Source organism: Hydra vulgaris, chromosome 02 (assembly GCF_038396675.1).
Source record: "Hydra vulgaris chromosome 02, alternate assembly HydraT2T_AEP".
NCBI lineage: Eukaryota > Metazoa > Cnidaria > Hydrozoa > Anthoathecata > Hydridae > Hydra > Hydra vulgaris.
The window spans coordinates 3866154-4010332 of record NC_088921.1 but is presented as its reverse complement, the minus strand read 5'-3'; the positions used below and the strand labels follow the sequence as shown (position 1 = coordinate 4010332).

The window sequence follows — 144179 nt, the reverse complement described above, 5'->3', positions numbered from 1 at the left end:
CTTCTATCATTCGATGAAGATAAAACATAATATTTTCTTTCAACTTATTCGGTTGTACGTATTTCATGTCTACAAATTGGAGAAGGTGGTTCTGGTTGTTTCAAAAGTGGGTGTAAACAAATTTAGTAAAACAAATGCACGGATTCAATTTAATAACAGTCTTCTATTCATAGTGTATTGACAAATAACACAACGATCTTTCAATTCTATTACTTTATTACTGTGTTGCTGGTGCTTACAAATGCTAAATTTGATATTATGAACTTATTAAAATGCATGTCCAAGAAGATCTTTTATAATGACCTTTAAGCTTACATTGAATTCGCAATTACAAATAATGTATTCTCATGTACATATTACGATTTCTTAATTACAACCTTTGTTTTTCAAATTACATATTGCGATTTCTTATTTACAAGTTGGGTTTCTCGATTACATTTTAAAATTTTTTAATTAGATGTTGCGTTTCTTAATTACATATTGCGACTTCTAAAGTATATGTTATATTTCTCAACTACATCTTAATTTTCTTAATTACAACTTTTAAGTTTTCAATTACATCTTGAGAAGGTGTAGTTTTGAAAAACTTAAAAAATATTACGAATTTTATTCTAACGACGCATTTAATAGACGTCAATTGCTACACTTGTAAAATGGTACTTCCTAACTGTGTTTAAAAAAACTTACTAACTAGAAACTGGTACTTGTTTTTACAGAGTTAGATGATCGTGCACATTTAGGGCTAAGAAAAAATTATGAACACTGTTCATGATACAGAAGTACCAAAAACATTTCCTCTAAGTCATGATAAAATACCTTTTTTAGTAATGTAGTAGGATACATGCTAAAACGTTATAATATCATTGATAAAGCAGGAGGCTAAACAACGTTTTTTTTCTTTATTACAATCTTACTTACATAATATCATTAAATAAGCGCGAGAAAAATACTATTTTTTTAATGGCATCAACGCAGGTTTGAATGCATAACTCGGCATCTAGCTATCAGTGTGCACCAAAGGTTTTGTACACCACATATGTTTTGATTCGCCTTTTATATTCTTTAAAAGCAATTTATGCTATAAACGATATGTGCCGTAAACACGATGCAGATTTTTAAATAATATATATGCCGGAAGAATTGCGATACGTAACGTAATTCAATGCGGTCGTGCTTTTGGCTATTGGCAATAATAATAAATTAATAATCTTATAGAAGTAATTAAGGGCTCGTTTGGCAACGTTTATTTTTTGATTTTACATGCTGAAGTAAAATTTAAAAAACATCCGGAGTGCCGGAGTGCCAACAGTTTTTACGAAGGGTGAACCTCCGGACGCCGGGTAAAAACAGAGACTCCTGGGCTCCGGACTACCGACTCTGTCTTCACATCACTGTTCACATAACACCTATAAAAAGGTTTTTTTGGTATACGTTATTTTGTTGCTTTTGAGGTATCTAAAAATTTAATTTATGCAAGACGGTTGAAATTTGGAATATTTATTTATGAATGTCTATTCTATCATATTATTAAGTTACTCGGGGTTTATTTTTTTATAAATATATAATTTTATAGCATTTATATATTAAATTTTGTTATTTATAAATATAGAACCTAACTTTTTTGATCAGTAACTTAACAAGTTCGCTGTCGAGCTATTTTAAATTATGCTTAGTTTCTTTGCCGAGCCATAATGTCTGCAATGATTAATATTTGCCGAGGCGTTTTTTTGCGGTTTCATTCTCATTGATATCAACATTTCAATAAATAAAATATTTTTAATCTAAAATAATTCTATAGTATTTTTTATTCTGAATATAACTGACAAAAAATAAGCATTATGAGTATACTCGTACTTTGGCAATAGAGAAGAAATTTTTTCTGCAGTGCCAAAGTACAAGTTTACTCGTAACACCGTAATAAGTATAACTTTTTGCGGTGACTACACCTTATCAAGATGTAATTGAGAACTTGAAAGTTGTAATTGAGAAACGTAAGATATAATATAGAACATGGAAGATGTAATTAAAAAACGTTAGATGTAATTTAGAAGATGAAAATTGTAATTGAGAAACGTTAGATGTAATTTAGAACATGAAAGTTGTAAATAAGAAATCGTAAGATGTAATTGAGATGATAAAAGTTGTAATTGAGAAATGTTTATAATATAGATTATCAGAAAAATGTTATTTTTGATATATAATATAGATTATTTTGATATAATATAGATTATCAGAATGAAGTTATTTTTGTTTTTAATTTTGTTGCTTTAGTTTACCTTGTAATATTAGGTTTGATCCTAATTTGGCCGAGTTATTATGTTTTGAAAATCAACCAAATGGGTTGGTATTCAATAAATAATAATATATTATCAATAAAATAAAAAAGTGATGAAAAAAGTGATGAAAAAATTTGTGGTTGGCGGTAACTCCATATGTTCCAAGGAAATTTAAATTTCCGCTAAGGACCCAATTGTATACTGTCTTATATCTGACACCTAAAGTTTTGCGCCAGAGTTGCAAACTTTAGGTTGCGATTGGGTCGTCATTTCGCTCAGCGCATTCAATAACTCATTCGATGAAGATAAAACATAATGTTTTCTTTCAACTTATTCGGTTGTATGCATTTCATGTCTACAAATTGGATAAGGTGGTTCTGGTTTTTTCAAAAGTGGATGTAAACAAATTTAGTGAAATAAATGCACGGATTCAATTTAATAACAGACTTTCTATTTATAGTGTATTGACAAATAAAACAATGACCTTTTAATTCCATTACTGTATTGCTGTATTGCTGGTGCATACAAGTGCTAAATTTGATATTATTAACTTATTAAAATGCATGTACAAGAAGATTTTTTATAATGACCTTTAAGCTTACATTGTGAGTTTGCAATTACAAATAATGTATTCTCATTTCCATATTACGATTTCTTAATCAGAATCTTTGTTTTTCCAATTACATATTGCGACTTCTTATTTCTCATTACATTTTAAAATTTCTTAATTACTTTTTGTGTTTCTTAATTACATATTGTGACTTCTAAATTACATGTTGTATTTCTCAATTGCATCTTACTTTCCTTAATTGCAACTTTCAAGTTCTCAATTACATCTTGAAAAGGTAGCTTATTTAATGCAGTATTATTATAAATAATGTTTCAATTTTTTTGCACATGCACATGCACATTGGAGGCTATCATGAGTAAAAAAGGTAATTTATATTGTTTTCTTAATTCTAAATTGTTGTGTTTTTTAGACTAGAAGCTAAAATATATTTGATAACTACATTATACTGCATGTTTTTAAAAATGTGAAAAAAATTTGATTTACACAACGTTTACAAAATGTTTTTTAATATATTAAAAAACATTTTAGTGTGAACACAGATATTCCACAATTGGATCAGCACATATGATTATGGAAGATTGTGAGGATAGTGAAGATGATAATATTGAAGATTCGGATTCATTTTTCGCTTATACTACTACGTCTTCGAGCTTGACTGTATCAGAACCAGGTTCTGAAGATAATAACACTGAAGAAAGTGAAGCAATCAGTTTACAGACGTTCATCTAAGAGCCAATGCAGAAGATTTTTTAATGCCGCCGAAAAGAGCATGGGTAGTCATTTTTTAATGCCCCCGAAAAGAGCATTTTAATGCCGCCGAAAAGAACAATGGGTGGTCTTGCTTATAGACAAAATCAAAGCAAAGCTCAACAGGTAGATCTTATAAGTAATATTTTGTCTGACAAAACATCTTCTGAAACAAATCCATCTAGAAATTCAAATCAATGGAAAGGTGAACCCCTCAGAAGAAGCTCGCGTTTTAAAGATTGGAAATCAATAAATTTAGTAGATATGCGGCAGTTTCTTGGAGTTCTTCTTCATGTGGGGTGAGTCAATACTATGGTAGTTAAAAATGCCTTTTTTATAAAAAAATAAAATAAAAAAAATTTTAGATATCTTTACCTCTTGTTACGCAATATATTTTCAAACTAAGCATGTTTTGCAATAAGTGTGTTTATTTTTTGTCAAATTATTATAAAGTGATGACGTAATCTTAAATCTGTTTACGTCCCCGGCAATTATCTAATGAATTTTAATTAGAGGAACAACTGTTTCGGCGAGACAAATTCTGAAGTAGGGTGATTCGGGGCAGAATGAGACAACGGGAACATAAGGCAAATTTCTTTATTCTTCTCTGGAGACAAAGAGGATTAAAGAAATTTGGTTATAATCATTATCCTAAATTATTATAAAGGATTTAATTTATGTTTTTACTTGCAATGCTAAACAAACCTTTTTTTGGAATATTTAGTTTATTTAATAAAAAATAGCTAGTTTTATTGTGACGTAGTAAAACCGTAGTATTTTTTAATTCGCTTCTTAGCGAAATCATAATAAATGCAAATCTTAATCTTAATTAATACTTACAAATACCAGATTTGTGCTGATTATTTTAGAAAAATAATTTCTTTATTATTCATTACCCAAAAAGAAAAGTTAACTTATTTGATTTGTAATGTAAGAACTTTAGGTTTTTAACACGCAGTCTTTGTTGGAAAGATGAGGCAATCCATTATTCAGTTTTCTTTAAAGTTTATAGACCAGCATAAATATTTTCCTTACTTTTTGTAACTCACTAAAAACATCAAAAAACTATTTGTAAACATTTTATGGTTATTTATGACGATTAGAAGTTAAAAATGAATAAAAAATCGGTTCTAAAAGATTCGCTGAACATGTGGCCGTGGCGCAGTGGTTAGAATGCTTGCTTTATAAGCAAGAGATCTAGGTTCAAAACGAGCCTTGGACATATTTTCGTGTCACGGTAAGGAAGGAGGCGTTAACTTCCTGGTTAAATGCACTTCCGCGGTGCTCTGTGACAAGACCGTTAGGTCTTCTTGAGGCACCTAAATAACAGTATAAAAAACATAAAAGTAATTTAAATGAGGCATTGGTTTTTTAAGCTAAAATTTTTTTTTTTTTTTTTTTTTTTTAAACATCTTCGCTTCCAACAAGGCTGCAAGCAGCCACTAATTAAAGTTGGAAGTTACTGTAAGAGAAAAGATGAAGATTTTAGAGCAAGACAACGATTGACTGACGACTTAAAAGATTGCAAATTATAAGAATCAGGAAAGCAAGATGAAGGAAGCGAATTCCAAAGAGCTGATGTTCGAGGAAAAAAACTAGACGAATAAGCGTTTTTGGAGCACTTAGGAACAGTCACAGAAAAAGGATGACACTTAATTGAATGACGAGTAACACGAGAATGAATTTTAGTAGATGGCACAAGAGACGCTAGCTCTTTAGAGCAGTGCCCATTATAGTATTTGTAGAAAAGAGAAAGAGAAGCAACATTACGGCGATGTGATAATGGTTGGAGGTTGGCTGCTAGAGCAGGTCCAACTATGTTTACAATGCGTTTTTGCACCTTGTCTAAAAGAGAAAGGGCATCATTAGAAGATCCACCCCAGATATGGCAACAGTATTCCATACAAGGCCGGATTTGAAATTTATAGAGATAGAGAATAGAATCCAGAGTAAGAAAGTGGCGAGCTCGATAAAGAGATGCAACCTTAGCAGATGCTAATTTTGCAACTGATTTGATATATGGTTTCCAAGAAAGATTGGAAGTAAGAGTTAATCCTAGAAGATGAAGAGTAGGTGACTCATCGAGTACATCACCGTTCATAAATATAGGAAGATCTAAATTATTGCGATAACGATTGGCTGAAAAAAATTGAGTTTTATCTGAATTAAAGTTCACCAGCCACTGTGAGCCCCATGCTGAAGCAGAAGTGAGATCCTTTTCAAGCTCAAATGCCCCCTCCAAGCAATCAGAGGGTGATGGTTTCTTATCACGACAAGAATAAATGGTAGTATCATCAGCAAACAATGCCACCTTAGATGTGAGCATATCTGGAAGATCATTAATGTAAATTAAAAAGAGTATAGGGCCAAGGATAGAACCTTGAGGAACCCCTGAAGTTACAGAATAAGAAGAAGAGTGTTGTCCATCGAGGACAACTTTTATGCTACGATTGGAAAGAAAGGATTCAATGATCTTAAAGATGTTGCCGGATACACCATAAGAAGAAAGCTTATGGAGAAGACCAGCATGCCAAACTTTATCGAAAGCTTTTGAAATGTCAAGAGCGATGGCCTTAACCTCTCCACCTTTATCTAATGCACGATAAAACCTGTCAGTTATTACTGTTAGCAAATCAGCTGTAGAACGAGAAGATCGAAATCCATATTGATGGTCAGAAAGTAAGTTATTAGATTCAAGATGAGAAATTAAGTGTTTGTTAATTAAAGATTCAAAAACCTTGCTTATGATAGGAAGAAGACTTATGGGACGGTAGTTAGACGAATCAGATCGCTCTCCAGAATTTTTGAAGATAGGGATAACAGATGCCGCTTTCCAGCAGGCTGGAAAGCAAGACTCTGATAAGCACTTGTTGAATAGTTTTGAGAGTATAGACGACAGCTCCGGAGAACACTTCTGCAAGACAATAACAGGTATGTTGTCTGGGCCACAAGCTGTAGAAGAGTCTAGGAAGGAAATCACTTTAGATACAGATGCTGGAGTGATATAAATGTCAAGCAATGGATCAACCTGTTTGTTGGCAATATCAGGTAGAACGGATCTAGTGGAATCAAGAGATGATATTGATGAAAAGTTTTTAGCAAACAATTCGGCTTTGTCTTTAGGTGAGGTGACAAAGTCTGAACCATACAAGAGAGGTGGAATTATGGATTTGCCCTTATTATTGATATTATTAAAGATTCTCCAGAAGTCACGGGAGCCTAATTTTTGAGATGAGATACGAGATTTCATGACCTGAGAATAGCGGGTTTTGGCGTTAGACAAAACCTTTTTACAATTGTTTCTAGCAGTAATAAACAGACGTCTGTTTTCTGGAGAACTGTTTTGCTGATAAATATGGAAGTAATGGTTTCGATTGGCAATCGCAGCAGCACAGTGTGAAGAAAACCATGGAGGAGAGTGAGGCTTGACCTGGAATCGTCGAGAGGGAATAAAACATTCCATGCCAGCCTGAATCCACGAAGTTATGTAAGAAGCACATTTGTCGACAGGAAGACGAAAGATTTCTACCCAAGGGCCATCACGTAGAAAATCACGGAAAGAATCCCAGTCAGCTTTACTGAAGTTGTAAGAGGTGCGATAATAGGGGGATTCAGGTGATGAAGAAGAATGAGATATAAGTTTTAGAGAGATCAAACTGTTATCAGAAGTACCTAAGGGTGAATGTGGAGAAACTGAGCACTGACTAGGATCAGAAACAAGACATAAGTCGAGTAGAGAAGGTAAATGATTAGGGTTGTCAGGAAAGCGAGTTGGAAAGTTGACTATTTGAGTTAGGGATTGAGAAAGGCAAAAGTTGTGGGCTTTAATGCCTGCAGAGTCACTGACACTAGAGCCAAGCCATTCAGAGTAGTGAGCATTAAAGTCACCGACAACAACTATATTAGCTAATGGATAAAGAGAAAGGGCTTGGTCAATATGATCAGAAATAACGTCAAAAAGTGTGCAGTCTTGAGATGAAGGAGAGCGATATAGAACAAAGAGAAAGGTAATAGAGTGAAGTGGTGCTAAACGAAAGCACATAAAAGAATAGTCTGTGGATTCAAACCTAGTTTCACGACAAATGGGTGAATTCTTACGAATGTAAATGCCTAGGCCAAGCATGTGAGTATTGGAGTCTTTACGAATTAGAGGAAGATAACCATCAACACTAAGATCACAAGATGAGACAGCCGAACTCAAATTAGTCTCACAAAGAGCAAGTAGGTCTGGTGAACTTTTCAAGAGATAAGACTCAACAGAAGAAAAGTTACTTCGAAGGCCACGAATATTAGTGAATGATAGGTTTAAAGAACTTGGTGATGATGATGGTTTTTTGTGTTTTATAGTTTTTGGTACTTTATTCATTTTTAAATTAGATTGAAGAACTTGACTCAAAGCATAGATAGTACTCAGAACACCGTTTAAATCCGTCAGGGTTAGGGTTAGGGTTTATTATTAGCTTAAATATAGTAAAATATATAGTAGCTTTAAAGCTACCATACTTTTTATGAGTTATATTTATTATCTTTTGATAATAATAAGTTATATTTATTATCACAAAAAATAATTAATTTAAGTCTCAATACTGCCCCGTATTACCCTATGAAACAAACAAAGTTTGCCATTTTTATATATATTATAAAACACGGAACTTGTAAATATTTGTACGGCTAAATAAGTGAAATAAAAAAAAAAGTTTCGCGGATTTTTAAGTTATTTTTGTAATGGATTTTGAATTTTGCGAAAATGTTGTTTTGCTTTACTGACTTAAGTAATGGCTGTTTCAGTTAACGTTTGGTTTAAGTGAAAAAAAAAAATTATTTTCATATTGATCTTAAAATGTGTACATTTGATAATAAATATCTGAAATATATATTTTTTTAGATTTTTTTTAGATAAAAAGTATAAACAAATTACTAAAATTTAGCCAGGTTCATCATTTGCCACGTTTATTATAAAATTGAGGAAAGTTTTTATTAATTTGTTCAGTGTTATAAAATAAAACATTTTAAATTCTTTTTACAGAACAAAATTATCTCTAAAGTTATAAAAGTTTAAGTAGCACATTATAGAAATGATTTTTAAAAATAACAATAAGCTGTAAAGCTCGCTTGAAACAGCCGCGTAAAAATATAAAACTAATGTGAAAAAGTTTTAATAAAATTAAAACTATAAATAACTATTAAAAAAAAATTAACAAAAAGTTTCTTAACGCAGAATACTTTTCTCATTTTAACTAAAGTTTAAACAGGGTTGTGGAGTCGGAGTCGCAGAGTCGGAGTAGCGACGCTTTTAGCGAAGTTAGAGTCGCTAAACAAAATCGCGACTCCGACTCCAATAGTAAAATTTCTCGGTATTGCACGTGCATGTACAAAATGTTCTTCTAAAAAAAATATGTTTAAATACTTTGTAGTTATATAAAGTATTCTAAGTTATAGAATAACTGAAAAAACCTCCGTCTATATAGTTTAAACTAACAATAAACATATTTAAATAAACACTAAATTTAGACAGATGTAGAAGGTGCCTACGGCCCCTATAGACAAGACGCCTTTGACATTTTTTTATTACGTCTCAAGTGATTTTATATTTTATAGAGCTGTTGAAATCAAGTCCGTTCACCTACGTAGATAAAATAAAAGAGCTTTTAATGGGTTTCAGTAATGAAAGCTTAATTTCAGTTGATTTCTGTTTAATATAAATTGGGAGAGTTGAGATAAGTCGGGATGGCTTAGTTGAACAATTCCTTGCAATTATTCAATACTAACAAAAACGCCTATAGCAGGTTTATAGGTTTGAATTCCAGCTCTGCCAACTCAGTGTGAGTAGATCTTCGGTGCAAATGAACTCGCCTTGATCAACTCTGCTATCGTGATGCTTCCTCTACAATTTATAAAATAAATAAAATATAGTTCAGAGAAAAAAAAATTACCACTTATCACTAATACTGTCTCAAAGCATAGATTGGTAAACTAATAATAAGTCGAGAAGCGACTGAACCTAAATAATTTACTAAATAAAGACAGAAACATTTTTCAAAACTTATGTAGAACCTGTAATATAAATGACCTAAGACTATTTGATAAAATATTGTTAACATAAAGTCACAATAGTTTTAATAAGTCAACTTTTTCTGATAACAACTCTAAAATACAACAAACAATACTTTAAAAACGTAAAATAATAGTAAAAATTTTTACTATTATTTTGCGTTTTTAAAATATTGTTTGTTATATTTCAAAATTGAGCACAATTAATTGTGCTAAAAATGTTGCTTTCTGATATTAATCTAATATACGGATTCGATATCAAATGTTTTAGTTGTTAGACGCAGACTGTTGTAACTGTAAAGTAGTGAAATATTAACAAAGAGAATAATATCAACCGCATTTATTTTGCGAATCATTTAGATACCGCAGAGAAGTGTGAGGGCATACTGCGACAGCGACAGATCCAGGATTTTTTGGTAATTGAGATAGCTAACTTCAAGACATGGAGCAAACTGCAAACATTTGTATGTTTATGCTTATGTCAAAGAATGAGGCTGTGCAAAAAATTGCTATGGTTGGAGGCTGGGAATGAAAAAGCCCTTTGATTTCATTTCTTCCCCCCACCCCCTCCACCAATACGAGGGGCAACAAATTGATAAAAAAAATTTTGTGTACTATTCTCAATTAGACATATATTCATCGATAAAATTCAAGTTTCATAGTATTATCTCTCAGCGTTTTATAATTATGACCATATAAAACTGTATATAAAATTATATTGTTTAAACCCCCTCGAATTGAGGGAGTTTAAACTTTATAATTTTCGAACGCTGAGAGGATACTATGAAACTTAAAATTTATCAATGAATATAAGTCTATTTGAGAAGAGTCCGATGACGGTCTGAGCTTATTATACTGAAATATTAGTTGATTAAATTTAAAATTACCTAGGACGGTGATTATTTTTAATTAGTTAGTAGCTGTGTTTTATTTTATTAAATATCAAACTGTTATTAAACAAATGTTATTAAATATCAAAAATAAAAGATAATCTGTTTTAAATGGCTTTCGTAAATAGAATATTTTTAAAATATAGAAATAAAACCTTTTTAATTATTAGAATTTATATAATAGTTACAAAACTTAAAAAAAAATTCTTGCACAAAAAGTTAAGGAAAAATTAGTGACTTATTTTTTAACTGTTTATTTATATGTAGCAATAAAACCTCGTGATATGATTGATCAATTTTACAATGGCATTAAGATCACAAGCGAGATACCCTTAATGAGATCAAAAATATAATAAAACTATAATAATATATAATAATATATAATACACAAAAATATAATACACTGAATGAAAGCATAGTCTATAGAAATATACCCTTTAGTCTTTAGAAATATACCCTTAGTCTATATATATATATATATATATATATATATATATATATATATATATATATATATATATATATATATATATATATATATATATATATATATATACCTTAGTGTTTTTTTTTTTTTGTTTATATATATACACAAAAAATAAAAACACTAAGATACATATATTATACATTATATATATATATATATATATATATATATATATATATATATATATATATATATATATATATATATATATATATATATATATATATATATATATATATATATATATATATGTATGTATATATATATGTATATATATATATATATATATATATATATATATATATATATATATATATATATATATATATATATATATATATATATATATATATATATATATATATATATAATTTAAAACTAAAATAGTTGTTTTACTTAAAGCTCAGCTTCTCCATTTTACTTTGGTTCTCTGAATCTTTATAATATATGCCACAATCTACAGAATTACTAAAGTAAAATGAAGAAGTTAGGCTACGACTAAAACGACAGCTTTAGTTTTTGCTGATATACATTTAATATTTTTAATTAAAAAAGTTTAGCCCAAAGTTTTTTTTATGAAAAATTTATTTTATATGAACACAACTAGTCAAGGCAGTGTGGGATCCCTTTAAACATTTATTATTTTTTTTTAAATTAACATTTATCATAAAAAAGATACGTAATTATAAAAATAAATATATAAATATGTGTAACATTCATTATTACTTTATATAAAAAATCATTAGCAGTAATTTTAAAAATGTTTTGATAGTATTAAAACATTAGTAAGGATAAAGGTTTTTTATTTGTAACGGTTTTTAAAAACATTTGTCATTTTTTTCAACAAAATTTTTTTTATTTTTTCAAGTATATTAACTCTAATGATTCTTATATAAAGTTTATTAAAAACTTTTGTCTAAAAAAGTCATTTATAAAATCGAAATAAATTTTTTTTTTTTTGAAATAATATTTAGTATAAAAAATGAATAGTTTATATAACTATTCATTTTTAATTTATAAGTTATAATTTATAATTATAATTTTTAATTTATAATTTATGGTTGAGAGACTAAAACATCCCTCAAGAGGAGGTCACTCCGCAAAGTCCGTCAAAATTACCGTAAATTTTTTATTCGCATGTTATATTTCTTTTAAAAAATTAGTTACGCACAAAATTGCTAATTAAAAATTTAAAAAATGATGGAATTGGATAATGGTATCTTAGAAAATGTATTTAGAGATGATGACATCCAGAAATGTACTGATGAAGATGATAGTGATGATACTAGTGAGGATGAATTCAAAGGTTATTAAACTTTTTCTTCTCGTATTGTGCTATTTGTAATAATAAAATAATGCAAAATAGTAATAATAATAATAATAATGTAAAACAACTTAAAATATGTTCACTCTAAACAACTTCCTGAAAATTCAAATTATAGCTGTTGGAGTTAACATCCAGTATCTAATGTCTGTTATTTTCACCAGCAATAAGAAAAAAAATTGTCCAAATTTTTCAATTAATATCATAAGGCTGTTATGAAATACTTTAACCCAAGTTTATATATATATATATATATATATATATATATATATATATATATATATATATATATATATATATATATCTGTAATAATTAGTATTTCATGGTTGATGTATTATATGTATGTTATTTAGATGCAATTAACATAGTATTTTGTTGCAGATGTTTGCTGTAAGCCATGAAACTTTAAGTACCATTCATGGTTTCTTTGTTATATATATATATATATATATATATATATATATATATATATATATATATATATATATATATATATATATATATATATATATAAATTACTGGATACAGCATAGGCATGCCTGACCATATAATTTTGAAAAATATTTCGAAGCCAAGTTATCGTTGAAAATGTGATTTAAAGTGAGGAAACAGTTTGTAAATAGTTGTTTAATAAAAGTAATATGTAATATAATATATATATTGTAAAGCATATTACTATTACAAAGGCTTATTAAAAGTAATATATATTAATAAGTTTCAAGAGAATTTGTTTAATGAGCTTGTATAATTTTAATCATTAGGCTCATGACTTGAGGCTATTAACAATTTATCAGCAACACCTGAGTCAAGATACCTGAGGATTTGATTATAAACAGCTATTTAAAGTGAAGTTGTACTAGCAATTTTGCTATTGAATATTAATTTGGTTTCCGAAAAATGGTGCTTTCTGAAGACTAACTAATCATTTACATCTATATCTATGTATCATATACATCTATATCTATGTATATTATATTTATTATAATATATACCTATATTTATGTATAAAATACATGTTTGGAATATCGTGCATTGACAAAGTACTTATTTTGTTGGATCAAGGTATTTTTTTTTAAGTGTTTTTCTTAAAAATGTTATATGTTATAAAAAAATATGTTATAAAAAAATATTACATGTTATTTTATTATATATATATATATATATATATATATATATATATATATATATATATATATATATATATATATATATATATATATATATATATATATATGTATATATACATGTATATATATATATATATATGTATATATATATATATATATATATATATATATATATATATATATATATATATATATATATAATGTGTATATTAATTTCTTTCACTGATTTTTGAACAACACAAGTTTAGTTAGTTAGTTTCGAACTTGAGTTCATTGTATATAACTTGTTGCACAGGATGAGACATAGTATAAACATACATCTAAATAGGCTTCTATAATCAAATTGATAATTTTAATCAAATGTTTATCTTCCACTGGAAGTTCCTGAATGTGATTTGTAAGTCCTTTCAAAATTGCTTTAGAAAATAAATGACGGCTAGTCAATTTTAAAGATGGAATCGATTCCATAAAAAGTTGTAGTTCTTTGATTTTTGATTTGTCTGGAAAACTGTGTCTTATAAACTTTTCAATAAAAGAACAAATTACAATAACATCTTTTGATGGATGAAGAAGACCACCTCTGCTTTTTTGATCAACAAGTAAACTTTGTGAATTATCATCCGTTAGAGATGCAGTAGAGGCTTTACATTTAATAGATCTTTTTAGATTTCTACTAACAAATCCACCTATATACTTCACTACTTCAGAATATTCAGACAATTGCGATGGTTCCATAATACTTACTGGTGTTATATCCTCATTAGCTATAAACACAGTTGAATCATTATCATTTAATTTACATTCTTGATGATTCACAATTCCTTTTGTAACAGAAAGTATTTCTGTAGCATCCTGAGCTAAACAATTACCAGTTTTTATGTTTTGTAATGAGTGATGTATTAACAAACGCCGATACCTTGTCATAATCTGTTTTGCTGATGGATTGTTATTAAAACCGCCTTGACTTCTAACAGCACTAAAGAACATTTCAATATGATCTTGACTCAGTTTGCCCGGCTTCAATTATTTCTGCCAATGCCATATCCAGTTATTTATATATCTATGTGTATGTGTATATATATATATATATATATATATATATATATATATATATATATATATATATATATATATATATATATATAGATATATATATATATATATATATATATATATATATATCACCAATGTGTTAATTTGGTGATACCGTAATAATTGTTTTATATTCCAAACTCTAGGACACAATGGCCAGAAGCACCTAAAAATTGGGTCCCTGACAGGTGAATACGTTAATGTAGGTAAGTTATTTTTGCTTTTGTCCCTTTTTTGTTTGCCAATTAAGAAAGATAAATTTTACTATATGTGCATTATATACCACCATTATTACAATGTATTGATAAAATTCTTGTTTATTTTTTTTATTGTAGGGAATATTATAAAAATTGTATTTGTATGTGATTCACCTGATGAAGCTGCATTTTGCTTAAAACAGTATGAACTGCAAACAACTACACGATATGCAGTTTTCAAAGTTGGAAAAAATTTTGGAAAGATAGGTTTTAACTTTATAATTGTTTTTCTGTTATTTAGATGTAATTAAAAAGTAATTATGCTGTTATCAATCTTTTTTAGTAGGTTTTTATTCTTACAAATTAATAAAAAGTACATTGAAATTTATTTTAATCTATCTGTTAGTTTGTATTTTTCATACAAAAACTAGCAGAAAATTTCCAATCTTATCAAACAGAACTATTTGATTTAGTATTCCCTCCAATCCTTTACATCACTGTTGTGTCTGTGTGACAATACTGTTGTGTTGTCAATGAGCACGACTTATTAGTCTTAACTTTCCTGTTTCTTTTAGAGGCTTTTTTCTTATGTGGAGAACTAATTCCTAAAGGCTTTCCATACTAACATCATTTCTAAGAGCACAGGCTTCCATGTACCTACTTTACCTGGGACTTTTAAGTTGTTTATGTGCTTATGTCATTACATATATCACATTAAACCTGTATTCTTTTATTTGGGCGTATATTATAAACTCTAAGTTTTAAATTATGATGGCTTTTTTTTTAAATTCAGTAGCTTGGCTAATGGCTGAGTTTTATTTTTGTAGATAATGTGTTTGCAAGTCGAAAAGTGTTATGGGAAGATGATGTTGTTCCATTCTCTGGAATACCTTACATGATTTCAACATCTAAGGTGTTGGACTGCCATCATGGATTTGATAGAAATTTAGCAGCCAAAAAGAAATGCAGAGAAGAAAATAAAAAAAAAGTAAATTGCTATTTTATATTTCAAATTTTTAAAATTAAGTTATACAGTAAAGTTCCCAATTTAGGCACATTACAATAATTTTTTCAATAGCAAACTCAAACTTGCATTTTGTATGCATATAATGGTCTCTACATTTTTGCAAAAGATTTTTGCAAAGGAACTTAATTTTAACACAAAATGTTGCGATATCAAAGTAATTTTTTATCTCTTACAATGAAACGATCCTCTCTTCTTTTAAACTTTCATCTTTATATATATCTCTTGGTCTCTAGCTAAAACATTATTTACATATAACACGACAAATATACCAATATAAATAATACAACAGTGTAATGTTGTAAATAATTAGTGTAATAGCACCAAATACGTCCAAGTGACAAATGTCATTAACTGATATTTAATATTAACACGTAATAGTATTATTAATAATTCATCAATAATAACAGCACACAAAATGAATGCAATAGTCAAAAAAGATATGATGATGATGTCCAATCAATATTCTTAATATGACTTGTCTGCATTTTAATAGATATATGGTATTATCAAACTAGGGCATTGCTAATCATCATTACCACAAAAAAAATGTAGTTCTTCAGGACAGCAAGAAGTTTATGTGCCCAGCCCAAGTTGTTATGAGAGAAATTATACTCTTCCCAGAATTTAAGGTCATTATTATTTTAAATTTGTTTCTATGTATGTATATATATATATATATATATATATATATATATATATATATATATATATATATATATATATATATATATATTAATTTGTTTCTGCGTATATTTTTTGTTTTATTTTAAGATTTTCACATTTAATTCAGTAGTCAGTTTGTATTTATAGATTTTAGAATCAACTGAATCGCGAAGAAAAAATGCATCAAAATTACTCAGAAATAGTATCAAGAATGGGTCATTTGAGAAAGATAGTGTCATTAGAAAGATAGTGCTGGTAATAGATGATTTGTCTTGTCATGAAAATCATCCAGTTGGGAATAAGGTATAATAAAATATTTTCCATCTCCAACTTATAAAAATATATCATATTATTCTGTATTGTTTTAATTTTATTTTTTTGATAAATTGTTTAAACGATTTTTAGATTGAACTAATTTCCCAAATGATAGATCCTCAACTTTCAATGCAGATTGAACAATATGTGAAAGAAGGAATTTTAAATCTCAGAAAAATGAAAAGGTTGCTTAGGATTAAAGTAAAAGAAATGTTTGAAAATCAAAATCCCCCGTTCAATAACAGAAGATTTTTTCCTAGAAATAAAACTATAAGATCACATATTGTAAAAGCACAACGCAAACTCAGGTATATTTTAATCTATTTAATATATATTTTTTAACCTTATAGAATAGGTTGATAGGAGAGTTACTAAGCTGGTAGTTTTTATCTATCATTTAATAACTATACATAATTAAATAAGATTTTATATACAAATGTTAAATCTTATTTAATTACTCGTGCTTAGGTATTCAATGATAGATCAAGAATGTCTTTTAAAGAAGATTGACGCTTTGAAAGAAACTGATCCAACAGTTAATATATTTTTTCGACCAAAATATGAGCAAAATGTTGAGGTTAGTGATGCTGGAACATTCCTTTTTGTTTATCAAACTTGTTGGCAAAAAAAACTAATGAAGCGTTATAGAGAAGAAATTCTTCTACTTGATGCCACATATCGTACTACAAGGTATTTGCTGCCATTGTTCTTTGTGACAGTGAAAACAAATATAGATTATCAAATTATAGCTACATTTGTAACTGAAAACGAGACAAAAGTTTCAATATTGGAGGCGTTAAATGTTTTAAAGTCATGGAACCAATCTTTCCATCCGTCATTTTGCATGACAGACTACTGTAATGAGGAGATAGATGCACTTGAGGCAGTTTTTGCAGGTATATTAAAAATATTAGTTGATATTGTTTTAATTATGTGAATCCTAAATCAACCTAAAATTTCTCCGTGATGGTGTTATATATTTCTCCACTGAAATGTCAAATCATCAAATTTTTTCCAATTTTTAACCCATGTTTTCAGATAAAGTTAATTTTTTTTACCACTAGTTAAATTTCATGTTCCATGAACACTCTTAAAATATGAAGCATCAATTTAAGTGGTTCAAAAGTTTTGAATTTTGCAGTAATTAATCATTTTTAGTGACTTTGCTTGGCATGGTTTGCATATGGTGATAACTTTTAAAAAATCTTTACCATTATGTTTAGGTACACATGTTCTGATTTGTGATTTTCACAGAGAGCAGGCATGGGAACGTTGGATAAACAAAAAAAGCAATGGCTGTTCAAATCATAAAGTGGAAATACTTGCAATTTTAAGACGCATTGCCAGAGCATGGAATGAAAAGGAAATGGATTTGGCAATAACCTGTCTTGTTTCTTCTGATTATTGGGGTGCTAATTTCATTAAATTCAAAGGGTATATCTCAAGATACTGGCTAAACGTTAAAGAGGTAACATTTAGAAGGTGAACATCTGATAATTAATTAATCAGGTGTTTAACTATCATTATCTATATGATACTATAAGTATGGTACAGAGAAATGTAAAAGTTTTAGATTTATCAATTATGTTTATAGAGATGGGTTTGGGCATATCGAAGTGATAGATTTTTAGTGAATTGCAATACAAATAATGGTGTAGAACGACAAAACCAATCGTTTAAATATTCATACCTTCAACGATATAAAAACTCCTCAATTACTAGCATGCTCACAATCCTAATTGAAGAATTCTTTCCTGATAAACTAGAGAAGTTATTTACTTTTTTTTTAGTTTATTTATATTTTACATTTATATTTTATAGGTTTACAGTAGTAATTTCATTATGTTTAAATATAAATTTTTCTGGAATTCTATAATTTAGTTAAAAAGTTATAATTATACACATATACATATACTTTTATACTTTTATACACACGAGCATTCATATTTGCAATAGTAATGCGTGTATATATAATAGTACATAATTAAACTAAATAAAATGTAAAGAATTGCAAATGTATTGCAAAAGTGTCGTAGTTTTATGAAATTCAGCTTTTTAATTAATTTATTTAGCTATAAAGAAGCGAACCTTAAAATGCACTCCAGCTATAAACTCTATAATACAACTGTTCCTGAATATCTAATCAACAGACCACATGATTTTATCAAAAACTGTTTAGAGAAGATTGCGCTTGCTAATGACTCTAAGATGACTGGAGCTTGGCTACAACGTCACGGAGTATTTACGGTAAACAGTTTCTCAGGTAATCATAAAAGTTATACTGTAGATTTTGGAAGTGACAAATTGATGCCGAAATGTTCTTGCAAAAGTTGGCGTGAATCTGCATATTTATGCAAGCATTTTTTCCTGGTATTTAAAAGATTTCCTGAAACATGGTCATGGAATTCTTTGTCATCATTATATAGAAATTCTCCTTTCCTGACTCAAGATAATGATGATGAGAATACTGTATACATTCCAATCAACTCACCAAGTCCATGTAAAATCGCCGATGAACCAATGTCATACGGAGAGTGTTTGTCTCCCGAACTTGATGACTCGATGAAAAAAACCCTTATAACAACTTCAACTTTTTCACATTTTCGCGATATGTTAAATCAGATAAAAAACTTAACATATGATGTCGATGAATCAACTATTGATACCAGTGAAGTTTGCGAAGATTTGGCAAAGGTCTTAAAGAAATTTTCAAATGCCATTAAAAAGGAAAACGGAATTCCAGTTAGAAAAGAACTGGGGGAACCCAAATAAATTAAAATATATAAATAAAATATATAATAAATAAAAGTCTCCAACATACGGTAAGTATTTTACATATTGTTTTACATGGCATTTTTTATATGGTATTATTTTATATTTATATTTTTACAAAATGACATTTAAAAGATCTATATTTTTCTTATCAATCTTTTTCTTTCGTTGATCGATATTCCCAATTTTCTGAGTCCTCTGCTACTACTACCCCTGATTTTTTTTTGAAATGTTAAAATTTAAACCATCAAAAAGATTACAATCTTTGTATTCGTAGCGTTAGAAAAGCGCTCAACAACATTACAAGATTTTAAAAGTTGAGTTCTCCGTGAAATGGGAGCAGCAGTTTTGGTTTTTACTAACCCGCGAAAAGTATGTTTAAGAAATGAATTATTTGATTTAACTCTCACAAATCAGATATTTTACCTTAATACTTACTGTTTTACGGGGATGGATGCGGTAACGGAGAAAGAAGACAGTACTGGGTAATTTTCAACAGTGGAATGAAGATGACAACAAAATTGGAGTGTGGAAATACCAAACGAGTCTAGTGATCATAGTCGATTCCCTGGCTACAGGACATGATTATTACTTAAAAATGTAGACACATTCTAGTATTTGTATTTAAGATTTGACATTAGAAACAATCTGCTAAATATTAATACCAGAAGGAACATCTCAATAGTTATTAACATTCAATTGTTATTAACTTTATTTTTTAAAAATTGTCTGCGTAGTATTACAAAAAACTATTTCTGGCAGAAACCTTTTAGTCTAATTATCGGTTTCGCCAAAACAACTGGATCATACTAGTACTAGAATTCAAACTTGGAAAATTCATTTCCATTACAACCCACTGACGTAGAAATATCAAGCGCAAAAATTCTTGGCCGTGTTTTGATCAAATTTACGGTAATTTTTACGGACTTTGCGGAGTGACCTCCTTTTGAGGGATGTTTTAGTCTCTCAACCTTTAAAAATACCGTTCATGGGCGTATTTCACAAGCGCGGCGCGATCACGCCTGTTTCATCACAAGCCCTGCAATATATAATTATATAATTTTAAGTTGTACTATATATAATGTAATATATAAATTATATAATTTTAATTTATACTATATATAATGTAATATATAAATTATATAATTTTAAGCTATACTATATATAATGCAATATATAATTATACAACTTTAAGTTATACTATATATCATGAAATATATAATTATATAATTTTAAGTTATACTATATATAATGCAATATATAATCTTAGGTAACCAGATGGTAATTGAAACAGTGTTGACAATTTTACATATAAATGAAATTAAAAATTGTAATTTGGAATCATGTAAACATAAAAAATTGTATAAAAAAACTTTTTATATATTTTCTAAATTGTTGATTTTAATTCAGACACTTTTTTTCAAAGAAGACAAAGAAAAAGTTTTTTCATTATTCTTTAAGTGAACAAAAAATAAGGATAGTGCAAACCTAAGTCAGAAGTTGATATATATTTTAAAAGCATTCGATATATATTAATTATATATGGGCAATTCCACGCAAGTGACTGTCGTAACATTTGACGCTTTCTTAGCCATTAAAAATTAACCAAAAATGGTATTTACATAAAAATTTCCAGAAATGTTAAATACTGTTATACAATTTAGTATGCAAAAGTTAAATCATTCAAGTGTTCAACTTAAATTAAAAATCCACTCAACGTAGCGTGACCGTTGTAACGCTTACTTTATGACAAATCTAAACAAATAAACTTTGTTAATCTTTACGCAGCCATCTACACAGTAAAAAAAAAAAAAATCCTTTGCTTTGTTCTTCAACTACATATTGAACTTACTATATGGTGAGTTTCATAGTTTTTGATTGAAGTTTTCCTAGAATTTTATTAAGTTTTATGTCGTGACGGTCGTAACTGTGACGGTCGTAACAAAAAAGCCAAAAAGGAAAAACAACAAATAACGCAATGAATGACATAAAAAACGATGAATGGTTATAAAGCCTATTAAATTGTGTTAAAAAATTTAAATTTTATAACATTATCAAGGTTATCCATGATGGCTCTTTTGTTGCAAACCTTCGCTTGATTTTTTTGTTTGCTTTCTTTTCTTGGTGTCAATAACTGCCGCCATAGATAATTTTTCTATCTTTCTTTGTTTCTTGCTCTATAAGCTTTCGATCTTTCAGCATCTGATTTTGGCATTTTAAATATGTTATTAAATATAACGGCCGCTGTTTGTGATATATGCTCTGTTATTTATTTGAAAAAACCCGCAAAATGTTGTAAATAAAAAAAGCAACCGCGAAATCGATTGAACAAAAACGTTGCAGGACAAATTATAAACAACGTTTAATCTAAAAAAAGTTTGCCTTTTTGTTAAAAGTTTTTATTTCCAAAAAAAAAATTCTTTACATCATTTTTTTGAAATTAGTTACTCATAGTTTCAAAAAAAGCTTTAACAAGTTTAGTAATAAAATGAATAAACAAACTGCAAATTAAACAATAAACAAAATTGATTTATATTATAACTTGGTTTAAATGATGTAAATCGTTTGAAATGAATAGACATTTCTCTAATTCGATTGCGCAACTGATTTCTCAGCTTCAAAAAGAGGCCAATAAGGACAAAATTGTAAACAAACTATATTCGTACTAAATAAAAATGTCATATTTTAACTCTAGCATTATGAGACTAATATTGAAAAAAAGTGGAAGAGGGAAGTATTACTTTATATCATTGTATAGAAATTCATTTTATAATAGCAATATAAAAAAAACTAATATCGGTCTGTTTTCTTTCCGAACCAAGAGAAAAAACTCGATGTTCACAAAGCTTGGTGTAACAAAATATGTTAATATAGACGTAAAGAAGGTGCTGATAATTTTGAAATAATGAAACACACTAAACTGCGGGAGTTTCACTTTAGGCCTTAAGAGATAAAAATTAACTGTAGTAAAAAATCTTAAAAAAAAGAACTGAAGTTTAAAGCTCGTGTTCATTTAAGACACCACAAGAAAAATTACCTTGAAAATCTCCATGTAAAAAGTCAAAATATTCAGAGTTCACGACTAAGTTAAGCGATAAAAAAAAACTTTATACATTAATGGATTTCACAAATAGTCAAAATTGTGAAAACTGTAAGCTGTTGCCATCCGAAAAAAACAATCGTTTAAAAAAGATTAGTAGTAGTTTATGAAAACTAATAGAGCTTGCCTGAAGAATATAAAAGTTTAAAAATAATCAACGACCAATTAAAAAATAACATTTTTAGTTAAAAAAAAAAGATAATAAATTTTTTAACTCGTTGACTGGCATGAGAAAAGAAATTTTTGGCATTTTATTTAAATATTTAAATCCTTGAAATGAACGTGAAAGTATGAAGTATTATCACCCTGAACATCGTTCTGAAGAAAAGTTACCCAAAGCATTGTTTACATATCCTTCATATTTTACATATCTGGTTATAGGTGAATCATGATTGACCAACTATCGATTGACCAACTATTCTTGTTATTAACATGGCTTAGATTTTCTTTATTTAAATTTAACTTCCTGGTTTAAGACACCAAAATCTATTGTGTCAAGATCTTATTATATGGTTAAATTTGATATACCTTAAACTTGGTGCAATACTATTTTGGTCTAATTTATTTTACCAAAAACTTAACATGTCGTAATGTTTCAAATAGAGTTATCCTAAAACAAAAGTTATTATTGACTGTTTTGAATTGGTTTGTCAAAGAAATTCAAGCCTTACAGTTCAAAGTAGTTTGTTTTCCCACTATAAGCACCATTTTATTTTTAAAGGATTAGTTGGAATTGCTTTTTTTGGTAAAATAACATTTTGTTAGTGAACTACTTGTTGGTTCTATTTCTGATATTGAAATAGTTAACCATTAAGGACTTTTGAAAAGTGAGCTATAGAAGAGTAGATATTATGTAATGGCTGATAAAGATTTTTTTAATATGATTTAATGATTTTCTTAAGCCTTTTGGTATAACACGTAATGGAAGAAATCAACTATTACACAAAGAAGTTATAGAAAGTCAAACAATAGCAGCTTTACAAATTCATTTAGAATATGCCCTTTTTACTTTATAGATCCTTTTATAAAACTGTAAAAATACATGAAATGTACTATTTATTATTGAGATAAAATACATTTTTTATAAAAATACTCCAACTTATCTATAACATTTAAAAAATCACATTTATCAAAGTTAATGTTTACAAAAATTCCACTATAATTCATTTCATAAACAAACATATCTATAAACAAACATTGATTCAGTCCAAATAAACTCATTGCTTTTTGGACTTGTGCATAATAGCCAAATGAGTGATTCTTCTTAAGAAATAGTTTCCTGGCAAATTATATATATATATATATATATATATATATATATATATATATATATATATATATATATATATATTCCTAGAATTGATTTACAAGTCCATCTGGACTTGCACCAAAACAAGGAATGCATAGTTAATTTTATAATCCAGTTTCCACAATTTTATTATGATTTAACATGTCTTTGACATTTGTGAACTTTTTATTGTCTTCTATAAATTGTTTTACCAAAAATTCAAAGTTTTTTTTTTTTTAATAGATAAGCAAATAAATTAGTGAACTAAGAAGGATTATTTAAGCGATTTGTCGCTATTTGTTTACATTTTTGTCCTTACTGGCCTCGTTTTAATGTTAAAAAAATAGTTGCGCAATCGAATTAGAGAAATGTCTATTAAATCGTTCGCGCTTTAACAATTTTTTTTTTTAAGCCTAGAAGCCGTGATGAAAAAATCTTGATGGTCGTAACGTACTTTGTAGCATGTTGAAATGGTGATCTAAAGCACTTTAATATTTTTTTTTAAACAATGATAAAATACGTATGAGTATCTTTATTTTAAACATGGTTGTAGTTTTAAAAAGTTTCATAAGAAGCATAAAAAAAGCTTTTCAACTTATTTGTTACGTCTTGTTTTCATTAATATGCTCTTCTTATAGACCTAATTAGAGTTTTTTGTAAAAAATATTATGCGTAATGTTTAATTTTGCCTTTTAGTCAAAATTAGAAGTAATAGTTATTTAAAAAAACAGCACTGAAACTTTTTTCAACACTTCACAACATGACTATATATAAACGTCAAAAAATGCTCATTTTACCCTTACAACTTTAAAAGTATGTTATAAAATAATTTTTTTAATAAAATTTTTTCTTAAAAGTTTTCTTAAATATATATATATATATTTTTTCTAAATAAAAAAATTGACTGTTGGTGGAGGGTATTTGTACTAAACCAGGTCAGAGAATAATATCTCTGGTGAACATCAACTGATAATTAGGCAAATGGATGACTTTTGGATGAGTTTTTCTTAAAAAGAGTCTTGATACATTACAAGATTAATGCTATTTCATTTGTTAAAATGCTGTTTTCTTTGAACTAAACAATTAAATATTAAATGGTATAAAAGTTCAATACATTTATAATCCACGTGAATTTAATTATTTAATTGTAATTTTATTTTGTTTGCTTTCAAAAAAGGAATTAAAAACAGTTAGTAAGTTTCTAAAATTACAAAAATCTTGAACCCAGGGCCTCCAAAAATGTACTGGATGCAGGCCCGGTTTTAAGCGTAGGCGACGTCGGCGACAGCCGACGGCGGCACTTTTCTAGAGCGCCATTTTCTTAATTTATTTTGTGTTTTCCCAAAAAAAAAAATTTTAGTTGAACTAGAAATTTTTGAAGGATTTGATGTGGATGATCCCGTACGCGTACGCAGAAAGAGTAGACAATTCCTATACGAAGGTCGTGATGAACCGATAGTATCACCAGAACAAAACTTCAGAGTATCTTTTTTCAATCGAATATTGGACATCGCAATTCAAGCAATAAATGAAAAATTTACGCAATTATCGGAATATAACGAGTTATTTGGGTTTCTTTACAATATCGGCAGCAAACACTTTACGGATGATGAGTTATTGAAACACTGTAAGGACTTGCAGTTAGCGCTTATGTCTGATGGCCAATCTGATATCAACGGGGTCGAACTTTGGTATGAAATTAAAGCTATTGGGAGACGACTTGATACTTCCAATAGCGATCCAAAAAGTGTATTAAAATGTATTTACACATCTAATGTTGTCGAAGTATTCCCAAACCTTTCGATAGCTCTTCGCATACTACTAACGTTACCAGTCACAGTTGCTAGTGCTGAAAGAAGCTTTTCAAAGCTGAAAATAATAAAATCCTATTTCAGATCACAAATGTGTCAAGATCTTTTAGTTGGTCTAGCTACGATTTCCATCGAGAAAGAAATTGCTGATCATTTGGACATAGAAGATTTGGTTAAAGATTTCGCAGAATTAAAAGCTAGGATAATTCACTTTTAATTACGATTTGTTTTTTTTTTTCATGAATGGAATTTGTTTTGTTTTTAATTTTTGTATAAATTCAGTTTTTTTATTTACTTTGTTTTTGTGTAACTTTTCGTAATAAAATAAAAATATATTAAAGTTTGATTTTCAGTGTTTATCTATTTTCCTTCAAATTGGAAATTATTGCATTTTTAATTTTTGCGGCGGCAAATTTGCATCTCGCCTACACATAGAAAACTGTTAGAACCGGGCCTGACTGGATGCAACGAATACCAACATCAATGAAACAGGACAGGCGCTTTGACATTTTTTTTTTCTATAACAATTAGTAATTGTAACTACTTTTATAATATTACTAATAATTTTTAAAAATCCTTTTTAATCTTACTATTATGCATAACAGCTAAATCACAAATATTTATTAACTTTGAAACATGTTATAAGTTATATATATAGTTATAATATATAATTATAATTGCAATATAGTATGTAGTTACAATTAATTTTTATGCATCCTATGTAAGCTTAAGTAAACTTAGATAGTTATTAGGTACCCTTTTGATCTCAAACTAAATCTTACAGTTGATGTTTAATGATTTTTGATAAAAGTTAGATTAATTAAAAAAGTTCTTCATATCAGTTTCAAACTCTATATTAAAATGATGATGGTGTTAATCTACAAATATTTTTTTTTTAACTTTTGAAAAAATTTTAGACCGACATGCTCCCTACAAAATCTAACTAACAAATTAAAATCAAATCTAAAACTTGTATTACAAATGACATTTAAATCTTTTTCTATTAAAAACAAACTTTATTAAAAAATTTACAAAAACAAACAAGTTACTCTAAAAACGTCAATTTTATAATATCAAAAATAGTGGTTAAAACTAGCAAATTATCAAAATAATTTAAAAACTTCATGACTTGTTTTAATAGCAACTTTAATAAAATGTTTGAAATTTTTTTTGAAAAGAAATAATTAAAATAATTAACATTAGACCCTTGCCACACAGTTAATTGATGTACATTAAACATATCTAAATAAAAGTATTATCATTACCAAATATTATCGAATTTTTTATACCATACAAAATAAACAAGTAGCAAAGCCTTTAAAATGCATTTTGACTTGTTTAACATAATGAACCACATAAGTTTTAAATTAAGTGAGCATTTTCAATATTATTGTTGTTATTATTATCACTATTATTTATTATTAATGTTATTATTATTGCTATGTTTATTTACAATTGTTATTATTATTATTATTATTATTATTATTATTATTATTATTATTATTATTTGTTCAAATAGGTTAATTTTAGATTAATATAAGTACTATATTTAAATATCTGCAAATTGTAACTACTATTTCATTGATTAATTTTCAATTATTTTTTAAACGATTTTTAAAGATTTTATTTTTAGTTATACTTTTATTATATTACATTGATTATTTCTACATAAGACATTATGAGTACTAGCAGAAAGCAACCCATAATACGGGTAATGGTCGATCTGTTACATTATTAATTTATAGTGGCTGTTTTCCACAATTTAAAGTTGCAAAACCTTAACCAATACCCTTTTAGAAAATTGCCTTCAAATTGAAAAAATTAATCCATCTGTAAAATTAACATAAAAAGTATGAGGAGGTAAATTAACTTACCAATTACTATTTAACATTACTTGAGTAATTTACAACTGACATGGGTCATATCAATGTAAGGCAGAACCATTTTCCTCAACATTGCTAAGTTCAACACAATACGTTTTTAGTTACTGAAACAAACTAATAACACTTCACCATGCTTTAAATTGAGGAAAATATCATCTAAACTCTTGTAATATTTTTTATAACATGAACTTTAATTAATTATTAAGATTAAAATGAAGTTAACTTATATTATACAGGAGTTTTTAATATTTTTGGTATCCTCTTGATTTTTCTTTAAGAAAGAAAATTCTTAAAAATGTTAAATGCACACAACTAAGTAAATTTATTGAAAATAACCAAGTTTATTATAAATAACTAAGCAATTGAGTGCAAATACGTTTCAAACAAAATAAATTAATTTACAATCAAACATGTGTATAATAAATTTAAAAAAATATGTAAACTTTGATCTTTTAGGGTAAAGGAAGGTATGTTCGTGATAAATTAACTAGATGTGTAATTACAAAGTCAATTTCAGTAATTTTACTTAATTACTTTAATTGTTTGATGTACATAGAGTAAAGTTACTAGAATCTATGCAGTTTTGGGATTTTAAGTCCTTTGATAAGTTTTTATAAAAGCTCAAAAGTCATTGAGAAAAGTTAGGTAATTTTGTGATATGATATTTAATTTCGTGATAGTGGTTAGGTAATTTCGTGAATACACAATAATATTTAAATTTTTCTTTATTAATTAAGTATAACATCTGGTATAATATAACAAAAAATATCAACACTTGTTTTGAATTCATAACTATTCAATCAGACTTTAAGTTCATAAAATATAAATATAGTCAGGCTTATAAGTTAACAAAATTATAATAATACTTTCATTACTTTATATTTATATATAAAAAAATATACTTTTAACATAGGTAGCTTAGAAAATAAAATAACAGACCTACAAAAAACTCTTAATATAATAACTATAATATTAACCATACTTATATCTGATTAACTTATTTTTCTAAATCACATTCTTGTTGACAACATGTATCACACATAAATACTTCACCAATGTCCTCATATGTTTGACAACTCTCATGATAAGGTACTAAACAATAGGAACACTGCACCCATTTTTTTCCATTTTTTTTTTTTACATCACTGTTGTAACTTTTTTTACAAACACCGCACTCCCAATCATCATCTTTTGAAGCATTTTTATTTTTTTTACTTTTTTTAGAACATACAGGAATAGAATCCTTTGAAGTTAATGGAATAGGTTGATCAGGAGGAGTCAGACACTTTGCACTTGAATCCCTTTTTGGCCTATTAGGGTTAGGTGTGGTTGGCTCTACAGATGGAATAGTTAACAATGTTTGTATAGCAGTATTACTGTGTGGTTGAATTTCTGTACTTTGAATCTCTCTGTTTGTCAATTGAGATGGAGCTATTGCTTCTGGAGGAATGGCATTTTTATTTAAAGGGCAAATGCCACTTTTTTTAAATGCATTTTCTATATTTTTTTTAGAAAAGCTTTTAATAAATGCTGGATTCAATATTGTATGAAAAGTTGTCCGATTTGGTTTTTCTCCAGGATTTTCCCTCATAAAGTCATTTAAGCTAGTGGCCCAGTTTGACTTAAGTGGCTTGTATATTCCTACATCTAGTGGTTGTAATAAATGACTAGTATGAGCTGGAAATGTAAATAAATATATTTCATTTTCTTTTGCAAGTAATATAACATCCATGTTAATGTGTGATGCATGTGAATCCATGAATAATATCACAGGTCGTTCACTTGGAATAGAATCAATAAAAAATTTAAACCATTCCAAAAATAAGTCACTATTAATCCATCCTTTTGGAGATAATTTTACCATACAGTTTGGTAAACAATCAGCTTTAAGATTATCGTTCCATCTAACGCCTTTGAATATAATTAAAGGTGGAATCCATGATCCATTGGCACATACACATCCTAAAAGTGTATGCGTTTCTCCACGATCAGCATAAGTTCTTTTATAAACATAATTTCGTGATAGTAGGTAATTTCGTGATAGGCTTTACTGCAAAAATATTTGCAGATTCGTATAGAGAAAGATATTATTATCATTTAACTATATAGTTATATCGTGCTTAAAACAATTTTTAATGTCATTATATTTAATAAAAGAAACATGATTAAAAATGTAAATTCATTTGAGGTGAAAACGTTAAGAAAATGTGTAACTGCGATAAGGAACCATAAGTTATAGGAAGTTAATAAAAAAACAAAAGTTTTACCATTAAATCAAGCATCTTTTCTAGTTTAATATTTAATAAAAATAATTTACTTACCTTAAAACACAAGTCTGGAAATAAAAATGTTGGACAAGTACTCCAAACAAATGTGCTGAACGCACGTTAAATAATGCTAAAGAATGTACAAACTGATAGTAAACAATTGACGTATCACACGCACCCAACGACTATTTGTGAATCGACAGTAGTACCCCGGGGTACCATTTGACGCAATTTCGATGTTTTTGACTAATAGGTATGTTCGCTACAAATGCCGAGCGAAATATCACGAAATTACATATATCACGAACATACCTTCCTTTACCCTATATTGCATTAATGCATGACACATTAATGCAATATAAAATGACAAACCTAAAATAAAAATTGTAACAGATAAGTAGACATAAAAGAAAATAAACAAAAAACTGGAAAACAATTTACCTGCTTTTCAGTAACCTGTTGTCATCCTTCAGTTGCTATCATGATGCAGCTTGTTGGTGTTGTTTAATTGATGAAAAAACAATTAAAATTTTAATTAAAAAAGACTAAATCAAATATACAACATAATATATTACTATAAAAAAAATTACAAATTAAAAAAAATAGAAATAAAAAAAATCACTGAAGAAAAAGCAGCAACAAAAAAGTTATAAATATCTTTACAGATAGAAGACATTTACAACCTTCTGGTTGCTGTTTTTTTTTTCGGTGTCTCCCAACACTCTGGTATGGATGAGCCCTCCATTTGAAGGAGGGCTCATCCATACCACCATTACTACATAACTTATTGAAAAACCTCTCCAAGAGAGGCCCTGAGTGGTGGGAGCGATAATTTCTTTAGTGCTCAAATGTTAATGAATCTAAAATTACAAAAGCTCTCAAATGTTAACGACTCTAAAATTATAAATAGAAGAATATAATAAAAATTATAAATATTTGGAATTTTATTTAATCAAAATATAAAACATAACCTCACTATTTTCACAGGTAACAGAAGACGATGCTGAAAATAATGATAATATAAAAATAAGAGTAAATTAAACAAAAAGGTTAAACTTAACGGTTAATAAAAATGAGTAAAACACGAACAGTTAAAAAATGTCACATTTATTAAATAATTCCTCCACCTATTGAACATATTTCTTCATACAAAATATATAAAATATAAAACACAACCCTACCAGTAACGCTTCTACCAGACACTAAAGACAAAAAAATATACCTCAGAATATTGTATAAAATAATATTTACACATAAACAAATATATAATTATAATTTTTTTACCTATTCCCCTCATTTCTCCCAAAAAGTTGTCTAAAGTAAGAAAAAGATAACTGAAGCTAAAACTAACTAAAAATAAACTAAAAATGACTATAAACTAAACCAAAACTATAAACTAAAATAAACTTTAAATTTTAATTTCTGTACCTCAAAAGACAAAGGTCGGTTTTCCAGTTTTGTGAAAATGAGTTATGTATGACACCTTTTTAGTTTTTTCAGTATCTACACAAAGGTATAAAGACTGTTGTCCTACAACAATGTAAAACAAAGTTAGGTCAATATAAAAGGTCTGGTGTCTCCACAATGTTCAAAGGAAAAACGTCTGTTGTCCAGAAACGACTTTTTACTTTATTTATTTAACTTTTTTTGGCAAAATTATATTTCATGTGCCTTAAGACAAATTAAATAAAACACCAAAAAAATTACAAAAATTTAGGACTTCCTGCTTAAGTTGATGGCAAAACTACAACACACCCTGGTCTAACATGATCATTTTCAAGGTTGTTTACGTGTTCATGTCAGGCATCATTCTGCTCGCTTCTCAGTTTGTTTTGATTATTTTTGATGAAAGCAAGGCGCTGGCATTCAATTTTAACATACCCATCAATAGCATATTGCTGAAACAGTATTTTGCCATAAAAGCGTGAAGAAAGAAGTTGTCTAACCGAAAGTTTGTAAATGTAATACTGAGATAATGTAACATGATTTCTAACCAATCTAGCACATTCAGCGTTGTGAACCAATTGATTATGCCAACCAGCATCACCCCTCAGAAAAAATAGAGGATAAACCATAGGATCTAAGTTGGCAGACATACTTGATATAGTAAGAGATGACCTTACTGGGTAAGTAACAACTTCCCTGGAAGCAGGTGGTGCACCATCTTCACCAACAAATACAACTGCAACTTCATTATGTGAAGGGAGTTTATAGCGATGTCTATCTTGCCCTTCAAGTAAAGACATTTTCACAACTGACACTGAGCGACCTTCTATAGTTGCTCAATGAATTTCTTCATCTTCCACTTCAGCCATGTTTTTAAATGCAAGAGCAAATGGGTTCTCTTCACTAATAATAGTTTGCAATCGAAACATTAAATCATTTAAGCAAAGATCATTACCATGTTGTTGCATTCTAAAATTTACTGCTGCAAGTGGATCACAGATGTATAGTTGACAATATATCTTCAGAACATCTTGATTTGGCCTAAGATTCCTGTATGATGAAAAACTTGACCACATATTCTAAAATATGGCGGCCCATGATTCATGGGTTGAACTGCATCAGCTTTAAATGAAGTAAAAAAAGACAGGCATTATAATTTCTAATATAGTTTAAAAAGTTCAGATAGCATTTCCATCTGCATAATTTTCTTTAAATAAATCTTGTAAATCTTGTGGAAATGGTTGCAACAAAACTACCTTTCCATTATGGCCACATAAAAAATGTGTTTCATCAGGAAATTTCTTAGCATCACAATGCTGACAAATATATTTCATTTCACCTAAATAATTATAATCTGGAATAGTGTTACCTCTTGATATACAATGCATGCTTTTGTGTCTAGGAGTATTTCTAGCATTTTGTTGATTATTAATTACATCTCGCCTAAGCCTATCTCTTTCATTTCTGCGACGATTAACTTGCCTATTAACATTTCCATTTTCTAAACTAATATCTGCTTCTAGCCTAATATCATCAATTTAAACTTCGTTTTTTATTGAAAGTAGTAACAAAAAATCTTAAAAGAATCTTGTGATCTTTTCTATATAATTTTCTCTCTACTCTAAATAGCACACACAAATAATTTTTATATATAACAAACTGTCATTTATAACATAAATTATACAATAATCTTACGATTTAAAAAATATATATATATCAGCAAGGTGATGTTTAAAAAAAAATTAACTTCTAAATTTTTTTATTTAAAAAAATTAATCTAAATAAATAAATTAGCAATAATAAGAAGAAAAATTATTAAAAATCTGCAGTTCTAATAATAAACATACCGCTAAACACAGAAAAAGTAAAAAAAAAATGTTGTAAACTTTTTACGCAAACTTCAATATTATTTCTTTAAAAAATTATTAGTAAGCATTTTTAAAAAATTCACAAAACTTTACAATATTTTGTTCTTCTATACCACATAAATACATCATCTGATGAATCTAAAATAAAAAATGCAACAAATAAGTAAATAAATATAAAAAACATTATATAAAAAATATGAAAATCAATGTAATAGAGAAAAGCTTTTGCGATTTTCTAGAGTAGTAGTTGTTAAATATTATTATTTCATGTTAACTTTTAGAAAATAATTTATGCTGGTACATCATAATTCCAAAATATTCATAGTAAAATCAATTAATGAACAAAGCTAAAGACAAAAAATCAAATTGAGATAAAACACATTGTATATATGACAAAACAATTTGTCTTGGCTTTTTGTTAATAAAATAATTAATAACAAAATATTTTGTATTGGCATTGAGTTTTTAGTTTTATAATACAAATTGTATATATTGCAAAATAATTTGTCTTGGCTTTTAGTGAATGATTAAAAGCAATGAATGATTAAAAGCAATGAGATAGTAATGAAATTACCTATTTATCATTTTAAATAAGACACCAGTGTGAAGGTAAGTTGAATGTCTATCAACTCAAAAGATTACAAAAAAACAACATCACAACAACAACACACAGCAGTAGCACACATTATAAGTTAATATAATATACATATAACATAACTTTTATATAATTACTCATAACAGATGAATTTTTGTACAAGCAGAATCTAACATCTAACTTTAACATTTTTGAAACTTAAGTATATTTTTCTACTGTATTTAAAATTGATAAAAAATTTTATTTAAATAAAAAATATAAATATTTTGTATCTTGAAAATATGATAAATTAAAACCATTACAAAAGAACAACATAAAACTAGATGTAAAACTTTATAAAGACAAAAATATTACATAAAAACAATATAAAACTACATGTAACACATGTAGTTTTATGTTTTTTTTTTTTTTATAATTCACCTCCCCAAGGCCGAGAAGGCCACTACAGATGAAGAGGCTACTTGTGGTTATAACCCTCTCTCAACTCTTTAACTCCGAAACACGAACCTTGACGAACAAGGCCGCTGCGTGGAGAAACGGGTTGAGCGCGGTACTACCAGGGACGTGGCAGGAATCGAACTCGGAACCTCTCGCTCATGAAGCGAGCGCTCTACCACTACACAACTACCGCATAAAAACTTAAAAGTTAAAAACTATAATTTGAAATAAAGTTAAAAACTATAATTTGAAATATAAATTTTAAAGAACTCTTTTTTTACCTGTTGTCATTTTGAGGCATCACCTTTTTTTTTCGATTAATTTTTAATTTTAATTATTAAAATGATGTAAATATATTATCTATCATTGGAAACCAAAAATTAAAATAAGTTAATGCTACAATCATTTTTACCTTATTACAAAAAATGTATTTAGTTTTTTCATATAAGTTTTTACTTCTTCCGCAGTTTCAACAGTTTAAATAATTTTTTGATAATTATTTTTGGTTTTATTAAAGTATATAGTTCGTTAGTAGTTCTAATTTTATATTTAAGAAATAAGTTATAAAAATTTTTTTTTTTTAATAAAAATCTAATTGTTTTTTAAAATAAATAATGGTGCCCTGTTTTTTTATGACACTGTTAATATACATTTTCCGCACAAAAATTGTTTCTATATGGTTTTTTTTCAGAAAAATAAAAAATAATGAAAAATCTTAATGCTGCCCCAACCCAAGCGCTCAGTTAACATGGCAAGAGCTCTATTCCATGTTCTACTTGCATTAGTTAATGTATGTACTGAACAGCTCCCTAAATCAGAATGACATCAGATTGCCAATTTAAATGTGCTTTCAATGTTATATATAATAATAGTTTTTTTTTTTTTTCATTAGCCTCATTTTCTGAATGGAGTAGTTGGGTGCATGTCAGAAAGCCGTAGATTAGACAGTGGTTCTCCGACAACATCTTGGTTTAAAACATGTTCCTCTGGACTTGGATCTTATATTTTTTTTTTTTTTTTTTTTTTTTATAATTCACCTCCCCAAGGCCAAGAAGGCCACTAGAGATGAGGAGGCTACTTGTGGTTATAACCCTCTCTCAACTCTCTAACTCCAAAACACGAACCTTGACGAACAAAGCCGCTGCGCGGAGAAACAAGTTGAGCACGGTACTACCAGGGACGTGGCGGGAATCGAACTTCAAACCTCTCGCTTATGAAGCGAGCGCTCTACCACTACACCACTACCGCATTAATATTTGATCTTTATTAGAGACACAAGAGTGCAACACAAGTACTCCTTGTCAAGGTAAAGAAAATATTAAATTTATAAACAAATTTTTATTAGGGAACAGCAAAAAGATACTCAGGAAATGCAAAAAGTTCAAGTTTTTGCAACAATATTTACAAAAAAATTATAATTTGGTACATAAGTTTTGTATTATCTTAATTTATTACTCATAAAAAGCATAAGTATTATGTAATTGTATAAAAAAAATGCCAAGCAGAAAATAAATTTGGTATTTACTATGCCTTGTCTTGGGGTCCTAGGTCAAGTAACGGCCAGAAATGATTGCTTACCATGGGTGTTATAAACTGCTACTGTCTGGTAGAAGGCATTTGTAATAAAAAACAAATATTTTATTTTTGTTTAAATGATAAACAAATGAAAAACATTTATATCTAATAAAAAACATTTTTTGATGTAATGTTTATATGCATTTATAAAGTTTTTTTCTGCAATTTTTTTTTTGACTTGATTTTATAATGATATAAGGTCTATTTGTTAAACATTTTAATGAGTTTATATATAAGATAGTCAATGTAGTTGTGGTAGTCAACAAACTTGTAATGTAAATGTTGCTTCTTTAGGTAAAATTTGTTCTTAAAATGAATTTTATATAAAGTTTGTTAAAATTTTAATTTTCTAAAAATGTTTTTTAATTTAAAACAGGCAGTTATGGTGCATGGAGCGCATGGAGTAGTTGCTCTGAATCTTGTCAGTCTAATCCTGTTGCAACCCAATTTCAAATGCAGACTAGACCATGTCTAGGGGCTACATTAGGAGGTGGTTGTGCTGGGCCTTGGTCTCAAACTATGGCTTTTAGTAGTGAAGTACCTTGTCCAGGTATATTTTTTAACAGAAAGTTTTCTGTTGCTTTGTTTCTCTATATATTTTGGTTCATAGTTGTTTTGTGCCAATAGTAGTTACAACTATTAATACAATAATAGTTTAATTACTGCTGTAATTTTGGTAGAATTATCTGTATGTGTGTGTATAAATATATATATATATATATATATATATATATATATATATATATATATATATATATATATATATATATATATATATATTAAGGTGGTCCAAAATTATAAATTATTGAAATTCATTTCTCCACAAGGCTGCCTTTGTTCCTAATAATATTTGCAATATTGTAGCCAAATTTGAAGCAAATTTGGTAATATTTGGGGGTTGCTATAAATTTTGACTTTTTGAACACTATGATAATAAATCAAAAAATTTAAGTTTTCACTATTATTTAATATCAAATTTCAAAATTAAAGAAAGTAACAATTTAAATCAGGTAAATATGAATGCTTGCAAAGTATCTAATTAATATAGGTCATCTGATCAATTTTCATTAAAGTATTTCAATGTTTCGTAATTTTTAAACAAAAATGTAATATCAAGCAAGAATATTGTGAATATGTTGGAAAATGTATGTTTATTAATCAACAATTTTGTCATTTTTTGCCAACATGGCTGCCTTGGATGAAGTAGGGTATAGCTGGCAGTGACGTTGAACAAAACGAAGTAGGAACTGACTTTGTTCTTCATCCTTTGTAATCGATTCGTTGTACTGTCGAATTAATGCAATTCCACGTTCCGCGCTGTCATTAACAACTTTCATTCTTTGGACTCTCTCTGCCAACTTCTGATATGATTCATTGTCTTCCCAATATTTAGGATCTTTTGAAATGAAGTTTTTGGCCTTTGCTCAACAACTCGAATAAACTATAGGTTCTCATAGTCACAAATGTTGAAGTCGGTATTCTTGGAATCTACTCTCTTCAGTGCTAGAGTTGTTTTAGGCAGTTGGAGGTTAACTACCATGGCCCTCTTTACATCCAGATCAAGCCAAGTATCAAAAAATGCCATACCTATAAGATGTTCTTAGAAGAACCAAAGGTGTCGAGAAAATACAGTAAAAGCTGCAACGGCGATTGTGCGGTTTGGATACTTTTGGAACTGTTTCAGCATTTGAGCATCATTAAACGGAGCATTTGCAGCCAGGGGAGCTTCTTGCCAAAAACGTCCATAAATTAATGCCACAAACATTGCAAGCTCTACTAGATCTTTTTTCTCTTGAACAGTCAGCGTAAAGTCTGTCCAAAGCTCTAGCAACTTCTAGGCTTGACACAATACTTTTCAGACGATTTGGCTTTGGTGTAGAAGAAATAGATTGCAATGCAGAAGACAGAATCTCAAAACTCTGGTCATCATTGCTGTTTCGACTGTCTTCTGAACTGCTGATGTTGGCTGTGACAGGACCACTAGAGTGTTGCTGTTTTGATAACCTTGCATCAAATGCTTGATCTCGAGCTCTCTTTCTGGCTTCCTTTGCCAGTAGGTTCATATCAACTCCGACCATGCTGAGGCTGGTAACATCTTCTCGTTGCAATGCAAGAAATTGCCTATCTTCAGCAATGGTTATTGTCTCCATTGCGGTTTTAGTTGCCAAGTCAAAAAGCTCATAAAGTGTGTCCTTGGACATCTGGTTTTTAATTCTACAACTTTCTAGGTCTGTAGCTCGATTCTTTTTTAGAAGCTGATAGGAATCGTATAATTTCTGAAGTTTTCTTTCTCCAGAATCAATTCTTTGTGTTGGGATTCTTGCCTTATTCCACACAACAATCAGCTCTTGAATAGTATGATGAATGCTCTCCTTTATTGTGAGATGCTCTTCCAGATGATGAAAGAGGAGACAACGGAGGACATCTCATTTTGTTGCCAATCTTGATGATGAGAGCTGCTTAGATGCCTTCCCAATGAGCCATACCTTTGCAGAGCTTCTTGTAGTAACTGCCATAAGTGGTGATGAATCTGTTGATATAAGAATAATAAGTATAAGAAAATAAATTATTTGTTACCAGAAACAAAAAAATAATCATTATAAATTGTTTATTGAAATACTGCAGGCATGTGCCTATTACAAATTGGGCAGCAAATTATAGACAACAAAAAAATTTTAGATATATAAGTAAATTCATATAGCATCTGCTTTTCAGCAAGCATTAATTTATTTACCAGTGTTGAGATAGATGTTCAATTACACCAAATTATAAAATTGAGTATTGTCAAACAAATGATGAAATCATAGCGACCTCTAAAACTGTTCAGATTGGTCCAATTTTTTGTATGGTTATTCTCTAAACAAAGTTGAACAAAATTAGGCTTGTGGAGAGAATGTAGACATATTTTGAATGTGTGTGTGTATATATACATATATAATTTGTAAGGCGCACAAAAAGATTTCTAAATCATATATATATATATGATTTGTAGGGAAAATTAATAATAATAAAGTTATGATTTGTATGATTTGTACACAGTATCGGTAACTAAAACTTTGCAAAGAAAGAAAAAGTGCAACCTAAAGCTTATTAAAATCTTAAACAAAATTGTTTTAAAAATTTTTTTTTATGCTTTACTAAAGTATCGTACTCTTTTTCACTTACACCCATATTGAAATTCATGTATTTTAAAAATGCCTTTTACAAAGAGACAAATATTATATATATATATATATATATATATATATATATATATATATATATATATATATATATGTATATATATATATGTGTGTCAGGCCTTGTTAAGAAGCGTTACGCAGCTCGCATTTTGCTTGCGAAAAGGCGATTTGCCTACGCGTTCAGCAGTTTTGCGTTACGCAAAAACTTATATCTTTTAGAATATTTTTAATTATCTTTTGATATCGATTATGTGACGTTTATTCTGAAGAAATTAAGTCGTAAGTAAAAGCATTTAACCACAATTGTAAACTAATAGATTTTTTGTTAAAAAAACAGCTTGTTTAATATTTTTTTTTATTGTTGATAAAAATAAGTTAAAAAAAGTAAAGTGTTTTAAGTTTTATCTTAAGGAATTAAATATATAAATTCCTTTTAAATGTAAAAATTATTTTTTGTCATAATAGTTTAAAAAATGCACAATTTATTTTAATGTAAATATTTTATTAATAAGATATTTTGTTTATTGTTAATTCAATAACGTAAAGTTTTAATGACGTTTGTTTAATTTATGAAAATAAATTATGATCACGAATATGTTATCGGTAACTGATAAATAACAAAAAAAAACTCTCGAAATCTCGTAACAAGGCCTGGCTTGCTCTCTACTCCAACTACAGATCACAATGTCATCAGCAAACACTATAGTCCAAGGGGACTCCTGTCTAACTTCGTCCGTCAGTCTGTCCTTGACAATTGCAAACAGGAAGGGACTCAGGGCTAATCCCTGATGTAGTCCTACCTCCACTTTAAACCTGTCTGTCATTCCTACTGCAAATTTCACTGCTGTCACACTGTTCTCAAACATATCCTGCACCACCCTCACATACCTTTCCGCTACTCCTGACCTCCTCATACAATACCACAGCTCCTGTCTCGGAACGCTTTCATAAGCCTTCTCTAAGTCTACAAACACATAATGTAACTCCTTCTGTCCTTTCCTATACTTCTCCTTTAACACTCTCAGAACAAACATAGCATCTGTGGTGCACTTAGCTGGCATGAAACCATACTGCTGCTCACAGATCTCTACTTTTCCTCTAAGCCGAGCTTCCACTACTCTTTCCCAGATTTTTAGGCTGTGACTGATCAACTTTATTCCCCTGTAATTACTACAGCTCTGAACGTCATGCTTATTCTTGAAAATTGGCACCATTATGCTATGTCTCCACTCCTCAGGCATCTTCTGACCTTCCAAGATTCTGTTAAATAACCCTGTCAAAAACTCCACTGCTATCTCTCCCAAACATTTCCATGCCTCCACTGGAATATCATCCGGTCCAACTGCCTTACCACACTTCATTCTCTGAATTGCAGCCCTTACTTCCTCCTTGCTCAACTGGGGAACCTCCTAATTCACAACCTCTGTCTCTTCTAACCTTCCTTCCCTATCATTCTCTTGATTCATCAGTTCCTCAAAATACTCCTTCCACCTTCCCAAGGCATTCTTTTCACTAGACAACACATTTCCATCTTTATCCTTAATCATCCTAACCTGCTGCACATCCTGCCCATCACGGTTTCTCTGTCTGGCCAATCTGTACAGATCCTTTTCCCCTTCCATAGTGTTCAACTTCTCACACAGATTTGCATTTTCTTTAGCTTTGCCACTGCTCTCTTTGTCTTGCCACACATCATCTTGTACTTCTGTCTACTTTCTTCATCTTGCTGAAAATGCCAATTCTTTTTAGCCAACTGCTTTCCTCTTAAACTTTCCTGAACTTCCTCATTCCACCACCACGTCTCCTTGTCTATCTTCTTCTGTCTTGATGTCACACCAAGTATCTTCCTAGCCACATCCCTCACTGTATTTGTCGTCCCTTTCCAGGTATCCAGAACACCACCACTCAGTGCCTGTCTCACCTCATCCCTGAACTTTACACAACAGTCCTCATCCTTTAACTTCCACCACTTGATCTTAGGTTCTGCTCTCACTCTCTTCTTCTTCTTCACCTCCAAAACCATCTTACCTATCACCATCCTATGCTGTTTAGCTGCACTTTCTCCTGGTACCACCTTGCAATCACTAACCTCTTTCAGGTTTCTTCTCCTATAGAGGATATAGTCGACCTGTGTGCCTCTTCCCCCACTCTTATACCTCACCCTGTGCTCTTCCTTTTTCTTAAAATAAGTGTTAATTACAGCCATCTTTATCCTTTTAGCAAAATGTACCACCATCTGTCCTTCTGTATTCCTTTCTTTAACCCCATACCTACCCATCACTTCCTCATCATCACTGTTCCCTTCACCAACATGTCCATTAAAATCTGCTCCAAGAATCATTATCTCTTCTATAGGAGCCTGCAGAACAACTTCATCTAAAATACAAAAATGAACACTAAAATACAAAACAAATTTAATATAAAATTAAATATACTATACTTTATAATTTTATATGAATAAAAGTATAAAGTATAATAACGGTATGGTAGGTCATTTCTAAACCATTTATATACTTTTTATTTATAGACTAATTTAAAAGGTTTTAGTAAATTTAGTGGTAGCAAATATTATTGTATCACGGGTTTGAGTTAACGATTCAAAATATATTCTTATAAATTCTAATTGTAATAATGTAAAATTCTAATAAGTAATAAGGGGGGGGGGGGGGAATGGACACTTATTGATTTTTCTGAGCAGGCACCCTGTTTATTTATTTCATATATATGAAAATTGTTCATTGTTCGTTGTAATGTTTGGGTTGCATAAGTGCTGCAAATAAAATTTTTTTTTTTTTCAATTTAGTATGAAAAGAAAAATATTTTTTAGTTTAGAAATTTATGTTTACTTTATTTTATGTAAAAAAACACATAACCAGGCTTTCTCAAAAATATTTATATTTGCAAGCTAATGCACATGCCAAGTTGTTTCATATATTACACTGTGCGATAGACAGCAAGTTGTAAACTAAAAGATTTGAAAAACTGTGTGCTATATTTTTTTGTGAATAAAATTTTAGAGTAATTTTAGAATCTATTGCTTTTTTATGATTTTTGTTTTCAGTTGCTAAATCTGACTTGTTCTTTTAAAAACAGAGTTTGCTATAGCGTAATCAAATAGCCTAACTTTGCAGAAATTTATAACTTTGCACAATTTTAAAAGAAAGATATTCAAATAAATTTGTGACTGTGTAAATGTGTGTTTCATTAAGAAAAAACCATTCCTAAAATTTCAACGCTTTTTCTTTGAGTTAAATTTTCATGTAAGCAGACCAGCATTTTATAAAATGGTAATCAAGTAAATATATTTCTATTTTAATTTACATAAGTTCTGGTGATAAAAATCAACTAAACCTTAAGTTTTGGGAACCGTATAATTATAGTCACAAACCTGATACTACTTATTTGCATTTTTTTTAATATATTTTTTATTCTAATCATTAGATTTGATAAATTGTTTAAAGAGTTAAAGATAAAGAGTTAATATTTGTTTTAATAATTATAATATTTATTATAATAATTGTAATATAATTGTTATTATATTTATTGTAAATTTTTAGTATGCTTATTATCATGAAAGCTGCAGTTTTGTTTCTTGTCAACTGGATTATACTGTGCCAACACAAACCAGTACTCGTACTTGTTCAGGAGCTTCTTTAGGTGGTAACTGTAATGGACAAGTTTTAACTCAAAACTGTAATCCAGAGGTTCTTTGTCCAGGTAATATTATAAAATGTTTTTTAATTATATGCTTCGCTTTGCCTATTGTTTCAAATATGCTTTGTTTAAAATAAATAAGTAAAAATAATTAAATCATATCAAAATTATATTATTTAATAACACAAACTTGTTTAAAGAAAAAAAGAAACCATTTTGATTCAATTTTTACCTTGAAACAAATGTCGTGCACATATAGTAAATTTAATGTTTAAGATCTTGGAGTTAAATCCAACTACATTTCATACGTTATTTAATTAATTTTATTATATTCATTAGTAATTGTTTCAATAGCAATCGCTACATTTATGTTTAGTCATGCAAATTATAAGATAAATATGTTTAACAACTATATAGCAATGCAACATAAAACATTATGCTAATTTAATTAAAACATGCTAAAACAAATAGTATTGTATTTTTTTACTATGGTTGCTCTATTAATTATTCCTAAAATTTCAAAATAGGAATATTGAGTGGTTGGGGTTCTTGGAATGCCTGTTCTGCCTCCTGTAACACTCAAGTCAATGGTCCATATCAATATAGAAGCCAAACTTGTATTGGTACTTCTATGTGGAATCCAATTATGTAGGCTGTAATAATGTCAGTTTAAATGATCAACAGCTTTGTACAAGGAACATCTCTCACCTGAACAAGAAACATTTTTATCAAAATGTTCCTTGTTTAGGTGAGAGATGTTTTTTATATCTGAATTTTTTTATATATTTGCAAACATACTCAACTGTTTTCCAAGACAGTATCAGAATGAGTTTTAATTATCAATGCATTTTTGCAAAAAATATAAATACATATCCACCGGGAAAAATAAATTTATTTATAGCTTTTGCAAATAAATTTTTTTAACAATAGGTAATTATGGTGCATGAAGTACATGGAGAGCTTGCTCAGAAAGTTGTCAGTCCAATCCAAATGTTTCTCTAATTCAAACTCAGACTCGGCAACGTCTTGATGCTACATTGAATGGTAGTTGTCCTAAAACAAGCTTTCAAATTCAAAACTGTAATACTTGAGTATCTTGTCTAGGGGACTTTCCTTTATTATTATAAAAACGAAATTAATGTGCTTTTTATTCAGTTATTAACATGTAAAAAATAGGTTTTACTTATTTTAAATTTTTAAATAAATTTTTAAATAAAAATAAAATAAATTCCTCGATTCTCTATAAGTCCATCTCATATAATTTCGTTTACAATTATAAAAGTGAAATTTATTAGTATGTAATATATAATTGTTATTTCTTTAAAATTTTAATATAAATGAAAAAATGATAGTTAAAAATAGGTACAGTCAGGTTCAGGTCCTTATACTTTTATAACGATGAGCAGCTGTTTGTGGGATAAAGTTTAAAGAAAATGTTTTTTTTTAAATTTCTTAATAAATATTGAATTTTAAAAGACATTGAAATTTTACGTTAAGAGAGCATTATAAGTTTTTAAAAAAATTTGTAGTGACCTAAGAACTAAGTGGTTTTAAAAAACTAGAAAAACTTTTTGGAAATCATCCTGTTAGTAGTTAGGTTTGTTACTGCATGCATTTTCCTATATTTTTGGTTACATTTTAGATTTTATTAGTGCACGGGGAGCATGTTCAGCAAGTTGTCAGTTACGTTTCACTTCACCTACTCAGACAAGAAATCGTCAATGTGTTGGTGCTACTTTTAATGACAATTGTAATGGAGCAGTGTTGACTGATACTCAAAATTGCAATGTGCAAGTTTATTGTCCAGGTGCGTGTTCAAATACTGAAATAGTCAGTTTATCAACAAAAATCAATGTAAAATAATATTTTTGAAATAATTTGAAAAATAAAAATTAAACTGGCTTTTTAACTTTTTTTTTTTTTTTTGCAACTTGTTTTTTCATTAAATGGCTTATTTGAAAAAAAGTTTTTAATAAAAACAGGTACTTATGGTGCATGGAGTGCATGGAGTAGTTGCTCTGAATCATGTCAGTCTAATCACATTAGGAGGTGGTTGCGCTGTTTCTCAAACTATGGCTTATAATAGTGGAGTACTTTGTCCAGGTAAGTTTTGTATTGCTTTGATTCTATATAAATTTTTGTTCATAGTTATTTTGTGCCAATACAGTAAAAGTTTAACTAATCCTGTAATTTAGGTACTAAATAAATAATAATATTATGGTATAATATCCATACATTTATGGATGATCCATAAGGAGGGGGGGGGGTCAATTTTTCTCCGCCCTTCTTTTTTTTATATACATTACAGGAAGTTGTAGTTTAATTTTTGGTATAAATTGAAGTTTTATTAATTTGATCATTCATTTCTGATGAGTTTTTATTGATAAAGCACAGTGTAAAATGTAAAAAATTTTCGTTAAGTGATTTTCTACTAATTTATAATTGCTCTGTTCTTTTAAGAAGATTGAGCACTCTATTTTGTAGAATTTCTTTTAAAATTGTTTAAATATATATATATATATATATATATATATATATATATATATATATATATATATATATATATATATATATATATATATATATATATATATATACATATGTATATATATATATGTATATATATATATATATATATATATATATATATATATATATATATATATATATACATATATGTATATATATATATACATATATATATCTACATATATATATATATATATATATATATATATATATATATATGTGTGTGTGTGTGTGTGTGTGTGTGTGTGTGTGTGTGTGTGTGTGTGTGTGTGTGTGTGTGTGTGTTTATGTGTAAATATATATATATATATATATATATATATATATATATATATATATATATATATATATATATTTACACATAAACACACACAAATTGTTTACACTATGTTTCACAAAAACACTTCAAGGTTAGACATTTTTGTTGGTATTGTATATGCTGTAATGTATTTATTACCTTATTTATAGTGTACCACAAAGAGAACCTAAATCAGAATAAACGTAGCACGACTACAGGACCGGATGTAGATTTTCAATCAGAAATCTGAATATCTATTTGCATTCATTACTAATAACATTTAAAAAAACCTACTTATGTCACAACCTGTACATAAAATAATAATTCATGGTGCTTCTATTACTATGTATTTTTAGTATCATCAAATAGGTTCTTTGTCTGAGACTATTGAAGCTGTTGCAGCCAGAAACAAGGAAAATAAAACTGCACAAGTTAGTCATGCACGTCTAACTTTCTTGGTAGAAAACACTAGAGATACTGCTGATTATTTGTTTGTGACATTTGATATGTACATTTATTAAGTGTTTTTTTTTTTAATGTTATGGTATTGTTAATAGTTTTGACTATTTTTGTTACACTCTTTTTGTTAATTATTTTTTTTTTTTAGTATGGAAATCTCAATATAGTTTATAATAACATTTCAATGTTTTGTTGTTTAAAAAAAAATGAAGAAGTAATTTAATAAATTTTTACTAGTAATTAACCAATCTAGAAAGACCTATATCATGAATGTCTGCGTTGAATTTTTTAAAAAACAGCTATTTTCATAGCGACAAGTTATAAAAAACATCTATTAGAACGTTGAGAAACTTTGTAAGAAACTTAAGAGCGAAGAATCAGATAATTGCAGATTTGTTTATAGTTTTAATAAGTTTATATTTAATGATATTGTTTATTATTAAATCGTGTTGATGATACTGTTTGTAAAGTTCTATAAAATATAGGCGCCCACTGTTTTTTGAATATTTATGTAAAAATTGTTAAAAACAAAAATCAAAACAAAAGCAAATCAATGAAATAATTTCTTTTCATTCAAATATTAAAACCTGTTTCCAAAAGAAAGTCGTGACGTCGTTCTGATTCAGACCACCGTCATCCTGATTCAAATCTCCGTCATTCTCATTCAGACCGCCGACTGAAGGTGCGCATTAATGGCGTTGCATTTCAAGTGCCTTTTTCACTTTTCTGTTAAAATTATTGACCTCTACTTTTTTTTCATTGTTCCAATATTGGAAAATGAAAATGAAGAACTTTTAATAAAAATATCATGTGTTGGTAAACAAATGATATTAAATACAAATCTTATTCGCGCTTAGTTTTTTTTTATGGGTTTACATTAAAAATTATTTTGTAGCTTAAAAAAAAATGCAGAATACACAGTGGACCAGAGAGACCGCCAGGTTTTATGTCGTGTCAATTAAACAAAACTTTTTTTATTTAAGAGTATTTATTTTATAATAATAGAAAAAGTTGTTTTTAAAATCTAAACCAAGTGCTAAGGGTCCCAAATGGGGCAAAAGGGAAGATTGAGGGGCCCCAAACCCATTTAAGATTTTTTTTTTCAATTATAATTTTTTTTTCTCCCTGCATTTAGTTTAGAAGTTTATATTTGCAAAATTATTTTAAAATTATTATATTTCATTAGTCAGATACAGCGCCCCCAGGATCTAATAAAAAGTATAAAACTCTTTTACTTTTTTAGATTATTTTTTATTTATCAATCTTTTTTCTTTAATTTATTTAGATAAATTGAATAAAATTTAAAACAATAAAACGACTAATATTTATAAATATTACTGATATATGGAACATAAACCAACTAAACATAACTAACTCTTCTTCCGTTAAAGTCAATCACAGAAGAGAGAAGTCTTTCGCCATATTCTTTGTTTGCAACTTTTCGCTTGAACCTGTTCCATGTTGGTTTGAATTTTGAATGAATTGATTCTCCACATTGTTCAGCAAACTTAGATAAGCCACAATTGTGGTATTCAACAAAAGGTTGCACATGACATAAGAGTATATGTACTTTCCAACTAATTGAAAGTTTTTTCCCAAGTATGCCAGCATTTTCTTGAGCAGATAAAAAGGAGTTCTTAAATTTTAGAATGGCCTGCTGATACTCAAGCTCAAGTGTTCTACCGAAACAAGAATCTTTTACAACCTTAAAATCTTTTAAACACTGAACAATTGGCACAAAATCAGGATATTCATACAAAACAACTTTTTCCAACTCATCAACATACTTTAGTATCTGGTTTGAATTATTCCCATCCCAACCTCTACCTTGATATCCTCTCTGTAGTACACCATTATTTTTCAAAAAATTATCAAATCCTGGCCAAAGATCCATTAATAAACATCCCAGTGTAGTTACTATTCCTATCAGGATATGTAATTCAGGTGGAGGTACTAAATGTTGGATTAGTGTTTCTGGATCTTCATCGAGGTAGAGAATTCTTGGATATATCACATTCATAAAATGTTTCATATTGGATTTCCTTGAACTATTTTCTACAGTGTATCTTTGATACCAATAGTCAAGGCTTCCAAGCGTTCGCAGTTTACCACAAACTTCACTTGAGTCTCCTTCACACCAAAGACAAGCTTTTTTTCCTGCATGGCTTGAAATTCCAAAAACTGCATTAGCACATTTCAAATCAAAAGCTGCAGAAAACTTAACATCTTGTAAATTTAGTTTCTCTAAAATTATTCTTAAATTGAAGTTTGATTCTTGCACATCTTCAACTATGGAGAGGATTTGACAGCGTTGTACACCACTAATTAAGTATAAATTTGTAGTAGTATTTTCATTAACATCAAAAACATTTACAATGACTTTCATGAAACCACCTCCTCCATCCATAGAAATACGAACAAAAGCTGATTGGGGATCAAGACTACGTTGATTTATTAAATCTAGAATAAAACTAGATGTGTTTTGAACAAAAACAAGGTCTTTTATAGTAGTACCATCAGTACTATCAAGGAAGTTGACCTGAAAAATAACAATAAGTAAAAAAAAAATTTTAAACGATATAATTAATTTTTAATACTAAAAAATATATTAGTGCTACCTTTTCTACTTGATAAAAATGAGATAAAAACTCTTCACCAGGCCACTCATTTTTCCAAAAATGTTGTTTTGTACTGCTGACTTACTTCCCATTCCTTTTCGAAGAGTAGATATCAATACCCCTGTTTTATTCAGGGAAAGTTCTAACACTATTTGAAGTTCCTTAATCATCTGAAGAGATACTTGTTTTACTGACCTATATATAAATGAAAAAAAAATTAATATTTTCTCATTTGATAAATATGTACTCAACAGTATATATGCAACTTCTCTTTGCTTTGTTATCAGGACATCCAACTGTAATCGTCAATGGGTTTCCGCCAGAAGACAAAATAAATTGTTCCCCATTTGCAATTTTGTCAGTCTTCATTTTTGCTTTTATTATACCAGATGCAACTTGCTCTGCTTGCAAATTTCCTAGACTTAATGCTAATAAGATCAGGTTCTCTACTGCAGATAAAGAAGAGCAGTTGTGTAAATATCCTTGTGCAACAGTTGAAAAACATCTACTACATAATTTGGAAGACACATTTGAGTTTAATATATTAGGAACTTCTTTGGTATGAATTATTGAAGATGAAGCTGTTCTTGTCATCATCCTCCATTCAATCTTGAATCAAATTTAAAAGCTATTAATTAATGATATAAATATATATAAATATAAATATATGTATATATATATATATATGTATATGTGTATATATATATATAAATATATATATATATATATATATATATATATTTATATATATACATATATATATATATATATATATATATATATATATATATATATATATTTATATATATATATATCAATTTTAGAGATTTATTGTTTTGTTTAATATTTACATACTTTAGCAATCTTTTCTCCCCATAAACCTCGATGAGGTTTTCCAGCCTTTAGTAGGTAGAGATTTCTCTGACAACCAGAACATATAACATTAGGATAGCTGCACACATCCAGAGAATATCCTGAATAAACAAACAACTTCATCATTTCTTCTACAGTTGAATTTACACTACTTAAAGACTTTGATCTGGCTCCAAACATTTGCCAACAACAGCAGCATACAGCATCTCGTTGAAAAACAATATTTTCCATTTAAACAAGTTAAAAAAGAACTAAATACGCTATATTTTTTATAATCTGCAATATAAGATATTATACAAAAAATATTAAAATATAAATATATAGTTTTATTTAATATAAAAAAAAATAAATTAGATCTTATAAAATCAATTATATTATATATATATATATATATATATATATATATATATATATATATATATATATATATATATATATATATATATATATATACATTTATGAAAAGTAATATAAAAGCACAATATCCACATATAAAACCCTTTTTAAGCTATCTTTTTTGCGATTATATAAATTTCTTTATATAATCGCGCACCCTGGATTTTATTTGCTATGCGAAAGAATTATACTTTTAATGTTGCCTAATTTGTTATTTTTAGTTAACATTTGTTTATAAATAAAAATTATCATTTATTTTATATTTTTATAATTTAGTGTTATTTTCATCATTTAAAAAATATCAGCTTCTAAATTTCTTCTATATAATTATTATTCAAACATTTTTCAGCAATTGATGGTAATAAAAACCAGTTTTTTCAGACACCGTAAATAGTTACTTCATTTCTGTTAAATTTTTAAAGGCGCAAAAAGGAATTTTTAAAAAGAAGTTGGTTTTTTATATTTTAATTCAAATATTTTTAACTTCTAATGTAAAAAAAAACACTTTTTAGTAACTTTCAGACCTATGTTTTTATATGATTTCTAATCAGTATAATATTTTCAATCATAATCAATTGAAAAAATGGGTAGGTGGAAACTATCTTAACACCCTGTTTTGGCCCATTTTTGGCCCTTAGCACTTTATTTTAATTTCAAAAACCCTTTTTTCTACATATAAACTAAAAATACTCTTGAATAAAAACGGTTTGATTCAATTGACACGACATAAAACCTGGCGGTCTCTCTGGTCCACTGTGAATAGAAATCTTAAAATTTTATAGTTAATAGTTAATCACTTAAATAATTTTAAATTATACTCTAAGGTGGTTTCTTCATAATCAAAAGTCAAAATTTTTTCAAAAATTGATTTTTTGGCAAAAAAGATATTCTAATGTAAAATATAACGTTCTTTCTGTTTGTTTATGCTTTTAACAATATTTACTATTTTATACAGGATGGTATAATTTTAGTGCCTAGCAACAGCCATAGCAACCGTTTTATTTTTTTAGTTATTATCTTAAATGTACCTTAAAACTTAAACTAGTACATCTCTTTTGCTATTCTAATGTTGCCTTGCACGTCCAAGTTGTTAAATATTTAATAATTTTAAGTTATGCTGTTGCAAAGTGCAAACAGTATGCAGGCTTTTTTATAATAACTTTTTTTATTTTTTGCTGTTTTCTTATGTGTTTTGTAGAAATTATTTATCATTTTAGCTAGATTCTAGTAAAATAATAAAGATTTAATATGGGAAACTTTTGAAATAACAAAAGAAAGTCATCAAGAAAGGGTGTTGGGGCTCGTGGTTGTAAAAAATCTGTACATATTGTAAATAATAAATGTGGTATCAATGGAAATAAAAAAAAATGTAAATATTGAAAATATCACTAAAAAAAATTTACCATTAAACCAGCTGAACATTCTGGAAGTAGTGATGATTATTTTTTATTTATAAATTTTAAAATACTTATGGAAATGATAGAAGTAAGAAACAAATGTCAAGAATGTGGGGAAGCCAATGTCACAATATCTAATAGTTTGGATGATAAAAAGGAATTTTCTCATAAAATTGTTTACTTTTGTAGAAAATGTAAAAATAAAAGTCACAAGTATACTTCAACTTTTAGTGCTTCTGAAAAAATGTATGGTTGTAAACCAAGTGAAATTAATGTTCGATTGGTTATGGCATTTCGAGAAATTGGTAAAGAGCACAAATCGATTAAAACATTTGTACGGTGTATGAATATGCACTCAACATTTAATACTTCCTTTAGAAATACTAATAATAAGTTATTTTCTGCATACGAAAATTCTGCACTAGAAAGTATGCAAATGAAAGAAAAATGGAAGAAATTGCCCCATGTATGCATTCTTGCCGTTTATTGATTGATGGAACTTGGCAAAAAAGAGGACACTCCTCGTTAAACGTTGTAGTGGCAGCAGTAAGCAAAGGAAAGTGTTTGGATGTTATTGTTTTATCAAAACATTGCAGGCAGTGTATAATATGAGGTGGACAAAAAGGGACAATAGAATACACAAATTTTAATGTTGCACATAATTGTAAAATTAACATCAAAAGTCATCAGGAGCAATGGAATCCTCAGGTGCTATTAATATATTTCAGCAATCTGTGAGTCGAAATAAACTAGTTTATAATGAGTATCTTAGAGATATAGACACAGTTTCTTACAAAGAAGTTGTTTACTTCAAACCCTACGAAGCACAGTTTGGTATTACACCTGTTAAACTTGAATGTATTGAACATGTAAACAGACGAAAAGGTTCTCGAATTAGAATACTAGTACAAGAATATAAAAATACCTCATCACCATTTGGTGAAAAAGGAAAATTGACAAACAATTCCATCAATTTAATAACAAATTATTATGGTATTGCCATTCGAAGAAGTCAATGAAAAAGTTTACACTATGAAAAAGTGGTTAGGTACAATAGTTGGTACAATGATGAAGAATAGCTATCCTTCATCAGTGTACCAACTTTTCTAATTCTCTCTATTCTCCAATTCAACGAAGGTCAATTTTATAAAAAAAAAATTATATAAAAAACTTGGAATACAGACCGGTGTCTATTTTAATATTATATCTGAAAAAATGAACCGACACAGCATCCAAATTTTACTTATTACAACATCAGGTAAGACTAAAGCAAAAAAAAACAAACTAAAAGCCATCAAGAAGGGTTTATTGAACAAAGAGATAAAGAGGGAGGAGAAACTTAATTAAAAGGAGGATTTTAGTTTTAAAAACAAATTTACTTTCTTGCTTTTTGATTTTCTACCAAACCGTTTTTCAAGAAAATTGTCTCACGAAAAACATCATAAATGTTGAATTAATAGTGATAACTTGAAATTTTTGGGCTTATTCATCCAGTGTACTGCTAATGCCTGAGTTTTTTTCAAATAAGTTTATTTTTTGTAAGTCGTGGTTAGGGAACTAATATTAGAGGCCTAATAGCAGATTTTTCGAAAATACAGTTGTTTTGAAGCATAACTTTTACTAGAAGCAAAATCTTTTAATAAATTTTGTTTCGAGTAAACACTATTTTTTGGGGTTATTTTGACTCTATAGGCTTCTATGTGATCATCAATATATTTTTGGAGTTCGAAAAAATATTTTTTTTTACACATTCTGTACCTACTTTTGAAAAAATTAATAAATAAAAAGTTTTGATCACATAGAAACCACCTAAGTTGTTTAATTGCAATTTCTCCTCAAACTATCGACCTATCTCACGCACTTCTGTCCCTCGCAAGGTAATGGAATGAATTGTACACAGACACATTACTGACCACTTGAAAAAAATAAACTCATCAGCTCTGCTCGACACGGGTTCTGAAAGGGAAAAGGTTGCGTCACAAACCAACTTGAAACTACCGACAGCCTGACTGAAGTTGCTTGCAACCGATATCTTATTCACAGACTTTGATAAAGCATTCGATAAAGTAACGCACCGTCGTCTGCTGCATAATCTCAAACCCTATGGAGTGTCCGAAAACTTGCATAAATGGATCAAGAGCTGGCCAACCAACCTCCTACAACATGTAGCCATTGAAAACAATAAATTCGATTGGAAAACAGTATCTAGCGGTTTGCCACATGAATCTGTTCTTGGGCTACTTCTTTTCCTTATCTACATATACGATTTTTTATTATTTTTTATTTTTTTTGTTAATTTATTTCCCCAAGTCCCAGAAGACCACTACAGACGAGGAGGCTATATAATTGTGGTTATAACCCTCTCTCAACTCTATAACTCCGAAACACGAAACTTGACGAACAAGGCCGTTGCGTGGAGAAACAATTTGGCAAACAAAATAGGACACCACTTTATAATGTATGCAGGCAACTGTAAAATAATTGAAGTCGTCGAATTAAACCATGACAAAGTCATGCACACTGGGCGCAGCAACAACAAAAATTGAATGCAATTTATACAAGTAATAACTTGGTAGGCCAACTGCATCAGCTATCGTGCACGTCATCTGAACGAGACCAAGGCCTTTTTATGACTAGCGTCTAAAAGTTAAAAACAAATCTGCGTGGCTGCATCAGCTGGCAACCAAGTGCTTGGCAGGCTCAAGAAGACTTTTCGAGGTTGAAGTTCTGCATTATAGCGCACACTGTATTTTTCGTACGTTCGCCCGCATCTACAATTTTGCAGTACAAGTCATCGTTTTTAGCTCAAGACATAGCCAAACTCGAGCAAGCCACAAAACATATTGCCACCTTAAAACATCTTCCGTATACTCAGAGACATTTAAGCCTTAACCAGAAAACACTAACTGAACGATGAGTAAGAAGAGACTTTATCGAGCAATATAAAATCATGAGCAAAATCGACAAAGTTAACTTCCAGGTCCCACAACTTTAACGAAATATCAAATCTTTAAAGTACAGCATTTGGCCACAAGGACACACTAAACAACTAAAAGTACAACTTGTTCAAAACTGAGCTGAAAAAAACAACTACCTCACCAACCGTGTTGTAAAATCATGGAATTACGTAACTGAAAATGCGGTGGAGGCAAAGTACTTGAACAATTTCAAACATGAACTTTCTCTGCTCTGGCATCTTCACTTTAGCTGAAATCGAAAAACTGTATTTTCATAATAGAGAGACCTGGTGTGCCGCGCTTTGTCAACAACTTGTAAATTTTGTTGACCATGAATAAACCAAACTAAAAAAAATTTAAAGTAATTTTAAGTAGATTTATGGGTAGTTTTTAGCAATCTAAATTTTTTGACTTAAGTAAATAATAAAAAACTCGGAAATTACTATTTTATTTATGTCATAATTGACATGCAAGAAACTTTCGATTTAAAAAATGATTCTAAATCACTATATTGATGTGGTAAATTTGCATTCAGAAGAGTATTTTGCGCAGATTATTGCTGATAATTGTAGTAATTAACAATACCAATTATTTGTTTTAGCAATTTTTAAGAAGACAAAAGAATACAGACAACTGGTGTTATAAACTTTCTGATGCAGATACAAATGTTAACGATTTTTTAAAATCACTAAAGTAACATTTTTGTATAAAATTTAAATCTTATAATCATAAATTGTAATTGTAACATAAGTATTTTAGTTTTTTTTAAAAAAAAAATAGATTGACAGAAAAAATATTTTTTGATAAAATTGATGAAAATAAATTGTTTTCAGATTATTGTTAAATGGGAGCAAAAATAAATATCGTTATTAAACTGCACGTTTATAAAGTTTTATATCAGGAGATTCATCATCACATAACACATTGTCTTATGAATGCTCTTGTCATATATTAAAATACTTTATCAATGCAATTGCTACTTCTGATTTATAATTCACATTGCGTTATGAAAACACGGTATTAAATTTAAAGAGTATTGAAAAACAACGGCATCATTTATTAGCAACGATCGATCCGAATTTTGTAAACAATAAGAAAATCGTAAAGTTTATTCCTATATAATCGAAATTTTATCCTTTAAAGTTAACGAATCCTATAAAGAAGCCTAGAAACTAAAAAAAAATATCATTATTTTCATTTACAAAGATTTTTTTTTGTCACTTAAAACCCCAATATTGAACAACTCGGAATTAAAAAGTCACCGTTAAAAAAAAAAAAATACCTTTGATACCTCTCCCACCAAACCTTAATATCTGTTATTGAACAACTCGGAATTAAAGTCACCGGTAAAAAAAAAATTATATGCTATTGATACCTCTCCCACCAAACCTTTAATATCTGTTATTGAACAACTCGGAATTAAAAAGTTACCAGTAAAAAAAATATATATATACCATTGATACCGCTCCCACCAAACCTTAATATCTGTTATTGAGAACCACGTATCCATCTACTCTTAGTTTATTATTACGTATCATTTTGTCATTTACGAAGACTTATAAAGTCCCTTTACCCCATACCAACATCATTACCACTTGTGTTCAATTACACACCATTACCACCCTTATAACTCAAATGTTATTTGACCCAGATATTCGACCCTTTAAACAATCTTGTTTAATTAAACCATTATAATTTATCATCACCCCGTGTACACATCTCACCCTTAGTACCACCTTGTTCATTTACAAAAATTATAAAATTATTTTACCTCATACCATTAACTAACACACCATTATTACCACCTTTAATACTACCTGTTAATCGAATTACCTATCCCACCCTTTTAATTACCTTGTTCAATGGAACCATTATAATTTATTATACCACCCCACCTTTAACCGCAACCGACTCTCATTATTTATGGTCATAACTGTTGATTTAAAAAAGATTAAATAAAAAATTAATTATCAATTAGGCCTAACAACAAACGTTATTTAATTGAAAATTTATATTTCGAACAAAATAACTTCGACGAAAAATTCTACAAAAATTTCGAATTTTATTATTACGTTGACAACAAATTATTTTTGAAAGAAACAAAGATGGACGAAAACTTAAACATCTGAAAATAATTGACATAAACATAAATTTATATTGTGTAAATCGAAAACAAATATAATTTTAATTTTTCATAGCAAAATTAAATATCTATAAAATTACATAAAAATAAATACAAAAAACATTAAACGAAAAATTTTCTGCATAACGTTACAAATAATTTGAGAGTTTCAAAACTTCTAAAAAATATTTAAAGTTAAATCATTAAATAAAATATAACAAAAATTTATCTAGTTTTTATTTATCTTAATTATGATTATATATTTCATGAACAATGAAATAAAAATATAATTAACAAAAAACAATAACAAAAATTTCAAAAAGGTTTTGAAAAAATATATTCATATTAGAATAATTACTAATAAAGTTATTTAATAAAAATTATATATATTAATAATACAATAGTTATATAATTATTAAAACTAATAATTATATATATTATAATTGTTAAAATTATTTATTAATAATATATTTTGATCCTTTAAATAAAAAATAATCCTTTAAATAATTTAGAAAATTAATGAAAATTTTAAAATATTATTAAAATTAATTCGTACATTTTAAAACGTTTAATTATAAAATAATATATTAAATATTTCATTTATTATTTTATAATTATTGTACATATTTTAATTAAGATATTAAACATTTTTTTGTGTTATAAAGTTTTTTAATTTATCGAGGTTATTAAAATATTTTCCACGGTAGTAGATCATCAACCACTTGACATTCGAACAACGAATCCATTCACAAATCTCTTCAATGAAATCGATGTCGTCGTGAAGCCAAAGATTTAATCCTTCACAAAGATTAATCCACGGAAGAAAATTTTCTTCAAAATCTTTTTTCGTTTTTAAATCATCTGAGATGTTTATCCTCAACACTTCAATCTTATCTTTCGGTTTCAATCCTTCGAATTTAATTGGACAATGAAATTCAACATTGCGAACATTTGTTGAACATTGAATTATAAGATTTTTTTCTTCATCACTTAAAATATTTTTATTAACAATTAACCACGATAACTTTCTTCCAGATTTAATGTAATGATTTACGAAATAATTTTCACAAGAAGTTTCGTAAGAAGTTTTTCCATCTTCAATCCAAATCGTCCACTTTCGTTCATCGACGATTAATTTTATTTCATCAGTAAATGATGATTGACTTTCATAAAAACATTCAATGAATAAATTAACGTAATAAGGTTCAAGATGATAATCGTTTTCATTTTGACGAGATAATTCAAGTAGACGATCTAAAGAAAAAAGCAATAATTTAATAAAAATAAACAAATCAATAAAAATTTAAACAATAATCGGAATTAATAACATATGAATAATATATATAAGGAAATATAATCAACATAATGATACATATATTTATAAATATAAAATTTATAACATAATTTTATAATAAATTATAATATTTATATATATAATATATTTACATATTACGTATAAGAAGTTATAAAAGAATAAAAAATCAATAAAAAATATTATAATTAAATACATTATATATTACATAATAGTATTTACATTAATATTAAATTATATACGTTTAAATAATAAAATTATATATAAAAAGAAAAAAAAAGAAACTTTTAATTAAACAATTTTTTACTAAAATTGTAAAAAATATTTTAATTTTATCAATTTAAACATAATTTTTATCACATTTTTTAAACTTCGTTTTACCATAAATATAACATATTTAAAATAATGTAAAAAAAGTTCATCATTAATATTAATTAAAAAAAATACTTCCTTATATTCATATTACTAATAAAAGCAAATTAAAAAAGTGATTTAAATATAACCAAGTGATGTAACAAGTCAACAAACAAAACGCGTTTCATTTAAACGTTGATTTGAAGTGAAATGAATATTTGAAATCGAATTTCAAATAAAGAACTTAATATTGTAAATCTCCTTCGTCGATATATTTGAAATATAAATTATGTGAAAAACCATTAAATACTCAAAGAGTGAGAGTTTAAATAAATGTTTAGATTTTTGTTTATTCGAATTCGGCGTTGATTGAAATCTTTTTTTTTAAAAAAAAGCTCTTTAAAGAACTATTTATATTATTTAAAAATTGCATTAAATTTTATAACAAAAACATGATATAATATATTTTTGATACAGCTGCAATAATAAACAACAGTTTTATCGTTAAAGCAGAGCTGCAATGCTATGGTGTCTTGTTTATACGTAGAAGCGCAGAGTGCAAAACCTTTTTTTTATGTTCCTTTGGGGTCCTCCATAAACTACGTCACGCTCTAGGAAGGAGGGGAAAGAATTGGTGGTTTTATGAGGACTTGTACAGGATTTGTTACTAAAGACTTACAATCTTGTGATGAGGGAGGAGGGCATGGAGCGATGGTCAAAAGCGGTCAAAAATAGCATGACGTAATTTATAATGACCCCTTCGAAGAAGTCCTAACGGTCTTATTGTTTAGAAAATCAAAATTTTCAATGTACAAACTGGACATCTGGTGCACGTTTTTTTTTTGAATAATAAACTTGTTTATAAAAAACTAGTACGAGAAGCTCCAAAACCTTAAGAAACTTTTAGTGCTAGGTTACTTTTCAATAAGAAACTTTTTTTAATTAAGAGTTTAAGGAATATTTCCTAATTTTTCACCTACCTATCCTAACAACATAACAGAAAATTAAAAAGCATTATTTATGGAGAAAAAAAGTTTAAATGGGATTTAACAAGTTAAAGAGTTTAAATTTGCACGCGCAATGAAATTTACGCGATTCAATTGCGAATAAAATACGTATATCATACTAACAAACTTGAGAAATTTTTAATCTAGCCCAATACTAAATTTTCTTAAAAGATTTAAAAAATGGTACTCTTATGATGAAATCTTTCTTGTGCTAGCCCGTTTCCTTGGTTTTTTACACACACACAAAAAACGACGTGTAACTATAGACCTTGCTACAAAAATATATAAATGCTTTTGTAAAGAAAAAAGCAACGAACAAAAATAAGATAAAAATCGATAATTTAATCAATCATTATTATATGAATTTTAAGTATATTTTTATGAATTTTAAATATTTAATATATCTCTATTTTTAGAGATGCCAAAGTTAAAAAGGTTATCAGCGTTTTATAAAAACTGTTGTAAGCTAAAAAAAGTTTCAATTTACTTTCTAGAATGTCAATGTATTATTTAGATGAACTCTTAGATATAGAAATTTACAACAAAAAAAGTGAAGTCTGTTGAATATACAATCGATTAACATCTCAGTTATGTTGAAAAATCAGTATGACATGCTTTATTTTGATATATTTAAAAAAATAAGCTGAAGTATAAATCAAACTATTACAATTATTTATGAAATTCCAATGCTTATTTTTTTTGCTTTTTGTTTTTGTATTTTTATAATATAATTTACTTAATAAAAAAAACAAACACAAGCTTGTTATCAACAACTCCGTATAATCGTTGTAAGTTATTGTTTTGAAACAATTCAAATTTACTTTCAAGACAAATTTTTAAATAAAAAAAAATAATAAATTTATATTGAAGTATACTTACGACTTGAAAAGTTTATGAAGTTCGTTACCAGTGTTAATTAAAAACAATGGTAACAATATGAGATTTTATATATTTAAAAACTCGATCATAGAACTAGAAAAAATCCTTTGACAAATTCGAAGAAAACAAATGAAATTCGAAACAACCGTATTGCTAATAGAAATCGTAGTTAATTGTAACTACCGCAACCGTTAAAAAAAGAATGTGGCTTTTCAAGATGAAATTTTTTGATCGCATTTGATTTTATAAAATGACTATAAATCAAGTTTAAAGCTTGAAAATATGTTAATTAATAATTTAGACATTTTCATTGGATAACATAAACTAATCACTTTAAAGATTTTTTGTTTCAATAAAATAATTTAAAAACAATAAAAACATTCATTACGTCATTATTGTAATTTAAAAGTCACTAGAAGATAGATAAAATTATGTAATAACAGAAAAAAATTTGTAAATTATTATAAATTACTTTATTAATACCTATTAACAAACAAATAGTGATTAAAAAAATAACTTACATATAACAAATATCGAAAAAATATTTACCTAAATTAAATCGGCAAGACGAATGAAACAACATAAAACACTATTTTAATTATTGCTTTTCTGATGTTCAGAATTTTTATCTGTAATTGGGTGTTTAGTGACCATTACGGACGTATAAAAAAAAAGACGAATACAAAAAATACATCCAATTAATATTAAATAAGTGTGTCAAAAATTATTTTGATGTATTATTTAATGTAAGTTGATCATTATTAATAAGTTATTTATTAGTCTCTAAGCTCTTTATTACTTTCAAAAAGAAAAAATATAAAAATGTTCAGTGAAAACTTGAATTTTTTAGTCCTTAAGTTCATTGGTTTTAGTTGTGGAAATGTATAACAGTTATGCAATAATTTGGTTTTAATACAAAAACATTCTCTAGCGTACTACTCTTTTAAACAAAAAAAAAAAAATTACGCAAAACAATAGTGGCTATAAAAAAAGCAAATCATCAACTTAATTGTACAAAACATTTTTACAACTGTTGTATGACATTTCTACATTAAACGAAACAAAGTTAGCGTATTTATAATAACATTTAAATAACAAAAAATTGCCGTTCCCTCATGACATTTGTGAGATTCTACAAATAAGTAAATGTCCATTACTAGGTTAAAAAATCAGGCAAAACACATGGAATAAATAAGATTTTATACAGAATATTTTGTATATTTGAATGATTAAAATGATTTTTTTATGAATTAATTTTAAATAAATAACTTTATTAAGTAACATAAATATTCAACTCTTTTTACATTGGCGAAATCGCCCCATAAAAAATTAAATCAAAATTCTTTTAATTTGAATTTAAATATAGTATACACACACACACACACACACACACACACACACACACACACACACACACACACACACACACACACACACACACACACACACACACAAACAGAGATATATATATATATATATATATATATCTATATATATATATATATATATATATATATATATATATATATATTAAAGATCTTCAAGTTCAAGATTGTTTTTCTACTTTACAGGACTCCGTACATTTTATCATGAACAGCCATTCCACTCATTGCAAGTTTTATATTTCTTCTGTCACCAAAAATAAGAAATTTATCATAGTGCTATTATAATGTTAAGTTGCGAATATTCCGATGATTAGATACACACGAGGAAGTGCATATTTGTGATATAAACTGTAATTTAGATATAGCTTCCGAACCTTTGAACTATGAATAGGTTTGGGAAATGTGGTCTGAGAAAATTAGACAGAAAATGTCAGGTTTAATTAAATGATATCTTGTATAAAAATTTTTTTGAAATTAGATTGAACAAGTGCTTGTATCTAAACAAGCAGGAAAGTCAATCCATAGAAAGTTTTATTCAGTAGCATAAAATTCTCTATGGAATGACTTAATATGAAGTATTAGTTACGATACTAAACTAATATAATCATCAATGTGTCATATGTGGAGGGTTTGATGTAAGCTGTTGTATAACTTAGTTGTAGACATAATACTTTTCTTTTTTTTTTATTTGCTTTTTAAATCCAGTTTTTTTTCAACATTTAATATACAAATATTTTTTAAAACAATGTGATACTGCTTTTATTCTAACAGACTTTTTTATTTCAACAGATTTGTAATATACACATAAAGTTCTAAAAGTATCTGCAAACAGTTTCCGTTGACATTTTTATTGATTTTGATTTTGTTGAGGGCCACTGTGACAGCCATATAAATTTTAAGTAAAAAATAAATAAAAAACAGATGTCGGTTTAAATTTGTTTTAAAAGTTTCTTGTCAACCAGCAAAAAAAAGGCTTCAATTTCGGTCAATATTTATCCAATTTTAACGTTTAAACATACTGGCCAATCAAGCTGAACTTTTTGAGATTTTGTTTTTTTCATAAAATCTGTGGATAGGCAAAGTTTGAAGTAAATCTGAGGTGGTACCCTGAGGTACCACCTCAGAGCCATTAGGTGATTTGATATAAAATGATTCTAAAGTTATTTACTTGAGGTTTTTTTTTTTGTAAACTTTGGTCAAATTAGTAAAAAAGTAAAAAAGGTCACTCGAAAATTTGTATTGTGATTTTTGACCCAAATAATCCATTTCAAGTGATAATTTTTTTACTACAATCTAATGTCAAAAATCATTAAAATCTACTGTATCTTCCAGAAACTCAAATTTCGACCTGTTCAAAAGATATGATTCAATCATAACTTTCGAACAGGTAGGTCAATCAAGCTAAATTTTTCAGGTTTTTTTTTTTAATGTTGTTAGTCAAAATAAAATTATTTTGCGTAATATAATATAAATAAAAAGTTATGCAATCATTACTATCATAACAACAAATAATATTAATCTTAAGAAAAAACATAAAGTAAAATTATTGTGCTCTGTATTAAGTCACAGAATTATATATTCATATAACATAAATAATATAAGTCAATAGAAATATATTACTAGAAAACATCAATCAATTATATTAATAAAAAAAAAAATCCTGATTAAGTAACATGGTTATAGATAAATTATCATGATGAAATTAATGCTCCTCACACTGAATAGCTTAACTCTAGTACAACTAACACTGTTGTCACTGTTTTTGTGTTTTTCAATCTCTAATTCATTAAGTCAACTATGTGACTCTAATGTACTGTAATGGTACTTCAGCAGATGTTTTTCATCTTAATAATGAAAAATATGCCTCCTCAACATTCTTTTGGATTCAGGTAGGAATGGAAGGTTTCATTTGTACTTGTGAACCTTCTATTTCTAAACGCAATGAATGAAATATTCATCTTTTTTATAAAAACAACTCACTTAAAAACTTTCATTTTTTTCTGCAAATTTTTATTGCAATATTGAGGATATTCTGATACTGATGAATGACAACACCTTACCCAACCCTCTGATAACACTCTTACTAAGTCCTCTACTTTACATCATCTTGGATTCTTTTTTATTGTACGTCTTTACTCTCATAGAAACCATATATTAAAGAGCTCATGTCTCTTGTGCCATCTACTAAAATTCATTCTCACGTTATTCGTCATTCAATTAAGTCTCATCTTTTCTGTGACTGTTCCTAAGTGCTCCAAAAACTCTTATTCCACTAGTTTTTTTCAAAATTATGAGCCTTAATCAAAGTTAATAAATCAAAGTTTATATTTTTAACTTAACTTAATACAAACTTTTCGATAAAATAAATTATTTCAAAATTAGTACTTTTGGAGCTTCCATTTTCGAAAATTTCAACCAGATAACTACAATATTTAAATCAGCAACAAGTTTATTTTCAATGGAAATTGCAAGATTGTTCAACCTGTCCTAACCCATTGTTGATCTTAAATAATTTTTGGTAGCGCTAGCTACTATTATTGGTAATGTGAGAAGAATTCTTAATGCAATAGATTCTTTTGCGTGGATTTCATTCAAATCGTTTGTGTACAAATATTTTATAGCATTTTCAGGATCCATATTTTTAGTAAAATGAAAAGAAAGAGACGTTAATTCAAAGCTTAGTTCCTCGCCAGAAATATCATTTTTTCCATTTTTAGATTCCTTTTTTTTTCTTCCCAATGCGATGCAATGAAATTTTAAATCATCTTTCTTAACTGTTGAGAACTTTTTAATATCAAATAAAAAGCTAAAAGGTGCAATTGCAGCATAAAATATATCTTCAATTGCAATAGTTCAATAGAATTCAATATTCTATTTATAAAACATTTTGATTATACTTTTCTTTTGGACTGTTTTTCAAAGTTTTTTTGGACTGCTTTTCAACATACGCTGCTGTGGTTTTTGCAACTGTTTCATTACTAGTCTTGGCTGCATCTTGCAGTGCTTCATAAATTTTTGGCATTTCAAATTGAAGAGTATTTATAGCGCTGATGTGGCTTTCCTATCTTGTCTCACTTAATGGTTTAACTGTTAAAGATTGACACTTTGATTGCAAAATTAACCATCATATTGTTAAAGCAGAAAAAAAAAGTAAACTTGATCAATTATATTAGAAAACATAGAAATATTAGGTGAACATCTCTTAGAATCAACAACTACCAGATTTAATGTGTGTCTGCAGCATGGAATATAAACCGCTCAGCTGTTTTTTTTAAGAATAAAAGCTTGCTCACCATTTCTTACGCATTTGCAAAATTGTCATAGGTCTGACCTCTTATGTTTTTGTAATTGAATTGCGTGGGAGAAATTATGTACGGAGGTTTTGACTGACGTAGTTTCCTTAAGAAAATATATATATAGTATAAGTGGTTTTTTTATGAGCATATTTGAGGTGATTTGTAATGTATAAATTGAACGCAAAATTATTGTAAAGTTTTTTAAATGAGTAAAAAGAAAGATTTTAAAATTGTAATGTTGTGCTGCCTGCAAGAAAATTACAGTTTTCCACTGACAAGCTATTTTTTACCAGGGAGTCAAATATCTCATTTGAAAAGTCATGTCCTGTCGAACCTTCAATTAAGTAAAATCCAAGAAAACTTTAATTAATATGAATTTCAATCTTATCCTCTACGTCAACCTTATCAAACCATTATTGACATTTGCTCCTGGTGACTGATGTCTGGTGTAAAATTAACAATAATTGAAAAATACACAGACTTTTGGACATTTGAGCAAATTTCAAATTTAATGGATATGCCAAGCAAGTCAATGAGTTCATTCTGAATAACTTTTTTTTTGCAAACTTGTTTTTTTTTTTTTGCTCTCAACAAATATTTTTCCATAACTGGATCAAATTCAGCAAAAAATTCTAAAATTTTAAGAAAGTTTCTAATATTATCTTGATAGACTTTTTCACAAGAGCCTCTGAATGGCAGATTTTGCTTTGCCATTATAATAGTTAGGGAAATTATTCTTCTAATTACATTGTCCCAATGTTCTACTTTAAATAAGTTTCTATCCAAAATTTTATCAATTAAAGTGATTTTTTGTAATCTATATTTTAAATCCATCCACTTGCTGTAGCAGTCAAAATAATCAAGGCTTTTTTTGTGTCTTTTAAAAATTATATGGAAATATGGCACCAATCATTACCACCATTATGAGCCAACATAATAGGATTTAAAAAAAAAAGTTTACAACAAAAACAAAAAACTTTGTTAGCTTTTTTTGAATAAACTAACCACGTTCTATGATTTTTTTCACCATTATCCATGATGCAGTTAAAAAAATGATTTGAAAAACTCAAATTATCAACATTTCTTGGATAGTTATAAGAATCTTCTTTGAAACTGTTAGGACGTTTTATAACAGCATCTTGTATGAAATCATTGGTTAAATTTTCCTTCCAATCGCTAATATCGTCAAAGCATTCTGAGGTAGCACCAGTTTCAATCTTTCAATTGTTTGAATAGTTTCAATTGAATTAGTAGAGTCAGTTTGCTTTCATTTCCAGAATCAACCAGATCTTGAACTATTGGACTTTCTTCGGCATTTTATCATGAAGAGTTTTTAATAGAAATTTTTCTAAGATGCTTGATTTAATTTCAATTGTTCCTCTTTTTGTAGGCATTTTTGTTTAAACTCACAACATGAATGTTTTCTTTTCTCCATTATTTGTTTTAAAAGAAATCAATAAATATTAAATAATTTTATTACCATGCATATATTTTTTGTTGATATCTTTGCCGCGATTTTTTGCATATATTAAAAATAGCGCATTTTAAAAACGCGCTGAAAAAAACAAATTTATTTCTCATATTATTTTATTTTCCTTACTATTAATTTATTATTATAGTTATTAATGAGAAAATAAGAACATAAAAATAATATATATTTAACTTACATTAAATGCGCAACAACGTTATCAAATATTTGGTTATTTAAACTTTAAATTAAACTTTTAGCTATTTTATATGAAAGCTGTTAGTCTAATGAACAAAATAAGCTAAAAAGTTTTAAGTTTGCCCAAAAGAGCGTGAACTTATTGCTCAAAACGCTACTTACACTTATGTTACATGGAAAACAAAGTAAAAAAATTGCTTTAACTTTTAGTTCTGATTTCTTAGAATCAGTAAAAGCGGTTTGTATTAGACACTTTCACAAGATGTTGAGAATTCTATACCAATTTAAAAAATATATAAAAATCTATCAGAGTTCACCAGCTAAGGAAAATAAACTTTTTTTGATATTGTATATTTTACTTACATTACATCACTTACATTATCGAGCCATTATAATCATGAATTTTTTTAATCTATTATTAAGAGTTAGAGTTAAATAACAAAAGAATTGCAAAAGTATTGAACTCATTCATTAAAAACAATTAACGAAGGAAATTTTAAAAAACTGGTGGCACTCTTCCTAAGTGATTTTCCATAACATTCATCAAAGTTATCAAATCGATAACAGTTTTTCTGCAAGACAAAGAGCAACTTCAAAAAATTGTTTTAGAATTACAACTTTATTATTACTTAATTGAGTCATTGGTTTGTCGAAGTACTTACACTTTTTACGTTTATGGGTATTGCTTTATTTTAATAAGGTTAAATTTTTAAAATGCTGCAAAGTACATTTAAATCTTAAAATATTTGGACATAAAAATTGCTATCACAGTTTAGAAGAGGAGTATATGTGATTGTTTACAGGAGGAAAAGGGTTACAGGAGGATCATACAGGAGGGAAAGGGTTAAGAATTGATAAATATAGTGTGAAGTGTTTATGGATGAATTGAAAAGTTCAGAAAGATGAGGTGAAATCCTTCTGAAAGCAGATTTTGATGATAAAGACCAGCCACTAGGTCTTGAGTTGTATATTTCACCAGTCTACTGGTTAATTTTTGATATTCAAGGTCATAGTTTGAAAAATGCCTACGGATGAAACTCCCGTAGAATTTTTGGACACAATGAATTCTGAAACTTTTAAAATCTTTTAAAGTTGCTTACAGTTCATCAGAACTCACAGCAAAATCGTATATCTATTAAGCAGAGTTTAAAAATCTTATTTCTCAAAACAAGAAATATACTTTTTAAGCTGAAAATTATATGTATATATATATATTTATTGTACATTTGCAGCGTTTAAACGCTGAATTGAGGCAAATTTGCTTCAGAAAAATGAGATCTGTAGCAGTGACGGATCCAGCATTTTTTGAATTTGAGATAGCTAACATGGAGTAAAATCGAAGTATTTGTATGTTTATGTCAAGAAATAACGCTTTTTAAAAAGTTGCAATGAATGGAGGCTGGGAACAAATAAGCACTAAAATTTTATCCCCCTGCCCCAAACGTGAGAGCAAGAAGTTGATGAAATAATTTTTTTACTATTCATAACGAAATTTATATTCATCGACAAAATTTAAGTATTGTTTTACAATCTCTAAGTGTTCAAAAATTATGAGCATATAAAATTTGTAACTTTTATACTTTATATGGTCACAATTTATGAACGCTGGGAGATAATACTAATCAGCTTTTAACTTATAGATGAAAATAAAGTTGGTAAAAATTAGCAAAAAAATTATCTTATCAACTTGCTGCCCTCACGTTTAGGCAAGAGGGGATGAAACTTTAGGGCTCTTTTTGTTCCCAGCCTCCAATCATCGCAATATTTTGCAAAGCATCATTATTTGAGTTTGCGCAATGTCTGTTAGCTATCTCAAACACCAAAAAATACTGGATCATTCACTGATCTGTGGTTGATGCCTACTCTAGGCTTTTTTTCAATATGAAGCAAGCGCAAAGTTTTAAGTTAAATGCCCTTCTGCGGTGATGTAACCATCAGATCTTGGAGCACCTAAAATAACCACAGAAAAATGTGCATATATATTATTGAATTACATTGATTTGTTTGGATCTAGTTTAGTTTACAACAAAAGATCGAAAGTCCTTTACCCAATCTTTTAAGAAAACCATTTTAGATTTGGATTTGTTTGATCCAAGGCTCCAGTAGCAGTGTTTAAATAAAAACATCATTTGATACCAAAATGAAGTAAAAAGTTTGTTGTATGACTGGAAAAAATCTCAAAGATCAACAAAAAAATCACTTTACAATATCTGTTAATTTATTTATCGTAATCAGTGAAAGTACAACATATTTCTTAAATTAATAAGCATAGTGTTTTTTTTTGGTTCAGGATTTTGGAACACATAAAGAAAATATCGTTGAACAAATTCAACTAAAATGCTACTGGTAACATGTAACCCAATACAACCTGTCTCATGTCCGACTGCCTTGTAGGATACACTTTTTTAGGCAAAGACAAGGAGAAGCCAACTCCGACATAAAACACCTCCTGCCTTGGGGCTCTTGATTGAGTAAAGGCTAGAGATGGTGTCTTGATAAAAAACTCATCTTGGGCAGATGTTAAATGCATCCGACTACTGTCTTGTAGGCAAAGTTTCCTAGGCAAAGACTTAAGGGGTAAACAGATTCTATCTGTTGACCAGCCTCGCACCCTTCTTCATCTATTAGGCTGACGCAGATGTAATTTTAATACATTATTTCCAGTTTAGGATGTTGAATGCTGGATCTTCTTGACTCAATGCATGGGCTTTGCTTGTGTCTTGGTTTTTATGACTAGGCAACTCATTCTTTTACCTCCTAATGCGGGCACAGCTCTAAAGCACAATTTTATGATTTTTCTGAGGCCGGCTGGTAGTCAGGTTTCCCTAACTCTGAGGTAGCTCTCAGAGAGACTGATTCCATTGCCAGCTAAAAAATATCAAAGTATTAACAGTGCCATGTTGAGCATAAATGGTGTCCTTGTTTGTACTTTTGGTGTGCATTGTCAAGGCCACATTTGTAACCCTTTGTTACAGCTTAGGGTTTTTAATAGTAATGAGGCAATTGCTTGGGCTATTAAACAGTGTACTGAGTACAGTCAATGCTTTGAGTCAAGTTCTTTATCAAATTTAAAAATGAATAAAGTACCAAAAACTATAAAACACAAAAAAACATCGTCATAACCAAGTTCTCTAAACCTATCATTCACTAATATTCGTGGTCTTTGAAGTAACTTTTCTTCTGTTGAGTCTTATCTCTTGCAAAATTCACCAGACATACTTGCTCGTAGTGAGACTAACTTGAGTTCAGCTGTCTCATCTTGTAATCATAACGCTGATAGTTATCTTCCTTTATTTCGTAATGACTCCAATAGTCACATGCTTGGCCTGGTCATTTACATTCGCAAGAATTCACCCATTTGTTCGAAAATCAGCCAATATCAATGTTATTGGTGACTTTAATGCTCATGACATTAAATGGCTTGGCTCTAGTTTCAGTGACTCTACTGGCGTTGAAGCCCTCAACTTTTGCTTTTTTTAATCCATTACTCAAAGAGTCAACTTTCCAACTTGCTTTCCAGACAACCCGAATCAATTACCTTCTCTACTCGACTTATGCATTGTTTTTGGTCCTAGTCTCTGCTCAGTTTCTCCACATTCACCCTTAGGTGCTTCTGATCACGGTTTGATCTCTCTAAAACTATTATCTCATTCTTCTTCGTCATCTGAATCCCCATATCATTGTACCTCTTATATCTACCTTAAAGCTGACTGGGACTCTTTCTGTGATTTTAAAAGTGATGGTCCTTGGGTAGAAATCTTTTGTCTTCCTGCTGAGAAATGTGCTTCTTACATAACTTCGTGGATTCAGGCTGGCATGGAATCTTTTATTCCCTCTCGACCATTCCAGGTCAAGCCTAATTCTTCTCAATGGTTTTCTTCACATTGTGCTGCTGCAATTGCCGATCAAAACCATTACTTCCATATCTAACAGCAAAACAATTCTTTAGAAAACAGACATCTGTTTATTACTGCTATAAACCATTGTGAAAAAGGTTTTGTCTAATGCCAAAGCCCGCTATTCTCAGGTCACGAAATTTCGTATTTCATCACAAAAATTAAGTTCTCATGACTTCTGTAGAATCTTCAATAGTATCAATAATAAGGGCAAATCTATTATTCTACCTCTCTTTATTCTACCTCTCAGACTTTGTCACCTCACCTAAAGATAAAGCTGAATTGTTTACTAAGAACTTTTCATCAATGTCATTTCTTGATTCCACTAGTTGCGTTCTACCTGACTTTGCCATCAAACAGGTTGATCCATTGTTTGACATTCGTATCACTTCAGCTTCTGTATCTAAATTGATTTCCTGCCTAGACTCTTCTACAGCTTGTGACCCGGACAACATACCTGTTATTGTCTTGCAGAAGTGTTCTCCAGAGCTGTTGTCTACACTTTTAAAACTTTTTAACAAGTGTTTATCAGAATCTTGTTTTGCAGCCTGCTGGAAAGCGGCATCTGTTATCCCTATTTTCAAAAATTCTGGAGAGCAATCTGATTTGTCCAACTATTGTCCCATTAGTCAATTAGCAAGGTTCTTGAATCTTTAATTAACAAACTTAATCTCTCATCTTGCATCTAATAACTTTCTGATCATCAATATAAATTTCAATCTTCTCGTTCTACAGCTGATTTGCTAACAGTAATAACCAATAGGTTTTATTGTGCATTAGATAAAGGTGGTGAGGTTAAGGCCATTGCTCTTGACATTTCTAAAGCTTTTAATAAAGTTTGGCATGCTGGTCTTCTCCATAAGCTTTCTTATGGCGTATTATACAATTAGAAAGGAAGGATTACTGAATCCTTCCTTTCTAATTGTACTATAAAAGTCGTCCTCGATGGACAGCACTCTTCTTCATATTCAGTAACTTCAGGGGTGCCAAGTTCTATCCTTGGCCTTGTACTCTTTTTAATCTACATTAACGATCTTTCAGATATTCTCACATCTAAGGTGGCATCATTCCCTGATGATACTACCATTTATTCTTTTCATGATAAAAAGTCTCTCTGATTGCTTGGAGTGGGCATTTGAGCTTGAAAAGGATCTCACTTCTGCTACAATATGGGGCTCACAGTGGCTGGTGAACTTTAAGTTAGATAAAACTCAATTTTATTCAGCCAATCATTATCGCAATATTTTAGATCTTCCTATATTGAACGGTAACTAACTCAATGAGTCATCTACCCTTCATCTTCTAGGATAAACTCTTACTTCCGATCTTTCTTGGAAACCATATATCAAATCCAATGTAAAATTAGCAACTGCTAAGGTTGCATCTCTTTATCGAGCTCGAAACATTCTTACACCGGATTCTATTCTTTATCTCTATAAATTTCAAATCCGTCCTTGTATGGAATACTGTTGCCATTTCTGGGGCGGATCTTCTATTGATGCCCTTTTTCTTTTAGACAAGGTGCAAAAATGCATTGTAAACATAGTAAATTCCAACTCTAATAGTGGTTGCTTGCAGTCTTGTTGGAAGCGAAGATGTTAAAAAAAAAAAATACTTAAATTTACAACAGAATATATTTGCGCCAGTGCTTGGAAATTGCGCTAAATTTATTCAAAAATCATAAAAAGCATTACTTCGAACAATTGGCACAAATACTTCTATCAAGAAAAAGTAAAAAAAACAAAAATTTTTCATTAGCTACTCTGCATAAAATTTGGTTGTCAAAAAGAAATTATGGGACTGACAAATGCATAATTTTGTCTAAAATGGTTCTAAAAAGCATTTTATATATTAAAATGAGTTTGATAAGGGCCTATAACCTTATTTTGACTGGATTTCAAACATGAGGCTATATATCATTTGACTCTGTGGCTGGCCACTAATATTATTAAAAAAAAAAAAAAATTAAATTAAATAACAACAACAACAACAACAAGCTATTTATTTTCCATAAATCATTATTATTATTTTTATTATCAAAACTATTTACAATAGTTTTGATAATAATAATAATAATAATAATAATAACAAAAATAATAGTAATAATAATAGTAATATATTATAATATAATATATTACTATATAATATAATAAATTATATAATATATAATATAATATATATAATATATATAATATATATAATATATATATAATATATATAATATATATAATATATAATATAATAAATTATAATAAGATTAAAAAAATTAATACCAATTGCAGGCCTTGTTAAGAAGTGTTACGCAGCTCGCATTTTGCCTGCGAAAAGGCAACTTGCCTACGCGTTCAGCAGTTTTGCGCTACGCAAAAACTTTTATCTTTAAGAATAATTAAATTATTTTTTGATGTTGTTAACGTGACGTTTCTTCAAAAGAAAAAAAGTTGCAAGTAAAAGCATTTAACCGCAATTGTAAACTAATAGATTTTTTGTTAAAGAAACAGTTTGTTTAATAATTTTGTTGTTATTGTTAAAAATTAGTTAAAAAAAATAAAGTGTTTTAAGATTTATCTTAATTAAATTTATAAACTCCTTTTAAATATAAAAATTATTTTTTGTCATAATAGTTTAAAAAATGCACAATTTATTTTGATGTAAATATTTTATTAATAAGACATTTTGTTTATTGTTAGTTCAATGACATAAAGTTTTAATGACGTTTGTCTAATTTATGAAAATAAATTATGATCACGAATATGTTATCGGTAACTGATAAATAAATAAATAAAAATTTTTATTGTTTAAAAACATTATTAAAAAGCGTTCACAAAATAAATAAGAAAAAATTTATTAACAGTTAATAAAATAATCAAAAACCAACTGTAAAATTATAAGAAAGTAAACAAATATTATTTTATGAAAAAAATATTTTTTTCAAAATAAAATTTAGCTCATATTTGAAAAAAATAATAAAAATGATTTTTCAAATAGAAACTTAGATTTTATTTGTAACTTTTGTTATAGTGAGAAAAAAAAAACTGCATGATTTTTAACACGTTAATAAAATAACTTTAATTACAATGCGGTATTTGAAAAGACGCTAGTGACGCAATATAACTTCTAACAGTACAAAATATATTTGCTGAGTTGAGTTACTTAGAAATGCATTATGCGTTTTTGTTACGCAGCAAAATTTTGTAACAAATGCCTGCAATTGTAGTAATAGTAATAATATGTAACAAAAAAAAAAAAAAGTGGATTAAAAAGAAAGTCATTTAAAGCTTGATTTTTAATCAAGCTTTAAATGTTAACTTCAAAAATGTTAGATTGATAAAAAACGTTTAGTTTTATCGACGGAATTATACTATTCACTCTAATTAAACTAAATCAAACGATCTGTTTATTCTTAAATTTTTATAATATAATTTAATGTATCAAAAAACAAAAAAAAAAAGCTCTATTAAAAAAAAATTGTTTCAAGCTATGGTCTTGTAACAATTTGAATTTTGTTACAAAACAAAATTTTTTTGAATTATTAACTAATTACGACAATTAAAACTGAAGTATACTTACAACTTACTAAATTTAAAAAGTTTAGCTCTCAGTGTTAATTTCAATAAACTATGGTGACAAAATGATTCCTTAAAACATTTTAAGAAAAAAAAACCAAATTGTGAGATTTTAAATATCAAAAACTCGATCATCGAACTTCAAAAAATCTATCTGAAAGTTCGAACAAAATTATAATTAAATTGTAAACAACCGTTTTGCTAATAGTTAAACGTATCGTAACTATCACAACAATTTTTATAAAATGAGAATCCAGCGAATAACGAACAATAGTAAATTTTCGAGATTTTTTTGATCACATTTTATAAAATGACTATAAACCAAGTTTAAGGCTTGAAAATGTGATTTTTAATTTAAACTGTGCTAGAGAACATAAACAAATAAGTTTCTGTTTAAAATATTATATAAAAAAAATAACAATTGGAACAAAAAAATAATTGCGATTATTGTTTATATTATCTTTAATTGACGAAAGTCACTTGAAGAAAAGTGAAATGCGTGAGTTAGTGGACTACTAAAAAAAGATAAACTTGTATATTATTATTAGTTTACCAAAGTAATACCTATTAAGAAACAAAATGAATTAAAAAATAACTCACATAAAAAATTAAAAAACATTATACTTACCTATAAAACAAGACTTAAGAATTTAGGTAAAAAAAACAACGCTTGCTATGAACTGCTTTAACTCTGGTTTAAATTTAAAATCGCTAATATTATTAATACTAATAATATTATTAATATGCAATCTGTTATCAGATTGATATATATTTTTTTATTAATAATCTTTGATTATTGTTAACTATAATTACTGATGACAATTTTAGCTTATTTTTAGTTTAGTAAAAAACACTTATCCTAAAGTTAAAAAGGTAAAAAATTTAATATATAACTCTATATTTATTTTAAAACCATTTTTCGTTTTTCTTTTGTTTTAAAAACAATTTAATTGATTTTAATCAAGTTTTTGTAATCGTATAAAAATAAATAAATATAAATTATATACATGATAACATTATAAAACAAGAAAAAATTTAGAAATAACAGAATTGCTCTACTTACCCTCAAAATAATTTGCATTAACAAAAATATTTTTTTTAGAAAAATAAGGTAAAAATTTGTATATTTTTCATACCTTATTGCATAATAGAACTTACCTAAAATAGAATACAAAAGTTCTTCAGAACCACTTTTTGAAGGATTTAAGTTAACAAGTAACTTTAATAAACTAATTTGGCTTTTATTAGTTAATCCACAAATCATCGATAAACAACTCTTCAGCTTTTTATTGGCTATAATCTCTTCAATACTTAAACAATTATATGCATATACAGATGCACAAAACTCCATTATTGTTAAGTGTGCAAATTGATAATAACATTCCAGATTTGTTTCAATCTTTTCTATAAATCCAAAAAGATTACTTTCAATTTTATCAAAATCAATAATAAAAGTTTGAATTTCTTCTTTTGAAAAAATTACTTTATTTTCAACAAACAATTCATATGCAATTTTACAAATATTTAAAATATATTTCTTATTGGAATCGTCTTCAATTATCTTATAGACCAATTTGTTCGTTTTTATGATGTGATTTTGAAAAAAGTATAAAAAAATACTTGCATATAAATTTGTCATTGTTAAGAAAGAATTTTTATTTATTTCTTTTGAATCACTAACAATTTTACACATGGAGCATAAATAAAATGGAACAGATGCCATGGCTTTTGCAATTGGAGAACCGTATAAAGTTTCTTTCACAACATCTTTTTTTTCATCACTAACGTTCCTTTCTATATAATTATGTATTCCTTCTTGGTTAAATCCCATTATTTGAATGGTTAACTTATTTCGATGCTCTGTAGATATAATTTGGTATTGATCAATTGCATAGACTCTACCAGCTACTACATACTTGTATTTTTGAATTTCCGTTAAAGCATTAACAATTGGATAGTTACAACTTGAACTGCAATTTATCAATTCATTTAAAAATTTAAACTCGTCTAATCCATCAATTATAAACAGTGCAGGATGATTACTAATTTTGAAATCATTTATAACATCTTTGTAGAAAACATTTAATAATTCATTAATATTTGAAATATTTGGATGTTGATTAAGCCTTCTGCATTCCAAATAAAACACAAGTTCAACACTTTTCCAAATTAAATCTTTTGACCAATCAAGCAAACATTTTTGAAGCAACCATGTTTTTCCAATACCAGCTACTCCAGATATTAATAATACAGGCTTTTCTTTCATAAAAATTTCATTATATGAAATAGGTGAATATTTCATTTGCTTTTCAAGAAATTTCTGTCGTTCAAAACTAAAAATAACATCCCTTTGAGTATTAACTGCATCAACAATACATAGATCAACAAAGTTATCCATTAGATTTACATTGGCAGGTGCTTTTAATGGTGGTTGAATTTCATTTACTTTTCTATAATTTTCTTGATAATATTTTTTCAGTGTTGTGCTGATCTCTGATGTATCTAAATATAAATAATTTATAATCATCATCATCATCATCATCATCATCATCATCATCATCATCATCATCATCATCACATCTTAAATATTTTAGTATGCACAGGTATCACAGTTTTGAATTCAGAAACTATACATAACAAATATTACATTTTAATTCTGAAATTTGAATTTATAATTAATTTGAATTCTTAACCAAGTGTTTATTTAGATTTTCGTTTTATTATTTTGAGTAAAGACTTCTTATTACATTTTGCGATGAGTTCTGTTTAAGCAAGAAGCAATAAAAAGGCTGGATAGCCAATGATTACATTTCTTTTAATGTCAAAACACTACAAAAAAAGCAACATGATAAAAAAATCAATCCAAAAAAAAAAATCAATCCACTTTATTTTATATTGTTATGTCCGAGTGAGTTAGTATATTTTGTGACAATTATTCTAGTAAAATAATTGAGTAAAAAATACTTGTGGTTTTTTGGATTCTTTTTTAAATAATTTTATTTGCCATATACCTCTTATCACTCTTATCATTACACCAACCATTAGAATTATTAAATTGTTGTTTTAGATCAAACTTAATTTGGTATTGGGGCTACTTTAGCCTAAGGAAATGTTGTGAGGGCTGCTCAAGCTAAACCTTATTTTTCTGATGAATGAAATGTAACTCTTCAGTCCAAACTGTCTTTTTTCTAAGGTTTGATGTGAAGTAAACAAGATTATAACTATATTTAAAATCTATCAAATCACTGCAACATTATTAAAAAAAGTAGAGAAGTTGAATTTTGCATTATTTATTTCAAACAATAAGTATTTTGTAATAATAATAACCACAGGAATTGTTAAAGAATTTGTTTAAAGGAAAAGCTAAGGAATCTCATACTCAAAGTTCAATATGAGATTTTTTAACATTAAAAATACCTAATTACCATTTTTTGCCTTTTTAAAAGTTAAAAAAATTTGTTGTTGAAAAAAAACTGATAGAATAAGGTAAGGTGGGGTTATTTAGACATGTGGGTAACAAGGACATGTATTTGATTAAACGTTTTTATTAATGTTTAAATTAATTTAACAAATGTTGAAGCCAGATATTTATTTTAAAAGATGTTAAATGAACAAATATAACTATTTTTATCCACATAATAGTAAGTGTAAATAACAACACAATACGGAGGGCATAAGTTAAACTTATTTCTAGTTTTGTTGTTGTCGAAAAACTTTAGTCTGAAGATAAGTAAAACCATACATAATATTATTTTTACATGTGTTTTTATGATGTTGTTTCAAAATACTAAGCATTTTAAATTTTTTTGTTGCATTTTTATTTCAAACCTATATTTTAGTTTTGAGATAACATTGACAGAAATGCTTAAGTCATCCCATGAATCAAATAAAATCTGGCGGAATGTCTTACATCTGATAAATCTTTCACAGTTACATGAAATGGAATCAAACAAACCCAAAATTAAAATGTTCTTAAAAAAAAGAGAAATGTACCAAAACATCAAATGTCAACAGATCTAAAAACTGACACTTGCAAAAAGTTAAAATCCACACCAAACAATGTTGCTTACTGTTGGTAAGAACAAAACATCAAAACCTGCAAATGTAAAAAATTATCTTGTTGTTTCTGAAACTAAATCAAACACTAAAAAATTTGTAATGAAGAAACCCAATAAAAAGATTACAGCACTGCAGGATTTTGTCAAAATCAGATATCAAGTCATATTATGTAGAACTTAATAGTTTGACAATTCTTGGAGAAGAAATTTTTAATCATGAATTAAGTTTTTTATATTTTATAAGTAGGCATTAGAACTGAAGCTAATTGATATCTTTCAAAAAATAATATAACATTATATTTTCATTGCAATTTTACAACATTTTAATGCTGCTTATTTTTAAAATAAAATGGTTGGTGATAATATATATTAAAAATGTTTTCTCTATTTTAATTGTCAATATTCCAATGATAATCTTACCCCTTATGATGTAACTTTAACATTTACAGCATAAAACATACTACTGTCAATGTTACCCAATATAGGGATAATATTGACAGTTGAACTCTAAAAACAAAATTAATTATCTATTAATAATATTAGATTTTGTCAGATCAGTTTATCCTGCTACTGGTAACATGTAACCCAGTACAATCTGCTTCATGTCCTGCTGCCTTGTAGGATTCCCCTTTTTTAGGCAAAGGCTAGGAGATACCAACTCCGATTTAAAACACCCCCTGCCTTGGGGCTCTTGGTTGAGTAAAGGCTAGAGATGGTATCTCGACAAAAACACTCATCTTGGGCAGATGTTAAATGCACCCGGCTACTGTCTTGTAGAAGGCCTCCTAGGCAAAGACTTAAGGGGTAAACAGATTCTATCTGTTGACCAGCCTCGCACCACTTCTTCATCTATTAGGCTGGCGCAGATGTATTTTTAATACATTGTTTCCAGTTTAGGATGTTGAATGCTGGATCTTCTTGACTCAATGCATGGGTTTGCTTGTGTTTCTGTTTTTACGACTAGGCAACTCATTCTATTATCTCCTAATGAGGGTACAGCTCTAAAACTCAGTTTTATGGTTCTGAGGCCGGCTGGTAGTCAGGTTTCCCTAACTCTGAGGTAGCTCTCAGAGAGGCTGATTCCATCAACAGCTGAAAAATATCAAAGTATTAACAGTGCCATGTTGCGCATGGATGGTGTCCCTGTTTGTACTTTTGGTGTGCATTGCGGAGGCCACATTTGGAGCCCTTTGTTACGGCTTAGGGTTTATTAGTAGTAATGAGGCAATTGCTTGGGCTATTAAACGGTGTTCTGAGTACTCTCTATGCTTTGAGTCAAGTTCTTCAATCTAATTTAAAAATGAATAAAGTACCAAAAACTATAAAACACAAAAAACCATCATCATCACCAAGTTCTCTAAACCTATCATTCACTAATATTCGTGGCCTTCGAAGTAACTTTTCTTCTGTTGAGTCTTATCTCTTGCAAAGTTCACCAGACCTACTTGCTCTTTGTGAGACTAATTTGAGTTCGGCTGTCTCATCTTGTGATCTTAGTGTTGATGGTTATCTTCCTCTGATTCGTAAAGACTCCAATAATCACATGCTTGGCCTGGGCATTTACATTCGTAAGAATTCATCCGTTTGTCGTGAAACTAGGTTTGAATCCACAGACTATTCTTTCATGTGCTTTCGTTTAGCACCACTTCACTCTATTGCCTTTCTCTTTGTTCTATATCGCTCTCCTTCATCTCAAGACTGCACACTTTTTGACGTCATTTCTGATCATATTGACCAAGCCATCTCTCTTTATCCATCAGCTAATATAGTTGTCGGTGACATTAATGCTCACCACTCTGAATGGCTTGGCTCTAGTGTCAGTGATTCTGCAGGCATTAAAGCCCACAACTTTTGCCTTTCTCAATCCCTAACTCAAATAGTCAACTTTCCAACTCACTTTCCTGACAACTCTAATCATTTACCTTCTCTACTCGACTTATGTCTTGTTTCTGATCCTAGTCAGTGCTCAGTTTCTCCGCATTCACCCTTAGGTTCTTCTGATCACAGTTTGATCTCTCTAAAACTAATATCTCATTCTTCTTCATCACCTGAATCCCCCTATTACCGAACCTCTTACAACTACAGTAAAGCTGACTGGGATTCTTTCTGTGACTTTCTTCATGATGGCCCTTGGGTAGAAATCTTTCGCCTTCCTGTCGACAAATGTGCTTCTTACATAACTTCGTGGATTCAGGCTGGCATGGAATCTTTTATTCTCTCTCGACAATTCCAGGTCAAGCCTCACTCTCCTCCATGGTTTTTCTCACACTGTGCTACTGCAATTGCCAATCGAAACCGTCACTTCCATATTTATCAGCAAAACAGTTCTCCAGAAAACAGACGTTTGTTTATTACTGCTAGAAATAATTGCAAAAAGGTTTTGTCTAACGCCAAAACCCGCTATTCTCAGATCATGAAATCTCGTATCTCATCTCAAAAATTAGGCTCTCGTGACTTCTGGAGAATCTTTAATAATATCAAAAATAAGGGCAAATCTATAATTCCACCTCTCTTGTATGGTTCAGACTTTGTCACCTCACCTAAAGACAAAGCCAAATTGTTTGCTAAAAACTTTTCATCAATATCATCTCTTGATTCCACTAATTGGGTTCTACCTGATATTGCCAACAAACAGGTTCATCCATTACTTGACATTCATATCACTCCAGCATCTGTATCTAAAGTGATTTCCTGCCTTGACTCTTCTACAGCTTGTGGCCCGGACAACATACCTGTTATTGTCTTGCAGAAGTGTTCTCCGGAGCTGTTGTCTATACTCTCAAAACTATTCAACAAGTGCTTATCAGAGTCTTGTTTTCCAGCCTGCTGGAAAGCGGCATCTGTTATCCCTATCTTTAAAAATTCTGGAGAGCGATCTGATTCGTCTAACTACCATCCCATAAGTCTTCTTCCTATCATAAGCAAGGTTTGTCGTGATAAGAAACCAACACCCTCTGATTGCTTGGAGGGGGCATTTGAGCTTGAAAAGGATCTCACTTCTGCTTCAGCATGGGGCTCACAGTGGCTGGTGAACTTAAATTCAGATAAAACTCAATTTTTTTCAGCCAATTGTTATCGCAATAATTTAGATCTTCCTTTATTTATGAACAGTGATGTACTCGATGAGTCACCTACTCTTCATCATCTAGGATTAACTCTTACTTCCAATCTTTATTGGAAACCATATATCAAATCAGTTGCAAAATTAGCATCTGTTAAGGTTGCATCTCTTTATCGAGCTCGCCACTTTCTTACTCTGGATTCTATTCTCTATCTCTATAAATCTCAAGTCCGGCCTTGTATGGAATACTGTTGCCATATCTGGGGCGGATCTTCTAATGATGCCGTTTCTCTATTAGACAAAGTGCAAAAACGCATTGTAAACATAGTTGGACCTGCTCTTGCAGCCAACCTCCAACCATTATCACATCGTCGTAATGTTGCTTCTCTTTCTCTTTTCTACAAATACTATAATGGACACTGCTCTAAAGAGCTAGCATCTCTTGTGCCATCTACTAAAATTCATTCTCGTGTTACTCGTCATTCAATTAAGTGTCATCCTTTTTCTGTGACTGTTCCTATGTGTTCCAAAAGCACTTATTCCTCTAGTTTTTTTCCTCGAACATCAGTTCTTTGGAATTCGCTACCTTCATCTTGCTTTCCTGATTCATATAATTTGCAATCTTTTAAGTCGTCCGTCAATCGTTATCTTGCTCTACAATCTTCATCTTTTCTCTTTCAGTAACTTCCAACTTTAATTAGTGTCTGCTTGCAGCCTTGTTGGAAGCGAAGATGTTTAAAAAAAAAAAAAAAAAAAAAGATAAGTAATTAAATTCTTCATCAGTTTCTGGCAGCATTATCATTGGTAAACACATAGAAATATTGCATACCAAATTTAGTTTGTCACAGCTAAAATATTTTCTAAAGATTTTCTGATGTGTCAATGTTACCTCACACTTACCCTTTACCTTACACTTAAATTCTTGTATTCCAGTAAAACACATCTAGAATTAATTATAAAAATATTTTTTTAACTTAGAAACATATTTTTTAATCTAGTTATGAGTTAAATTTACCATAGAAGCTTGACAGGAGCATGGTTTTAACTTTTGAAATAACTTTTAATTAATACCTTTTATTTGATTTGAATTCATGAAAAGAAGATAAAATATGATGGCATAATTGATAATATATGATGTTATAGTTGATATCATTTTGAAAAGAGATCTTTAAGTTCTCTATTTTTGAAATATACCTAGTTTAACAAAGATTTATAATAAGTCTTTAAAATATATTTCTTTCTGTCTATAAGTACTAACTGATTTGATTTAAACTAATATTGGTCAGATTAGCTGACCCCAAGTTTAAAACCCAAGTTTATTTTCTCCCAACAACAAATATATATTATTAAAAATAATACTAATCAAAATTCATATTTTTGATTTATTTCTTCTGTTGGCTTGCATTGTAGCATGATCTACCCTAAAACCACAATCTTTGCAAAAAAGTTATAATGAACTAAACCTGTTTGGTCCTTTGATGCCTCGCAGTATTTTACTTATTATTGTACTTAGTAGTTGTAGTGTTTTCAGTAAATGGTTGAGTTGTTCAATTCCTGTAAATATTCTGCATAATTCACCAAACTTATATAGTGTCTCAACCATTTTTACAATCGTAAGTAGAATCGCAAACTCTTTTAACTCAAAAAATTGTCAAATAATTTATAATTAGTAGGCTGCATTCAACCTCCAATATTGCAATTCAGTATTTCACAAGTTTGTCTCTTAAATCCGCTGTGTCTTTAAAAACCTTTTTAATAAACTTTTCAAAGACTTTTAATATAAAAAGTTCATTTAAATCGTGAGAAAAATATATATATATATATATACTTGCTGAATCATATATGTATACACACACACACACACACATACACTATCATACATAATTATTTGAATGGTTGTACTTATTGAAATAAGATATCAAAGCTTTACTTACTATTGGGAGAGAAAATTAAAGCAAAGTCTAACAGAATTATATGTTATCTTCCTATTTATTAGGTTTACAAAACAATCAATATTAGGTTCCATTAGATTAGTTTATAATTTACTTGCTTTTTAATCACCTTTAGCAACAATAACAACATACATATTCTTGAACAATAACAACTAATCCAATTTGTCAAAGTCAATTGTATGCCACTAAATAATAAGTTTTTTCCACATCTTATGCATCATTAGACATTAGTTTTTGACATTACTTTTAATTCCTCCCATAAAAATCCAATTGGAGAGAGATTTTGTGATTAGGGAACTCAGTCAAATAACACATACAATTTTTTGAAAAATATGTTTTAGATTCAAGTCATTTTCTTCTGAATAAATAAATGGCTTCCCATTAACCTATCTTTCTGAAGGTGAAGCATGATTTTTTAGGTGTACAAATAAACTATTGTCAGTACTTCCTCTACTTTTATAGTCACTAGTGGCATTTTAGCCAAAACAGCCTCACACATTAACATTAAATCCACCATGTTTTACAGTCAATAATTCACTCTTATTTATCATACATTAAACAATTTTTTTGTCCAGACAAACAATCTTATATTGAAACCAAAGATTTAAAACTTCGACACGTCGGTCCATGTTTACAATTATTAATGGTCTATTTTTTTTTTTGCAGTTTTGCACACTTTAGCATTTTTATTATTCTTATGATTTTTATCAAAGCATTTTAATCAAAATATTTTTAAATTATCAAATACCCAGCAAACACTGGACGTACATATGTATGCTCAGTTTACGTCCTGAACGTCCTAGACCTTCTTAAAACTAAAATTTTTTTTTGATCAGCGTGGAACGTTCATAAGACGTCTGAATTATATTCAGAAGTGTGCCTTATTATAAAGAAACACAGATCAAACAAATATGTAAACTAAAATTAAAATAACGTTTTATTTGTGTTGAGTTTTTCATTTACTCTAACCCTGTTGGAGTTACGGTAAAAAATGTAAGTGCTAACTTTGTAAACAACAAAAATGTTAAGAAAAAATGCTAGAACATTTGAAAATTCACATTTTGCAAATTAAAAATTTGAATGTGTTAGTACACAAACTAAACAACTTTACTTAAAACTTTAAATATGTCTGCACATAATTTTAACAACAAAAATTCAGTTTTTAATAAAACTTTTAATAAAACTTTTTTTAAAACACAAGCTGCATCCATTGTTTAATTACAACTTTCATGTTGTTAAAAGTCTCTAGTTGTGTCATAAACTGAAGCGCTTTCATAACCAACGCAGACAAAATATAAATGAGAAAATGTAAGCTAATTATGTAAACTTAATCGTTAAAAAAACTATGCAGTGAGCAAACACATCTTATTAAAATCAGATATTTTTTAACACAAAATACAATGCAGGTATGTTATAATTTTTAGTTAGTTGATAAAGACAAAAATGATAAAATCTGATTTTATTTAATGCTACTCTTTTGCAAACATAAGATACTGTCTCAAAGTAAACAACCTGACAAAAATTAAATTGAGACCAACATTCAGCATTTGGTAGTGACACCAATCCTGATTTCAACCTTACATTGAGAGTTGAATGTCGTTGCCTACAACACAATATTTACAAAAATAGATATGACTGTAGCAGACCTAAATTTAGAAAAATGACAATTCAGAAACTTCCTTGTAATTATTTTTAAATTTTACCTAATACAACCAAGTAAAAGTAAAACTGATTTACCATTAACAAATGAACATCAGGTATTTTTTTGAGAAACAATAATTTCAGAAAGAATTGAGTACTATATGTTGTCAAGAATTGAAAACTCAGTTTTGCAGAAGTAGCAGAAATAAATTTCTAGAAAACGCAGGCATTAAAGAATAGAGTAACATAAAAACAGCAAATATCGAAAAACATTCATAGTATGTTGTTTTCTTAAGAAAATAAAATTTGTTACTAACAAGTTCATGAAAAAAAAAAAGTGCTGGAGAGAGTAATTAAAATTCTAAAATTATTTGGTAAATGTTTTAGCTATTAGTCAAAAAATGCTGCTGCTAATTAAACAATACAATTGATTATGGAAAAATCTCAGATATACTATTTAATTTGTCTAAATTTGAATCAGTATTTATTTAAAATTATTCATCTAGTCTATATTTGACCTAACAGTAAAATATATTAAAGCACTTACAATGGATTGTTGTTAAAGTTGAAAAAAAAGTATTGAAATTACTATTGTAAGGAAACTTCAGCAATAAGTTTTTGAGTAGCTTGAGCACCTCAGTCCACCACTGCTTAAAACAATCTTACTGTATGTTGATATTATTGTTTTGAAGAGCATTATCAATCCTAAGATGTACAAACATTTTCCTAGCTTATTATCAGTGGCGTGGTGGTCCTAGAGGCTATGCAGGAATCATGTAAAGTATTTATAACTCATGGATTATTTATTGTTCAGTTATTTAACAATATAAAAATACTTTCCAACACAATATACTGTTTTAGGAAATAAACTATTGGGTGATAAAAATTATCCATTAACTTTTATTTCATTCTCAAAAATTATTCATATGTTGATTTTTCCATATATTCAGATGATAGAATCAACTTATGGATTTTACTATATGCATATATGGCCACATAAATAGGCATTTTTAGAGAAATCCTGCACGGGCTTTTTGGAGCCAGCACTCTACTGCTTATCATTGACAATTTCCATGAAGTACAAAAGTATTATTATTAACAGCCAAACATTTTTGCCATTAAAAAGATGAAATGGGTAAAAAATGAAAAAAAGGACAAATTGTGTCAATTATTCATGAACACTTTGGTGACACATACTGTGTCTGAAATGTTCATTGTCTTATGCATATCACTGATGAAGTTGAATACTTTAAATGTCGTTTGGACTAGGTTTCTTGCTTCTAGTTAATATTTTTTCACAATTAATTGAAAAGCAAGATTGACAAAAAATTATGAAGCGACCGGAGTTGAAATTTGGCCAGGTCAGGTTTGATAAAATATTGCCGGAAATGGGGGCAGGGCAAGTTTGTGACGGGGTTGCATACATCCTTAGCCTTACCGGGAAGCGCATGTGGTCACACGCCTTGTTTGTCCATATTTAAAGTTTTTTATTTAGACTAAATATAAAAAAATTATTATTGATTTGTAAAAAAAATTATTTGATTAATAAATTTTGTGAATGACGGTTAAACAAAAGAATAGTTAAAGAATAACATTTTAACAAAGTTAAACAAAATAAATAACATTTTAAAAAAGAATAAAATTTTATTAACGGTATACATTTATTAAAGTTTCTTTAATAAATGTATTTACCGCATTTGATGCATGTCTGAAATTATTTCTTTTATATTGTCTAATTTCCAATGTTAATACCAATTACTAGAGATAATGAATATAAACATAACTGTTTACAAAAAATGTATTTAAAAACTTGAAAAAAATGTTTTAAATAGGCTCCTAAAAATTTTGTTATGAAAGTTCAGTAAATTAACAATGCACTATCCCACAAAATTTTACAGCATCGCTTCATTTTTTTACATCAAAGGCTTGCAAATAAAAAAAGAATTGTAAGGATATTGTATGCCAGCATCTATATAAATAGCAAACATAAATGTTTGTATCCATATTATATATGCATCAATGCACACCTTTTCACGGGTTTGATTTTTTATGGATCTGATCTTTTTACTTCTCCCTACAATAGGACAGAGTTATTTGGAACTGACTTTTTTTCTGACTTCACTCTTGAATCAAATGGCCATATTCTTACTGTTATACCAGTTAATCAAATTGACCTATTGTTAAATATCCAAATCACTCTGGCTTTTATTGCTAAAATTAATTCTCAATTAATTACTTCTACAGTTGTTAAAGTTCCTTAATTGAGGATTAATTGTAGAATGTAATTAGTCAAGTAATTACTCAAGTAATAACTTCTACATTTATTATTTCTACGCAATCATTCCATGTAAGATGAGCTAAACATTCCTGGGTGACCATCTCAGATTTTCTTGAAATTCACACCCCTTATAGGTTATATGGAGATAAAGATTTCCCTAAAATTTCAACTCATAAATTAAAGCATTCTAAAATTATGGCAATTTGAAAAATTAACGTCTTAGCCTATTTATTGTTTTTCTCAAATCTTAAAGTTATTAAAAAAAAATACTCTAAAGAAAAAATTTGAATACACAAGCAAATGTGAAAACTATATTGTTTTGTGAGAATATAGGTAGTAGTTATCATTCCTGATAAGTTTTATAACAATGGATTCAAAATTATAGAAAATTCCTCTAAAAAAGCCTCAAGCCTTAAAATCTAAAAATTAGGTCCATTTAAGAACTAAAAATTAACCGGGTGTACAGTAAATTTAACACTTAAAACTTTTAGAAATGTATCTTCAAAATAAGAAATACAGAAAAATAATTTTGGGATGTTTTGTAGCTGCTGAGATATCTGAACTTAAACTTTCTATCAAAATAGGACTTTGGAAATCGGCCATTTTGAATTTGTTATAAAACCAATATCTCTAAAATGGATCAAACCTGAATATGCTTTTTATTCTTTTTGAATAAAAGTGTTTTAAAATTAACTTCAAAGTTAATTATTTTTAAGTGGGGGTTAAAAAAAAAAAGCAGTGTCCAAGTATTACTTTATTTTATGATGATGCAATCTTTATTTTAGGTTATTGAATACATATGATGCAATTACATTCTATTGAATTTGATAAATAAAATAACATTTTTATATTTAGATAAAATAAAAACAAGTATTTTAAAAGAGTTAAAATGAGTAACATTGGAGTGAATGTAGAGATATTTACATATATTATGTTACATTTTGTTTTCTTTGCATGATGAATTAATAATGAAATATTTAAATGATATATAATAAGATTACTTTTTTTATTTATATTGCAAAAAAAAAATATATTCATTAAAAAAACAATTAAAAAAAACCAATAACTCATTTTTATCATTTTCTTAAATTACAAAAAAAACTTTTATTTTTATTATTAATTTGTCTTTTTAGCTCTCTTTTTATTATTTATTTATTTGATTTTTTAAACTTCTCTTTCATTTCACGGGTTTTCTTATTTTCTCTGTAAAGATCCTATTAACAGATATGGAATGTTACAGATCTTTATTAAGTCTGAAAAAACATGGGGACAAGAAATGCACATTCCAGTTAGGTTTGCAAGCTAAAATAGTGTGGGCCTAGATTGGACAATTACAATGGGGTCGAAAAGACAACAGCCTGACCTGATCCGGGTAAAAAACGTTCAGACTAAATAGTTTTAATCTAAAAAATGTAATATTGGAGTTTACTAAACCTTGATTATCATTAAACTATTGTCAAAACCTATTTTGCCGACCATTTTACTCAAATGGTTGGCAAAAGAGTAATTCAAAGCTTCATTGAAGAAGAAAAAAAAAGCTTTGAGATGTAAAATAACTTTAAATGACTACAGTTCTATATGTTTTAATCATAAAAAGATGTTCCTTGAATGTTCTAAAACTGCGCTAAAGTATTGTTGTGACTAGAAAGTAACCGGGGTCCCAGCCTAGGCCATTGGCTAAAAGTGAGACTTTTTGCAAACCTGGCCCCACCAAAATTATAAGATTTAGCAGGGGTTGATAGTCGGGGCTAGTACAAAAGTATTATTATATATATAGTTATACATTATAATTCTATACTTACATTTACTATTTTTTTAATTACTGGCTTATATTTATATTTTTTTAAACTCTGATTTACTTCAAACAAGGTTGCAAGCAACCACAACGAAAATTTCAAAAAAATTAACAGAATAAGATTTATTTGGTGAAGCCATTAAAGAAAAAATTGACAAACCTAACAGAAATGAAAAAAATAAACCTATTAACATTAACACCAAATTGTTAGACAATTCAACAAAAAGCATAATACTTTTCTGTCCCTAAGTAGATGATTAAAAAAGTGTGTAACTAAAGTTGTCAAAAGGTATCTTAGTAGAGTGTAAAAAAATTACTAGAAATAAGATATCACAAGCACTTAAAACAAATGTCAAGAACTTTCATTAGAGTGAAGAATATTCTCAGATTTTTCCTGCTAAGAAAGAATTTGTTTCAGTTAAAATCAATGGTCAAAAACAAAATATCCAAAAGCAATTATTACTAATAAATCTAAAAAAGCTACATTCAGAATTTCTAAAAGCAGGAGAGAGATAGGATTATCAAGGTTTTATCAGCCTCGTCCAAAATGGTGCGTAACAGTAAATTGTGCATCTGGTGTGCATTCAGTTTGCGTCTGTTAAAATTCTTTCTTTTAAAATTCAAAGTTGATTACTTATGCAGTGCCCAGTAACATCGAATATAAAGAACTTAAATCAAAAACAGCATGTATAATTGAGAATCGTAGCTATATGCTTCATAGTTGTGATTACTGCCTTAATGTAGAGAACTTAAACATTATAAAAATGATATCTTCAATCAGCATGGTTTTGAATATAAGGATATAGTGCTGTACAAACAGTAGGATATATAATATAATCTTGTATAAAGTTGGCATATTAAATAAAAAATAACTTTATAAACTTATTAGGTTAAAATTATTATCAAAATAATTACTTAAGAAAATTTAAAAAACTAATGTATGAATTGGATTAATTAAATATTAAATTACTTCCCTCATTCCCACTAGATATGGGGTTTGTGGGTATGGTAATGATTTTGTATATTTTTATTCCGAAGCTCTACAAAAAATATTTATAATCAATTGTTTAAAAAAAAAATCCACAATTAATCCTAATATAAATGAATGAAAGTTAACTTGGCCCCAAAAAACCCGCACCTATCTCTATGTATCTATGGTAAACATCAAAAAACCCACACCTATATCCATGTACCTAAGGTAACCATGGTAACTATCAAAAACTAAAAAAATCTCTACTCTATATTTTAATATTTCATTAATTTTTTAATCATTTCATTCCATAAATAAAAAAAGTGTTAATACTACACGTTGTAATACACATAAAGTATATTATAAAATATAGTATTATATATGTTAATAGTATATGTTATAGTATTATTATATGCTAATAATATACGCTAAGTACTTTTTTTTCTCGTTTTATGTGATTATTAACTAAAAAACTTTAAAAAATAATTTTCTAACAAAAATTACAATTTTTAACAAAAAAAACTTTCTAGAGCTTTAACGATTCACCTTGCACATCTATAATTCTGTATTATATGTACATCTTTATATCTGATTGCAACATTACAAAGCTGATTGAACCAACTAACAACCTCCCACGATCTCTTACATGTACCTATTTAAGTTATGTTTGAAGAATCCATTACCAAGGCATTTAAAGATTATTGTCATGCAATATTACTACATGCATTTTTAGAGACGCAGAAAGAATTCTTTCAAATATTCAGGTTTCCAACACAATATGTGTTGGAAAACTGAATATTGAACCGAATATCACTATTGAACCGAATATCGGTTCAATAGTGTCTATTTGAAAATATGTATCATTTGTGTTTTATTTGTGAATAAAATTGAGTCAAAATCGTAACGCTGCAAAACCAGAACAATAAAAAATAAAACTTACAAAACTCAAAAAACTGATATTCTAAAAAAACTTGAGCAAAAAAGTTATACGACAGTAAGTAATGGACAAATAAAACATTTAAATAACCAATACCACAAAAATTCTGTTTGATAATTTTTTTTACAGTTTATGAAATCAGATGTGAGTGTAAAAACACAGTACAAAGCTACATTCATAGAATCTGTAGAATATTTGGTTTCTATTATCAAAAGTGTTACGTTATGTGGTAGACCTGGGATCGCATAATGAGGCAGAAAGAATGATGACAATGGAAGTCTTGAAATGATGGTTTTATAAAAGCAGATAAAAGCTTAAACAGGTTATTATTTTACTGAGTGTATGCTGGAAACAAAGATATAGAACACCATTTAAAAAGTTCAGGAATGAAAGCAAGTTGCATTTTAAACAAATTATAACAGACAAAATAATTGAAGTAGTTAAAAGTATTTTTCAGCAAAAAAATCAATCAGGGGGATAGCTGATCAAATGAATTTTCTCATTTATGAGGGTGAAAATTGTCTACATACAAAAAAAAAAAAAAATAATTTTAAGAAAACTAATGATCTAAGTGGAAGAGTGATAGGTGATTAAAAAAAGTGATACTGTTTGAAAAAGAAAATCTCGACCTTTATTACTTAGTTGGTCAAGATTATAAGGGCACATCAACTATGCTTGAAGATAACTAACAAATGATGATGAACTTAAGCAAAAATGGACAGCAAAATCAAAAAAAGTTACTAAAGCAAAATACCGGCAAAATCTTTTCCAAAAAATTCAACTAGTAGTGCATCTTTTAAAATATGTACTGAATTGAAATATGTACTGAACTGTCAAAAAAAAACTTCCAATAAAGATCTAAAAAATCTGTTTGATATAGCTAGTTTAAATACTGTAACTGTAATGAAGACAAGGATTTTCTTCTTGCACAGAGAAACTGGTAGAATAGGAGTAATGAAGACAAGGATTTTCTTCTTGCACAGAGAAACTGGTAGAATAGGAGTAATAATATCCTAATATCCTAAAGATCCTAGCTGCTAAAAAGCACTAATTGAGCAAAGAAAAAGCTCGGAAACTCTGGAATTGGCACACTGAAACTTGGTACATTCACAAAGCTGAAGAAGCATTACACCTTCTGCATTAGTCCAGTTGGAAATGTCTGACAGTAGTACTAGTAACAAGGAATTATGTGAAGAGAATTCTGGTGCTTTGCCTGGAGATATAGTTCCGAATCCAATAAAGCAAAAAAGCGCTACAAGAAATATACCCATTCAGTCTTTCACAGGAAGACGTGCAATCGCTTGTCTTTATATGAACGGGCAAATTATATTTTACTTTGACGATTTGACCGCGGCTATTTCAAAAAACATTTTAAAAACGTGCTAAACGAAAAATTTTTTGAATGTGAAATAAATTACATCAAGACTTTCTAACAAATGTTTTTATATTAGCAAAAACGCTTGAGTTAAATGAATGACATAAAAACTTCTTAAATGTTTTTATATAAGCGAAAAGTTTTTTTAAACAATTTACTGATAATGTTTTTTTTTTTAAAGTATAATTGGCAGTTGTATATATTTTTTTAGTTTATAATATATAAATTGTTTAAGAGTGCATAATATATAAATTGTTTATAATATATAACGTTTATAATATGTTTATAATATATATAATTATAATTGCTTATAATTTAATAAATTGTTTATAATATATACAATTATAATTGTTTATAATATATAACGTTTATAATATATAAATTGTTTAAGAGTTTAAGATTTTTTATAATAATCATTATTTAAAAATAAAAAATTGTTTCGTTTTTATAAACAATCACATTCTACAACAACGAAAGTCTTTAACGAAATTTTAATATAATAATAATTAAAATTAATACATTTCAAAAGATAAAAAAAAAGTTGTTGAAAAAAAAAAGACAAATGTTTTAGAAAGCCGTTACAATTAAATAAGTTTGATCTTAAATGCTTTTATATTATCAAAACGGTTTTTAATGAAGTAACAACACTTGATGACTAATGAAGACTTGATGAAGAATTGATGAATTGATAAATTGAAGAATTGAAGAATTGATGAATTGAAGAATTGATGACTAATGAAGTAACAACACTTCTAATAAATTTTTATAACAAGTATTAATAAACTGTTGCTTTTTTTTACTTATATAAATATGTATTTTTTATGATAAATGTTTATCTTTCGAAACAGTACAGATGTTAAAGCAAACAATAAAATGGTTTTTTAATGCATAAATTAAATAGACAAAGTTTTGTTGTAGTTGGGTTATATACATATATATATTTTTGTGTGTGTTTTTGCTTTAGTTAAGAATTTTTTTTTCTTTTCTTTTTTAGATAAGTCTAATTAAGTTTTTGTAGCGCATTTTTAAAGCAAAATGTAATTTGCCTGGTCATTTAAAGACGTGTGATCGCACATCTTCCTGTGAAAGACAGAGGCATTGAGAGCCCTTGGATAAAAGATTATTTGCTTGTCCACTTGTTGCGAGTACACAAGGTTGTTAAAAAACTGAAAGCTGATTTTAAAGAAGATGCTCCCATAGTTGTTAATTGGAATTGCAAGCTGATGCAAGATTGACAATTGAAACTTATGTTGAGCAACTCCCTGTCATAGTCTCTAGTTTGAGTGAAAAGCAGCTGTTGACTGTTGCAAAAGTAATACATCTCAAGCAACACTGTTGTAAGTTTTTTCAAAGAATGGGACTTGGCAAAAAATTTGTTGGTTTGTAATTTGACACAACTGCCTCAAATACTGGATGAAAAAATGGGGCATGTACTATTATTGGAGCAAAACTTGAGAAGGACCTACTCTATTTTGCAGGTCAGTATCGCATTTTGGGGTGGTACTTAAAACTTATATAAACTATATAAGTTTTATTATTATTATATAAACTCTCTCTCTCTCTATCTCTCTCTCTCTCTCTCTCTCTCTCTCTCTCTCTCTCTCTCTATATATATATATATATATATTGATTGGCATTTTCATAAGAATTAAATAATATACTTTTATTATGAGAAATAATAATACTCTTGATGTTTGGAAGACAGCTATAACTAACCTTTAAGTTGTTTTAGTTAAAAAGTTTGTGAAGTCTGTGGCGTTTAGGGAAATATTCATCAATTGTACTCAAAAATGTTTTTGTTTGTTATGACGTTGAGCAAATAAGGTGGGTTAAACTAGATAATGCCTCTTTTTCAAGATTTTGTATTATAATTTTGGATATTTGGAATGAAATTGATCTTATCTTTGAATCCACAAGAATTGAGAGCATTTTTATAAATGGTGCTTCTTTGCTTATATATTAAGATATATTACTGATCAAAATGAAAAGCTTCTTTGCTTGAAGATGTATTACTGATGTGATTAGAAATCAGTTTTGGTATCAATTTAATGATGCTTGGTCTCAAATATCTTCAGTTATATTAAGTAATCACAGTTATGATGCTTAAAAACATTATGATGCTTAAAGAAATATTAACAATTTTTCTAGAAAACATTATGATGAAAACATGAATAAATATCAGAAAAATAACCAATGCTAACGATTATTTTTCTAATGTATATATGATATTATAATATGATATCTAATGTATATATGTTAATACAAAGCATAAAAAATCGTAAATTTTAAAACACTAATACTAAAACGTCTTTCAAAAAAAAATCAATAATAAAGTAAATATATAAATATTTGTGGATGAATGATCTTTAATATTTTCTTACCGCTAAAGTGGCTCTGTTTGCTTAATGAGACAATAATGTACCTTGCTCAAAAAAGTTATGAGATTTTAAATTTCAAAAAACAGCTGATTTGAATGTGATCTCTCTTCCAAGATAGCACCTGTTTATTTACACCTCATTCCATTCTATAGCTCTATAAATCTAGTTTTCATCCTTGCATGGAATACTGTTGTCATACTTGGGTTGGTTCTTCCAATTATGCTCATTTTTATTTAAACTTAGTTCAAAAATATATTGTAAATGCAGTTAGAATTGCTCTAGCTTCCAAGTTTCTAATTCTGTCCCATTTGTCATTTGGTTACATCTTTTTCTAATTTTAAAACTACTATCATGATCACTGCTCGAGGGATGTACATATCTCACACGTCTCTTGTTTAATCTCAAAAACTTTTATAATACTAAAAAGATTTCTACCTCAAACACAATACTTTAGAATATAAATACTTTAGAATATAAACAAAATACTTCCTGTCATTTTGTTTTCTTTACTTATATGCAGTTTACAATTTTTTTAAAGTCACCATTTTCTTGTTATTCAACTTTTTTCTTTGTTTTCTGTTTACCAACTTATAAAACATTGATTGAATTTGAATTTGTTTTTAAAAATATATATTAAAATGTATAATTTTGTATTAATATGTTTATCAATGCGTGTTTTGTTAATACAGGATTAAATTTTTTTTAAAAAGCGGTTAGTAAATTGGTAAATCAAAAAAAAAAAAATGATATCGAAAGAAGTGGATGATACCAAAAGCTGATACCATTTATTTAATCTAGCACGCAATATATATATATATATATATATATATATATATATATATATATATATATATATATATATATATATATATATATATATATATATATATATACATATGTATATACATATATATATATATATATATATATATATAAATATATATATATATATATATACATAAACATATATATATATATATATATATATATATATATATATATATATATATATATATATATATATATATATATATATAAACATATATATATATATATATATATATATATATATATATATATAAAAATGAGACTGCGTTAATTTAAATTTGCATGTACTAATTTCATTAGTTATATATATATATATTGTATGTATTTTATTGCAAATTCATTCTAGTATTAAATAAAAAAATTAATTAAAATTCAACGATTTAAAATTAAAATAAACAAATCTAAGTAAGAGCTTCTTAAATGGATTTTACATGGACAATAAGCAAAAATGGTAAATATTACACTTATTGTCATTTTAAAGTGGAAAAAATATTAAAAGCAACCATATACCGTATAATTGAACATGCAGAAATGGAATCGGAACTCAAAGAGTTAAAGGAAGTGATCGAGTCGCAAAAAACATGACAAAAAAGAACCTTACCAAGCTGAAGACCATGTTTGACCATAAGGATGGCGTCTCACAAAGACAAGCAGCTAGAAAATTTGTGTGCGATCAGTCTTTTATATGCAAAACATTGAAGAAACACACAGATATTAAATGCAAAAAAAAGACAAAGATTCCATTAAGAACAGAGTCACAAAAACGCAAAATAAGAACCAGATGCAGTTGATTATACGAAAAATATAAAAATCACGATTGGATAATTGATGATGAATCTTATTTCACTTTGAAGCATAGCACCATTAACGGAAACCAAAATTTCTACTCAAGTAACACTGCTTTGACACCGCCAAGCGTAAAATATGATCCAGTTGAAAAATATGAGTAAAAAGTGTTGGTTAGGATTTGCGTTTAGGCTAAATGTATTTCTATACCTTTTTTTGTACTTTCTAAGCAATCACTTAAGCAAGAATTATAACTGAGCGAGTGCATCAAAAAAAGACTTGTTCCTTTCATCAAAGCAAATCATCTAGACGACAGCTACATATTCTGGCCTGACCTAGCAACATCACATTACGCAAAATCTGCAGTAGAGTATTTTAGACAAAATAACATCAATTTTGTTGAAAAGAAAGACAACCCTCCCAACGTAACTGAATGCAGGCTTATTGAGGACTTTTGGTCTAAATTGAAAGGAGAAGTATACAAGAACAACTGGCAAGCAGAAACTATTGATTAACTTTGCAATAGTATAAAGTATTTTTTGAGTATTTTAACTAATGAATTTATTGTAATCATATTAATTTAATGTAATCATGAAAAATAATTAATTTAATGTAATCATGATTACAAATTATATCGTAAAGAAAAAATAAAAATTATAAAAAAAAACAATCTTCTACCAATGCTCTTTCTTCTTTCTTACTTAATTGATTATTTAACTCTTCTTATCTTTTCTTTTTATTTGCTTATTTCATTTTACTTTACTTCTTTTGCTTTTTTTCTTTTATATTTAAGTTTATGAAGTGTTCTTTTTTTTTCTTTTAAATTTGAAATTCTTTTTTTATTTTTATATATATTTTTCCTTTTTGAATGATTTTTTGTGTCTGTTTGCTTCAAGTTAATTTATATGATCGTTGATGATATATTTGTGCTTATAAAATAAAAAATATTTTTGTATATAGTTTTGTTTTTTCTATATACTTTATATTTATCTTAAATTTTCTGTTTTACCATTATAAAAATGCATCCGCCATTTGCGAACACCGTGCGAGGAATAAAAAGCATTTATTATTTTAGAGAAATCTCAATTTAATGTTGAATGGATTTTTCTGTGTCTGTGATTAAAGGTGGAGTTGACACATTATACCAGTTTGTCAGATGCTACTCATGTTGTCAAAAGAGTTACCAATCAACATTTACAATGTTTTTGAATGTTGAAGCATATAACGCTTATATTTTGTTCTTGTAAATTCACCTAATTTATAAAAATAGGGATTCACATAAAAGAATATAAATTTTGAAGGGATCATCAAAAAGTCTTTTTAAAAAATGAGATGCAAATAACAACCTTCCAGTAATAGTTGCAAATAGTAATCTTTGCCAAATAATTCCAAAAAACTACCTATATAACCAAGCAATTTCAGAGATGCACAAAAAAGATTCTTTTTGTTGTAAGCACACAATTTTGAAAAATTTAAACTTTTCTGCTTAAAAATATTTTAGGTTGGGGTAGTTTAATACCCCAACTTTTTTTTCCCGTCCTTTAAGGGTTAAAAGCTAAATATTTTGATATTTTTTAATAAATATCTAAAGCATGTAAACTTTTATTAAAAAGTTTCTCTTAAGTCGTCGTTGAAAAAGTCATTTAAAAAATTGTATTTAATATTGTTCTTCTATATTTGTATGCATACATATATATATATATATATATATATATATATATATATATATATATATATATATATGTAATATATATATATATATATATGTAATATATATATATATATATATATATTTATATATATATATATATATATACATATATATATATATATATATATATATATATATATATATATATATATATATATATATATATATATATATATATGTATATATATATATATATTGTAAAATTTTTCTGTAGTATAAAATTAATTTCAATATACAATTATGGTAGAGTATAGACTATAATCATTTTAATGTTTTAACAAATTTTTGTTACAAATTTATCTTTTCACTTAAATTTAAAAACTTATTTTTAGGCTGAATAAAGATATTATTAGAGTGAAAACAAATAAAAGAAATTTTATAATTAAATCTAATATGTTTTATAAAACAAAATATATTTTTTATTGTTAACAAACTTCTCTCTTTAAGCTATAGCTTCAAAACACAAACTAAAGAAACTCAAACAAGGCCTCTGCATGGATAGACAAATTGAGCATAATACTAACAATGACACAGTGAGGTCTTGGTCATAATTTTTTACTTTTAAACAAGATTAAAACAACTAATTTTTTTGTTTTGTTTTAAATATCATGTTTATAAGTAAAATCAAAATAAGGTATAAATGAATATAACAAATTTGTGTTATTCAATCAATTTCTTAAGAGAGTTTTTAGAAGTTTTGACCCAACCAATGATAATAACCATTGATAACCAATGATCATTTACAAGAGCAACTGAAAAAGTAAACAAAACTAATGATTGTAACATTATTAAAGCAATCTGAGATAACATGATGCTAAATTTAATTTACAGTATTCTTTTACAATTTAATAAAAGTCATATTAACAATAATCACTGAAATATCTGTCTCTAATTCATGTGAAACATCCATCACCATTTATAAAATAATTTTAAGGTTAACAAAGCATACTTAATCCTGATTGTTAATGTTAAATAAAACATATGAATTACCAGAAAATTTTCTTTTCTTAGCAGAAAATTTTGTAGAGCTTACTGTTGAATTTGAAGTTTCTAAACAATATATAAAAAAATTGGTGTATATTTATTTAACAGAACATAAACAAAATAATGACGTTAATTTGTAGTATTTTTTACCGCAATCTAACGAATTATTAAAATAAATTTTAATAATGTTAATGTAATAAAAGTCACAATATCAACAACTGAAATAAATAAAATCATCATTTTTATTTTACTTTTAAAACAAACAAAACTGAAACTCAATTCAGGAGAAACAAACTCCAACATAAAAATAGGGGATTTTTATGTTGGAGTTTGTTGTTGATTAAGTAAAGGGTAGAGATGTCTTGATAAAATAACTTATCTTGGGCAGATGTTAACTGTATTCAATTAAAAATCCCCTGCCTAGAGGCATTTTCTTTTTATTTATTTATTTATAAGTTTATTTATTTTTGTAATAACTATTAAATTCACAATTTTAAAAGTTTCAATACGATTAACAATACGATTAACAAATCCAATTCGCAAAAACTACGTATAAAATTTTAAATCCCATTTAATTTACGTTACAATGTAACGTAAGTTAAATTAATTAACATTTTTGGTCTTAACTTTGTTTTGTCAAACTTTAAACTTTTTTACTTATTTTGTTCTTCTTATTTATTTATATTATTTTTCAGATAGCTTTCCTAGAAAATAGATTTTTAGCAGAAACCAATGATAATAACTATTGATAACCAATGATTATATAAGCAACTGCAAGGGGAAAACCAGTGATGTCACATTTTTCATTTTGTGAAAACAAAAAAGTAATGTTTGAAGACTTATCTCACTATGTTACTTGCAGTTCTATTTTGTAAATGATCTATTACATGATAAATTAACATGAAAATATTTTTTTAGGAATTCAAATTGTACATGCTCATTGAATCCTGGAAACTAAGTGTACCTTTTTGACATCACTGGTTTTTCCTTTCTGATTTTAGATTTTGATTTAGAATTCAAAATAAGGTTAAATATGTTGCTTATAATATGTTCTGATACATTTCTTTTAAGTTGAATTTAAAATCTTTTTAATTTCAAACAATTGCCACAGTCAGGACTTGCAGAAAAACAAAAGAAACAAAAGAAAAGAATTCAACAAAAACTTCCTTTTTTCCTTTAATCAATAACTGTTTTTTAATTTAAATACACTCAAGTTCACAAAACTCTAATACTGATTCATCATCACTTAATTGACCTTTGTGAGGCATATTGTTAAAATACTGCTGGGCATCAGGCCTGCAAAAATGTTTTAAAACTTGAAGGTCAGCATACTTTGCACAGCTGATAGGCAGTCTCTCATTCTACAAGCATGCAAGGGTTTTTTGCTATATCTGCTTCTTTTTTCCAAAAGCTTTTGATATAATAACTTTTTCAAAAGGTTCATTCCAACTGAGTCTGTATTGTAAAACAATATGAAATTCTTGGGAAAAAATAATTTCACAAATAGGGTGTGTTGGTATCAGACATTTAGCTAGGTAAAATGGTTTGATATGTTAAGAAAAATTTAGGAACATGTTTAACTTAGTCTTAATAACTTAAAATGGTGATGAGTTCTTACGACACTTATGAAACTCTTCCATCCAATTTATTGGTAGCTCTGCTCGAACCTTTTGGTTAACTTATACCATATCACAGCCACACTCCATATGACAGTGACCACTTATCGGGAACGATAGAATGATTTGTTAAAATGTTTTCTAATTCACCACGTTAAATTGTAAAAAACAAATAATAGTCCAATTCTTGTTTTGCCAAGCACATGAATCACAAAAAAGCTGCAAATGTGATACATCTTTTGGTAAAATGTAGTCAAAATAGTGTTCCAGCACGCTTGCAACATTATCTGCTCCCTTTTTATCGTAAGTTTCATCCTAACAAAACAAGTGAGCACTGTTTGATCCTAAGCAGTGAACAAATATTTTTTTGGTAAAAAAAAAGTAGAAAATTAGATAATATTTAACAATATTCTGAAATAATCACACATTATTAAAGTGCCTGTAGCTTTCTCGATAAACTTTATTCAGCGAGAAGCACTCCTTGTATACATATTTGATAAGTTAAGATCCTCTGGTAAATAAAGCTTTTTAGTGTCATGTAATGCATAATGACTTTTTCATCCTTTAAAAGACTTGATATGATCAATAACACTATTTACAATATGGTCTGAAAAGGCTAGAGGTCGATTTGTATGTTTTTATTGGTGCTTTTTAGGAGAAACTCCTTAAAAAATAATCAAATATACAAGCTTTATAATGTTTTATTAACTTAACGAAACCAAATTATTATCTTTCAAGCTCATATAACATCTTTTTTTGCTGTTGTTATTTTTGAGAGAGAAACTTTGTTGAGACACATTTGTTCATTATTTATTTTTTTGAATTTCTTATTCGTAAACAAATAAATGTTTATTCTGTTTACTATTCTTTCTATTCTTGATTTTACAATTCTAAAAATTGATAAAATAGCATTGATGCAAGCTGAAACTCTAACAGTATTATTATCTAGTGTCACTTTGATGTTATAAGACAGTGAGTGGTCATGAAGAAATCATTTTTTTCTTTTTGTCAAAGTCTTCTTTGTTTAACACTTAAAACCTCAATCATTGAAGCAAGAAAGCCGTCTTTATGATCTTTATTTTGCAAATTGTTAAAGTACAAAAGTAAAAACTCCCTCTCTTCTACTGTCGTATTCTGAAAACACATATAACGGTTGCAATTACACGGAAAGGCCATTGTATGCAAAAATAATCGTTTATTTCTGTCTAGTTCCCACTTTCGACTAAGTATTTTTCTTTATTTTTCTTTTGCAAAATGAAATTTATTGGGTGTTATGCAAATAATAGTAAAAAGGGCTCATATACAGCGTGGACATCTCCGATTTACCACTTGAACAATTTGGATAAAACTAGTTTACCCCTTGTGACCTCTTTTTACAAATGGAAATTTAAATATGATCTAACTTTTTTTTTTGATATTCATCTTTTATAAGACGCACTAACTTATCAATAACATAGTGGGAATAATAACTCAAAAATTGTTAACATGTGACATCACTGGTTTTCCACTTGGACTCTTCATGTATATTAATATATTGTATATATTTTTATATATAATATAAATTTTTAAATATTATTAACAATAATTATAATAATAGTGAAGTTAAAACAAAAAATATTTTTACATTTTAACTTCTATCAGATTGCAAATTTTGTTTAAAGAAATTTAATGATTCAGTGTTCAATCGTAATAATATTTTATTAGATAATTTTTAGGTTAACAAATAATTGAAAAACTATGGTTGTATGCTATTTTTAATAATAAACCAAGCAGGCTAGTAGTTTTTCACTTTAAGGGTATTATTTTATCAAACTAGAACTAAATGTTACTTAAGAGTTTTTTATGTTATAAATAGGGCTTTTTATAACAGTTTTCTATTTAAAAAATTGTGTATTCTACATCTTGACTTAACTTGTTAATTATGGAATAAATTAACAAAAGTTCTTAAAATAACTTGTTATTATAACATTAGTGATACAACATAATTACTTGTTTTATTATAATATTATACTATTATTATTTTTTTTTTTTGAATAGGTAAACTCTACAGCAAAAGAATTAACCATAGTAACAAAAGGCATGTTACCATTACATAAGATTACTTTTAGTCACATTGCTTCACTCTAAGAGTGAAGTAATGTCACTTTATTTTGCCAAAAGAGATTTTAGATTTAACCACATTGTATACAAGAGCTGATCCGATGTGAACTATAGAGTAACTGAAAAAACATGAACATTGGAGTTCAGTGTGGTCTTAATGTTTTAAGCGTCATAACCACATCCAGCGAGTGGGCCTTCTGTAAGTTTTGTTGTTGTGGTGTAAATTAGAGGCAGTCATAGCTCACCAATCACAAAGAAATTAATAAATATTGTTTCTGCGACACAATATTTATTATTTCAGTGATTGCATACAGGTGACTAACAGGGCCGCCCAGTTTGGTTGACATGGAAGTAATGATACTAAGAACTGATTGTAAAGCTGTTAAGATAGATCCCTAATCTTTTGATCTTCAGGCAAAAAAAAAAAGACAAAAGATTAGAGTGTGAAACAACTAACACCTTTATGTAAAAGGGGAAGGGGAATATCCTCTATATAAATATATAAAATAATTTTGATCTTTCTATATTTATGAGCGGTAATGTACACAATAAATCATTTACCTTTCATCTTTTAGGAATAACTCTTACTTCAGATCTTTCTTGGAAACCATATATCAAATCCATTGAAAAATTAGCAACTGCTATGGTGGATTCAATTTATCGTGCTCCACACTATCTTACTACGGATTCTATTATTTATCTCTTTAAATCTCAAATCCATCCTTGTATGAAATACTGTTGCCATATCTGGGGCGGATCTTCCAATGATGTCCTTTCTTTCTTGGACAAGTCACAAAAACGCATTGTAAACATAGTTGGGCTACTTTAAAAGCCAAACTCCAACCATAATCACATCGCTGTAATTTTGCTTCTCTTTCTCTTTTCTACAAATACTATAATGGGGACTGCTCTAAAGAGCTAAGTCTAATCCTTTTACTGTGATTGTTCTTAAGTGTTCAAAAAACTCTTATTTGTCTAGTTTTTTTTCCTCGAACATCAGTTCTTTGAAATTTGCTTCCTTCAACTTGCTTTCCTGATTCATATAACTTGCAAGCTTTTAAGTTGTCTGTCAATCGTTATCTCGCTCTATAAACTTTATCTTTTCTCTTCCAGCAACTTCTAACTCTAATAGTGGTTGCTAACAGCATTGATGGAAGCAAAGATGTTAAAAAATTATATATATACTTTTTTAAAGAAACAATAAAATATAAGAACTGCAGTTTTTCTTTAAAATTGATTTCAATGCACATTGATATTAAAACAAATAATATTCATTTTAGTTCTTTTTACAATTTTTTTTTAAATAAAAAATCAAAACATTTTTTGTTGTAAAAGATATTATTTAGCTGAAAACAGATGAAATGAATTAGTGTAGTTAAAGCTGTTATGTTTTATAAAACAAAAACTTTTTATGTCTATTGAAATTTATCAGTTCTTTAAACTATGAACTTATGTCTTTGTTAATTAAAAAATACTGTCTGTTTTTCAACATTACATCTTTGTAACTGCAGTCCTAATGTAGTGGAAAATAACAGTTTGTAAAAAAGTGGTTCAATGGTTATAATGGTTTCCAAGAAAACCACTTTAGTGTTTGATTATATATATGGATATGACAGAGCTATATGCAAAATTCAAAATATTCAATAATGCTTTAATGAGCTATTCAAAACTTAATACTTTAATAAAAAAATCATTAATCAAAGTTTAAGATGGGTTATGCATTTAACACCAAATATTATAAGATGATAGAAATAAATGAGGAGCAATTTAAAATTACCATCTATTGACAGTATTTTAATTATTTATAAGTTGCTATACATGTATTTATAAATTTATATAAGGTTATTTTATCAATTTATTTTAATACAAAAAAATTAAAAACCTTTGAATGGTTAATCACATGAACAAAAGTGTGATATTACTACATTTATGAATTATAACATACTTTTTACTTTTTTTTGTATTCACCAACTCAATAGCTTACCAAATGCCTAACCTCAACTCCAACCAAAAATCAACACCAATGCAAGGTCAACAAGGTGACCGCTACCATAAATAGGATACTTAATTCATTTTTAAATTATACTTCTATTGTTGATACAACCCTATTTTAAACCTATAGCTCTAAAGCACAAACTCATAAAACTCAAACAACGGTCTCTGCACAGATAAACAAACTGAGCAAGGTACTAGCGAGGAGATTTAAGTCAATTCGTGTCTAATCAATCCAAAAAAATATTTTCAGCAACATCACATCTCGGATTTTAATGATTTATGAAAGAAAACTTCACTAAAATTTAATGTCTGACTCCTTAAGGTTTCAGAGATATCTATACTCAGTCCCAATCTCCTTTTTGATTGCTAATTGAATGCTTCCAAATAAAAAATCAAATTTAAAACAGTGTAATACTTTTTTGACACCACATACAAATAAAAGTTTATCTTGAGATGCCTAAAAGATATGATTCTGAAATTTTTTCCTAATGTTTTATATATAACAAACATAATCCAAAAAAACTGCATGGTTTTTCTTTTTTGAATCTGATTTATTTGCATTGAAAAACCCTTGCAGTTTTTTTGTAACAAGGAATTTGTTATATATAGAAATAAAGGAAAAAATTTCAAAATCATACCTTTTAGGCATCTTAAGACATACTTCTTTTGTACGGAGCATCAGAAAACTTATAAAAAATGTTACACCATTTTGAAATTGAGTTTTTATATAGAAGCTTTAATTTTTTAGTGTTTTAGCCATCATCATCCCTAAAATATAGTTACAAATTTTCAACACTATTGAGCGAGTATTTTATAAGTTAAAGCTAATTGTGTTATGCAATCAGCTTAAAAAATAAATAACGCAGAAAAAAATGATCAAAAAATGTACTAATGATGAAAAAAAAAAAAAAAAATTAAAACTAAGCTTACTAAGATTCATAATGAAAAAAGTTGAATTTTTAAGATTTCAAATTTTATAGAAAATACTTTAAAAAAAATTAATTTCTATAAAAAGTTTGATTTAAAAATAATAAATTTAATTCATCATCATCATCATTCTTCCACAATGTAATAAAAATCATACTAAAAATAAATAATCACTGAAATAAAATCTGTCACCATTTCTATTGTACTTTTTAAGTACAATAGAAATGGTGACAGATTTTTACTACTATAGTTGGGCCTATAGTCACTATCTAAAATGTTAAAGTTTATATTTTAGATAAGGAAGGCATTCAAAGAAAAAAAAAAGGCATCAACATAAAACACTTTGGGATATTGTATTTCCAAAGTCATTTAAACCAAAATAGCATTTTATAGATAGTTCTTTTGTAGATCCTGCAGAATTCATGAGAGAACTATCCAGGAACAAAAAAGTTAGCCCACAGACCGTAGGGGAAAAAAAATCTTTTTTGTAAGCAAAGGAACACAAAAACTTAACAAAAGAACATTGGTAAAACTTAACAAAAGAACAGTGGTAATAAAGCCTTTACTTTGAATTAAAATAGTTCCAATTCAAATGAAGCTGTGTAATTTTCTTAATAATATATATTATTAATTTATTATTATTTATGTAACTTATTTATATAATAATATAAATAAGTTATATAAAATAATATAAATAATTTTTGAACAAAATAATATCAAACAAAACAATTTTCTTAATAATATGATATGGTACTTATGACGAAGTTGTTCAAAAAAAATAATTTTTTTTGATTAATTAGTTATTAATAGCTAATATTAATTAAATAAGTTACAGTTTTGCACAAAATAATAATAAAACTAAAGAAACATAAATTTTAAGTTTGTAATAAATGCTTAGTAAGAAAAAGAAAATTAAAATTCTTGGTAAAGATAAGGAGATAAATGCTTAAATCTTGTTTTATTTCATGTTGCTTAAAATCTAAAAAATGACAACTGTCTTTAAACAAATATCTTAACCAAAAACACCACTTGACAATATTCAAATTGATGATAATGCCTAGATCTGCATTTAGTAGCATTTAGTATGGCATAATAAACTGAGTTAAATGATGTGGCCAATAAAATATTTACAAAACAAGCCTTGGCTGATCTAAATCCAAAACATGATTGTTTAAAAACTTCTATACAACTTTTTTTCTGGTTTTTGTGGGTATGGTAATATTTTTGTATCTCCATGTATCTATGGTATATATCAAAAACCACACCCATCTCTATGTATCTATGGTAAACATGGTAAATATCAAAAACTAAAAATATCTCTACTCTATATTTTCATAAACACATTCAAAATTATATTTAAATAAAAGCTTACATATTCAACAATATTTTTAAACTATTTACTAAATATAATATAACTATGGTAATGGTAAAGTTAATTTTTTACTGAAGCCTAAAAGATTCAGTAACAAATATATGTTACTATTTTGATAACTTTTTTTTTAAATGTATACTATGCGATCGAGGCTTTTGCAGAATTAACTTAAACTAATATAAAAAAAAATATTTTTTATATACTAATTCACTTCCAACAAGGCTGAAAGCCTTATCCAAGTTTTCTTAATATTTTATGTGGTACTGGTATGAAGTTTTCAAATTTGTTAGTTAACAACAACTAATACTTATAAAATAACAGCCAGGCTCTTACCATGCATTCAAAACACAAAAAGATTTGCAGTTATTAAATTAACCAGTGTTATCTAAAATTCTTACATACAACAACAGCTTAACATTTCATTAATTTTTTAATCATTTCATTCCATAAATAAAAAAAGATGTGTTAATACTACACGTTGTAATACACATAAAGTATATTATAACATATAGTATTATATATGTTAATAGTATATGTTATAGTATTATTATAAGCTAATATTATACGCTAAGTACTTTTTTTTTCTCATTTTATGTGATTATTAACTAAAAAACTTAAAAAAATAATTTTCTAATAAAAAATACAATTTTTAACAAAAAAACTTTCTAGAGCTTTAATGATTCACCTTGCACATCTATAACCCTGTATTATATGTAGATTTTTATATCTGATTGCAGTATTACAAAGCTGATTGAACCAACAAACAACCACCCACAATCTCTTACATGTACCTATTTATGTTATGTTTGAAGAATCCATTACTAAGGCATTTAAAGATTATTGTCATCCACCATTAGTGGTACTACATGCATTATTTTGGGGGTCAGAAATATCGAGACGCAGAAAGAATTCTTTCGAATATTCAGGTTTCCAACACATATTCGGTTCAATAGTGTCTATTTGAAACTATGTATCATTTGTGTTTTATTTGTGAATAAAATTGAGTCAAAATCGTAATCGTAATCGTAGCTAAACCAGAACAATAAAAAATAAAACTTACAAAACTCAAAAAACTGATATTCTAAAAAAACTTGACCAAATTTAAATAACCATTTATATAACCACTACCACAAAAATTCTGTTTGATAATTTTTTTTACAGTTTATGAAATCAGATGTGAGTGTAAAAACACAGTACAAAACTACATTCATAGAGTCTGTAGAATATTTGGTTTCTATTATCAAAAGTGTTACGTTATGTGGTAGACCTGGGATCGCATAATGAGGCAGAAGGAATGATGACAATGGAAGTCTTGAAATGATGGTTTTATAAAAGCAGATAAAAGCTTAAACAGCTTATTATTTTACTGAGTGTATGCTGGAGACAAAGATATAGAACACCATTTAAAAAGTTCAGGAATGAGAGCAAGTTGCATTTTAAACTATTTGCATTTTAAATGCATTTTAAATAGGTTGCTCGAAGTTCTGCATTTCTGAATACGTGTTGTATGTGAGGTTGCTCGAAGTTCTGCATGCTTTCTGAATATGTGTTGTATGTGAGGTTGCTCGAAGTTCTGCATGCTTTCTGAATATGAGTTGTATGTGAGGTTGCTCGAAGTTCTGCATGCTTTCTGAATACGTGTTGTATAAGGTTGCTTGAAATTCTGCATGCTTTCTGAATATGTTTTGTATAAGGTTGCTTAAGCTTTTTTGGCAAACAAGAATTCTTGACTGCACAATTTGTTACTTTTACTTTTGCCACATACATTTAAAGCCATTTTTGATTTTATATATACAATCAAAATGTTTATAGATTGTGCCTAATGCATGGTTTGCAGTCATTTTAGTGAAGAATGGTGGATGGTGACATGAGTAGACATGAGTTAAAGACAAATAAAATATAAATATGTAGATTTCTGTTGCAAGCAATTGTGAACATTTTAAAGTATTTGTTTCTCGTTGCATGCTTTCCAAAATTCATCATTTGTATATTAACCTACAAAAGCAAAAGGAAATCCTGATTGTTTATAAATTAAATGTGTTGTTCAAACAAAATGTTGAAATGTATTTTTTGTTTATTATTACTAGTAAGTTGAATTAAAATGAATAAAGAAATTCCATTGTGTTCATTGTACATTAAGTAGATGTCACTTATTCTTACTTTGTCAGCAAGTGACATGCTACATATCACTTTTATTATTACATGTTACTTGCTGCACTTGCTAAATACATATATGTTTATAAGATAAAAAAATTTTTTTCAAAAAAAATTCCTAAAAATTCCTTGTCAAAAGAATGTTTCTTTCTTTCTTTTTGTTTCTTGTTTTTTGTTTTTTTATGTGTGATGTTTTTATAGCTGTTTTTTGGATTTTTTTTGTGAGCAAAAAAGAAAAAAGAATAGCCTCTTTGACTGTAGTGGCCACTGTGACTTTTAGGAGGTGAAAGAAAGTATATATTATTTACTACTAGTAAGATACGAGCTAGATAAGTATATCTAACTCATTAGTTTACAGCAAAAATTAGTTGATAATTAAAAGAATAACTTGATGAAGTTGAATCATGTTGCAAACTGTCCTTTTGTTTTATCACCATACATTAAAAAGAAAAATTTTTTTTTTGATGTGTTAATGAACATAGCAGTAGTTACTGGAGTATTTTTGACACACCTGGTACATATACACCTGGTAATACAGTTGATAAGTTTGTAATTTTATTCTGTTTTGTTTTAATGCTGTTCCATTCATGTGGATAAGGATCCATGTTTAGGTATCTGTTTCAGTTTGTAAATCAGTTTGAATTTGTTCTAACTGGCAAGCTTGAGCCTCTATCCCATTGTTGTAAGGTTTTCTGTATTTGAAAAAAAGTTTTGCTGATATCTCAACAAGAGTTAGATGGCAATCCATGGAAACTTTTGAGAAAGGAAGTTTAATTTTGAATTGAGATAGCACACTTTGCAAGCTTGTTATTACCAAAATTGTTTTACTTTAAAAAACTTTTTTCAGTGAGGTTTGGCATGTCATCATTTGCCTTACAATTACAATTAAGAAAATGCAGGACTAAAGTTTAATTAAAAAGTAATGTACATTAATAATAATTTTTAAAATATTAAAAAAGATTTTTGCGATTGAAAATAATATCTTTTAAAGTAAATAATGGCATATTAAAAAATATAGTAGTAATCACTTTTCATATTTTCAATTTTACACAATGTTTTGCTAATAAAACTTCTCTGAAATGTTTGAAAGTCTTTATTAACAAAACATGTAATGTAAACAAAAAATTTAAAATAAAAAAATTAATAAGTAATTTCTATCAATGTATTATTATTTTATTCTTTTAAGAAGACCGAGCAGTCTGTTTGAAGTAGAATACATTTAAAATTATTTGTTTATATATTGAAAAATATTTTATCATATTTTTTTTAATTATGTGACTTCCTGAAATTAACATAAAAGTGTAAAGCAAAATATTGTCTAAGGAATTTAAAACCAATAAAGTCGGAGTTCCAAAATTATTATATACTTCCAAGACCTTGAACTCTATACTTCAATTTTTCATCCCTGCTAGAAATTTATTCTAATAACCATACTATATAAAGAAAAATTGAGTTATCTAAATGTCTGAAGAAAATACAGTGATAAAATACTCCAATTAAAAAAATATTCATTCTCTGTGAATCCATAAAAATGGAATTTTTTTAAAGCTCCTTGAATGATTTAATTGCCCATTTTAATCTACACATTTTCTAAAAACCTTTTCAAGATATAATTAAGAACATGAAAGTTATAATTAAGAAATCACAATATGTAATTGAGTAACAAAATATGTAGTTTAGATATCGTGATATGTAATTAAAAAGCACAACATGTAATTAAGAAATCATAGAATGCGGTAGTGGTGTAGTGGTAGAGCGCTCGCCTCATAAGCAAGAGGTTCCGAGTTTGATTCCCACCACGTCCCTGGTAGTACCGCGCTCAACTTGTTGCTCTGCGCAGCGGCCTTGTTCGTCAAGGTTCGTGTTTCGGAGTTAAAGAGTTGAGAGAGGGTTATAACCAAAAGTAGCCTCCTCATCTGTAGTGGCCTTCTCGGCCTTGGGGAGGTGAATTATTAAAAAAAAAACAAAAAAAAACAAAAAAAACAAATTATAACAGACAAAATAATTAAAGTAGTTAAAAGTATTTTTTCAGCAAATAAATCTATCAGGGGGATAGCTGATCAAATGAATTTTCTCATTTATGAGGGTGAAAATTATCTACATACAAAAAAAAAAATTAATTTTAAGAAAACTAATGATCTAAGTGGCAAAGTGATAGGTGATAAAAAAAAGTGATATTGTTTTAAAAAGAAAATCTCAAACCTTTATTACTTAGTTGATCAAGATTATAAGGGCACATCAACTATGCTTGAACATAACATTGTTGAACTTAAAAAAATAAAAATATTTTGTTTCATATTTTTAATCAGTTGATTGAACTTTTTTTAGTTTTGAAACTTATTTTTAAAAACCCGTGAATTCTAATTTTTTCTTTAGTACTTGAAATTCCAAAAACCTTTCTCAAACATTTGTTTTAAAAAAAGGCAATTATTAACCTTAATTACTATATATTATTAACCATAATTACAAAAAGGGTTTTATTCATTACTAAAAAAAGGCCACAATATTATTTTTAAGTATAAAATTTGTTTTTTTAAAAAGTTTTGAGAGGATTTAGAAGTCTGTGTGTATAAATAGTACTTGATTAAAACAAATTTTGCTATAATATCCTGGGCAAAAAAAGTTTATTTGGTACCAAATAAATCCAAAAATAGTCTAGTCTAAAAAGTTGAGGGTAAAAATGTATTTCGTTATATTGAGGAACAAGAGCTCATAGTTCCCCTCCCACAGTATCTTTGTTGATACATTATCACTATTCACCCCCTCCCCCTCTTCCACCAAAAAATTCCGAATCTTTCTTTTAGAATTGATAGGTTTAAACCTATTATTATATAAAAGCACAGCAAGGCAGATATATTTTGACAGCAATTAATAACAACGCACTACTCCAAAAAGAAAATAGATTTGTACAATCGAAATGGCATCACAACCATCCAGAAAGATGTAAATCCTTAATACTGCACTAAGCAGCGTGTAATCTTGAAGATAAAATTGTTGAACTTAAAAAAATAAAAATAGTTCCTTTCATATTTTTAATCAGTTGATTGGATTTTTTTTTAGTTTAAAAACTTCTTTTTAAAAACTTGTGAACTTTAATTTTTTCTACAGTACTTTGAATTTTAAAAACTACTACTGACAAATCTAAACAAAATCTAAACTTTCTCAAATATTTGTTTTAAATAGTTATTAACCATAATAACTAAAAGGGTTATAACTTAAGGGTTATCCATTACTAAAAAAAGGCCACAATTTTATTTTTAAGTATAAAATTTGTTTTTTAAAAGGTTTTGAGAGGATTTAGAAGTCTGTGCGTTTAAGTAGGCCATGATTAAAACAAATTTTGCTTTAATATCCAAGGCGAAAAAAGTTTATTTGGTGCCGAAAAAATCCGAAAATAGTCTTTATCAACAAAAAAAATTTCCATCAAAAAATCCTGGATTCTTTAATTAGAATTGATAGGTAACATATTATTATATAAAAACACAGCAAGGCAGATATCTTTTGGCAGCAATTAGTAACGATGTACTACTCCAAAAAGAAAATAGATTTGTACAATCAACATGGAATCAAAACCATCCTGAAAGATGTAAATCCTTGAAACTGCATTAAGTAGTGTGTAATCGAGAGTTACTGGGTACCTGTAAGTGAAATCTAGTTGAAAAGCTTTGAATTAGCAAATGACAATGAACTTAAGCAAAAATGGACAGCAAAATCAAAAAAAGTTACAAAAAGCAAAATCATGGCAATGATGGCACCTACTTTCATAAAAATTCAACTAGTTTCTAAGCATCTTTTAAAAGATGTACCGAATTGTCAAGGAAAAACTTTCAATAAAGATCTAAAAAATCCGTTTGATATAGCTAGTGTAAATGATGTAACTGTAATTACAAGTAAAGAAGACAAGGATTTTCTTCTTGCACAGAGAAACTGGTAAAATAGGAGTAATGGAATCAATGGACAAGATCCTAGCTGCTTTTTAGCAGCTAGGATCTTGTCCATTGAAGAAGCATTAAGAAGCTGAAGAAGCATTACACCTTCTGCATTAGTCCAGTTGGAAACGTCTGACAGTAGTACTAGTAACAAGGAATTATGTGAAGAGAATTCTGGTGCTTTCCCTGGAGATATAGTTCCAAATCCAATAAAGCAAAAAAGCGCTATAAGAAATATACCCATTCAGTCTTTTACAGGAAGACGTGCAATCTCTTGTCTTTATATGACCGGGCAAATTATATTTTACTTTGACTGCAGCTATTTTAAAAAACATTTTAAAAGCTGATCGAAAAATTTTTTTAATGTGAAATAAATAACATCAAAACTTCTTAACAAATATTTTTATATTAGCGAAAACGCTTGAGTGAATTAAATGACATAAAAATTTCTTAACAAATGTTTTTGTATTAGCGAAACACTTTTTTTAAACAATTTACTGATAATGGTTGTTTTTTTTTAAGTAGAATTGGCAGTTGTATATATTTTTTTAATTTATAATATATAAATTGTTTAAATTGTTTGAGTGCCTTTTTATAATAGTTGTTATTAAAAAATTATTTATTTAAAAATAAATTCTTTTTCAATCACATTCTACTACAACGAAAGTCTCTTTAACAAAATTTTAATATAATAATAACAATTAAAATTAATACATTTGAAAAGATAAACAAAATTTCGTAGAAAAAAAAAAGACAAATGTTTCAGAAAGCCGTTACAATTAAATAAGTTTGATCTTAAATGCTTTTCTATTATCAAAACGGTTTCTAATGAAGTAACAAAAAACTTCTAATGAATTTTTATAATAAGTATTAATAAACTGTTGCTTTTTTTTACTTATATAAATATGTATTTTTTATGATAAATCATAATGTGCACAAATCACTGCACCTAGATTGTTAAAAAACTGAAATCTGATTTTAAAGAAGATGCTCCCATAGTTGTTAATTGGAATTGCAAGCTGATGCAAGATCGACAATTAAAACTCATGTTGAGCAACTCCCTGTCATAGTCTCTAGTTTGAGTGAAAAGCAGCTGTTGACTGTTGCAAAAGTAATACATCTCAAGCAACACTGTTGTAAGTTTTTTCGAAGAATGGAACTTTAATAATTGATCTCTCTAAAACTGATACCTCATTCTTCTTCATCACCTGAATCCCCCTATTATCGTACCTCTTACAACTACAGTAAAGCTGATAATTCTCCTGAAAAAAGATGTCTGTGTATTACTCGAAACAATTGTAAAAAGGTTTTGTCTAACGCCAAAACCTGCTATTCTCAGTTCATGAAATCTCAAATCAAATTGAATTTAAATTTAAAAGACTAATACTAAAACACCTTTCAATGAAAATAAAAAAAAAAGTAAATATAAAAACATGTGTGGATTTTTTTTCAGAAAAAAGTAGTAAAAGGCCCATAATCAAATAAAAAGTAAAGTATGCAAGAATCTTGAATAGCTTATAGAACCACCACACTCTTGTGTTTCTCAACTATATGAAAGATCTTTAAAATTTTGTTACCACTAAAGTGGCTCTGCTTGCTTAATATGACAATATAATACCTTGCTCAAAAAAGTTATGAGATTTTAAATACTTCAAAAAAGCAGCCGATCTTGAATGTGATCTCTCTTCTAAGATAGCTCCTGTTTATTTACACCTCATTCCATTATATAGCTCTATAAATCTCATATTCATCCTTGTATTGAATACTGTTGTCATACTTAGGATGGCTCTTCCAATTATACTCATTTTCACTTAAACTTAATTCAAAAACATATTGTAAATGCAGTTAGAATTGCTCTAGCTCCCTAGTTTGTGGTTCTGTCCCATTTGTCATTTGATTACATCTTTACATCTTACATCTTAAATACTTTAGAATATAAACACAATACTTCTTGTCATTTGGTTTTCTTTACTTATGTAGTTTACAATTTTTTAAAGTCTCAACCATTTTCTTGTTCAAATTTTTTCTTTGTTTTCTGTTAACTACCAACTTATAAAACATTTCAACTTTATTAAAAGTGAATTTGTTATTAAAAATATATATTTTAAATAAAATGTATAATTTTGTATCATAATACAGGATTAAAGTTTTTTTTAAAACCGGTTATACCGGTTTTAAAAAAATATATATATATATTTCCGGTTTAACCGGAATATATATATATATTCCAGTTATATATATATATATATATATATATATATATATATATATATATATATATATACATATATTCCGGTTAAACCGGAATATATATATATATATATATATATATATATATATATATATATATATATATATATATATATATATATATATATACAAATTTTTTAAACTTTTTTAACTTATTTTTTATTTATGGCATTATTACCTTGGATACAAATAACTTTTTTATTATATTTTAACTTTTGAAGATATTTTGATTTATTTTACACCGTCAGGTTGCCATAGTTGTGATATTATGGGTAAAAAGCGTGATATTAATAACTTTGTTAAAGGTAAAATAAATGCACTGTTTTCGGAGGGCTATTCCTTAAGTAGTATAGCAAAACAATTAAAAATATCAAGATGTCTCGTGCAAAATGCTTTACTTGTGTTCAAGACTATTCAAATCGCAAAAATTATGGTAGAAAATGTGTGAGTACATCACGAGAAGACCATTTTTTAAAGAATGTTGTTAATAGTGAGCCCAACACAACATCTGCAAGGTTATCACAACTTGCTATTAAAAGGGGACTTACTATTAGTTCGAGAACAATTAGAAGAAGGTTGTGTTATGACTTTGGTCTAGTTGCAAAAAGACCAGCTAAAAAATCTTTATTAACTCCATCTCAATTTCAAGCTAGGATTAAATTTTGTAAGAGTTTAAAAGACAAGACACCGGAATGGTGGGAACGCGTAATGTTTACAGACAAAAGTACGTTTTAACAGATTAGAAGCACGGGCTATAATTATGTTAGAAGACCTGTGGGAGAACGCCTGAATCCAAAGTATACCATAAAAACAGTAAAACATCCTCCTTTAGTCATGGTATGGGGAGCAATCACAGCGCAAGACCGATGCGGGTCACACATCTTTAAAAAAGGTGAAAAGGTAAATGCACCAAAGTATCTAAGTGTATCGAAAGATAAAGTGAAACTGCACACGGAAATTACTAAAACCAGCATTTTCCAGCAAGATTCAGCACCTTGTCATACAGCTAAAACAGTTAAGAAGTGGTTTACTGATGATAAAAATTAAATTATTATCTAATTGGCCCTCAAGTTTACCCGATTTTAATGTTATCGAGAACTGCTGGAATATAATGAAGCAGAAAGTTGCAGCACATCAGCCAAAATCTGAAGAACATCTTCAAAAAGTTAAAGAAGTGTGGACTAATGAAATCACTCGAGAGTTTTTTAAAACATTAGTACATAGAATCCCAAGAAGAATACAAGCTGTGCTTGATAATAAAGGACATCCGACAAAGTATTGAATTAGAACATTCAAGTCATTTAAACTGTACTATTGCTATAATTTGGTGCTATAACTATTATTTTATTGAATATTAACAACTTTTGATAATTTTTATCTATTTTTTTTTATTTTTTTAACATTTTCTATTGTGTTTATTTAATAAAAAATTTACACTACAAATTTTGAGTTATTTTTTATGATGTGCCTTAATTTTTTGGCCACTACTGTATATATATATATATATATATATATATATATATATATATATATATATATATATATATATATATATATATATATATATATATATATATATATATATATATATATATATATATATATATATATATATATATATATATATATATATATATATATATATATATTCCAATAAATGGGTGAATATATTCCAATAAATGGGTGAATATATTCCAATAAATGGGTGAATATATATATATATATATATATATATATATATATATATATATATATATATATATATATATATATATATATATATTCCAATAAATGGGTGAATATATTCCAATAAATGGGTGAATATATATATATATATATATATATATATATATATATATATATATATATATATATATATATATATATATTCCAATAAATGGTTACAAATATAAATTGTTACAAATGTAAATGCCATGAATGTGACTATTAGTCTCCACAAATTAAAGGAAGATTACCATATGAGACAGCTAAACTCAAATTAGTCTCACAAGGTCTGGTAAACTTTGCAAGAGACAACACTCAACAGAAGAAAAGTTACTTTGAAGACCACAAATATTTGTGAATTATAAATTTAGAGAACTCAGTGATAGCAATGGTTTTGAATGCTATAGGTATTATTATGTTATGGTATTATAGTTTTTGGTACTTTAGTCAATTTTGGATTTGTTAAAGAACTTGACTTTTAGAACATATAGTATTCAGTATACTATTTAATAGTCTATGCAATTGCCTCATTACTATTATTAAAGCTTTAACAGAGGGCTTCAAGAGTGGCATGGACAATGCACACTGAAAGTAAGAACAGGGACACCAGACATGCACAATATGGCACTGTTAGTAACCTGATATTTTACAGCTGTCAATGAATTCAGCCTCTCTGAGAGCTACCACAGAGATCAGGAAACCTGACAACCAAGGTGCCTCAGAAACCATAAAACTGAGTTTTAGACCTGCACCTAGGGTGCAGATCTAAAACTTAGTAGGAGATAATAGAATGAGACACAAGCAAAACTTAGGTATTAAGTCAGAAAGATCCAACATTCAAAATCCTAAACTGGAAACAACGTATTATGAATACATACTACAACAGCCTAATATATTAAGAAGGGGTGCGAAGGTCATCAGTCTACAAGACAGTAGCCGGATGCATATATATCTGCCCAAAAGATGAGTATTTTTATCAAGACACTATCTCTAGCCTTTACTCAACCAAGAGCCATAAGACAGGGTGCGTGTTAATAAATAAATTAATAAATAAATTGATAGCTATTAAAGACTAACAATGTTACAACATGTTTTTAATAAGTTCTACTATATTGTTCAGTAATGTCAATTTATTAAAAACACTTGATGATTTTTTGATTGATAACTTTTCAATAGTAAAGTAGAAAAAAAAATTATATGTTAATTAGTATTTAATGCCAATACTCCATTTTCTATTCATTTTTATTTAACCGATGAAAATCATTCTTCTGTATGAAATTATTTAACTATACATAAAAATATGTATTTGTTATTTTAGTTTTTAAAAGACTAACCATACCAAATATACTTTTAAAATCTCTAAATATAAAATATTTAGAGATCTTAAAACTGGATTGTATGACAAAAAAACTTGATAAATTCAAATAAGATAATTTAAATATGTTTAATTATAAGTTCAATTCTGGAACTTTTTAAACATAAAATTTATGAACTTATATTTAAACGTAATCTCATGCAAATGTTTTATTATTTAGTTTTATATTAAATATTTAACCTAACATGATAATCAACGTGATCATCATGACCATTGCAATCATCATCATTTTGATCATGTTTTTCAACATACTCATGGTAATTCTTATCATTACTATTTTCATCGTTTGTTTTCTTTATTTATTTAATTAAGACTTAACTGTATTCAAAGAAACTTCTGGTAATACTGAAATCATTGTGGAAAACCTACCTGGTTAAATAAACATAAATATATTTTTAATTGGTATAACACTATTCAAAAACTCAAAGTATAAAAAAAATTTTATAATATAATATTTTATTAAAAAATTACCATTATAATCATTGTCATTGTCATCAACAACTATATTAATTAATTTTTTTTTTGTGTGAGCAGATTTAAAATGTTAATTTTAAATTTTAAATTTTGTCTTTTATATTTATTCTAAAATTTATGATTAAACTTTAATGAATAGTATTTCTGTAATTATTATCGTCAACATCATCATTATCATTCAAATTTTCTGAAAGCAGAGAATTTGATGAGGAATTTAAATTAATAACCAAAAAATACTTCCGCATCATCATCAACATGCTATTATAGTACATATTGTATACTTACCACTGTTTAAAGAATTATTTCTTTCTCTAATATTACTTGGTGAATTTGAAGAATCATTTAAAAACCTATCTAATAAAATATACAAAAATAGTTAACTTAATAGTCAATTTACAAAAATCTAAAATAACCAAATTTATAAAAAATAAAACAACATCATTATCGCCATCATCATCATCATCATCATCATCATCATCATCATCATCATCATCATCATCATCATCATCATCATCATCATCATCATCATCATCATCATCATCATCATCATCATCATCATCATCATCATCATCATCACCATCATCATCATCATCATCATCATCATCATCATCATCATCATCATCATCATCATCATCATCATCATCATCATCATCATCATCATCATCATAATCAAATTTTTCTGAAAGCAAAGAATTTGATGAGGAAGTTAAAATAATACCAAAAAATAAACATATAATGAGAGTGACAAACGAATATCTGAAAAATTTATATAATACAAATAATAATAAAAAAATGTGTACTTGCAAGATCCTCCACCTCCTTCAATAAATCGTATTTTGGAATATTTAAAATGGCAAGTTTTAACTTTTCAAACGTGGGTTTTTCATCAAAATTGAACCATTTTTTTATCATTTCACATGCTTTGTATTCTTGTTTTGATAAAATTATAGAATCATTTCTTATTGCTTCTAAAATATACGGTTTGACATTTAAGTAAATACCAATCTCAAACCAATCTTGAACAAGTAGTTTAGACAACTTAATTTGAAATTGAGGATATTGTAGAACTTTTTCCATTTATACTAAAAAACAAAACTCAAAATTAAATCAAATAGTATACTTCATAATATTTTAAAAAAATATAAAATGTTGCAATCTTATGTTGCAATCTTAATGTTGCAATCTTAGGAGATTTATTAGCAACAATGTACAAACTAACCAAGTTTATTAGTCATTAAAAAAATCATGCCTAGTAATAATTAAAAAAATCATAGAGCCTAAGTCAAAAAGTTTGTTTGACATCATTTTTACCTACTCTTCATATAGAATAATAAATTATTTTAAATATACCTCCAGCAACATTTTTTATTGTTTAGATGTTTCGCTATATGTTTATTTACCACATTTGAAAATAATGTTTGTGTATAAATATGATAAAAACGAAATTTGTGTATATGTGTAGATTGATAAAAAGAATTACTTGTATGTAGTTATAGAAAGCTGGCAGAAGACTTAAGTCATTCTATTGATCGAGTACCTTTTTCCGAGTCATGTAATACACATAAAAAATCAGTTTCATACATGATATATATGTATGTGCTATATATATATATATATACCTTTTTATTGTTATTATAATTTTTTTTTTTATCAATTTGTATTGAAAGTTCAGTTACATTTATTTTTTTTATTTAAAATTAAAAAAATTCCTTTTAGTTGTTTAATTTTATTAATGTAGGTTTTAGCTCCATTTTCAGAGAGTCTTCATTTTTTAAGTTTGATAGTGATTCGTTTCTGGAAACTTATTTGTTAAATAAATAGGGACTAAGATATGTAATTGAGAATTTTGAGAGTTTCGAACGTTATCTTAAAGTTTCCTGTTGCTCTGGTATTGTATTTATTTATATTGTTTTAAAAAAAGTGTGTTGTAAATGTTCTGGAACTATACTATATTTAAACATAAAAAGTATATTTTGAAAAATATTTAGTGTGTTTATTTGTTTCAGTAAGGGTTGAGCATGAGTAAACTTGTTTTTGTTGTATATTAGTCGTTTTTTTGATGTAAGTAAAGCGTTTTTTTGATGTAAGTAAAGCGTGTTTTTGATGTAAGTAAAGTGGTTCAAATTTAGATTTATGGGTACCTTCCCATGCTAAATTGGCTTAGACTAGATAGCTATGTATGAATGCAAAGTAGATATGTTTTAGACTTTTTTATGACAAAAATGCTCTTGCCTTGTAAAGTAAACCTATGTTCTTTGATATTTTTGTTAATGAACAAAAAGTTTTTAGGAGTTCTAATTTCATCAATTAGAACTAGGAGATGTGTTAATCAATTAGAACTCCTAAAAACTTTGTATTCAGAGCTCTTTTGATAGTTATATTTTCTATATTAGTTGTTGGTAGGTTCAGGGATATTTTTTTAATTTGTTGATTAGAGTGGAATAGTATATACTAGTTTTTTGTATATTAAGTGACAGTATATTTGATTTAAACCATATATTAATTTTTTTAGTTCAGCATTTGTTCAAAGAGGTCTTCAATTGTCTTTGATGAGTAAAATAAGTTTGTATCATCAGCAAACATTATAGTTTTAAAGATATTAGAGGCATTTGGAAGATTGTTTATATAAATAAGAAACAAAAGAGGAGTAAGAATGGAACCTTGGGGTACACCACATTTTGTTTTTAGTAAATTTGAGTTGCCTTTTCTATCTATAATAACACACTTTCTGTTATTAAGGTTGTTTTTAAATTTAAGCTTAAATTTAACCAATTTAAGCTAAATTTTTTATACCATACTTTTTAATTTTTGTTAGTAAAATCTCATGGTTGACGATGTCAAATGCCTTTGACAAATCAATAAAGATCCCTAATGTGAATTTTTTTTAAAATGATATACTTATCCTATTTAAGAGGTCAAGGATTGCATGCTCAGTTGAGTGTAGCTTTTAAAAAACCATTTTATAAAAACCATATTGACTTTTATTGATAATTTTGTTAGTTTTTAAATATTCATTTAATTTTTTATAGATTATTCATTCTAGACGTTTCAAGAATACCGAAACGATTGAGATTGGCTATAATTGTGTAAAGTATTGGTTTCTCCTGATTTATAGATTGGTATAATTTTAGAGATTTTTAGTTTATCAGATGCTATACGTGTTGTAACTGATGAATTAAATACTTGGTAAATTGGATTACATATCTCAAAAAACATCTGACACTACTTTGCACTACTTTGCTATGTCATCAATCCCAAGGGACTTAATTTTAAGTAATTTTATAGCTATTTCAATTTTGTCTTGATTTATTTCATTGAAATTTAAAGCAGCGTGAGCCTGTTAATTAACTTTTAAATGTATTATTTGGGTATTGATTTTTTGATGCAAGATCAGCACCAATGCTGGCAAAGTAATTGTTAAATTCATTGGAAATATCTCACTAATTGTTTATTCACCTTCACTAATTATTACTCTAGAAGGCATTTTGTTAAAATTAGATTTACTTTTACCAAATATTTCCTTCGTAATATCCCATGTCTTTTATAAGACTCAATCAAATTTTTTTATTTGATTAGAATAATATAAAATTTTAGGTTTTGCCTCAATTTCTTTTTCTTGAATTGGAAAACCTTTATTATATTGTAGGATAAATAAATCTATAAAGTGGATGTAGGCAGAGTTTGTGTTTCCTAGTTTAGATTATTGGTAGACCTTTTGCCAATTTGTTGCCGATAGCAAGTCCTTAAATTTTAGAGTAGATGTTTCATCGATAATTCTTTTATAACATAAGATATTTGAATTATTAATTTTTGTGGAATTTAGTGACAAAAAGAAGTATATTGGAAAGTGATCAAAAATATCTGTTTTATTATTGCTGATTTTAGGGAAGTTTCTTGTATTAAATTTGTTAAAATGTTATCAAAAGCAGTAATAGATTTGGAAGTTACCCTAGTAGTTTGTTGATAATAGGGAAGATATTAAGTTGAAACATGTTGTCAAAGAAATTTTTAGTAATCAAATGCTCATTGTACATAATAATAAAGATAATATAAAGCAATCAAAGGTGTAAAAGTTAATGAGTTATTTGGATTATAATTCATCATTAAGTTTATTTATATTTTGGACAAGAAGAAAATAAAAATAATATTTTCTAAATTTACAAAACTTGATCAAAATGCTAATTTTTATTTTAATTTTGAGATTTTCACTGTTAACGAATCTTGCAAAAATAGATAATTTTCATATGAAAAATTTATTATACCAATACAAATGCTCCTAAATGAAATTAACATGCTCAAATAAATTATTTATAGATCTTTCATTTGATATAAAACATTCAATATGTAAAAATCTCCTTTGTGTTTAAAAATGTTGCTTACAGTTGCTCCCAACAAAACGACTTATTTTCGAGAGCGCGATTTTGTCTTACAAAACTCTGTCTCTTTTTATTGCTAATTTTTTTCTTATTTTAATATGGACGAAAAGACTGCAGAAGATATTTGCCTTTTAATTAACTTATATAAATGGCAATCCAAGTCTGTGTTAAATGGTAACATTTACAACATTTTTTCTAAAAATAAATTCAAATGATCAAAAACCTGTCTGAAACTAAAAAAACTGAACATTGAACCTAAAAATGCATCTGATTTTAAGATATTCACTAACAATATAAGACACTTGCATAAAATGATAAAAATCTTAAAAAGAAACCCTACCCAGTCATAGACTGCTATTGTTAATACTTTGCAACAGCCATTTAAATATGAAAGAAAAATAAATAAATCCAATGTAAATATTCACCTAATCACTAGTGATTTAAATACAGAGCCTGGTGTAGCTTGTCAATCAAGGGAAATTTCAATAGACATACCAACAATTAAAGCTTAATCACTTGAACATAAATTTTTATCCTGTTCTAGCAAAATGTCTCTAGTAATATTACCTCTCCTACTTAAACTATTGCCTCAGGCACAACACAGAGAATATAATGCAACTTATGCAAAATAAAAAAAAATGCACTACATAATTTACAAGAAAAGAACAGAAAACTGCAATGGACAGTTCTTTTTTTAAGAAGTTCAATGACCCAAAACAAACTTGCAAGCAAAAAACTTAAAAGACAGTGTTTTTCAATAAATTTGTGGAAATTAAAGTATTCAAACGAAAAAAGAAAAAACAGAATTCAGCAGAATAAGTTCCATACTCCAGAATGTATAAATGAGTTAAGAATTCTTAGAATAAGTAGAACAAAGTTGCAACAAAGAGTTAAAAAGATAGAAACACCAAATTGCTATCAAAGAATTACAGAAACAGATAAAAAAAAACAAAAAAAAAAACAAACAACTTGTAGAACAAAATCATTATCTAACTAGTATTATTTTAGAAAAAAAAGGAGATAATAGGCTGAATATAGAAACCAAAAAACTAAAAACATATGACCTACCCATAAGAAAATGTGTTTATGCTGCAATTGTTAACAATGTGCAAGTGGAAAGTGTATCATTTTTGTTGGAAAAAATCTCTGAAACATTACACAACACAGAACTACAGGAAACACCCTACTTATCCACAGTAAAAAGAATGCCATTTGAGCCAGGTGTTTTAGCATTGGCTTAAGCTGGTGAGGCACTTTTTCATTATGAATGTGCAACATTGGTGTTCGACGCGACCACCATTTTAGACAAACATGTCAACGCGTTTCATATCAGTACCTATCCTCCACAGAGATCTTATTCCTTATCAACCGCTAAACTTGCTGGGGGTACAGGATTTGACTGTGCTACTCATATAGTTAGTGTGTTAAAAGAACTTGCTAATACATTTGCAGAGTTCAAAAAAATGCCAGCAATAGAAGTTTTAGACATATTCACTCAAAAAATCAAAAGTTGTCTGTCAGACAGAGCACCTGTTAATAGTTGTGTGAGAAACCTGCTTCAGGAGGAGATGGACATTGTATTAATACAACTACACTACAATGTTCATCCACTGGAATCTATCGCTTTAGAGGCATTATCAGCTCTTAGAACAATAGATAACGAGATGAAGGTAAAACCAGCTAAAGGAACTTATGGGATTGCCGTAACAGTCCTCAAAAATATTTCAAAGCTAAGGTAATGGCTATTTTTTATATGTATAACTTTATAAAATATTCAGTAATAATTTTAAAAACATTTTTTTTCTCTTTATTGTTTCACAAATTGTTTTGAAAATATGAAATTGTAACTTTTTTCTCTCTGAAAATCAGGTATAGTTTCAAAGGAGATCCTGCTGCATTCAAAAGCTATCTTAAAAAAAACAATGTTGCTCCAGGCCTATTCCTTCGATATGTTGGTAACAGATTTCATGTCTTGTTCCATATGGCAGGGATTGTTGTTACACATGAAAAACTTATAAAAAACTTTCTTGAAAGGTACATATTTTTTTAGATGAATATAAAGTTAAATAGAATTCCATTACAACTTTGTATTATACTTGAATTTTTTTTTCCCGTTATTTCAGCAACACTAAAAATAAAATTTGCAAACTCTTACTTCAAGACATAAGTAACGATACAACACTTGTGCAATTGCAAGGATTGGGCCTGATAGGAAAAATAATAACTGGGCCATGAGTCTGGTTTATAAAAATGCAACAGGAAAAAGTAATCTTGAATTGGTAAGTTTTTAATGTTTTTTAATAAAGTAATAAAGGAATTTAAAACAATGTATAAAAATTTATTCTTTTTTTGTAAGGGGGACATTTTCCAGAGAGCAATAAAGAAATTATCCAGCTTCGAAAGTAATCCAGAATCAATTCTTTATACAGATGTGGATGTATTTAGTCAAATATTGAATATTAAAGAAGATAAGGTACACCAATCCCTTTGTGTCATTAAAAATAAAAAAATTTTGGTAAAGATTTTATCAACTTTGATAAGCTCCACACAGACAGTTATTAAAAGACAAATGGCCAGGTATTTGACTGTTAATCTCTCAAGTCCATCTAAAGAAATGATAAAAACCACACTATCTGCTCCACCACATACAATGGAGGATGAATAGATCTTGGGCATGCTTGATTTTTTTTTACGTCACGCTCCTAATGCTACCTTTAGCTTCCTGGATTCAAAAATAAAAGCCAGAGTAAACAAAACATTAACATGGATTGACGAAAAAACATTGCCAGAACAAGAAGACCTCATTCAGTTTGCAATTCAGAGAGGAGCTTTAAAAATTTTAAAGTGTCGAGCCTCTAAAAATTTTAATAATCTTTTGTATGAAGAAATAGGAAAAAGATGTGCCAAAACTAATTTAAAAAAAGAACTACTAGAAAGAAAGCAACTAGAGAAGGATGTTAAAAAAGCAATAGCTGTTCATGCAAAAATAACACATACTCTTTTTAATAATATTGATGAAAAACAAAAACAATTTTTAGGTATAATTTTGAAGAATGGAACTTTGATAGGGCAGCTTATAAGCCATAAATGGGAGCTTGATGATGGAAATATAAATTTATTTTTTGGTAGGATTATTAATCAAAAGTTAGCAACAAAGAAAAAATCATATACATACACAATAGGATATTGGAAAATCAATGAAGATGAAGCTAAAGATATTGACATAAGCCAGGAAGGAGTTGTAGCATATTTAATACTTAAAGACCTGGAATTTATTTAAAATTTTTATTATTATGTTAAGCTTTATTGTCTAAGACATGTCTTTTTTGAAAATTTTGTATACAAATTTTTTATTCAATTTTAATTTTGTTAAATTTTCTATAGTAACTAAGAGCTGACACATGTTTATTTTACATTTTAGATAATGTAAAATAAAAGAAAGAACAGACGCATGACTTCAGGCTTTCTAAAAACTCTAGATATAATAATGTTCATTTATATGACAAATAAGAATGATTCGCAAAAACTTGTAATAATTAAAACTTGGGAACAAAAATAACTAAAAAAGTTAGCAGCCCTGCCTCTGTTGGCTTAACTAGCTATTAAGCCAAAGAGTAATTAATTTTTTATCTTAAACTAAATTTAAATTCATGAACAGCTTTCAAATTTAATCTAAACATCTTTTAATGCTCAAAAGTCATGACCATGTGATATTTACAACCCCCTCGTTTAGGGATGGGTGAAACTTCACTTGATCATAACTTTAGAAAAATAAAAGATTATTAGGTGAATTTGAAGCCTGTTGATGAATTTAAATTAAGTATAGTATTTACTCAATCTTGTCACATATTTAAATAAGGCTTTTTTCATGGTACATTGTATTATCTTATGCACTATATTTTAAAGTCCACTTTTTGAAGTGCTAAATTTTTGGGGTATTTTTGTTCCCAGGCTCCAATCACAATTTTTTTTCAAATTTTTTTTTTACATTCTCAATTGATACATGAGAATGTAAAAAAATTTGAACAAACTTAATTTTATGACAAATTATGACAATTTTTAAATAAAATGACTTAAATAGAATTTTACTTATTTTAAAATGGGCCCAAGTGACCCCCTTTATATATATATATATATATATATATATATATATATATATATATATATATATATATATATATATATATATATATATATATATATATATAGATCTATCGTTTGTTGTCTTTAGGAAGAGCGGGAGGAAAAAAGTGATTCTTACGCCAACACATACGTCACTTTTAATTACTTTTGACTTTCGTCCAACATTTGCGTGTTGGACGAAAGTAAAAACCATTAATTTAATTACAAATAAATCGTTTTTTAAAAAAGCCACAAAAACGCAAACTTAATTGACCAGAATGTTTTAAAAACATTCTGAATGTTTTTAACAATATAAACAATGTTTTTATTTTTATTTTTTTTAATAAAATATTTTTATTTTTAATTTTTTTAATAAAATGTTTTTATTTTTATTTTTTTTTACTGTAAATCATGCGCGGAGTGTTGCTACATCAACTATCTTATAGCCTGACTCGCAAGGGAGTGCTGCTACATTGACTGACAAATAGTCTGACTCGCAAGGGAGTGCTGCTACATCGACTGACAAATAGCCTGACTCGCAAGGGAGTGCTGCTACATCTACTATCTTTTAGCCTGACCCGCAAGGGAGTGTTGCTACATCAACTGAGGGTTTGGTTGGGGCAGGCAGTCTATCAATTAATAAAAAAAAATAATTCCAGTCTTGCATTTTAATTTTTACTTTTTGTCAACAAAATATGGAAAAAACTTTCGGACAACATCTACGGGTTGTATATATATATATATATATATATATATATATATATATATATATATATATATATATATATATATATATATATATATATATTTTATTAATCTAATTATTATAAAGTGGGATATAATAAACATTTTTCATTACATATGTCATTTTACATTGTGAATAATCTTATGCGCTATATTTTAAAGTCCACTTTTTAAAGTGGTTATCCAGTGTACTTTTGTTAAGATGTCCACTATATTTTCTCCACCTTTAAAATAGCATATCTTTTTTTTTAGTTGACCTAGAATAATTAATTTAGTCATATTAAATGTCATTTAATATTCTCTTTATAATAGAATTAATTTGGTTTAAAAAATAAAAGTTTAAATTTTTTAAGAAGGTACCTAGTTATATATCACGCAAATTAAGATAAAAAAATTAGAACTTTAGAAAATCTTGAGAGCCTAAATAAGTTATCTAAAAAAACTTACTTATGTGTTCGATTCACATGGCTTGCAAAAAAATAAATATAAATTGACTGAACCACACTGCATTGAGAGCAGAAATTTCAAAAAAAAAGACATGCATAAGACAAAAAATAGATAAAAAAGAAAAAAGAAAGTTTGAGCGAGAGCTGCATGTACTATCTTTAAATGAAATAAAGAATTTTTATAAATACTTAGATGATTTAGAATGATCTGAATTAGATGGTTCAACTTAAATGATGATCTGACTTAAATGGTTCACTTTCTGAAATAATTGTTGGTAAAAAACTCTGCCATAAATAATTAAATTCTGATAATACCAAGTCAGTTGTGTATGAATGTGTAATCATGTATATGGGAGAGTAGAAAAAGTAAACAAAAGAAAAGCTGAGAGAATTTATACCATTTCTTTCTGGAAAAAAGATCTGACTAGATGATAATGTGCATAAAGTGTTAATTATGTGATAGTAAAATAACTACTGTGTGTGTAAATTAGGTAAAATAATATTTTTATAAGATTAAAAAATAAAGTTATATGGTATACAAAAGAAGATTATTTACACACACACACACACACACACACACACACACACACACACACACACACACACACACACACACACACACACACACACACACAACGATATATATATATCAGGGATGTGGAAAAGGACTCAGGCTTTATAACTCTACTTTTTTCAAGTCTATAGTGTCCAGAAGCTCTAAACATGTTTGTTGACTTATGATCTGCTAGAAGAAAAAAATCCATGAGATTTAATGACTTGAAACTTATTGTTTTTAAGCCCGGAGTCCTGGAGTCCCAGAGTCCTTGCCGCCATTATACCTAAGGACTCCGGGTTCAAAAAATGATTGTTCCTCTAACCTAAAAGTCTTAATTTTTTTCCTAATAGTAATCCATAAACTTATTTATATTTTTAGAACTCTTTAATACCAAAAACTAGGATGAAGTAATCTTTTTGTGACTTTAAAATCCGGAGTCCTTTTTGGGACTCCGCATCCCTGATTTATATATATATATATATATATATATATATATATATATATATATATATATATATATATATATATATATATATATATATATATATATATATATTATTTTAAATATCTAATATGTTGTTCAAAAATAATTTCAATAAATTTTTTAATTTCTATACAAATTAAATACCCAACATTATGTTTGCGAACATTAAATGAAAATTTAGAAATATTCATAATTCACAATCCTTAAAATAAATAAATATATATATATATATATATATATATATATATATATATATATATATATATATATATATATATATATATATATATATATATAATATATATATAATATATATATTATTTTAAATATCTAATATGTTGTTCAAAAACAATTTCAATAAATTTTTTAATTTCTATACAAATTAAATACCCAACATTATGTTTGCGAACATTAAATGAAAATTTAGAAATATTCATAATTCACAATCCTTAAAATAAAGACATACTTGTTTAACTCCTCTTTCTGATGGTACCGGATGCAAAAACAGAAATCTTAAATAAGGCTGAAAGTCTATTATACTCTATTTTAAATCACTTCCGTTATTTTACTTTAAAACCATGTCTCACGCCTATTTATTGACTAAGTACTGTAAGTCCGGATTGTTATGCGGAACCTATTAAAAGAGAAACATCCGGAACTTGTTATGGCTAGTTGTCGATTGTGGATTTTGTAAAGTTTGTTAATAGTACAATTACATTTCTTGATCTGTTTAAACATAAACTACAACTATTACTTTTAAATAATATTAAAATTGAACATCATTTGTAATTTATTTATGAAGTGATCATTCCTGGCTAGGGTGGAGTGAAAACAACATTTTTTAGAAGTTATCCCTGATTTTTATATAAGCTTTAAGAAAATCAAAGAAACGAGACCGAAATGAGCAAAATTGGACAAGAATTACCTCCTGCAGTAATTTTTGACTAATAACTTTACATAAAAATTTATTATTTTAAGTAGAAGTTACAAAATGAAAACATATTAGATATGTTTGAATTATTCATTAGTATTATGACCAAAATAATAACTTTTGTATTAAAAAGTTCTTTAAATTTTTTAATACACGTTTAAAAGAAAGATATTTCAATTGAAGAAATTGAATATTAGGCAAAAAACTTAATAAAATACATGATCTACTCGAAGTTTCAATACAAACCATATTTTTAAATGTTAATAAGAATATTTTGTTTATAATTGAATAATAAATTAGTTATAACGTACAATATATTTATTAAGAATATTAATTAATTGAATATGGTTTGTGTTGACATGTTTCTAAATAGAGGTTAATACTTTTTAATGTTTACTTATACTATGATAATACTACAATATACTAAAACTTTTCTAAATATATATCAGTAAATAGAATGTTAAGATTCAAAACAGAACATCCATTCTTTTGGTATTTTAAAGCCGCTTTCTGAGGTGCAACTGCCAACAGGACTAGATGTGATGTTTTTGCGAGAAAATGTAAGCTACCTATGCTAAATATCATTTTTTCAAATAATATTAAAGTTAAATATAAAATAAAATTTTACTGGCCAACAAAAAGAATAAAGCAGCTTCAACAGCAATGCAGGGGTTTCAAATTTGGTTAAAATGCAACATACCTACCGTTTCATCATTTACAGTGTTGACAAAGAGAGCTTATAACCTATTTGAGCAGAGCAAAAAGCTGCAATAAATTCCCTTTGCTGACAGAGAAAATGAAAAAAATAACATTCAGTTTCATTAGGACAAACTAGCTAGACTCTTTGATGTATCTGCTTACCAATGAAAAGATCTAGAAAAGTGCTACTGTGCCAAAGTTAATATGGTATCCGCTATGAAGCACACTTTTCTGGAAGATCAAAGGATTGAACGTAAAATGGGTATTGGATCAATTGAGAAAAAGTTACTTAAATCCAGTATACCCTGAGAAAACATATCTTTAAAACGGCCTGCTATAGATAAAAACACTCCACCATCATAGTTATCATCAGGAAAACAAATGCAATTGTCTCTTCCTTCTCTTTCATTTGTCTGCGACCGCCATGGACTCATGACAGTTCTGCTGCAGCTTTGGCATTAGTTGTACTTAAAGATATTGACATTTATTTCAAATAATGACAAAAATAAGTTTTGATGACAAAATTATTATAAATTATAAAAATTATTATAAATTATAAAAATGATGACAAAATTATTATTGAACGGAGCAAGATAAGGAGTCAGGGATAACTCGAAAGTTAGTGAATTCAAAGTAAAAGCGTTTTATTTTAATGGCATAAAAGACAAGACCCTCTACAATGAGTAATTCGTTTTTTACATGCAAATGCGCTTCCTCTAAGTCATATGTTTTCAGAATTGGATGAATCAACCTCTGGTCTTAGATGCTTTTCAGGTTCTATTGGAAAGTCCCTTGAAACTTGTAAGATCTTAAAGGTTGTTGATTTTCAACAAATAAACCATAACGTAGAAATGCCAGTAGTTGACAGATAAGTGCTCAGTACAGATCAGCTTTATCTTTTTGACATCTACCAGCTGTACTGAGTGGCACTTGTTCTGTCAATCTGGAATAGCATTGGAGAACTGGCTCATTCTAGATGGCTTACTACAGCCAACAGGATCCTCAGATTATATATTTCTACCACCACTCCTTCAGTTTATGCCCTTATGTGGTTCATCATCAAGAAAGAATCTTTTATTTTTCATGGCAGCAGGCATCTATGCAGTACAATGGTCAAATCACGGTATCTGTCAGATGCATTACCTAAGGTAGTAGTCAAAGTTATTCAAACAAATGAATTCTCTGGTCATCAAGAAAATATTCATCTGGCAATGAAATTAGATGAGCAGCCACAAATCCGAGAATTAAGTGAAGAAAAAGTTTTAAGTATTTTTGAAAACGAACTAAATGTAAGTGACGCAGTTATTTAAAGGATACATAGGACAGGAAACACTGGATTTAGTAAACCTCGATCGATCGTAATAAAACTATTGAATTATAAAAACTATTAAAAAACGCAAAAAAGTTAAAAGGAACAGTTATATTTATAAATGAGGACTACTCTTTGGAAATCCTAACCATACGGAAAATGTTCTTTGAAGAAATGCGAACTCACAGGAATAACGGTAAATATTCTGTCGTCATTTATGATAAATTAGTAGTTAAAGATTTTTAAAAAATGGCATAAGAGTGCTTAGAGTTTATTTTCCTTTGGTATTTTTGTGTTTTAAATAACATTTCTAGTTGTTATAATTAAAATGGAGGAAGCCAACAATATTAATGTTTTTGACATAACAGGAAGAAAAAACACACTAAACGTAATTAATGACGATGAGAACATTAACTTTATTGACGAAATTTCAGTAGAAACGGCTTATTACAATGTTCACGATGTTAAACATGTTCTTGATTGTTCATCATCTTATTTCTCATTATTACATTCAAACATTAGAAACATTAATAAAAACTTTGGAAATTTAAAATTAATGCTAAATAATATAAATAACAAGCTTAGTCTTATTTGTCTAATAGAAATTTGGTGTCATCGAGACACGATTAAATCTAACTTTCATTTATCAGGATATAAACCCATCCATCAACCGAGAGTAAACGGTATTGGCGCGGGCTTATCTTTTTTTGTCCAAAACTTATTGACTTTAAGCGTGTAGATAACCTCAAAGTAAATGATGTTGATTGTGAGTCATTTGCTATTGCAATAATTAATAAAATAAACAAAAATAAATTTATAACAGCATTATACAGACCGCCAAATGGTAATTACAATTAGTTTGAATACACTTAAACTACTTGTTACCAAAGCTCGTAAAAAAATAAGTTTCTTTATTAGGTTATTTTAATTTTAATTTTTCAAATCATGAAACAGATAAACACGTTGCGCGTTTTATAAATACACTTTTGCATTACTGCATTTTCCCTATGATTAACAAGTCAACACGCGTGACAAAAATAACTGCATCCATTATTGATAATATAAATTATATATAATATAAATATTGATAAGATAAAATGCAAAGTGGTATTATTGAAACAGATTTCATTAACCGTTTTGCAGTTTTTCTGATTACAAGTTCTGCAACCCAAGAATAAAACTGTTTATGTAAGAAAAATAAACAATGAATCCCTCGCCAAGTTTCGCAATCTCTTACAAGAAGTAAAGTGGGAACTATTAACTATTAAAAAGTTTTAAGAGGATTTAGAAGTCTGTGTGTATAAACTTGATTAAAACAAATTTTGCAATAATATCCTCGGCAAAAAAAGTTTGTTTGGTACCAAATAAATCCAAAAATAGTCTAGTCTAAAAAGCAATTTGCATTCCACCTAATCAAACACAACCATAGGTTCAGAAGTGCTGATTGTACATCAAAGCTAATTAAGATATTTTATAATCCAAGATTTGCTTGCACGCGTACAAAATGTGAAGCAATAATAATAAACGTGTTCAAGAAATATTGTGAAACTTACTCAAAAGATTCTTTATTAAAAGCATTATATGTATCAATACTTTCTGATGATGCATCAAGCCACAAGGAAGTTAAAATGTGTCCAATTTTGGCTCGTTATTTTGATGTTAAAGAGAGAGTGCAAATTCGACTGATTAACATAGATTGTGTAAATGGAGAAACATCAGATATTTTATAAGAAGTTAATCTCTAAATGCCTTTGTGTTAACAATATTTCTTCAAAAGTTTTGGCTTTTTCTGCAGACAACACCAATACCAATTTTAGAGGTTTAAAACAAAACGACAATAACAATATTCACAAAAAGTTAATCGTTAACCTAAACCATGAAATCATTGGTATCGGTTGCAATGCTCATATTTTATCAAACGCAATAAATACTATATCCGGTTGTTTATCTAAAAAAAGTAAAGATAAGTATATTCTTAGAGGCCGTAAACTAGAACGTCAGATGGTAAAAGACTGTGAGGAGCGATTTAACTTTTTTTCAAATAGAATTTTTGCCCCATGGAATGCGTTTTCGCAAGAAGCAATGAACGCTGAATCCATCAACGCTTTCAAAAAAAACATAAGAAAGTAACTTTATAGATACAATTGCTGCTTTGTCTGTAGCGTCTGTATGTCCATGTTCGTCAGCATAGAGGGGCCTGGTGTAGCACCTCTTCATCAAATTATAAATAGAATATTGTATTTGTATTTGATCACTGAATAATGATAATAATAATAATAATAATAATAATAATAATAATAATAATAATAATAATAATAGCACCAGAAAGACTTGTTACTGGCATTAATGGTGATGAGAAAAATAATACTACCCAGTAAACAAATAGCGTTTTTTAAACGTTTTTTGGCCGTTTATTTTCTGTTTTATCGTCCAAGGAAAACAAGAACGTTTTGTAAACGTTCAAAAAGCGTCTTAAAAGGACAAATTTAAAACAAAAAAGTTAGGTCAAAAAAACACGTCAAATAAACCATTTTTACACGTGTTTTTTTGTGAATATTTCATCCGCAATTATAGTCTGGACGCTACGTGTAATTTTTTCTTGGAAATAAAGTGGACATTACAAAAACTACTTAAATAGTTTAAGGTTGATATCTTGAATGAGAAAAACTTTACGTGCCTTTCTGAAAGTGCTTAAAGAGTCAAATTTGGGCCCTTATTTGATACTGATGACGTCATGCTGATATATTTTTTTAAAAATCAAACTAAAAAGTACATATTTACGTCAAACGTTAGATAACCTCTTGAGAAAACCTTATAATAAATAATAAAATCTTGAGAAAAACTTACGAGCAATTCTAAAAGTGCTTAAAGGGTCAAATTTGAGCCCTTACTTGGTACTGATGACGTCACGCTTATAATTTTTCCAAATTTCGTGAAAGAAAAAAAAAATAACCAAAAAGAATTCCGTGAACAAATTTTTTAAAAGGAAAATATTATAAAGTTGAAGTTCTTGATTGATGACTTCTTTTACATCAAGGATAAATATGTTTTCGGTTTTTTGCATGCGCGTGTGTGTGTACGTATATATATGCGTAGGCGCTGGAACATAGGGTGCAGGATGGGAACATAGGGTGCAGGATATCATAGGAACATACAGTGTAGGATATCATAGGCGTTGGAACATAGAGTGCAAGATGGGAAACTGCCCACCCAACATTTCTGCACCGGGGGCAGAGGATATCTTCTGCCCCCCCCCCTTCCTCCTCCAAAATGTCACCATCCGCGTTTCAAAACAGCGATAATTTTATGCACTCCGAAGAAAGTAAACTTTTGCATTCAAAAGAATGCAAAATTTCTTTTTTTTTGAAAGAACTTTCGCATTCGATAAGAAAGTATTTTAGCTTATCGATATTTGTATTTAAGTTCCTGATGTTGACATGTATTACCGTGAACTTTCCTATGTTAGTCTAGAGTCAGCTTTAAAAGTTTTAATAACAAAATATGTAGAGTCAAAACTTTTATGTTATAAAAGAAAATATCGCCCTCATATAAATCAGTTGCAAAAAAAATATTTTCAGTTTTGAAAACGTCAAAATGCAATTTTTGAAAGTAAATTGTTTCAATGTCATTATCCATGACAAAAAAGAGAACTAAATTAAGAATTTTTCAATAGAATTCGATTAGTAAAAAAATTTCATTGTACAGAGTATAGAGTACAGACTCCATGAAAGTGAAATAAAATTTAAAAAAGCAAAATTTGTTTTAATGGTTAATCTTGCGTAGGGATGAATTTGCTTCAGAATTACACAGAAAGGTCATCGAGAAAGCTACCACACTGAATCTCGAGCTGCCTAAGGCTCAGCGTAGTTCCACAGTTAATGTTCCTGCTCGTTTCTCGCATGGAGCTCAAAGCCGTAATGTAGAACAATTAACTACAGATGTTATCTGAAAGAAAAGTCTCTTCGAAGCCATTGACCACTCAGTTGCAGAACTGCAGCGCCGTTTTAACCAAGAAGGGTTGCACAAAATTGCAAGCACAGAAGCTATTTTGATAGGTTCATGCACATCCACAAGTAATGCTGCCACACTAGCCAGCATGCCACAGCAATGTTTGCCAAATAATGTTGATGTTCCTATGTTGCATTTACAGTTGCAACTGCTTCCACAGTTATTTAAGGACAAGCCACTGCCTAAAGATTTACACCAGCAAGCAGCAGCTTTAAAAGACCTTGAACCAGGTACCCGCAGGTTATTTGACATGGTGGAACTGGTAGTTGTGTTGTGTTTATCTGTTCCAATATCCGTAGCTGGTTCTGAAAGGTCCTTCAGTGCATTGAGACGGCTTAATACTTGGCTGCGGACAACAATGTCACAGAGTTGCCTCACTCACCTCACTTTAATGCACATTAACAAAGATTACCTAGACAAGGTTGAAATTACAGCACTCATGGAGGAGTTTGTGGCTAAAACACGTGAACGTTCATCCGTATTTGGGCATTTTTTACAGTAGCTGTAATTGTTTTTGGAAGATTTTGTTTTGTACCAAATATTTAAATATAATGATTTAAAAAATTTAGCAGGGTTAATTATGCCTAAAACAATTTCAGTGGGATAACACCCCCCAAACACCCCATTCAGGGAGGGGTACTCCTCCCCAAGCCCCACCTATTTCTGCCCCCCCCAGTCTTTAAACACTTCCAGCGCCTATGTGTAATATATAAATATATATATATATATATATATATATATATATATATATATAATATATATATATATATATATATATATATATATATATATATATATATATATATATATATATTGTAGGCGATGAGTTAATAGCAAGAAGATAGCTATTAGTGTGGATGTCTTCTGAGATCCTTTTAGGTGTAATTAGGTAGTTAAACCAAGTCCAACTTGGGATATCATAGGAAAAATAATATAATAAGGTCCAAAAGATTTGATAACGCGTTTGTTTGACTTAGGTAATCTGGTTCTTCTCGATTGTGCTTTACGTACAGAGGCAACTCTTTCTCAATTGCTTTAAAAGATCTTTCTCTTTTTCTTGAAATTATTTCGTTAACCTCGTTTTTGTGTACTTGACCAATATTTTGTAACTGAATGACAATACCATTTGTGACGTGCGTAGAAGTTCCTTTTAAAGTTTCAGGATTTATGTCGTTGTTGTCCCAAACGAAGGTCACAAATTTTGAGGGCTGGAGAACAGGACAAAAATTTTTAAAAATTTGATTTTGCATTGCATTTTGTGCAAGAAATGTTTTTAAATAATTTACTTCGTCATAGGAAATTCCTTGTCCTAATTTACTTAGCCATTTCACTAACTCTTTTGATCCAGTTTTTCGTTTGGTACTTAACCCTAATAACACGTGTTTGGAGCATCGATGATGGCCGTTTGTTACGTTATAAATAACATCTTCACAAAAAGAGTTTATTTTGACAATTCCTCTTTTACTAACTCTAGCACAAAATAGAATTTTTGCAAAAAGTTGATACAGAAGAGGTGGAATTTCAGTTTTAACTCTTAGTAACTCGTCTTCATAAGGAGGCCATTTAAAGTATATTTACTTCATAGACAAAACCTCGCTGCAAATCTCTTTTGAGACATGATCGATAAGCTGTTCTATCGGTTTTGGACTATTCTTTTTTCTAGATTCTAAATTGTTTTTAAAAAAACTTCAATGATTTTTCCCTTCTCAATGGTATTGTTGTATAAGAAAGAATAGCCGTATTTTGGTGACCACAACTGAACAGACCCGCCGAATTCTGCAACTACAGCATCCTGTAAAGTCCTTCTATCTGGAATCTTTTTTCTATCTGTGCAGTTTTCTTTGTAAAATTAAAATAACTTACTTGTATGAATAACCTCTAAATTGTCTAAAACGTGTTCTTTCATATAGCCAAAGAGCAAACGCATAATTGCATCTTCTGTTATAATAAAAGGAGTTTTTTGGGGTCTTGTATATTAAAGGTAACAAGACCGATGATAATATAACTCTAAGGAAATTATGGTTTGCCATTCTGTGCCCGATATACTAGTCATGAGTTGTAGGTTGCCAGCTTTACTTACAGCGTTTTCTTTTAACATGTTTGCTGCACTTTCTGTTACGCATTTTGTTAGCGTTTCATATCCGTTCCTATCTTTATTAGTCTTTTTACGATAGCAAATGCAATATTCTTCATCCGTAATAATTTTTCCTAAAACAAGGGAATTATTTTAACTTTGAAGTAGTACATAAAACAATAACAAACGTGAAAACTGAAAGTAATATTATTTGCTTCGCAATTTCCACCCTTGGATTTTTTAATTTGCCTGATCTATCCTCTTTTCCGAGCTGAGATTCTGCGCTTAGATGAGGATGCATTATCCACGCCTACATTCTCGTTGACTTTTTCTGCTCTACTTTTTCGATGTTCTAGAATGTTTAATGCTTTTATATTACATATTTATCGTAACATCTTTGATGGAACAAGAGAGTTGTTGGGCACGTATCAGGTAGATTATTTACAATTTTAAAGTCATTTCGAATTTGACTATAATAAAAAAAAAATATTATTATCAAATCCATGCTATTTATTGTTTTTTCCGTACCATTGTTTTAGGCATATATAAAGAAATAAATTGAGTTGGACATTTAGTTTGTGACTTACCAGCAATTCTTCACTTTCGCAAGCTCATTTTCAGTAAAACCCCGCAGCTTGTTATTATTATGAGCAACTTCTCCTTGATGAAGTATACAAGCATTTTCAATTTCTTTTTTAGGAACTAGATTAAGATGCTGCTTTTTTTTTTGCTACTCGCCATTATTTACTTTAATATTAATAAATGAATAAAAGTAAATAAAACACGTTTTTTTAGTAAACAGTTTTTGAAAAGTAAACATTTTTTAACGTAAACAAATAACGGGAACAAATTTTCTTTTTTAGATTTATTAAATTACTACTATTTCATTATTTTAATACAATATTAAAAAAAAATTATAAAAAAATTTGCTTTTGAAAAAGGTTTATAAAATTTTGATTAAATAGATTTAAAATTTTTTATTTAAACATTTAATTTTAGATATTTGTACCCCCCGACAATAGTTTGTAAAATCTAAATCAATGCTTTGCGGTATTCGATTTATAAACAACATGGCGGATAATTTATATTTGAAATGCTTTTATAAGTTGCATCTATTTTTGTCTCTAACTAAAGTTATAAGCAGTTTCCAAGTGGCACGTAAAAATTTTTAAACTTCTTAAGTTATAAGGAACAAGTCTATATAAAAATTAAAATGTCTACTCAAAATGTTTAGTTTTCCTTTTTTTTTTTTACATGTAGCGGCCAGACTATTATAATTACGGATATAAATATGGATAACTAATTATGGATATAAGTATTTTTGCCAATTTAGTTCATCATTTAAAATGTAACACTTTTTTTTTTACCTACATTTTCAAATTATTTTTTCAGTTGCTTATCTTTATATCAAGCTTTTTGAATTTTTTTGCATATGAAGGTTTATATATAAATATAAATATATATATATGTATATATATATATATATATATATATATATATATATATATATATATATATATATATATATATATATATATATTTATATATATGTATATATATATATATATATATGTATATATATATATATATATATATATATATATATATATATATATATATATATATATATATATATACATATATAATATATATGTATAGTGTGTAGTGGTTCATAGATACAGTATAATATATTTAAAAATGAGCGATTCTTCAAGTGATCATTCTGTTATAAAAACAAGAAAAAGATCTAGACCAAACACAAGGTATTACTAATATTAAATCATATGTATAAAATAGTTAACAATAAAACGAAATAGTTTTTTAAATAATCATATTTTAAATATTTTGATGACTAATGTAAATATAAGTACTGATACTAAAAAACTAGTATAGATGTAAAATATGGCAATAATTGCACCATTTGAGTTTAAAGAAAATGTGTTTTCTTTAAACTTTTATGAAGACTTTTAGATACATCAGAAGATGTGCATTTATTTCACATTTATGTTCTGAATTATATAGGTTTTTAATATTAAATTTTAGTTGCAAATCATGGAAGGCACGCAGAAAAGAAGTTCTTCATGTATACAATGACTGTGTCAGTGATAGTGAGGAAATACTGTGTTCTGAAAACAGTTACTCCATTTACATATCACCATTTGAAAAAAGCTTGAATGATAATATTGAATTCGAAAGTTTTAATCACAAGGATTCTCAAGATTCAGTTGATTGTGAATCATCTGAGGACTTATCTGATGCCAAAAAACAAAATAAATTTGATGATGTTTTATGTTCAAAAATTCGAAAATGGACTTTGCGAAACAATTGTTCTAATGAATTCTAACGAAAATGTACTAATGAAATATTAGAAATATTTCTTGAATATAAACATCATGTTCCAAAGGATTGTAGAACATTACTTCAAACTAAGAAAGATATTCCCACTCTTCAATTTAATGGGGGAGGAGAATATATTCATTTCGGATTAAGGGACCAGATAACTAAGCAAATTAGTATGCATTCTATTTCTGAAGATGTTGTTTTATTGACTTTTAATATAGATGGCATGCCTTTGTTTAAGTCTAGCTCTTATCAAATATGGCCTATTCTTGCTCGAATCCATGGTTATACTCCTTTTATAATTGGAATATTTGGTGGTACATGTAAACCAAATCCACATATGTTTTTAAAAAATTTGGTTGATGAGTTTAAGATATAATGCATCACCCCATTGACTGTCTTGGGTAAAAATTATCACATTAAAATTCATGCTTTTGTCTGTGATGCACCTGCACGTGTGATGTTAAAAGGTATTGTAAATCATACTGGCTACCATTCATGTGAAAGATGTACAAAAGTAGGAAAAAGTGTTTTAAATAGAGTTGTTTATGGTTATGTGGATGATGGTTTAACAATTTTGCGCTCAAATGTTGATTTTTGCAATAATAAATACTTTCAAAAAGATGTAAATGGAAGAAGTCAATTACACGAAAAAAGTGTTTTAAGAGAAATATCAGTAATAAATTTTATTAGTATGTTTCCATTAGATTACATGCATCTAGTTTGTTTAGGTGTTACGCGTAGACTATTATATTTTTTAAAGGGTAATATTAATGGAACTAAGCATGGGAAACTGTCTTGTACTATGATTAATCAGATTTCAGATAAATTACTTCAATTGAATGGAAAACTGCCCAGTAATTTTTCAAGACAACCAAGAGGGCTTTATGAGTTAGATAGGTGGAAAGCCACTGAACTGCGTTCTTTCTTACTGTATACAGGGATGATTGTGTTAAAAGGAGTAATTAGTGTTCCTATGTATAAGCATTTCTTAAGTTTTGCAATAGCTATTAGAATTTTGTGTGATAATGACAAAGATTACAGAAACTCAAATTTAGACAACGCTCGCAAACTTTTAAAATACTTTGTTGTTAATTCAAATCAACATTTCGGTGAACTTTTTTGTGTTTACAATGTGCATAATCTCTTGCACATATGTGACGATGTCCAGTTTTATAACACACTTCTTGATGATGTATCAGCTTTTGAGTTTGAAAATTACTTGCAGCAACTAAAAAGATTGGTGCGTTCAAAACATAATCCTATTGTGCAAATATGTAAAAGAATCAATGAAATGAACAATTTTATGAAGTTGTCTTCAACCATTTCTAATGAAGTAATGGCTAATGTGAAAGATGGTTGTTTTTTAACCAAGCATGGTGTGGTTTTAGTAAAAGAATATTTAGGAGAAGGAAAATATAGTTGCTTCTATTACAGAAAAAAGGATTTGGATACGTACTTTGACATTTTTCTAAATTCAAAATCCATCGATATTTACTTTTTAAGAAACAATTTAAAGAGTATTGTTTGTACCAAAGATATAAAAACTTTAGTGATCAAATATGCATGTTTACCTGTTAATAAAGGATTTGTTATTTTACGATTGCTCCATAATAAATGTTAATTAGTACAGTATCAAAAGCTTTCAAAAATTTATCTTCATTTTAATAGTTTAATTTTTTTGGCTTAAGAAAAAATTTTTTGTCCATTAATTTTTATTTCACATCAATAAATTTCTTAAATTTTAAATCTTGTTAAAGATGCTTTATTAATAATATTGTCTAACGGCAAGTTAAGTAAAAATTAAATGTTACTTAAATGTTCATGTGAGTATAGCTGATATGTTGTTAAATGTTGTATGTAAATTTTTCTTTTAGTCCTGTTAAAAGACTTTACTTAGTAGTCACTATCTCTGAATATTTTGAAAAAAGTGACAGTTCCATTACACTGGGTAAATAACAAAGAGAATATTGTTTATTGGCCACCTAAGTCAAAAAAACAATTTAATTATTATATTAGCAACTGGGTGGATCCAGATATTAATTGGTTAAAGTTTCAATTGAAAGAGGTTCATCTTGACATGGCTACAAAAGATATTTGTGATATTTGCATAAATATAGATACCGAGACTTCTAGTCATGAAATTGAAAAAACTGGTAATTTTCTGTTAATCTCATTTTTTTTTTTCCAATTGAGTTTTGTTGTTATTTTTTATTATTAATTGTTATTGTTTATTATAACCATTTATAATAACTATAAATTGATTTTTAAGTTAAGAAAAGTTCAGTGTTTTGTCAAATTTTGTGGTAAAAGTGGTATAAAAAATTAAACTGGAGCTTATTGGATTTTAATAATGTGATTGTTATAATCATTCTGTGTTTGATGTTTGTATTATTCATCATTTATTGAAAATCTTTGAGTATTTTGAACTGTTTATATATTAAAAACAATCATATTTTCATTCTGATAATTTTATTTTCTTTTTTTATAATGTAATACGTGTATTGTGTATAAAGTTCATAAATTATATAAAATGTTAAAAGTATATATATTAAATAATTTCAGAAAATGAAAGTTTTAAATCAGATTATCGAGAACCAAGTCCAGATATTCATATGGTTATAGAGCCGTCTTCAAAAAAAAAGTATTATTTAAAAGGCCAACAAGATAGACAAGGTCTTCAAAAATCAGGTTTACTCAAGACACACTCTGAAATTGTGGAGAGATCTAAAGAAAACTCTGTAGTAAAAATTAACTCTTCCGATGTTGAACTCGCAGGTAAAAATAAGAGTAAATTACCTAAAAGCTATCAGGATCTAAATAAAAAACTAAACTTATTTTAATTAAATATTTTTGTGATGATTTCATTTATACTAATAGTAATAAATATATTAAAAAGCAGTTTTATTATTTCAGAAATTGAAGGTTTTAATTACTAACTAACCGAAAGCAAAGACCTTTGGAAACAAATCGCATTGGTGGCAAGTTTATGTATAGTAACCCACCTGAAACATTCAAGGCTCTTGATTAAAGATGTAAATATATATTTATATTTTTTGTTGCTGTCTTACATCCATAGTGCCACACTTATATGGGTTAAACTCTTATCATTTATAATTAAAATGATATTAAGGTAAAGTTTGGTGCAAGTTTTTACAACTGGATGCCCTTCCAATCTAAACCTGTTGTAGAACAGTAATGAGCATGTTTATAGTAACGCAGTTACCATGAAGATTACTATTTAACATTAAATTCATATATATATATATATATATATATATATATATATATATATATATATATATATATATATATATATATATATATATATATTATACATTTTTTATAAATAGGCTTACAGTATGCTCTTTTTATGGAGTTAAGTAGTGTTAAAAGTCAAATAACACAACTTGAAAAAGCTGTTGAAAGATTGGGTTGACAGATGGAGCCAGAAATGTCAGCATTTCACATTGAGAAATCATCCACCCTCGAAGATTTTAAGGAAAAGGAGGAGATTCTTAAAAAAAAAGATGATTTTCTTTTATTGGTAAATCTTATTATTTACTAAACTTTTAGATTATTTAATTAATCAATTTTGAGATTAATTACATGTGAAATTGTTATAAAGTTATATGAACATATTTGTTCCACATAACTTTATAATATATTGATAGTCATATTACACTGCACTAATTCTAAAAAATAATAATTTATCAATAAAGAAATGTTTTTTATTAATAAATACTATTGTTTTTTATTAAC

General features: G+C 27.9%; 5 protein-coding genes across 6 annotated transcripts in view; 3 read left to right on the top strand and 2 right to left on the bottom strand.

Moving 5' to 3' along the window:
* Positions 1-22930: 22930 nt before the first annotated feature.
* Positions 22931-25956, top strand: LOC136075732 (uncharacterized). The gene is made up of 2 exons (XM_065789167.1): positions 22931-23021; positions 25289-25956. Exons 1-2 carry the CDS (start codon positions 22931-22933, stop codon positions 25954-25956), a joined length of 759 nt encoding a protein of 252 aa, XP_065645239.1.
* A 10075-nt stretch (positions 25957-36031) lies between these two features.
* Positions 36032-45982, top strand: LOC136075731 (adhesion G protein-coupled receptor B2-like). The gene is made up of 5 exons (XM_065789166.1): positions 36032-36035; positions 36188-36361; positions 44290-44454; positions 44630-44750; positions 45645-45982. The coding sequence occupies exons 1-4, from the start codon at positions 36032-36034 to the stop codon at positions 44728-44730; spliced, it is 444 nt and encodes a 147-aa protein (XP_065645238.1). The 3' UTR covers positions 44731-44750; positions 45645-45982.
* A 2797-nt stretch (positions 45983-48779) lies between these two features.
* On the bottom strand, positions 48780-49670 carry LOC136075730 (uncharacterized). Its single transcript, XM_065789165.1, has 2 exons — positions 49407-49670; positions 48780-49160 (listed from the first exon to the last, which is right to left on the bottom strand). Exons 1-2 carry the CDS (start codon positions 49653-49655, stop codon positions 48780-48782), a joined length of 630 nt encoding a protein of 209 aa, XP_065645237.1. The 5' UTR covers positions 49656-49670.
* A 7077-nt stretch (positions 49671-56747) lies between these two features.
* LOC136075729 (NACHT, LRR and PYD domains-containing protein 3-like) lies at positions 56748-109180 on the bottom strand. The gene is made up of 4 exons (XM_065789164.1): positions 109087-109180; positions 98418-98477; positions 74816-76159; positions 56748-57550 (listed from the first exon to the last, which is right to left on the bottom strand). Exons 1-4 carry the CDS (start codon positions 109178-109180, stop codon positions 56937-56939), a joined length of 2112 nt encoding a protein of 703 aa, XP_065645236.1. The 3' UTR covers positions 56748-56936.
* Positions 109181-139740: 30560 nt separating this feature from the next.
* LOC136076343 (uncharacterized) overlaps positions 139741-144179 on the top strand; it is a 5143-nt gene continuing 704 nt past the window's right edge. Inside the window, exons 1-5 of one of the 2 annotated variants that reach the window (XM_065789804.1) lie at positions 139741-139840; positions 142295-142573; positions 142983-143195; positions 143334-143452; positions 143771-143964. In XM_065789804.1, the coding sequence (XP_065645876.1) occupies positions 142498-142573; positions 142983-143195; positions 143334-143356 (312 nt within the window). In that variant the 5' untranslated portion in view covers positions 139741-139840; positions 142295-142497 and the 3' untranslated portion in view covers positions 143357-143452; positions 143771-143964. Of the gene's footprint in view, positions 139841-140120; positions 141998-142294; positions 142574-142982; positions 143196-143333; positions 143453-143770; positions 143965-144179 lie in introns of those variants that run through there. The other variant, XM_065789803.1, reaches the window with a different exon arrangement.

Excerpts from the sequence above, each read along its gene's own strand:
- LOC136075732 (XM_065789167.1), top strand. The coding sequence starts at position 22,931 with ATGAAGTATTATCACCCTGAACATCGTTCTGAAGAAAAGTTACCCAAA. Across the intron at positions 23,022-25,288 it reads TTTTACATATCTGGTTATAG|TTGAACTAGAAATTTTTGAA; the intron begins GTGAATCATGAT and ends AAAAAATTTTAG.
- LOC136075731 (XM_065789166.1), top strand. Across the intron at positions 36,362-44,289 it reads TAGTGAAGTACCTTGTCCAG|ATTTTATTAGTGCACGGGGA; the intron begins GTATATTTTTTA and ends GTTACATTTTAG. Across the intron at positions 44,455-44,629 it reads TGTGCAAGTTTATTGTCCAG|GTACTTATGGTGCATGGAGT; the intron begins GTGCGTGTTCAA and ends TAATAAAAACAG.
- LOC136075730 (XM_065789165.1), bottom strand. The coding sequence starts at position 49,655 with ATGGAAAATATTGTTTTTCAACGAGATGCTGTATGCTGCTGTTGTTGG. Across the intron at positions 49,161-49,406 it reads GGGGAGAAAAGATTGCTAAA|ATTGAATGGAGGATGATGAC; the intron begins GTATGTAAATAT and ends ATTTGATTCAAG.
- LOC136075729 (XM_065789164.1), bottom strand. The coding sequence starts at position 109,180 with ATGGATCCTTATCCACATGAATGGAACAGCATTAAAACAAAACAGAAT. Across the intron at positions 98,478-109,086 it reads ACCAGGTGTATATGTACCAG|AAACTTCAAATTCAACAGTA; the intron begins GTGTGTCAAAAA and ends TATATTGTTTAG. Across the intron at positions 76,160-98,417 it reads TAAGAAAAGAAAATTTTCTG|ATACATCAGAGATCAGCACA; the intron begins GTAATTCATATG and ends ATTTATATTTAG.